The sequence below is a fragment of the Anomaloglossus baeobatrachus genome, chromosome 4 (genome assembly GCF_048569485.1).
Source record: "Anomaloglossus baeobatrachus isolate aAnoBae1 chromosome 4, aAnoBae1.hap1, whole genome shotgun sequence".
NCBI lineage: Eukaryota > Metazoa > Chordata > Amphibia > Anura > Aromobatidae > Anomaloglossus > Anomaloglossus baeobatrachus.
In genome coordinates, this window is record NC_134356.1 from 418,443,545 (window position 1) to 418,587,723 (window position 144,179).

Here is a 144,179-nt window from a genome sequence, read left to right on the forward strand (position 1 = left end):
CAAATTCAATCACCCACATTGTTCACTCATCACAAACTATTCAGTATGCAAATTGCCTCTTGAGAAAGGAAGAGGACTTGAACTTTAGTGCCACCTATTGGAAGTACCAATCCTAAAAATCTAAAAATCAGTAATGACCTTTTACCAAGCCTTGCCGCATGACATAGGATAAAAGCCAAACAAAAATGGCAATTTGCAGACAGTGTTTCAGGGCATTGCTCCTCATCAGTGCAAAGTATGAGATATCATTTGGCTAGGTGAGAGGCTATGACTGGGATCTAAGGGGTAAGGTCTCTCCTTGAGGGGAGTGACATACCAGGCCTGGCATGCCATTATGAGGAGACTTAAACACCTACAATGCTTCCCTGGGAAATTAAAAATGTAAATTGCTTCTTCATTGAGGACTTGAACTCTAGTGCCAATTATTGGAAGTAGCAATCATAAAAGTCAAAATTGACCCTTTAATGAGTCTTGCCACATGATTTAGGATTAAAGCCAAACCAGAATCTCAATTTACACATATGGTGACTTTTAAGATTACTACTTCCAATAAGTGGCACTAAAGTTCAATCCCTCTTCCTTTCTGGAGGGAATTTCCATATTTAATTTTCCAGAGCAGCATTGCAAGGTGTTTACGGTAGGTCTCCTCAAAGTGTGTCACTCTCCACAAGGAGAAACTTTACCCCTTAGAAACTGTTCAGTCATCACACACTAATCCAACCAATGGTACATGTAGCCGGGATGATGAACTACTTAAAAAAATTAACTCAGTCGTCAGGTGCACAGACTAGGCACTTAGCAGAATGCTTAAATACATAGTTAAGTGTAACTCACCCAGCTCAGGTTCACACTTTGTGTGGCTAAAGGCTTGTTTTAGTCAAGTTTTGTCAAGGGTTATACTCCTTATCAGTGTATCACTTTTTCATGGTTTTCAAGATCTCTGCCAATAGTCATTTATCGAAAACCTTGATTAGTTATTTTAGAACAGAGGTTCCCAACCTGTGGCTCAAGAGCCACATGTGGCTTGGAGCTCTCTGTCTACTTGGTATATTAGTACCAGGTCTAGCAAATGGCTAGTCTCTGCATGGTGACTTTTGTGGGTAGCCCTGCACAGAAGAGCAGACCTGGATGTACATTGTATTGATGGAGGGTAGTAGGGTAATATTTTAATATGGAGTTGCAATGACCAGTTAGAGGTTTGATTGAAGCTGGATGAGGTTGTGTTTAGAGACTGCTTGATACAAGAATTCTGAATGTGGGGAAGGTGGAAACCCCTATATGTAAGGATAGAGCAAGTACTCAGTGTGATTTCTGCGAGGAAGCTTTGGCTGTTATTATACCAGAAATGGGGGGTCTTTGTGTGTCACCACTGTGGGGTAAAGGTGCTGGATGTCTCTATTAGAGGGGCTTTGGTTGTCATTCATGACCATTTCTCAGAGATACTTGTGGCTCTTAAAGGTAAGTGTCGCGGGCGGGGAGGACGCCACTGCGCTGCGCTCGCTAATGCTCGGGTCCGGCGCTGCTGCGATGGCTGCTCGGTGGCTCGAGCAGTGGGCCGGATCCGGGGACTCGAGCGGCGCTCCTCGCCCGTGAGTGAAAGGGGTGGTTGGTTTGGGGGATTTTAGTCCGTGACGCCACCCACGGGTTGTGGTGAGGTTGGGCACCACCGCTGCTGGTGACGGGGATCCCGGGAGCGATGGTAGGGAGCAGCTGGGATGTTTTTCCCCCCTCCGTGGGTAGGGGTTGGTGGTCCCGGGGCCCGGTGATGTGACGGGGAGGCAGGGCTGGAAAGGTGCAGGGTCACCTGGACTGCGCAGCGCGGTGCTGGACGGCACGGTTGTACTCACTCAGCCACAAATGTACGCAAAGTCTCTGGTAAACCAAACGGCTGGATGGAGGGGTCCCGCAGCCGGCTGCTGTGGTTTCTCCCGGACGGTTGGTGGTGGCTGCCTTTCCCTGCACCTTTGTGTATGTTCGGTCCCGATGGCTTCCCAACGGTAACCCGCTCCCCAGCGTGTATATGGGCGGAGCCCTTTTGCCCGCAGGCTCTGGCCCTTGGAACTCTAGCTGTGGCGGTAGCTGTATTTCCTTCTACTGGTCGGACGGTTGCCTTCTATCGGGTCTTGATTGTTAGGAAACCCCTGGGGTTCTGGTCACTAACGGATTTGACCTCTTAACAGCGACTCCAAACCTGGTCGGGGTCCGCAGGCCCTGCCGGTGTGTGCTGGCTTCACTTCGCTCCCCGGTTCAGTACCGGCGGGCCAGCGCATGACCCCAGTCCTACGGTTCTGCGTTGATCTGCCTCTCCTGCAGATGGCCACCACCGTCTGCCAACCTTGCTCTTAGTGCCCGGGCCACACACCCGGACACGGTCAGTTTACTCCTTCTCACTCCTCACTTCACTCCTCTCCCTTGCACTTCCCTAACTGAACTCCTTTCCTTTTCCCGCCTCCAGGACTGTGAACTCCTCAGGGGGTGGGGCCAACCGCCTGGCTCCACCCCACCTGGTGTGGACATCAGCCCCTGGAGGGAGGCGCAACAAGGATTTTGTGTCTGGCTGATGTGCCTGTCTCGGGGTGGGGGGGTGTGTTGCAGTACCTGTGACGACCTGGCTAGTCCAGGGCGCCACATAAGAAAGGTTGGGGACCAGTGTTTAAGAGGATTATCATCTATCTACTGTATATAATATATTATCAAAACTCTCTATCGTAAAGGCACTGGCAGAATGATCCCATGACTCATACATTAATGTTAAGAATTCTTCTATTACTAGAAGCTGTGAAAAACCATGAAAAATTTATAGACCAAACACACTAGAAAATTGATCAACTTTTCCATATGATAAAAAAGTGACTTCTTAAAAATGTTCTCTTTACAATTTAAAACACCACTATCCTATGTTGAGTGGTTCAAAAGTTGGTATGCTTCTGTCAGAAAATCTACAAATATAAGGTTATCCTCATGATACTTATGATAGTATTATGACAGTATTTGGACTCAGTCTAAGGCCCCCTTCACACGTCCGTGATACACGTGCGTGTTTGGTCCGTTTCCGTATATACCGGAGACACGGCCAAATGTGCACCAATGTTATTTAATGTTTGAGGACACATGTGCGTTTTTCATTAAGGTCCGTGGGTCCGTGTGCGTGCTACGTTTGTGTCTCCGTTTTGCAAGGATGCATGTCCGTTTTCAGAACGCAACACGCAGCACGGACCCAATGAAAGTCAATGGGTCTGTGCGCACGTCCGAGTGACACGGACGCATCTCTGTTTGCTCCCTGTACGTTTTTTGCTTTTTTCATGTGATGTCGGTCTTTTTTCTTTTTCTGTTTCGTTCTCTCCCTCAGTCCGTCGGTCGGTCGGTCTCTCTCTATGTCTGTCTGTCGGTCTCTCTCTATGTCTGTCGGTCGGTCTCTCTCTATGTCTGTCGGTCGGTCTCTCTCTATGTCTGTCGGTCGGTCTCTCTGTCTTATCTGTCCCTCTCGCTGTCTGTCGGTCAGTTTCCCCCCCTCTCTCATACTCACCGTTCCCCGATCTCCAGCGCAGCGCTGCACGGCTGTTCTCTAAACTCCGGTGGCTTTTCCTCTTTTGAAAAAGCCGGCCGCTCATTAAACAATCTCGTATTCCCTGCTTTCCCCGCCCACCGGCAAATATGATTGGTTGCAGTGAGACACGCCCACATGCTGAGTGACAGCTGTCTAACTACAACCAATCACAGCCGCCGGTGGGCGTGTCACTATGGAGCAGAGAAATAAATAAATAAATAAATAATTAAAAAAACGGCGTGCGGTCCCCCCCAATTTTAATACCAGCCAGATAAAGCCATACGGCTGCAGGCTGGTATTCTCAGGATGGGGAGCCCCACGTTATGGGGAGCCCCCCAGCCTAACAATATCAGTCAGCAGCCGCCCAGAATTGCCGCATACATTAGATGCGACAGTTCTAGACCTGTACCCGGCTCTTCCCGATTTCCCCTGGCGCGTTGGCAAATCGGGGTAATAAGGAGTTATTGGCAGCCCATAGCTGCCAATTAGTCCTAGATTAATCATGTCAGGCGTCTCCCCGAGATACCTTCCATGATTAATCTGTAAGTCACAGAAAATAAACACACACACACACCTGAAAAAATCATTTATTAGAAATAAAAAACACTAACAAATTCCCTGGTTCAACAATTTAATAAGCCCCAAAAAGCCCTCCATGTCCGGCGTAATCCAGGATGGTCCAGCGTCGCTTCCAGCTCTGCTGCATGGAGGTGACCGGAGCTGCAGAATACACCGCTGCTCCTGTCACCTCCACGCAGCAAATGAAGACAGCCGCGCGATCAGCTGAGCTGTCACTGAGGTTACCTGGATCCAGCGGTGGATGCAGCGGTGGCCACGGGTAACCTCAGTGACAGCTCAGCTGATCGCACTACTCACCTCATTTGCTGCGTGGAGGTGACAGGAGCGGCGGTGTATTCTGCAGCTCCGGTCACCTCCATGCAGCAGAGCTGGAAGCGACGCTGGACCATCCTGGATTACGCCGGACATGGGGGGCTTTTTGGGGCTTATTAAATTGTTGAACCAGGGAATTTGTTAGTGTTTTTTATTTCTAATAAATGATTTTTTCAGGTGTGTGTGTGTTTATTTACTGTAACTTACAGACTAATCTTGGACGGTATCTCGTGGAGACGCCTGACATGATTAATCTAGGACTTATTGGCAGCTATGGGCTGCCAATAAATCCTTATTACCCCGATTTGCCAACGCACCAGGGCAAATCGGGAAGAGCCGGGTACAGTTCCAGAACTGTCGCATCTAATGTATGCGGCAATTCTGGGCGGCTGCTGACTGATATTGTTAGGCTGGGGGGCTCCCCATAACGTGGGGTTCCCCATCCTGAGAATACCAGCCTGCAGCCGTATGGCTTTATCTGGCTGGTATTAAAATTGGGGGGGACCGCACGCCGTTTTTTTAAATTATTTATTTCTCTGCTCCATAGTGACACGCCCACCGGCGGCTGTGATTGGTTGCAGTTAGACAGCTGTCACTCAGCGTGTGGGCGTGTCTCACTGCAACCAATCATATTTGCCAGTGGGCGGGGAAAGCAGGGAATACGAGATTGTTTAATGAGCGGCCGGCTTTTTCAAAAGAGGAAAAGCCGCAGGAGTTTAGAGAACAGCTGTGCATAGCCACACCGGAGATCGGGGAACGGTGAGTATGAGAGAGGGGTACTCCATTCAGTCACTCAGGGGATTAGCGTCCGTCACGGGTGACCGCTAATCAGGACGCGGCACAGACAGAGCCGCGGTATGAGGATGAAGTCGGGTGAAGTTCACCCGAGTTCATTCTCAGCGCGCGACTCTGTCTGCTGTCAGCCGGCATGTATCAACGACATTTTACATCACACACGGACATTTCACACGGACAACACACACACGTCAGTTAAGTTTCACGTGCACACACGGCCATTCCAACGGCCATAAAAACGGACACAAAAACGGAAAACGGACCCGAAAAACGGACGTAACACACGTGCGTGTTTTTTCACGGACGTGTGAAGGGGGCCTTAGAAGAATAGTGTGCTCTTACTTTAGCCGGGGTCACACACTGGTGATCGCAGTTTTTTGCCTTTGGTGCACACTTTTTTTTTTTTTTGCTACATCTGGGACCAGATCCAAGAGTTCAGACCATAGAGATAAAAAGTTTTCCTTTGTACTAACTTCTGTGTTGGACCTGCTCCCAGTTTTGGCAAAACAGTGGAACTGCTTCAAGACTGAGGTTATTGTAGCCATCATCGTTTATTCCTCATTAGGTTGCAATGTCATTAATGATCCATGAAAAACCTTACTTTTTTCACTAATATCACTTTAAAAAAAAAACAAAACTGTATATAACTTAATAAAAAAAATGGATACTAGGCATTACCTAAACCTCTTTAATTAGCAATAATTCCACGTATAGGGGAGAGAGGGAACGCGGAAATAAGCATCCCTATGGTAATGAATCTTTTCTGCACCTTTATACTTTCTCTACCTTTCAGCCTGTTCTCTGTGTGAATAAGTGTAAGAAGGACTTGGACAATTTATTTTACCAGTGACTGATGTTCCAGGAAAATAGAAAATAATAAGAGGAAGTGTAAAAGGTGTTTGAGTTCTTCCAGCTCCCAAAATTGTTCCACAGATGAAAAAGGGTCAAAAATGTGTTGCTTGCCCCACATGTGTTATTGCAACAATTTGTTTATTTTTTGCTATAATAATGATCATAAATTGGAAAGCAGGTAGTTCACATAATTAAAATGTACGCATCAATGCTTTAAAAAATATGAGCTAGCAGTAATACTAAAATATTAAGGCCAAATTCTACCATGCGGTGAAATGAGGGGTGGCCTTTTGCTGTCTCCCAGGGATGGAACTGTGCTGGTTCTCTGAGGCAGCTATTGCACTGACAGCTACATCGGGGAACAGGGAGAAAGCCAGTACCTCCTGTTTTAGTCAACTTAACTCACGTTCGGTAGATACATACGAATATAATTCAAAAAACATGAGGCATTGACATGGCAGAGCAGGAGTGCATATCAGCCCCCTGTCCTTGATCACGTTGCTGACATCACATGTGTACCACAGAGATGCTGAAGGCAGCAACAAGGTAATCACTGCATAGAAGCTGAAGATAAGGAAGACTGTTATTGTAGACGGGAGGAGAGAGGCGAGGGTGGTGTTAGTGTGATATCGCAGTATAGGGGAATAGGGTGCAAGAGGTGAATTACAGAAAGCAGCATGAGGGGGACAATGTAGAGGCATAGTATGGAGAGCGGGTAGCTTGTGGAACACACTATGAAGCGGGGCAGCTTGTGAAGAACAGTATGGAGAGAGGCAGCTTGTTAGGACTGTGTGGTGATAGACATCTTGGGAGGAACAACGTTGAGAGGTACAGTTTGTGGGGGACAATTTGGACAGGGGCAGATTGTGGAGACCAGTATGCAGAGAGAGCAGCATGTGGGGGACAGCAAAGACACGGTCAGCGTGGGAGAATAATGAAGATGGGGCAGTGGGGAGATGGGTATAGTATGAGAGTAAAAAGTGGAGAAGGGACAGCATGAAATAGGGACATGGAGTCCATGCTTCATGAAGTGTTAATGGGAAAGTTGTAGTTCATAAGGGGAACCGTTATAGCCAATAAATGTGGGAAGTCTGGCATTTAAAGCCAATAAGGGAGAAAAGTGTGCAGCATAAATGGAGACAGTGTGGTAGTCATAGGTCTTAAGGGAGGGTGGTGTGGAGGCCTCTAGTTCATAAGAGAGGACATTATGATGGTTCAAAGGTTAATAAGGACCGTCATTATAGGGGGGTTGTGTGAAGGCAATATTTCACAGGAGAAGACAGTGTGGAAGCCACCAACTTTAAAAGAGATAGCGTAGATGTGAAATTTTGTGCAGGGAGCACAGTGAGGGGCAATTATTTATTAAGGGTCTCAGCATAGGGTAGATATTTCTATTTAGAGACATTATAATGGCCCTGGTATTTTTAAGAACAGTGTTATACATGTACCTAACTCAAAAACAGGTAAAGTGAGAAATAAAGATTCCAACACTGAAGCTGCACCCACACCCTACTGGTTTCTGTACAGACTAGAAAACCCCTAGTCACACAATTAAAAACGCCAACTCAGGCCTGGCTGACTGAAAGGCCATTGAGCAGTTTCTTACACTTCCTAAGGAACCTGATGAGAAGCAGGTATGCATGACTAACCAGGAATCAGAAAGTGCCAGAGGTAGACAGGGACCCAAGAAGAGGAAACTTAAATTATATGTGTGGTGCCCCTGAGGCTTCAGTCACCACTGGGTATTGCATCTCACTTAAGATGCAGTACTTCTCCCTGGTAAGGAAGAGGTTAACCGCTGGTGTTTATCACTTACACAACACACATACTTTAGGTGCTTTCCCACTGGAACTGGGCTAGAGGTGGTCACCATAGCAATGGGACTTTTCCAACCACTAGTGACTCATCAGGAAGGTGGGGGCAGCCCTGCAGAAGTGAGAGAACACACAGACATTTAGGGCAGAACAGTTACATACTCGGAAGAGTCAGGAACACGGTCACCGAGAGAAGTGCTTAAGAGCTCTCTCAGGACTAGCTGAAGGGCTTAAGAGCTTTTTATAGGAGAGAGGAGAAGATTAGGAGATTACCGGTGGAGCTGTGGGACACAAGAGCAACCATGGTTGCTGAGTGGAGAGCTTAATTACTCCCTTGGAACCGACGCAGTTCAGGGTGCAGAGCACTAGGGTGGCATACACTTCATGTTGTGCCATCAGAATCTGCCGGACAGGAAGATTTCATGTCCCTCTGGCCACCACAAGATCCTGGAGCACGGTGGCATATATAGTCCGGAGTTGTGATCACGGTCAGGCCAAACAAAGGATTCGCGCTGCCTGCTAAATGGGAAGGAAACAAACACAGAACTGGGGTCCCTAAGTAACTTCAATTCACGGGGATCCCCACTAAAGAGCACAGAAAGGAAGGTCTCACACTCCACAACACCGGTGGTGGCCTCCGAACTATCCGGGATCGGCTGGGGCCCATCATGGCAGAAACCGGCACTCCAAGGGTGATGACTTAACAGTGAGTAAAAGACCTTGAACCGCATCCACTGTGTCAGCCCATCATTGCCGGTGCCGTCGCCCCGCGCTCCGGCGCCACTGGCCAATACCACCCCCATCATCCTCCCTGGTGCCTAGCTCCACCTGTGGGGAGCTGAACCATCTGAGCTGTGTTACCATCCTCCCCAGAAGACATCACCCGCAGCGACGGCTAATCCCTAATCCTGGCTGCATACCACAGGTGGTGTCACGAGACAACTACTCCCAACATCCTCATCCCCTTCATTATCAACACCCCCACCATCTTCCCCTTCATCCCTTTGTGGACACCTCAGGGACACAAAGCCAGGCCAGGCCTCTGTGACATCCCCAAGACCTTCCTTCATTATCGGCCCGGTTATGAGTAAAGAAATCCCGGCCCCATGGGGTGTTTCATGTGCACAAAAGGGGGAAAAGGAGTGTAATAAATAAAAGCAGGAAGAAACTTCCCTTCCCATCAACTTAACTGAGGATATAGTAAAGGTGTTGGCAAGGTAAATAAGCTAAGAGTTGTGACACAACTGTTCTCTGCCTAGATGGCAAAATACATAGAAAGAAAAACTGCGAAAACAACGCCCATATGTGAAAGTGATCATCTTTATTGAAAATAGGGAAGGTGAGTAGCGGCACAATTGCAAGTGAGACTACAGGTAACAGATGATCCAAAATCCTAGTATGTAATTATCAATCAAATTAAAGATAAACCATAAATATAAATAGATATAATGTCGTCCCATTAATACATTTAGTAGAGGGAACGGCATAATTCACCAAGCAGGAGAAACTCACATTAGTCAGGTGTTAGGACAAGGGTGGGAAAGTACTGGCCTGCATAGAGTATATAGTTATTGCTGATGCATCAGGGACTCATGACGGTACAGAAAGACCACAGAGGGCATAAAATTAAGCCACAATAACCTGCAAGGGAGTAACAGATGGTGACATACCTGGGAGGGAAGGACCTTGGAGCACACTGTGACCTGCATCCGCCCGACGGCCGTTTCGGGCCGTCGGGCAGACGCAGGTCACAGTGTGCTCCAAGGTCCTTCCCTCCCAGGTATGTCACCATCTGTTACTCCCTTGCAGATTATTGTGGCTTAATTTTATGCCCTCTGTGGTCTCTCTGTACCGTCATGAGTCACTGATGCATCAGCAATAACTATATACTCTATGCAGGCCAGTACACTCCCTCCCTTATCCTAACACCTGACTAATGTGAGTTTCTCCTGGTTGGTGAATTGTGTCATTCCCTCTACTAAATGTATTAATGGCCGACATTATATCTATTTATATTTATGGTTTATCTTTAATTTGATTGATAATTACATACTAGGATTTTGGATCATCTGTTACCTGTAGTCTCACTTGCAATTGTGCCGCTACTCACCTTCCCTATTTTCAATAAAGATTATCACTTTCACATATGGGCGTTGTTGTCGCAGTTTTTCTTTCTATGTACATTAATTGTGACCCGCCTGGGTCCTTCATCCCACCATGCATTTCTATGATATAATGTTATACATACCAACTTGTTGACCATGGTGTGGCTGTGGCTCTTGTGTATTACTAGATGGCAAAATCCCTGAGCTGCAGGACTGGATCTCCTTAGCGAACATCCTCCTAAAAATAAAGCCAGCAAAGAAGGCTGTTGCAAGATGGGTATAAATAGCAAAAGGTAAGGGAGAAACACCTGACTAGCAGCAAAGTAAGAGAAAAAAGCAAAGATAAAAGAACCATCAGCAGTTGGACAGAGAATGACCAGGTTGTTGCTCAGAAAAAAACTTCTGTAAAGTCCATCTATCAGCTGTTCCTAGTGCTGCTACCAACCGCAACTACTCAGTTGTGGAGCTGCACAGCTTAGTCAAGTGTATAGTGGAACTCCGCAACTGAGTAGTTTTGGCAAGCAGTGGCACTAGAAACACCCCCACTGATCAGACATTGATGACCTATCTCAACATTAGTTATACCAGGTGGTGAAGTTTCATTTTTGCCTTGTTGAATGATGCCTGGAACAGTCAATGCCTTCGTGAACACGTATGAAAAGTGCGTGTTTAATAACTCAGCCTTTTCTTTGTCTTCTATAATTATCCTGTTATTATCTTTTAAGGGGCCGATATCATCCTTTGTTTTCCTTTTGACATTGATGTATTTACATAAAATTTTGGGTTTATTTTAATGTCTTTGGTGATTTGTGTTTCAGTAGCTAATTTTGCTAGCTTGATTTCTTTTTTACATTTCCTATTGAGTTTTATACTCCTGAAATGCTATTTCTGTATTCTCAGCCTTCAAGATTTTGAATGCCCTATGTTTTTGTCTTATTAGACTTTGTACATTTATCCAGAGTGGTTTGTTTTTATTCCAGGACATTTTATCGCCAGAGGGTATACGTTTTCTATAGGATTCTAGTAGTATATCCTTAAACTCAACCCCATTTATGTTCAGTGTTCACTAAATTTATAAACAAATATGGTTTAATTTCTTAGCCTGTGTGGATTGGATGGGTTTTTACCAACATCTCGTGAAAAATGAATGTCATTAGTACCTTTAGAATATATTTACTTAGAAAATTGATGATTTGCTCAATACTTATTTCACCCGCTGTATATATACAACTTCAAATGTTTAAAAACATGTAACTTTAGTTAGAATCACTACATTAAATCTCCAGTGCTTCAGAAGTATACATACACCAAATGTTGACTGTGTCTTAAAATAGCTTAGAAAATTCCAGTAACAAAGTGATGTCTGTAGAAGCTGGTAAGACATCATTTCAGTTAATTGGGGTGTACATGTGGCAGTGTTTTAAGGTCTACCTTCAAAGCTTCCTTGCTTCTTTGTTTGACATCATGGGAATATGAAAAACAAATAAGTCAAAACATCAGTAACAGAGTTGTTCACCTCCAGAAATCTGGTACATCATTGGCAGGAATTTAAAAACACGTAAAGGTACACATGTGCTATTATTGAAGGGGAAATTCAGGGAGGTAAAAAAAACGTATTCACATGGAAATACTTTCACAAATTTTTAAGCTGACCTCCATAAGGCCCGTTTCACACGTCAGTGAAAAACACTGACGTTTCTCACTGGCGTGTAAAACACGCACATGTCCCTCCGTGTGCCATGAATCACGGCACACGTGAGTTGTCTAAGTGCAATCCGGGCTCCGTTCTCCGTGGCCCGTGATTGCACTTAGAGATTAACTCACCTGTGCTCGCTCCCGCTATACTTGGTGCTGATCGCTCCCGCGGTGCAGCATCCGGCCGGCGCTGACCCCCGCAGCAGCTGCTTCCGGGTGGGCTGTGTCGTGCATCATGAATATGCGCGGCAGTAATGAGCCGGCTCAGAAGCAGCAGGCTGCACGGGCTGCAGAGGACATCGCTGGAGCCGGGGGAGTAAAAATGATTTTTATTTTAAAAGCACGTTTTTTTCTGGCACGTGTCTCACGGATCACACCTCTGCGTGGTCTGTGGGACATCAGTGATGCCAGAAAAAAATGGACATGTCTCTGTGCGGCAATCACGGACACGCGTGAACGCTGCATGGAGACATAGTGAAAAATCACTGATGTGTGAGCAGACCCATTCATTATAATGGGTCTCCATAAGTCAGTGATTCTGGTACGTTTAAAAAAAAGCCCAAACGTACCAGAATCACTGACGTGTGAAAGAGGCCTCAGGCTGTTTCCTATCATTATAGTATCTGCTAGTTAGTGTGCTGTCACAGATCAGGGGTTATGGCCTGCTCCTGGCTTCTTGCTTGCCCCCTGATAACATCTCCTTCCATGCAGTCTGAGATCCTGCCCAGCTACAGGTCCTATGTATTCTGACTTTGCTTTGTGTGTTTCTGAATTTTTCATCACTTAAATTAAAAAAAAGATTTTATAAAAATAAATAATAAAAAATTAGACATGTTTGGTCTTGTCATAATTGTAGTGACCTGGAAAATCATGTGGCCCGGTAATTTTTACCATAATAAAACAAAATAGTTTTGGGCTTGTGGCTTTTGTGCAATTTCACTATACATGAGAATTTTTTTTAGCATTTTCTAATATAAGCCCTTATACAGTGTGTCCACCCATATCCTATACACCGCCATTAACTTGAGAATGGCGGCAGCTATAGGCATAGAAGTGGTGTCTAGGTATAGTAAAGTAGCCATGCGCTACGCAATAAAACCACCTATAGTTCCACCTGGTGGAAAACAACAGAGTTAGTATTTTTATCTCGAAAACGGAACGAGATAGAGAAAAAAAGTGAATTAAAAAATTTTAGGCCATCATCAATTCAATACGAATCGACACCTTGCAAACAGAAATGCTATGATATCAAACCCATGGCCCCCCAAAACATTAAATGCTTGTCACGCATATGGCGCTCATTTAACTTTGATGCTCAAAGTGGCCACCATTAGCTGCAGTGCACATCTGGACTCTGGACAGCATACTGTATCTTGCTGCACATTGTGCAATATGGTAGGTGACACGTATGCACAAGCATCTGTGATACGTTGTCGTAGGTACTGCAATGTTGGTGGAGCGGTCGCATACACCTGCTGTTTGATGGGACCTCACAGAAAGAAGTCCAATGGGGTCAGGTCAGATGAGCGTGGAGGCCACTCCACACAGCCACCATACCCAATGACTTGTAGGAAGGTCTCCATGAGGTATTGCTTCACGCCTGCAGCCTTGTGAGTTTTACACGTTCTTATCATAGCATTTCTGTTTGCAAGTTGTCAATTCGTATTGAATTGATGATGTCCTACAACTTTGTAATTAACTTTTTATTCTCTATCTCGTTCCATTTTCGAGATAAAAATGCTAACTCCGTTGTTTTCCACCAGGTGGCGCAATAGGTGGTTTAATTGCGTAGCGCATGGCTACTTTACTATACCTAGACACCACTTCTATGCCTATAGCTGCCGCCATTCTCAAGTTAATGGCGGTGGATAGGATATGGGTGGACACACTGTATTAGGGCTTATATTAGAGAATGCTAAAAAACATCTCATGTATAGTGAAATTGCGCAAAAGCCACAAGCCCCAAACTATTTTGTTTTATTATGGTAAAAATTACCTGGCCACATGGCTACTTTACTATACCTAGACACCACTTCTATTCTTATAGCTGCCGCCGTTCTCAAGTTAAAGGCGGTGGACAGGATATGGGTGGACTACCACTAAAATATAATTATTCTCTCCCCAAAAAAGTCGTGATTGACAATAAAACTATGAAATAAAGACAAAATAAAATGTGTAACAAATAATGTGGGGAAAACAAGTATTATATAGACTGACAATTTTGCAAGTTTTCCCATGTACAAAGAGTGGAGAGATTTGTATTTTTTATCATGGGTACACTTCAACAGTGACAGACAGAATTAAAAAAAATCCAGAAAACCACATTGTATGATTTTTAAAGAATTAATTTGCATTTTGTTGCAAGAAATAAGTATTTGATCACCTACCAACCAGCAAGAATTCTGGCTCTCACAGACCTGGTATTTTTTCTTTAAGAAGCCCTCCTACTCTGCACTCATTACCTGTATTATATGTACATGTTTGAACTCATTACCTGTATAAAAGCACATGTCCATACACTCAAGCAATCAAACTCCAGCCCCTCCCCCATGGCCAAGACCAAAGAGTGGTCTAAGGACACCAGGGACAAAATTGTAGACCTGCACAAGGCTGGGGTGGGCTACAGGACAAGAGGCAAGCAGCTTGGTGAGAAAACAACAACTTTTGTCGCAATTATTAGAAAATGGAAGAAACACAAGATGACTGTCAATCTTACTCAGTCAGGGGCTCCATGCAGCATGTCGCCTCTCGGGGTAAGGTTGATTCTCAGAAAGGGCAGGAATCAGCCGAGAATTACTCGGTCAGATAAGAACAAAATAGAACCTTATGTCAGTGTCCCATCTGCAGAACCTTGAACAAAAAACCTCCGCTGACTGCTCCCTCTGCTGCAGCCTACGTGGCTAAAGGCCGCTTTACACGCGGAGATATCGCTATCGATATCGCTAGCGTGCGTACCCGCCCCTGTCGGTTGTGCGTCACGGACAAATCGCTGCCCGTGGCACACAACATCGCTAACATCCGTCAAACTACTTACCTGCCTAGCGACTTTGCTGTTGCCAGCGAACCGTCTCCTTTCTAAGGGGGCGGTTCGTTCGGCGTCACAGCGACGTCACTAAGCGGCCGCCAAATAGAAGCGGAGGGGCGGAGATGAGCTGCACAAACATTCCGCCCACCTCCTTCTTTCCTCATTGCGGCCAGCTGCAGGTACAAGGCTGTTCCTCGTTCCTGCAGTGTCACACATAGCGATGTGTGCTGCCGCAGGAACGACAAACAACCTGCGTCCTGCAACGGCAACGATATTTGGGAAATGGGAAATGGACAGCGTGTCAACGATCAACGATAAGGTAAGTAAAATTGCTCAGTAACGGTCGTTCATGTGTTTCACACGCAACGACGTCGCTAACGAGGCCGGATGTGCGTCACGAATTCCGTGACCCCAACCAAGCTGGGGCCAGTGAGACCTAACGCGATGTCGTTGCGTGTAAAGCGGCTTTTAGACTCAGCAAGTGAGACTCGGACTGGATCATCATAAATAAGGCTCAGGGCCACAAAATACTCATCTACTGGCCGAAGGGACTGAGAATCATAAGGGAGTATGCCCAGGACTGAGTATCACCTTCAAGGACTGAGACAACAATCCCCATTCGCTGTTCCCCACTCCCTGAGAAATGAAGAGGAAGCCAGAAATAGTTTACAAGCTTCTCTGAACACCACAAATCTTTACCTTCCGCCAGAAAACATGTCTGGGTGGGGTACCTTGGTTTCTGAAAGTGTCTGACTGCCAGCCGAGACCACCAGACCTACAGTCGCAAAACCCGTGATCACAAATCTCTCACTTCCAGAGATAAACACTGCATCTGTTGTGCAAGAGCTGTGACTAGATCCATATTTAAATCCTGGAAAAAATGGGTCAGTTATAATGTCATGACCAGGGCCTGCAACGCAAAGAAATTACTTATATGTGTAAATGTAGCTATCTCAAAGTCATGTCCATCAATACCTTTTTCATGGCTAGTCAATTCCTCCATTACTGAGAATTCAGTTTGAATTTACCGTATATGGAAATGATGTTTAAGAACTATGGTAGATCTGAAGCCTCTGTCACTCCAGCTCTATTCCCTGCCAGCGCTGGTTGACATTCTCTAGGATGTGTGACTTCAGGCAAAGGAGCAATCAGTCAAGCAAGTATAGCATACCATGGGGCCTTAGGGTACTCGTCACCGGGCAGTGGTTCCCTGGGGTAGCTGTGACTGGATAAATGATATGTGCACACACAGAATGTGGTGAGCCTTCCTCATAAAGATGGCTGCAGCCGAGGTGCAAGATGCTGATGTCACAGCCACTCAACCTCCACACTAGGGGGGAGGGGTGGCTGCTTAGCATAAGACATGCACACTAATAAGGCTTGCACTGGGAGCCCATCATATAATGAGTGAAATGCACAGTGTCTGAACTGTAACCTATAAATGACGCCAGAAACCCAGGTCAGGCGGGCAAAACAGCACTATATAGGTGCATCTCGCACGGATACACGAGACGCACAGTGTCTGAATTAAGGCCTATAAATGACGCACAACACCAGGTCCAGGCGGGTTAGTTAGCACTATGAGTACATAACACATGACAGGCTCACCATTTAACCACCTGAATTCAAAAGGTCCACACACATCCTGCAAAAATGGATAAAATGTGCCATACCTCAAATAGTGAGATATTAGTTTATATTTTGGCCCAAAATATGTAAGCTCGCAATCCGTTCGTCAAGGATTCTCACACTTGCGAGTCCCTACACTGAATTAGTTAGAAAAACCACAAAGAACTATATCAAAAAAACACCACAAAATTAATTCAGACACTGTGCGTCTCGTGTATCCGTGCGAGATGCACCTATATAGTGCTGTTTTGCCCGCCTGACCTGGGTTTCCGGCGTCATTTATAGGTCACAGTTCAGACACTGTGCATTTCACTCATTATATGATGAGCTCCCAGTGCAAGCCTTATTAGTGTGCATGTCTTATGCTAAGCAGCCGCCCCTCCCCCCTAGTGTGGAGGTTGAGTGGCTGTGACATCAGCATCTTGCACCTCGGCTGCAGCCATCTTTATGAGGAAGGCTCACCACATTCTGTGTGTGCACATATCATTTATCTTGGCTCTTTTTTTGTGGTGTTTTTTTGATATAGTTCTTTGTGGTTTTTCTAACTAATTCAGTGTAGGGACTCGCAAGTGTGAGAATCCTTGACGAACGGATTGCGAGCTTACATATTTTGGGCCAAAATATAAACTAATATCTCACTATTTGAGGTATGGCACATTTTATCCATTTTTGCAGGATGTGTGTGGACCTTTTGAATTCAGGTGGTTAAATGGTGAGCCTGTCATGTGTTATGTACTCATAGTGCTAACTAACCCGCCTGGACCTGGTGTTGTGCGTCATTTATAGGCCATTATTCAGACACTGTGCGTCTCGTGTATCCGTGCGAGATGCACCTATATAGTGCTGTTTTGCCCGCCTGACCTGGGTTTCTGGCGTCATTTATAGGTTACAGTTCAGACACTGTGCATTTCACTCATTATATGATGGGCTCCCAGTGCAAGCCTTATTAGTGTGCATGTCTTATGCTAAGCAGCCACCCCTCCCCCCTAGTGTGGAGGTTGAGTGGCTGTGACATCAGCATCTTGCACCTCGGCTGCAGCCATCTTTATGAGGAAGGCTCACCACATTCTGTGTGTGCACATATCATTTATCTTGGCTCTTTTTTTGTGGTGTTTTTTTGATGTAGCTGTGACTGGCCTGACCCGGTTCCTTGACCCCGTCGGCTAGATGAAAAACAAAAACAGCAAACGGACAAGTGTCCAATACAGATGGCGATGGAAGGAGGGTGACAGGCCCCTGGGAAGCGTATCACCGGTTGCAGCAGTGACTGGGGTCTCGGCCTCCTCCGCCGCTGGCCCTTCCTGCGACTAGTCCTCTCCCAGCCAGTACTGGATGGGAATGGGGATGCTTCGCAGCGCCACCTGCAGTATGCGGCCAGGAACTAGCCGCCGCTGCACAGTCTCTTCGGGGCAGGTGTTATGTGCAGCCAGGATGGTATCGCTCCCCACGGGTGGAGCGGGATATCCCAGAAGGTTGGTGAGAATGGGGGCGGTAGTCCACGAGAACTCCAGAGCGCAGGGTAGCGGCAGTTACTCGCAGAGTCACCAGGTGCGGTTTCCAGTCCCTTTATTTACTGGCTCAGGTGGTATCGCACCCGGGGTGCTGGTCCTCACCATCAGAGACTCTGGTCACTTCCTGGGCAGGTCGGAGGCTTTGTCCAGTTTGGTAATCTGTGGCCTTTCTCCTCCATGCACAACTCTGTACTCTCCCCCGGTCCTGGCCCGTACAGGCCAGCAGTCTGGGCCTCTCGTGGGTCGTACCTCTGTCCTATCTCCCCAGGCTCTCTCTCTGCTGCTGCGCCGCGGCCACCCAAACTGGGGCTCTGTACCTCTCCTGTGCTCAGCCCGTGATCTGGTGACTGCTCCCCTTTTAGTTCACGATTACAAGTGCCGGGTCCCGTCTCTCTAGGTATCACTGGCCCCAGCTTGGTTGTGCTGTCTGTTTGGTGTTACATCCAGACAGCTCTGTTCTGCCTCCCTGAAGGCCTGACAGCCTCCCATCAGGAAGCTACACACCGTGCGTCTGCTCTGTCTCATGTCCAAGCTTGTTCTGACTGGCTAAAAATGAAACTGCAATGTTCTCTACTCCTAACTGCTCATGCCCACACTTTTGCAAGTTGCTATGGCAACCACTCTTGACCTAATTAGTGGACGCCACCTGGCATCTGCCAGGAAGTGTGTGTGTAGAAACATTGTTAACCCTTTCCTAGTGACTGCTTCTCCCTGCTGTATGGTGGTGTGAGGTGTGTGTAGAACTTACCAGATTCACATCTTCCTACCCGGGGAGGATATAATGATATACCCTGTAGCGACCAGTCTCAGGGGCGCTACACATGAGCAGGCAGCAATGGGCGAGGAATAGAGCTGGAGTGACAGAGGCTTCAAATCTACCATATCCATTTCAGTAATGGAGGAATGGACAAACCACCTAAAGGTAGTGCTGGGCTTGTCTATGAAAGAGCTGCATGCACATATGCAGTAAATAGTTTGGGGTGTGAAATTATACTGAAAGATTCCTTTTAAAACAGTTTATAAAATTTGGGATTATTCAGTTTAGAAAAAAAAAGGCTTAGGGGTGATCTTATTACGATGGTCAACTATACGAGGAGATAGTACAGAGATCTTTCTATATCTAGGCCTACGGTAACAAGGGACCATTTTATATGTCTAGAGGAAAGAAGGTTTAATCAAAATTCAAGACGGTGATTCTTTACTGTAAGAGCAGTGAGGCTATGGAACTTTCTGCCACATGAGGTTGTAATTGTTGATTCCCCAAACATTTACAAGGTGGATGACATTTGTGATATACAGTATATGGTCAGTAGATTCTGTGATGGGACGCTATTTCAGGGTACTAAAATGATTGGATTGCCACATGTGTGGTTGGAAATTATTTTTTCCCTATTATTGGGCTATTAGAATCAGCCTCATGAAGGGTTTGCATTACTCTGGATAAAGACATTAGGTTATAGGCAGGCTAAACTTGATGGACTTGTGTCTAATTTCAATCTTGAAACGATACCGTTAAATTTTCAATTGTCTTATCTATGAAAATTCCACACATGAAAAAATATGGTTTGTTTTACAAATGTGGTCAAAATTGTTGGTACCCCTCATTTAATGAAAGAAAAACCCACAATAGTCACAGAAATAACTTGAATCTGACAAAAGTAATAATAAATAACAAATCTATGAAAATGAACTCATGAAATAGGATTGGAGAGAAATGATAGTCCCTTAACTTAATATTTTGTTGCACAACCTTTTGAGGCAATCACGATTCCTGTAACTGTCAATGAGACTTCTACACCTCCCAACAGGTATTTTGGCCGACTCCTCAAGAGCAAACTGCTCCAGTTGTCTCGTGTTTGAAGGTTGCCTTTTTCAGATGGCATGTTTCAGCTCTTTCCAAAGATGCTCAATAGGATTTAGGTCAGGGCTCATAGCAGGCCACTTCAGAATAGTCCGATGTTTTCTTCTTAGCAGTTCTTGGGTGTTTTTAGCTGTGTGTCTTGACCTGCGACTGAGACCTAGCTTTCTGACACTGGGCAGCACATTTCTCTCTAGAATCCCTTGATAGTCTTGAAATTTCATTGTACCCTTCAAAGATTCAAGACACCCTGTACCAGATGCAGCAAAGCAGCCCCAGAGCCTCCTCCATGTTTCACAGTAGGGACAGTATTCCTTTCTTGATATGCTTCATTTTTTTGTCTGTGAACATAGAGCTGATGGGCCTTACCAAAAAGTTATATTTATGTCTCATCTGTCCATAGGACATTCTTTCAGAAGCTTTGTGGCTTGTCAACATGTAGTTTGGCGAATTCCAGTCTGACTTTTTTATGATTTTCTTCAACAATGGTCTCCTCCTTGGTCGTCTCCCATGAAGTCCACTTTGGCTCAAACAACGACAGATGGTGCAATCTGATACTGATGTTTCTTGAGCTTGAAGTTCACCTTTAATCTCTTTAGAAGTTTTTCTGGGCTCTTTTGTTACCATTGGTATTATCCATCTCTTTCATTTGTTATCAATTGTCCTCCTGTGGCCACGTGCAAAAAGGTTGGCTACAGTTCCATGGATCTTACATTTCTGAATAATATGTGCAACTGTAGTCACAGGAACATCAAGCTGCTTGTAGATGGTCTTATAACCTTTACCTTTAACATGTTTGTCCATAATTTTCTTTTTAATCTCCTGAGACAACTCTTTTCTTTGTTTCCTCTGGTCCATGTTGAGTGTGCTACACATGTCGCGGGCGGGGAGGAGGGTGTCAGCACACTACGCTCAACCCTTCTGCTCGGGTCCGGCGGCTGCTGCTCAGTGGTGGCTCGAGCGGTGGGCCGGATCCCGGGGGTTTCTCGAGCGGCACTCCTCGCCCATGAGTGAAAGGGGGTTTGTTGGGTGTGGGAAGTATTTATTGTCCGTGACGCCATCCACGGTTGTGGTGATTTCACCACCGCTGCTCTATACGGGGCTCCCGGGGATGGTGATGCGGAGCAGCCAGGTGTTGTGTTGCCCCTCCGTGGGTAGGGGTTGGTGATCCCGGGGCCCGGTGATGGTGAGGGAGGTGCAGGGCCTGGTGGGCGCAGGGACGCGGGGGCAGCGCTGTGCCTTGCGGCACTGTGGTACTCACTCAGCCTGAGACGTAGACACAGTTTGTACGGTAAACCAAACGGCTGGTAAGACGGTCCCACGGACGGCTGCACTTGCTCTCCCGGTAGGTGACGGTGATGTCCCTCTTCCTTGCACCTTGGTGTACTTGTTGGTTGCGATGGGTCCCCACCGGTAACCCGCTCCCCGGCTTCAAGCTGGACCGGGGGAGCTCTACTCTTTGCCCGCAAGCGCTGGCCCTAAGAAACGGGTGCCTTGGCGGTGGCGGTGTCTCTTCTACACTGGCTGGGCTGTTGCCTTCACTCGGGACTTGGTTGCTGGGGGATCTACGTCCCCTTCACTGACGGATTTGGCAAATTTGGCGACTCCTAGCCTTGCCGGGGTCCGAGAGGCCCCTGCCCTGGTGCTGACTGTCCTTCGGAACACTGCTCCAGCCCGCCGGGCACACAGCCAACGGGGTCCTTCCAGGAACTTCCAAACGGTCCCCCTCCAGACAGTCACCGCCGTTGCTGACCTTTCTGACTTGGCCCTACACAAAGCTGGACCCTTCAGGCTTTCTTCCTTTTCCTGTCACCTCACTTGCTTTCCTCCTTTACCACTTTTCTACTTTCACTACTTGTTTACTCCTTCACTTAGCTCCTCTCTCCTGCTCCTCCCTGAGCTTTCTGCCTGGTACTTCCCGCCTCCAGAGCTGTGAACTCCTCGGTGGGCGGAGCCAACCGCCTGGCCCACCCCCTGGTGTGAATCATCAGCCTCTGGAGGAAGGCAACAAGGATTTTTGGTTAGCTTAGGTGTTCCTACCTGGGATGTAAGGTGTGGTGGTGTGTGACCTGTGTCCCCTGGCTTGCCCAGGGTGACACATTCCCCCTTAGCAAAATGCAGACCGTCCGCGGGCTGCCGTCCAACACCGGTTTTATTTTTCTGAAAAAGATAACATATAAAATAACATATTTACATTTTTAATAATAACTCTTCCCAAGACGGGAGGCACATTTCTTTTAACGTTGCAAAACGGTTTACGGTTACGGTTTCCGCTCTCTCCCACCCAAGCAACCTGGCCCTGATGCTGCCCCTAAAGCCCAGGCAGCACCCCTTGACCCACAGTCCAGCACACGGTACCCGAGCGGGATCTGTCCTTCCCTCCAGAGGGTAGCCACCGGTTCCTTTGGTGGCTGGGCCCTAGCCTGCTCTGCTCAGGGCCCTCCCTCCAACCTGCCTCTCCGGAGGCGGCATTGCGGAAAACGGTAACGGCAAACAACATATTTACAAGCCACTAACGTTTGTGGTTGGCCTGCAAGTTCACGGGCTTGTCCATGGAAAGTCCTCCATGCAAAATAACTTTTAAACGGTCCCCACGGGGACAACGGTGCCGGCTCCAGCCGGTTGCAAATCACGGTGAATCAGGTGAAACTTCGGTCATCATTTTCTTATCATTCTTTTTCAAACTTTCAACAACAACAAACAACCACTTTTTACATTCCCTGACCCCTTTTACTCACAGAACGGTCTCCCTGTACCTAAGTGGGGGTCTACCTAGGTTGTAACGGGTGGACCTTCGGGGCCCGGTGTCAGTGGTGCTAGACAGTGGGGTAGAGGGAACAATCAGTTCCTCCTCCCTGCTATAGTGTGGAGCAGGCGGAGGTGTAGGGGGGCTGGGTACAGGTTCATCCCTGGGCACTGGCGCTGGTTCTGGCTCACGGTTAACCACTTCCACTACTTCTTCATCCACGGGTTGTGGGAACAGTATCACTGGAAGGATCACCGCGCCGTTCTGTGTAGGCCAGTTTGCTGGGAAGTCACCCATTACAGTGTGGATTACCTCTGCTGCCTTCTCCGCTGGTGGAGGAGCCGGTACTTCAGCCTCTGCCTTCAACGCTGGGGGACATATCTTTAGATGGTCCCGGGAAACTGTGGCCAAGGTGCCCCCTTGGTCATGACTGATCTGGTAGGCCTTCCCATCTCCCCATTCTGTGGGTTGTACGACGTAAGGGACTTGTTCCCACTGATCATCCAGCTTCCTCTTCCGTTTCAGTACTACATCTCCTGGCTGGAAAGGACCTGCGGATGCCTTCTGATTGAACCGGTGCTCTTGCTGTTCTCGACTTCGACTGAGGTTTTTCTCCACATACTCCTGGATTTGCCGGTATTGTGCTCTCCTCCGACTTTCCCACTCCGCCGTCGAAGGGAGTGCTTCTGGGGCCTCCAGCCCCATCTCCAGATCTACCGGCAGGCGGCCAGGACGAGCCCTCATCAGATACGCCGGGGTGCACTTCGTCGAGCTAGACGGGATGTTATTGTACATGTCGACCAGGTCGGGTAACTTTTCCGGCCACATGTTCCGTTCCTCCAGCGGTAGCGTCTTGAGGAGCCCCAGGACCAAGTGGTTCATTTTCTCGCACATGCCGTTGGTTTGGGCGTGGTACGGAGTGGTCCGGATCTTCTTGCAGCCGTACAACTGGCAGAATTCGTGGAACACCTCTGCTTCAAAAGCCGGGCCTTGGTCAGTCAGCACCTTCTCGGGGTACCCATGGGGCCGGCAAAAATAAGCCTGGAACGCTCGAGCAGCAGTTCGACCAGTCAGGTCCTTAACGGGGACTACCACCATAAATCTTGAGTAGTGGTCTACCATGGTCAATGCGTAGGTGTACCCACTTCGGCTAGGGGCGAGCTTGACATGGTCTAGGGCGACCAACTCCAGCGGCTGATGGGTGACTATGGGATGTAAGGGTGCCCTCTGGCTAGTTTCGTCCTTTCTCCTCAGCGTACAAGGACCGCACTCTCGGCACCAGGCTTCCACCGATTCACGCATCCCACTCCAATAGAACCGCTCCCTCAGCAGCATCTCCAGCTTCTTCCACCCGAAGTGGCCAGCACCATCATGGTATGCCCGCAGGACAGTAGCGACGTCAGCTTGAGGAACGACCAACTGGCATATTTTCTCATGGGTTTTCGGGTTGATCAGCTCACGGTACAGCTTCCCTTGGTGTAGGTAAAGCCGCTTCCGTTCTTTCCACAAGCGTTGGGCTTCGGCTGGAGCGGCAGGGTCTATTCCCATAGCACCTTGTTCCACCAGAGTCTTGACAAGGCGAACAGCCGGCGCTTGGTCCTGTGCTTCCTGCCACTCTTGACTGGGTCGTGGGTCCAGGTCCACCCGTTGCTGATGCACTTGTACCCTCTCAGTAGGCGGCTGGTGAAACGCAGGCAACTCGATCTCCTCGAGGTCGTCATCCTCGCACCCCTCTTCTGACAAATGGGGCATTCGGGAGAGTGCATCCGCATTTATGTTGACACGACCGGCTCGGTACTTTATGGTGAAATCATAGTTGGCTAGCCGGGCTACCCACCGCTGCTCCAGTGTGCCCAACTTGGCCGTGTTCAGGTGAGTCAGCGGATTGTTATCCATAAACGCGGTGAATGTTGCTGCCGCCAGGTAGTGGCGGAACCGCTCCGTGATAGCCCATACCAACGCCAACAGCTCGAGTTTGAAGGAGCTGTAGTTCTCAGGGTTCCTTTCGGTCGGCCGGAGTTTTCGGCTAGCATAGGCAACCACCTTCTCCTTTCCATCCTGGACCTGGTATAGGACCGCTCCTAGCCCCACGTTGCTGGCGTCCGTGTGGAGGATGAACGGGCGTCCATAATCAGGGTACGCCAGGACCTCTTCTCCGGTCAAGGCCGCCTTCAACTGGCAAAAGGACTCCTCATGCTTGTCCTCCCACGACAGTGGGGCTCCAATGGGTCTACCACCTTTAGTCTGTCCCACGAGGAGGTCCTGCATGGGGGCAGCCATCTTCGTGTACCCCTTTATGAAGCGGCGGTAGTACCCCACCAGACCCAGAAACTGCCTTACTTCCCTCACTGTAGTTGGTCTCGGCCAGCTCTGGATGGCAGTAATCTTCTCAGGGTCGGGGGCGACACCGTCCGCACTCACCACATGCCCTAGATACTGCACCCGGGGTTTCAGCAGGTGGCATTTAGAGGGCTTCAATTTCATCCCGTACTTGGCAAGGGACGCGAACACCTCGGCTAGGTGCCCCAGATGGGCCTCATATGTCTGGGAATAAACAATCACATCATCCAAGTACAACAGGACGGTCTCGAAGTTTAAATCTCCCAGACAGCACTCCATCAGCCGTTGGAAGGTTCCGGGGGCATTGCACAGCCCAAACGGCATGCTATTGAATTCGCAGAGCCCCATCGGGGTGGTGAAGGCGGTCTTCTCCCGGTCCTCTGGGGCCACGGCCACTTGCCAGTATCCGCTGGTGAGATCAAGGGTTGAGAAGTAGTTTGCAGTTCTCAGTGCAGCCAGAGACTCTTCAATACGAGGTAATGGATAGGCATCTTTATGGGTTATCTGGTTGATCTTCCGGTAGTCCACACACATCCGCATGGTACCATCCTTCTTCTTGACCAGTACCAACGGAGCGGCCCAGGGACTACAGCTGTCCCGAATAACCCCTGCCTCCTTCATATTCCTCAACATATCTTTGGCACATTGGTAATGTGCAGGGGGAATAGGTCTATACCTCTCTTTGATAGGGGGATGTTCACCGGTGGGGATGTGGTGTTGGACCACCTTGATCTGCCCAAAGTCTAGGGGGTGCTTACTGAAAACCTGTTCGTACTCTTGCACCACCCTATATACCCCTGCCCTGTAATGTGTAGGGGTATCATCAGTGCCTACATGTAGCTGTTGGTGCCACTCCCTTGTCTCCCGCTGGGGTGGGGAAGTGCTGGTGGTAGGTGGGAGTGTGGATGGACTGGCTTCGTGGATAGTGTGAGGGTCCAGGGTGAGCAGCTTGGCAATGGTGGCATACCGGGGAAGCCTGACTTCTTCCTCTCCACAGTTCAACACCCTCACAGGCACTCTCCCTTTCTTCACATCCACCACCCCTCGGGCGGCCATTACAGTGGGCCAGTGCTCGGAAGGCATGGGCTCCATCATCGCAGGGAAGTCACGCCCCTGAGGCCCTACTGCTGCCCTACACCAGATCATCATCTCACTCCTAGGGGGCACAGTCAATGGAGCAACATCCATCACTCTCACTCCACCAATCTCCCCTCCTGTTGAGCTTACATGCTGGCGGTACATCAGGGCGCGGATCTCACGCTGCACAGCCCTCTGCCGGCTCCCTGCCACTGTGGCGGCTAGCTGTTGCAATAGGGTCAACACATCAGCCATGCAGTGTTCCATCACGTTGGTTCCCAGCACTATTTTCGGGTTATGATCACTGGGTTCATTCATGATCACAATCATACCCTGGTGTTGCAGTTCAGCTTGCCCCACTGTCATAGCCACTTGTTTATACCCCACCTGGGTCAATGGAAGTCCATTAGCGGCGATCAATGTTATACTATTGTCTGGGGGCGCCAGCTCATCTATGGCCCAATACCGCTGGTACAACGTGTACGGTATGGTAGTTACCTGTGATCCAGTGTCCAAGAGAGCCATCACTGGTATGCCGTCCACGGCCACGGGGATGATGGGGCGGGCCCCGATATATCGGTCTCGCCAGTCCGGGGGGCCACGATGTTCTACTCCTGAGGATTGGCCCGGGGCCCCAGGGGTTGCTCGTTTAACGGGCACTGTCGGAAGTAATGGCCCGGCTTACGGCACTTATAGCAGATTGGAGGTCTGCTCCGCGGGTTGTTAGCACCTCTCTGCTGCATCCAGGGAACATCTTCGGGACTGTCAGCAAGCTGTATCTGTGCTGGAGGCTGAGATCTGGTCAGAGGTTGCAGTGCAGCAAGGATTTTGGCAAGGTCTCCGTCCATGCGACGGACCTGGGCTGCCAGCTCTTCTACTGTGCTGCTCGGGGCTGCAGGTATTAGGGAGGTTGGTTTGGCTGAGGCCGCCACAACGGGAGCTGTCTCGACGGGCCACGGGACGGGCTCCAGAACTTCGGCAGCTGGGGGCTGTAGTGCTTTGATAGCCCGCTCCTTTAACACAGCAAAGTCCACATCAGGGTGTTCCAGGGCCCACAGCCGGAGTTGTTTACGATCCTCAGGGGACCTCATCCCCTGCGCAAATTGCTCCACTAACATCTTGTTGCTATCCGCCTCATTAATAGAGTTCACCCGCTTCAGCGTGCGGAGGGCGGTCTGCAGACGTAGAGCATAGTCCCGAATGCTATCCCCAGCTCGTTGCCGGCACTGGTAAAACTGCATCCTCAGCTCAGCTTCAGTCCGGGTCTCGAAGGCAGTCTGTAGCTTCTCAAAGATGGTGGCTACAGAGAGCCGGTCCCCCTCGGCCCAGGTCTCCGCTTCCTGCTCCGCCGCACCGGTTAACTGGCCTAGCACTATTGCTGCACGTTGCTTATCAGTCAGGGGGTACAGCTCTAGCAACGGGTTAAGCTTTTTCCGGAAGGAATGTAGGGCATCCGGTTTCCCGTCATACTGCGGTAGCCAGGCAGCTCCGGGCGCATAGGGCAAGGAGAACGGCATGACCTGAGCGAGCGCGGGGGCCGCGGCACCTCCCGCCGGTACAGCCGGGACTTGGGCAGGCCCATTCCCATCCGCGGGTGCCGCTGCGGCTGCGACCACCGCTCCTCCAGCGGCTCCATCGGGCGCAGACATCTTGTTTCCATCCCCCTTAGCTCTTTCCGGCCCCTCCTCTCTCGGGGCGGGGTTTTGGCCTTCGCGCCTCTACTGCTCGAGAAGACGCTCGAGCGGGAACTTTTCGCGCCAAAGATGGCGGCTTCTGAAATTTTTCTGCCAGATTCCTCCGGCGGTAACAAGGCGCACCTCTACCAGACGGCAGAGCGGTAAGATCCTGTTCGTGACGCCAAGTTGTCGCGGGCGGGGAGGAGGGTGTCAGCACACTACGCTCACCCCTTCTGCTCGGGTCCGGCGGCTGCTGCTCAGTGGTGGCTCGAGCGGTGGGCCGGATCCCGGGGGTTTCTCGAGTGGCACTCCTCGCCCGTGAGTGAAAGGGGGTTTGTTGGGTGTGGGAAGTATTTATTGTCCGTGACGCCACCCACGGTTGTGGTGATTTCACCACCGCTGCTCTATACGGGGCTCCCGGGGATGGTGATGCGGAGCAGCCAGGTGTTGTGTTGCCCCTCCGTGGGTAGGGGTTGGTGATCCCGGGGCCCGGTGATGGTGAGGGAGGTGTAGGGCCTGGTGGGCGCAGGGACGCGGGGGCAGCGCTGTGCCTTGCGGCACTGTGGTACTCACTCAGCCTGAGACGTAGACACAGTTTGTACGGTAAACCAAACGGCTGGTAAGACGGTCCCACGGATGGCTGCACTTGCTCTCCCGGTAGGTGACGGTGATGTCCCTCTTCCTTGCACCTTGGTGTACTTGTTGGTTGCGATGGGTCCCCACCGGTAACCCGCTCCCCGGCTTCAAGCTGGACCGGGGGAGCTCTACTCTTTGCCCGCAGGCGCTGGCCCTAAGAAACGGGTGCCTTGGCGGTGGCGGTGTCTCTTCTACACTGGCTGGGCTGTTGCCTTCACTCGGGACTTGGTTGCTGGGGGATCTACGTCCCCTTCACTGACGGATTTGGCAAATTTGGCGACTCCTAGCCTTGCCGGGGTCCGAGAGGCTCCTGCCCTGGTGCTGACTGTCCTTCGGAACACTGCTCCAGACCGCCGGGCACACAGCCAACGGGGTCCTTCCAGGAACTTCCAAACGGTCCCCCTCCAGACAGTCACTGCCGTTGCTGACCTTGCTGACTTGGCCCTACACAAAGCTGGACCCTCCAGGCTTTCTTCCTTTTCCTGTCACCTCACTTGCTTTCCTCCTTTACCACTTTTCTACTTTCACTACTTGTTTACTCCTTCACTTAGCTCCTCTCTCCTGCTCCTCCCTGAGCTTTCTGCCTGGTACTTCCCGCCTCCAGAGCTGTGAACTCCTCGGTGGGCGGAGCCAACCGCCTGGCCCACCCCCTGGTGTGAATCATCAGCCTCTGGAGGAAGGCAACAAGGATTTTTGGTTAGCTTAGGTGTTCCTACCTGGGATGTAAGGTGTGGTGGTGTGTGACCTGTGTCCCCTGGCTTGCCCAGGGCGACACACACACCATGTCACCAAACAGCACAGTGAGTATCTGTAGTTCTATATACAGATCCACTGACTGATTATAAGATTGTAGACACCTGTGATGCTAATTAGTGGACACACTTTGATTTAACATGTCCCGTTTGTCACATTATTTTCAGAGGTACCATCATTTCTGTCCAGGCCTGTTTCATGAGTTTTATTTTTTTAAAAATGTTGTGGAAGCATGGTTGAAAAGCAATGTCTGACTTTCATTTGGTCATTTTTATAGGTTTTTTTTTTATTTATTATTAATTTTGTCAGATTCAAGTTATTTCAGTGAACATTGTGGGTTTTTCTTTCATTAAACTAAGGGTACCAACAATTTTGACCACATGTGTATGTTGTTTTTTGCATGTTACAGTGTGTAGGTAATGAAAAAAGTATTTTTCATTGTCTCTTGTGATTCTGCTCATTGTATACAACAGATATACAATATGATGTCACTGCAGGAGTGTTGTAAGAAATGCAGCATTAGTGCAATACCTGGTCCCGTTTTAATAAAAGCATGGAAGATGATAGAAAGAAGAACTACAGAATATCAGTCGTACAGCTCACATACCTTTGCCTCGCTCCAATATTTATTGAGCTGTGAGGCTGCTGCCTTTCTTCAGAGAGATGCCTTAAACATGCACCATTAATTCACATATCCTTATTAGGTGGTATCACCAGCTGGAAGGAACAGTACCATTCTGTCTGCCAACTGCCCCTGAATTTAAGGGACAGTCTTAAGTTTTAAAACTTGAAAAAGGTATAAGGAAACAGTTATCTCATTTGTGCAGCATATTTCCCTACTATAGTTATAAACTAGAATTTGGCCTGGGCTACAACGCTACTTTTTGTAGCGTTACTAATTCATTTGAATTATTTAAATGGCCACTGCATTCCACCCAATTGCATACAACTCAATGTATTTCTGTGAACTGTAGCTATAGCAAAATAGGTAAAATCAATCAGCAATATTACAAAACGTTGCAGTGTAACCCAAGGCTTATTCTTCAAGGAGCTGTTTAAATCCACTTTCTGTAACTGCACACTTTTGAATCCTTTCAGTGTGCACTTTGCACACTGTCAGGATTCTCTGATGCTGGTGTGGAGCCCTGGACTAACCAGGTCGTCACAGGTACTACAACACACTTCCCCACCCTGAGACAGGCACATCAGCCAGACACAAAATCCTTGTTGCCTCCCTCCAGGGGCTGATGTCCACACCAGGTGGGATGGAGCCAGGCGGTTGGCCCCACCCACTGAGGAGTTCACAGTCCTGGAGGCAGGAAAGGAAGTCAGTTCAGTTCAGTTAGGGAAGTGGAAGAGAGAGGAGTGAAGTGAGGAGTAAACTGACCGTGTCCGGGTGTGTGGCCCGGGCACTAAGAGCAAGGTTGGCAGACGGTGGTGGCCGTCTGCAGGAGAGGCAGATCAACATGGAACCGTAGGACCGGGGACGGGTGGTGGCTCGCCGGTACCGAACCGGGGAGCGAAGTGAAGCCAGCACACACCGGCAGGGCCTGCGGACCTCGACCAGGCTTGGAGTCGTGATTAGAGGTCAAATCCGTCAGTGACCGGAACCCCAGGGGTTTCCTAACAGCCAAGACCGGATTGAAGGCAACCGTCCGACCAGCAAAAGGAAATACAGCTACCGCCACAGCTAGAGTTCCAAGGGCCAGAGCCTGCGGGCAAAAGGGCTCCTCCGGCCCATATACATGCTGGGGAGCGGGTTACCGGTGGGAATCCATCGGGACCGAACATACACAGAGGTGCAGGGAAAGGCAGCCACCACCAACCGTCCAGGAAAAGTCACAGCAGCCGGCTGCGGGACCCGTCCATCCAGCCGTTTGGTTTACCAGAGACTTTGTGTACATTTGTGGCTGAGTGAGTACAACCGTGCCGTCCGGCACCACGCTGCGCAGTCCAGGCGACCCTGCACCTTACCAACCCTGCCTCCCCGTCACCTCACCGGGCCCCGGGACCACCAACCCCTACCCACAGAGGGGGAAAACAACATCCCAGCTGCTCCCTACCATCGCTCCCGGGATCCCCGTCACCAGCAGCGGTGGTGTCCAACCTCACCACAACCCGTGGGTGGCGTCACGGACCAAATCCCCAAACCAAACTACCCCCCTTTCACTCACGGACGAGGGGCGCCGATCGAGTCCCCGAATCCGGCCCATTGCTCGAGCCACCGAGCAGCCGTCGCAGCAGCGCCGGACCCGAGCGTTAGCAAGCGCAGCGCAGCAGCGTCCTCCCCGCCCGCGACACTGGTAGCAAGAGTGGGCAGTCAAGTGACCTTAAGTATGTGATTTGCATACTTCCAACCATAGTCGAACTAGACCTGCAATACAAGTAAACTGGACGAAGCCAAGCTAGTCCAGTCGGCACATGACTGCATGCATGCAAATCACAATCAAGTGACTGCTCGTAGTGGAGAATCCTAACAGTTTGTGGTTAGCTATGAGGAATCAGAAGTCTACCAATAAAGAGTTTGACTACAGACTTTCATCGCAAACCTGGACAACACCTGATATGCTTTATTTGATAAATTTTTTTTACATTAGGAAGAACCTCGTTTTCCATTTGTAACTATTTTTTAATGTTGAGCTAGCTACAAGAAGGTGGACTGTCTGGAATACCCTGCGATCAGCTGTCATTAGTGCTAGATGTTGCTGGAATCATCAAAATTAACATTGACAATTGATATATAAGAGAGAATGTATTCATATGGATGTAAGTTTGTAAGTTTGCCCACTGACAAAGACATGATCAGTCTATAATTTTAAGGGTAGCTTAATTTTAACAGTGAGATATAGAATATTCAAAATAAAATCCAGAAATCACATTGTATAAATTATATAAATTTATTTGCATTTTGTAGAGAGAAATAAGTATTTGATCCCTCTGACAAACAAGACTTAATACTTGGTGGCAAAACCCTTGTTTTCAAGCACAGCAGTCAGACTTTTTTTGTCGTTTATGATGAGGTTTGATCATGAGGAAGGTGAGAGATCAGCCTAAAACTACACTGGGGAAACTTGTTAAAGATCTCAAGGCAGCTGGGACCACTGTCACCAAGAAATCATTTGTAACACATTATGCCATAATGGCTTAAAATCCTGCAGTGCCTAAAAAGTCTCACTGCTCGAGTATGCACATGCGCAGGCACGTCTGAAGTTTGCCAGTGAACACTTGGATGGTACTGAGAGAGAAGGTGCTGTGTCAGATGAGACAATAATTGAGCTTTTTGGCCTTAACTCAACTCGCCATGTTTGAAGAGGAATGCTGCCTATGACCCAAAGAACACCATCCCCACTGTCAAGCATGGAGGTGGAAACATTATGTTTTGGCGGTGGTTTTTTTGCTAAGGGCACAGGACTACTTCATAGCATCAATGGAACAATGGATGGAGCCATGTACCATAAATTCCTGAGTGACAATCTACTTCCCTCCACCAGGACATTAAAAATGGGTCATGGCCATGTCCAGCACAACAATGACCCAAAACATACAGCCAAGGCAACAAAGGAGTGGCTCAAAAAGAATCACATTAAGGTCATGGAGTGGTTTAGCCAGTCTCCAGACCTTAATGCTATATATAACTTATGGATTAAGCTGAAGCTCCAAGTTGCCAAGCGACAGCCTCAAAATCTTAATGATTTAGAGATGATCTGCAAAGAGGACTAGACAAAAATTCCTTCAGACATGTGCGCAAACCTCATCATCGACTACAGAAACCGTCTGAATGCTGTGTTGCCAACAAGGGTTTTGCCACCAAGTATTAAGTCTTGTTTGCCAGTGGGATCAAATACTTATTTCTATCTACAAAATGCAAATAAATTTATAGAATTTATACAATGTGATTTTCTGGATTTTATTTTGAATATTCTATGTCTCACTGTTAAAATTAACCTACCCTTAAAATTATAGACTGTTCATGATTTTGTCAGTAGGCAAACTTACAAAATCAGCAAGGGATCAAATAATTATTTCCTTCACTGTAATATAGAGTGGGTGAAATAAGTATTGAAGATGTTACCAATTTTCTAAGTAAAATATTTCTAAAGGTGCAATTGACATGAATTTCTCACCTGATGCCGGTAACAAACAATCCACACAGGCAAAAAAATCAAACAATAGATGTCTATAAATTAAGTTACATACAATAATCAGAAATGATACAGGGAAGAAGTATTGAAAGAGAGGTGCAAAAAGCCATGGAAAGTCGTGATACCACCTGAAATCTATCAGTATCTAGAAAGTAGAAATGAGTGAACTTGAGGTTCCGTGTTCGTACCAAACACATACTTTTCCAAAACAAAATAGTTCGGGATTGGAGTTCTGGTGCTTACGTATGCTGAGCACTCCAATGAGCATTGCTGTGCTTAGGTACGCTCAGTGCTCAGCCCACTGCAAGCCGTTTGCAGTGTTTGAACGGGTCACACTTGGGGTAACAACAGAGTTATCGGATGTAGTGTGCATGCCCCCCAACAAAGAAAATGGAAGAACCGCGCCCACCCTCCCCCGGAAGTGTTTTGTTTATGGCTGACTACATGTGGGCGGAGACCCGACCTGCCCAATTAGCGACTCTTAATGAGGTTAAGTTCATGTCTGGATCCCAAACCAAACTTTATCTAAAGTCTGGCTGAAGCCACCAAACTAAACTTCGACACGTTCACTTATCTCTACTAGAAAACAATCTTGCCACTTAGTGAAAAATATAACAGCTGGTTCAATTGATAGCCTATAAAAGGTGTCTTATTACCAAGGTGCCACACAAGTAACATCTCATGATGTGTAAAACAAAGAGCTGTCTCAATACCTTCACAAATGTATTGTTGCAAAACATACTGATGACCTTAAGTGGGCTTTACACGCTACGAGATCGCTACAGCGATCTCGTTGGGGTCACGGATTTTGTGACACACATCCGGCCGCTGTAGCAATCTCGTTGTGTGTGACTCCTAGGAGCGATTTTGGATCGTTGCAAAAACGTCCAAAATCGCTCCTCGTTGACATGGGGTCCATTCTCAAATATCGCTGCTGTCCCGTGGGCGAAGTTGTTCCTCGTTCCTGAGGCAGCACACATCGCTACATGTGACGCCGCAGGAACGAGGAACCTCTCCTTACCTGCCACACGCCAGCAATGAGGAAGGAAGGAGGTGGGCGGGATGTTCGTCCCGCTCATCTGCGCCCCTCCGCTTTGATTGGCCGGCCGCTTAGTGACGTCGCGGTGACGTCGCTGTGTTGACGAACGTCCCTCCCCCTTGAGGGCTTGAGGGAGGGATTGTTCGGCAGTCACATCGACGCCGCCGACCAGGTAAGTGCGTGTGACGCTGCCGTAGCGATAATGTTCGCTGCGGCAGCGATCACAAAATATCGGCATAACGATAGGGGCGGGTGCTATCACGCTCACCATCACTAGCATCGGCTAGCGATGTCGCAGCGTGTAAAGCCTGCTTAAGTTACAGAATTTCTAAACTATTGAAGGTTCTTGTGAGCACTGTTGGAGCCATAATCCAGAAGCGGAAAGATCATCATTTAACATAAACCGGCCAAGACAAAATTTCATACAGAGCAGTGAAAAGAATTATTAGAAGAGTTGTCTAAGAGCAAAGAACCACCTGGGGAGAGCTACAGAAAGGCCTGGAATCGGACAGGTAGAATTATTTCAAAGAAAATGATAAGTAATGCACTCAACCACCATGGCCGGTATGCACTTTCACCACACAAGATGCCATTGCTGAAGAACAATAAGTTGAAGCACTTTTAAGGTTTTCTCAACAACATTTATACAAGTGAAATACTGGGATAATATAGTCTGGTGACCAAAACTGAACTATTTGATGCCATCATTCTCATCATGTTTGGAGGCCATAAGGCACTGCACTGCATATCACCCCCAAAACACCATACCAACAGTAAAGTTTGGAGGTGGAAACATCATGGTGTGGGGCTGTTTTTCATCATACAGCACTGGAAATCATTGAAGGAAGAATGAATGGACAAACGTACTCAGACATTCTTGAAAAAAAATCTACTGCTTTCTACCAATGTGATTGTTACGGGGGAACTGGCAGATTAGGACCCGTGGGTATATATCCCAATCGCCAGTCGGGGCCCACCGTGCTCCAGATGGTAATGTAGCTGCTGGCACCCTGTGGGTTAGGCGGAGACTATAGAGCTGGATGGCTCTGAGATAACCCAGGGAACCTGTCACGTGTGTAGTGACACGTCAGACCGGACAACAACCCAGTTAGTGTGTCGGTGGAATTGGCGCAACCCCGACTACGTGTGCAGGGAACACATCAGACCGGATGGTGACCAGGTAGCATTGATCGAGAAGACCGCTGCGACAGCGCCCTGTCGGCCACGTGTGTCAGATACAACAGGCCGAGCGGTCCTTCGATTAGCGTTTCTGGTCACTACTCGAATGGCCACGTGTGTAGAGGACACGTCAGGCCAAGGGATCACACCAGTAGCGTAGACTGGGAAGCCAAGGAGGATAATAGGTTCACACACCCAATCCTGGAACACCCTGTTAACTCCACAGGGGTCCTGGGGTATGCTGTCCGTGCGTGTAGGAGGCACAACCGGACAGGTGGCGCAACAGGTGCATTGTTCGTGTGCATAGAGGGCACTCTTGGACAGGTGACGCAGCAGGTATGCTGTCCGTGTGCGTAGGAGGCACAACTGGATAGGTGACGCAGCAGCTGCAGCCCAGTTAACGCCACTGGACTGCTATAGCACAACAGGAATGGTAGCAAGGAAGCACGGCGCCTGACCCTCATGTGCTGAGCCACGAATCTTGGCGCGAGTGGCACCGTTCGCCTAGCCCTACCTACCGCTTCCAACAAGGCTTATGCCACCATGAATTCTAAATGAATATGAGTGAAGACTGCGCCCCTCCATGTTGTCTCCAGCCCCTTTTATAACCTAGATCCGCCCCAAACCCAGAGTGGAACCACCAAGGTAAAATAGCAGAGTGCCATATCATCAGCGACGTCACCAGCGGCCTATCCGGAACCGCCACGTCACTGATGGCCTCATGGCAGCCACGCCCCAAACACTTCACCAGTCATCGTCTGACGACCAATGGTGAGGTGCCAGATCATAGGGGCGGGCCTCTGCGAGCCAGTCCGGAGTGGCCACGTCATCAGGACACCTGACACCCTCTGCCCTATCAGGGCCTGCCACCTCACGGACATGCTCAGTGAGGTCCTTACCGGACCTAGCCTCTGATGCACTAAGTGCTTGAGCATGCTCAGTAGCCTGAACAACAGACTCAGAAATCAGACTATCTGCCTGAGCATGCTCAGTAAGCACATCCCAGAACTTAGACACAGCACGAAGTCCAAGTACTTGTGCAAAGAGGCTGTTAGGATTAATTGTGAGAGCATGCTCAGTAGCCTGAACTGATGACTTAGTCTCAGAAATGATACAATCAGGCTGAGCATGCTCAGTAGGCAAAACACTGGGCTTAGACTCTGGCTGGGGTAAATCGGCGCACACATGCGCACTAGCCGCCTCTCCACACTAAGACGTGGTGGAAGGAGCAGCCAACTGGACGACCCGAGGCAGCCGGTGCCTGGGCGCAACAGGAACCGCAGCAGGCTGCATGCGGCTATGGCGGCGCCGGTTCGTAACAGTGATGAAGATGAAATGAGAGTGGACATTTCAGCAAGTCAATGAACCCAAACACACAGTCAAAGAAACTCTCATTTGGTTTCAGAGAGAGAAATTAAGCTACTAGAATGACCCAGTTAATCTCCTGACCTGAATCCAATAGAAAATTTATGGAAGGAACTAAAGCTCAGAGTTCATAGAATAAGCCCATGGAAACTTCAGGATTTGAAGAGTGTTTGTGTGGAAAAATGGACCAAATCACACCTGAGCAACACATGTGACTAATTTTTCCATACAGTAGGCATCTTGAAGCTGTCATCAACAACATGGTCAATACTCTTTCCTTCTGTCATTTCTCATTATTACACATCACTATATTTACGGACATCTATGGTTTGATTTCTTTACCTGTGTGGATTGGATGGGTGGTTAACGACCTGTTTAGAAATTCATGTCAATAGCACCTTTAGAAATATATTTAATTAGAATATTGGTGACGTGTCCAATACTTAATTCACCTGGTGTATGATCACACTATGTAAATGTAAAAGTTGATCTTTGCTGTGCCTTTCTGCTTTTGCTAATAGGAGAGGGTTCTGGGTGGGAGGCATATGGGAAGGGGCTGTTCGGATGGGACAACCTTTACATAGTTTATTAGTGTAGTGTACAGTGCCCCATGGTTTCTGGAAATAGTTAATGGGAATCCTAAATGGAAGTCAAGAGGAAATCCCCATTCTGCTAAACAAACGTAATGAGCATTCCCAGACAGATAGTGACCTACATTAACATGTTCCATGCCTGCAGCTTAGGGAAACATTTTGTGAGTCAGTGTTCTCATCTTTAACCCTTCTAGAATGGTCACCAAGGGGGGACCTCCAGCAGCACTAAGTGCATGACTGCCTTTCTATCTGGAGAATTCTTACTAAGGAGAATACAATGGAACTACAGTATCTCCTATGCAAAGACCAATGACTGGAAAGATGACCCAGCGCACAGCATTCAGATCTGAAAAGCCTGGATGACTTAATAGATTTCTACGCTGGTTTCCTAGAATAATCCCGACTAATACAATGCACAGCTTATTCACAATCACAGATCAGAGAGCTATTTCAATCATAGTCTTCTACTTTTTATGAAAAGCGACATTAGAAAATAAACTCTGGATGCCAGTCTCCCCAGCTCTGGACTGCAGCACGACTTCACTGGTCACAGCTACACAAATAAATACAGGTTACAAGCCCATTGACAGCTGGGAACGTTCCTTCATTGAATAATTAGAAATATTCTGGGGGCATTGAATTGTGACTCCTGAAAATCATTCTAAAAATGTGGCGGAAATTTCTAGATGTAGAATACAATGTTATGATGTATGGCATGCTTGAGACAATTTATGTGCTTCCGTGCCGTACAAGCTCAACCTTTTATATACATCGCAAAAAATATCATGACGTCACCGAATACACTTTTTATCAGTGGTGTGTGAAAGATGTAACAAAAAGGTCGCCGTAGACCCTATATGTACAGTAGCAGCTGTGATCTGACGAGGGCAGCCACATTCAGTTTAGAGTGGCCGTTGACAATATATACAGTGCATAGCCCTACACGAAATCTGTGTAATGTTGTAGAATGAAGTGACGGTAACTTTTCCAGGCAATAGACATATTAAACCTAGGTGTCCCATATACTGGCATATGTGTCTGGTACATTAATGGCAATATGCTTGGGGGAGGTGATTCATTTGGGGAGGTGGGGGTCTCCCTTGCATTACATCTGCTGCTTTTGTTAACTTGTGTTGTAAGATCCCTTCCCTCTGCCCCCTCTCCCTTCACAGACAGACTTCACTGACATGGGGTAGCTAAAAATACAGAAATGTTACAAGCAGTTGGAGCATGGTCCATGGAAACCAATCACAAGTCCCGCTATCCATAGCACCCAATCCAGCTCTGGCTTATTATCTCACTAGGGATTAGAAAATACTCATCTTAGTTGTATATGGTCATGGCTAAGGCATTCCTGGGAGTCCATGCCTCTGACGTTTGGGGGGAGGGAAGCTAAGAGGAGACTAAAGAGGGAGGGGGGATCAGTTTTCTTTAAAACCATCTCCATCCAGGACTCCACACTTTCAAACAAGTTGCTAAATCCCTGTGCTCTCAGCTGTCAGCTGTCTCTCCAGCTCTCTTTTCCTGTTTGCTGGGACATCTTCTCTTGGGCCAGCTTTCCCGGTATATTATTTTACATTTGTCATCCGTATCCCAATTCTGCTTTATTTATCTGCTCTACCAGAAAGAAAGGATTCCCTGAAAGGAAACAGAAGACAGGAAGGAGTAGAAAGGTGGAAGCCTGTGCTGTGATAACTCTCACATCCCTCCCAACTCTGTCCCACCACTCGTGGGGGGGCGTTAAAGGGTTAATCCGAACTTGCCAAGAAACATCTCACTGTTTCCAACAAGAGGACGAATAATAGGGGAACTAATTTGATTGTCGAGCTCCGTTTCAGCAGTTTGAACTCGATTTCACAGTGTGGTTTTGGATCCAGCAGTTTTTTTACACCCTTTTTTTCTCCACCCTTGTTGATCCTCATATAAAAAGCAGAAAGCTCCAAATAAAAAGTCATCATGAGCACTAACGATTACTACGACCAACATCAGCTGTACCAGGGCGAGGAAGCAGACGAGATGCCAGCTACAGAAAAAGACCTGGCAGAAGATGCCCCCTGGAAGAAGATCCAGCAGAACACCTTCACAAGGTGGTGCAATGAACATCTCAAATGTATGAATAAGCGCATTGGGGACCTTCAGAAAGACCTAAGTGATGGCCTCAAACTTATAGCCCTACTGGAGGTTCTGAGTCAGAAGAAGATGTACAGAAAGTACCACTCTAGACCAAACTTCAGGCAGATGAAGCTGGAGAATGTCTCTGTGGCGCTGGAATTTTTGGACAGAGAACATATCAAGCTGGTTTCTATAGGTAAAGATCTGCTCATTTACTGATTCTTTACTAACACTTTCTTAAAGATTGTACTTATAGAGACAAAAAGATTATAAGGAAAACCAGAGGCTTAGAAAAATGCATGACATGTATATCTCAAGTGTCAGTGTGTCTACGCCAGCTTGTACCTGCTGCTTTTTTCTATCACATTCCTAACTAGTGGTAGATAATGTCCATAAATTGGTTGCACTTTATGAGCCACATCCCCTTTAACTTCCACAAATGATCCTTATCTGTATTAGTAAAAGTGCTTGAGGCCTTCAAAAACTCATTGATTGATCATTTCCCACCTATTGTGTTCACATGTTCTGCTGTGTATTTAGGGAGATATGACTACTTTGAAAAATATCTGACTTTCCATTATTTTTTATTTAATATAGTTCCATAATGGCTTCACTACTGGGCTAATCAGCATAAAGACTTCTGTAGATTCAATTGTTTCTCACCATGATATTGTGCTAATTCTCACACTACAGGGTCCTGTGTGATTACAGGAAAGCCTATGTTATGTTAGCTTACAAGATCACTATTGTCATTTTCTGCAATTAGCCTTTTTTATGTAGAATGGCTGGTAACAGACGATATACTATATATTACGTAAATGGATAATCTCGTTTAAAAGAACTGAAGACCTCAGTGGTTGATACCTTTTAATGGCTAACTGAAAAGATGGCAATATAAGCAAGCTTTCGAGACTGGAAAATCTCATCATAGAAAAACTCCATTCAAAATTCAACTCCAGGGGAAAATTAGCTGAGTGACCTCCTGGAGGCCTGGTCTTGGCACCCCACGGCAAACAGCGGTAATGCCAGCCGGGGGTTGTCGCAGAGGAAATGTAGTATTACATGGCAGCCATTCAGATAAATTGAAGTCTCTGTAATACAGGCATGGCTCAAGTAGACTAGAACTTCCAGCCATTGACACAAACCGGTTCTCTGTTCTTGTCCACAGAGTGGGTTCCCAGTGACAGACCCCCACTATAGTGTCCATATGTCCTAATAGAGCAAATGCACATGGGATGTCTTCATGATAAAATTCCATTATAACTTAAGTTCTTTTATGATGTTGAGTTTTAGCATGATTTGGAAAATATTCAAATATAAAAAGGAAATATTTGACTGATTTCTAGTCTATTATTCCATAGTTGCTTCTGCTTCTAGCAAACCTAGGTAAGATCCAATATGGCTGCCTTTCCAACCTACATGGGAGATGCCACCTAGTGATATGTTGATCTATTCCTTGTGTATTATAACATTTGAGAACTGTAGCAAATAAGGGTGCAAAACCATGTGGGTACAGTAATGCTGCCCTAGAAACTTGTCATAGCACTTTTCAGGACCAGATAAAACTAAAATATGGCTTCGTAGATTCTGTAACTACTCGACAGAAGAGGACAATCCAAGGACTTAGGCCCACAAGTAGTATTATGTTGTACTACAAAATGCAGACCTAGCATTGTGGCCTGAGCTGATATCTGTATTATACACTTACTACAAATTAAAGAGAATCTGTCACCAGGATTTTGCTCACCCACCTGAAAGCAGCATAATGTAGGGGCAGAGGTCCTGATTCCAGCGATGTGTCACTTACTGAGCTGTTTCTTGTCATTTTGATTAAATCAATGGCTTGTCTTCTGCAGATCTAGCAGTTATACAGAGCTCATGAATATGCTGGACTACCTGGCAGCACACCAAGTAGTCCTCTACTGATGCTCTACTGCTGATCAAACAGGGATTTTTATAAAAGCTACACTACTCAGCTCAGTAAGTGACACATTGCTGGAATCAGGATCTCTGCCCCTACATTATGCTGCTCTCAGATTAGGAGGCGAAAACCTGGTGACAAATTCCCTTTAATACCTTCCAAGATTTTTTTATGTCATGTAACAAAAAACACTTCAGTCTAGGACTCTCCGATCCATAGCTACATCGATATGAAGATCATCATTTACAAACATTAGGTTATATTTCTGCTAGGTTAGTATATATGGGAAAGGCCTACACATGTATTCCTAATTACATATATAAGCCTTGAAGAGATCTGTCCTAAAACATTAAATAACTAATGGACTAAGTGTCTTCACATGACATCATCATCTTAATCCCCACATTATAAAACTGTTACTGCTAAAGTACAAATCCATTGTGAGATCTTATCTAGTGAAAGCACAGCCATCAGGTGTAGGGTAGCACGACGGAAAATGCAGAATATGGAGTGGATGTCATTATCATTGTGTCGTTGACATCTGGCTGATTACCTACATATTACATATATCTTATACTGTTTAGGATTATAACCATGGCATTCTAATATACAATGCAACTACCTGGAGGCATTTATTCAATGGCTAATGGGTGGGGGATGGAAATTGTAAAGAAATGATTGCAGTGAAGTCAAAGTGGCTGTTTGTAATATGTATAATAGATAGATGGATGATGGATAGATAGATAGATAGATAGATAGATAGATAGATAGATAGATAGATAGATAGATAGAGGGATAGATGGATGGATGGATAGATGGATAGATAGATAGATAGATAGATAGATAGATAGATAGATAGATAGATGGATAAATGGATAGATGGATGGATGGATGGATGGATGGATAGATGTATAGATGGATAGATAGATAGATAGATAGATAGATAGATAGATAGATGGATAAATGGATGGATGGATAGATGGATAGATAGATAAATGGATGGATGTATGGATAGATGGATAGATAAATAGATCTAGAGAGATAGAGATCAATAGAAAGATAGAGCGATAGATGATAGAGAGATAGATAGATAATAGATAGATAAAGAGATAGATAGATAGAAGGATAGATAGATAGATAATAGATAGATAGACGGTTAGTTGGAGAGACAGATAGATAGATAGATAGACAATAGAGATTAGATTGTAGAGATCAAAAGAAAGATAGATAGATAGATAGATAGGGACAAAACATGGAGCAGCACAATTACCAATATGGTGGGAGCAAGGCCTACCTTACGATAGTTCACCTTGATTAGCTTATGTGGTGTGACAACGTTTCGGTTTCTAAGAACCTTTATCAAGCCATTGATAAAGTTCCTAAGGTACTGAAACGTTGATAAATGGATAAAATTGGTAGACTAAAAATAGCAACACATTCATTATAAAAAGGTGAAAAATTGTATTTATTCAAAGCCAATATACATTTTATGTACTGTATATACAGTTTTCCAGTAGCCTGGACTTTGTGGCTTCCAAACACACTTTATTTGTTTTGGTGCCACGTTGAATTTTTGGGAATTTTAGATAGATGGATGGACAGACAGACAGAAAGGCAGACAGATAGAGATAGATGGAGAGAAAGATAGAGAAATAGATAGATAGATATAGAGAGATGGAGAGATAAATATATAGATATAGAGAGATTGATAGCTAGATACAGATCGATAGAGATAGACAGATATATAGATAGAAAGATAGATAGATAGATAAAGGAATGAATAGAATAGATAGATAGATAGATAGATAGATAGATAGAGGAATAGATAGATAGATAGATAGATAGAGGGATAGATAGATAGAGGGATAGATAGATAATAGATAGATAGCTAGATAGATAGAGGTATAGATACATAGATAGATAGATAGATAGATAGATACATAGATAGAGGTATAGATACATAGATAGATAGAGGGATGGATAGATAGATAGATAGATAGAGGGATGGATAGATAGATAGATAGATAGAGAAATAGAGAGACAGATAGATAGATAGATAGATAATAGATAGATAATAGATAGATAGACAGATAGATAATAGATAGAGGAATAGATAGATTTAGATAGATAGATGGATAGATAGAGGGATAGATAGATAGAGGTATAGATACATAGATAGATAGAGGTATAGATAGATAGAGAGATAGATAGATAGATAGATAGATAGATAGATAGAGGAATAGATATATATAGATGGATGGATAGATAGAGGGATAGATAGATAGATAGATAGATAGAGGAATAGATAGATAGAGAGATAGAGAGACAGATAGATAGATAGATAGATAGAGGAATAGATATATATAGATGGATGGATAGATAGAGGGATAGATAGATAGATAGATAGATGAATAGATAGATAGAGGGAGAGATAGATAGATAGATAGATAGATAGAGGAATAGATAGATAGAGAGATAGAGAGACAGATAGATAGATAGATAGATAGAGGAATAGATATATATAGATGGATGGATAGATAGAGGGATAGATAGATAGATAGATAGATAGAGGAATAGATAGATATAGATAGATAGATAGATGGATAGATAGATAGATGGATAGATAGAGGGATAGATAGAGCAATTGTCTGCATTTACTTCTTGTAGAAATAAAATATGTTTCTTCCATTTCATTTTTTCTGAACAGTTCATTACCCAGAGATTTTTTTTTCTGACATATAATTAATCATTTTCAAACATTTTCTCATACAGATCTTGGCTGGCAGTGAAGTCAGAAATGTTTCCATTTATTTTTTCCTTTTTATCAGTGGGAGGATTAGGAAGCTCGAAGCATGGACTTCAGCATGAATATTTTGCTATGCGTCTCCTATACATTTTTGCACACACCTCACTTTATAACTCCCTATAAATGTAACTGCTCCATCTGTCTTTGGTTGATACTTCATTCTTTTTACTGACACTACAACATGTTGGCTGATGTTAAGCATGCACTGTCCCAGTCTTGGATTGGCCCATAGGGGAATAGCTGAATGCTCCGGTGGTTTCCTGTGCAGGAGTTGGCCCCATGCTCCTTAAAGAGGTTGTCCACTACTTTTACATTGATGGCCTACCCTTAGGATCGGCCGGTGTCCGACACCCCTCACCCTCACCGATCAGCTGTTCTCGGTGCCAGCTTCCATTCAAATCAATAGGATTCAGATGTACAGTACCCGGCCGCGGATGCTATCAGAAGACGGAGCAGTTCTGAAACTGAGCATGTCCGGCCAGCACCGAAAACATTGGATCGGCGGGGGGGCTGGGTGTTTTCCTAACTTAAAGTGTATCTGTTCTTTTAGGTAACTTTTCAGAATAAGTTACAGTGTGTATACATTACACTACTTTTGGCCATTATAAGACTTGTATATAACATTTGTAACAGTTTTCTCCCTGCACTAGAAGCTTCAGCAGTTTCTCCTAGTGATATGGTTTGTATTTCCTCCAGCTTCTCCCTTCTCAATAGACTATTAGGCAGCAGATGTAATTTGATCCCTTACTGCAGACAAATTTGTAGACAGATGTGATCAGATTTTGAGAGAGAATGATTGCACAGGAGCCAAAAAGTAACAGATAAGTGACAGGATAGTTACCAGATAATGAAAATATTGGTAGATCAGTAGTTTGCCAATAGACTTTCATTATTTCTTATCTGAGAATGGTAGAATTTCTTTAATGGGGCAGTAACAAATAGAGAGCATACAATTTATTTCCAATTTCTTATATTGCTCCAATTTCTCACTTATGTAGTGCATCAGTCCCCCTCCTCACAATCCGGTTTCCCTATCACAGACTCGCACACCAGCGAGCTCACCATATAAAAGCATGTGTAACGGACGTTGCTTGTTTTTTCAAAGACAGCAGTTGTTGGAGGATTCCTTAAATTCCATCCACTTAGTTCCTTTCTACTAGAAGGATTCCACACACCCAGTACCTCACCCCCTGCTGCCAACATACTTTTAAGATATATAAATGGAGATTGCATAACCATATTGCCAATCAAGCTGTCCATACATACCAGAATAGAGAATCACAATATGATCAAGTCATCTCTAAAGAGACTTGGTCAATAGTCACTCAGGCCCCAATTTATGAAGAATGGCTTTTCGTATGTCACTCTTGAAGTGTGCGAGAATGAGACATACCAAATTCATTAAGAAGCATATGCCACATAAAATTAGGCGCATCTTATCAGTAGTGTACCTAGCCAGAAATATTTCTCCAGTCATTGATTGGAGTAGCATTTCTGGCATAAGGAACACTGATTTTTAAAGAGGTTGTGCACTACTTTTGCATTGATGGCCTATCCTTAGGATAGAATATCAATGTCTGATTGGCCAGGGTTCAACACCCCGCACCCCCGACAATCAGCTGTTCTCTGTGCAGGCGGTAACAGGAGGCCAGAAATGCTCCGATTTGGAGTTGCCCCATCAACTGATAGCGGGTGCGGCTGGGTACTGCAAATGCGCCTCCCATTCAAGGATAGGCCATCAATGTAAAAGTAGTGTATAACCTCTTTAATCAATTTGTCAGGTGGGCGTTACCACATCCTCCTCGGCTGCACCCATTTTGGCGGAGCTTTGCCAAAAGTCGCACAATTTTTGTGCTACTGTATTTCGTATTGTGTACAAATTCTGTGACAATTGAAGGTGATTTGTGGCAGGAACGCCATGATGAATCAGGGCCTCAGTGTTACACTAAGAATTTTCGAGCCATTAGACATCTGTACATCTGTCTATATGTACCCACCTTCCCAAGATCTACTGTTACCTCTCTAATAGGATATTTTGTGAATTCACAACCTAATGAATATAAAATAAAATTTCACTTTACGTCCTCTGTGGTGTGCATGGCAATGGGATGAGCTGTCCATCTATTAAGGTATATACATTTGGTGCAATACGTATCATCATTTACCACCTTAAGAGTAAAATATTATTAAAGGGTCCCCCCTTTGTACATGCAGCCGGTATGGATTTACTGAACTACTAATAGTGTAATAATTGAGATTAATTGTCAAATGATGAACGCTATAGGCTCTTTTACAATGGGGGGGTGAGAGTGTGGGGTGAACTCTCATTAATGCAATCACTTGGTCCCCCCGATATTGTCGTCAGTACCCCTATAAACACATGGAGATGCGCAGCTGATGACCTTTACTTTTTCAGCTGCATGTAAATTGCTTTCAGCCAATGAGCAGCCGTTTTCCTTGTTCGTAGGATAATCTCTGCCATGTTTAAATTGGTTAATGATCGGGAACAAGTGATTGCTTGTAAAATGGCCTGAAGAAATATGAAGTGTTTATGGATAACAGAAATGTGGGATGGTATCAGCTAACAATAAGCGGCCATGGTTTCTCTGTAGGCCTAGCGCAGCCAGAGATAAGCCCTGCTCGTGCCCCTGCCCCCATCTGTGAGGAGATGTGACAGGTGTACGTGACACAGAGCAGCGCTGCCATTACTGATATAGCTGACATTTTGTGTGAGGACAGAATGAGCAGGACAATTGCTCATATAAACCTGAATCACTTTCTTGTAAATTATATCTTATACGGTTACGTCAAATCTATAGTATCCACCCACCAAAAATAGTAGCAGCACTTATATTAGGCCTCATTCAGATGTCCCTGTTGCATTCATTTTTTTTCACGGATGCAACAAATACCCATTATAATCTATGGTCTTAAGGGTGCTTTACACGCTGCGACATCGCTAGCGATTTCTAGCGATGTCGAGCGCGATAGCACCCGCCCCCGTCGTATGTGCGACATTTGGTGATCGCTGCCGTAGTGAACATTATCGCTACGGCAGCGTCACACGCACATACCTGTGCAGCAACGTTGCTGTGACCGCCGAACAATCCCTCCTTCAAGGGGGAGGTGCATTCGGCGTCACAGCGACATCACCGCGACGTCACTAAGCGGCCGTCCAATGGAAGCGGAGGGGAGGAGATGAGCAGGATGTCACATCCCGCCCACCTCCTTCCTTCCGCATTGCCAGTGGACGCAGGTAAGGAGATGTTCGTCGTTCCTGCGGCGTCACACACAGCGATGTGTGCTGCCGCAGGAACGAAGAACAACATTGTACCTCCAGCAGCAACGATATTAAGGAAAGGAGCAACGTGTCAACGATCACCGTTTTTGGACGATTTTGCGATCGTTGATCGTCGCTCCTTGGTGTCACACGCTGCGATGTCGCTACCGGCGCCGGATGTGCGTCACTAACAACGTGACCCCGACGATATATCGGTAGCGATGTCGCAGTGTGTAAAGCACCCTTTAGTCACATGTCCATTTATTTCCGGTATCATGGATAAAAAGGCCCTACAAGTCTATGAGTCTGTTAAATACACGTACAGCACACGAATGGCAAAGCGTAAGAGACGCTCAGTCATTTATATACAGTATCCCTCATGATACAGATGGTAAAAACAGACACATGGACTGTGCACTGATACAAAACACTGATGACACTAATGTCATTTTTCATGGACATATGAATGAGGCCTTACCTCTACAAGTTGCAAGTTATTATTATTGTTATTATGCATTACTTATTTAGCCCTATTATATTCTACAGCGATTTACACACATTATCACTGTCTCCAATGGCGCTCACAATGTTGATTCCTTATCAGTATGTCTTTGGAGTGTGGGAGAAAACCAGAGAGCACGAGTGAAACCCACGCAAACATGAGGAGAACATACAAACTCTGCAGATGTTGTCCTTGGTGGGACCCCAGGTCACCTGCGCTGCCTAGTAACAGTGCTAACCACTGAGCCATCGTGGTGCCACTTCTCAGACCATGCACCTCAAGTGGTATCCCAGAATGTTGTACTAAATAAAGCATAAAGTTGTCATGGATACAGGTATAGGCTCCATGCGCACGCTGCCGTTTTTTTATGCCTTTTTGGCGCAGTTTGTGATGACCTTTTATGTCACTGCATGCTGTTACTTCCCCAGCAAAGTCTATGAGATTTCAGATTTGCTGTGCACACATTTCTTTTTTTTTTTTTTGTTGCATTTTTGCGGGGAACACAAAAATGCAGCATAACGATTCTTTTAACATTTTTCACCCATTGGTGATAAAAAAAAATGTATCAATAACGCAGGATCAAAAACCGCACCAAAAACGCATGCATTTTTTTCTGCATATTTTTTGCCTCAAGATGCATTTTTTGGCCACACAATGTGTTTTTTGTGGTTATGACAAAACTGCAGACTGCGGACGTTACCTAGATAGACAGCACCTATAATATGTGTATAAGCACAGAATGTGTATAGTTTTCTCTACAAGATGGCCCAGGGCACAATTAATATTTGTGGCACTCATCCCCTATACAAATGTCTTGCATTCTTATAATCCTGAGTATACTCAACCCTAGTACGTATGAACCAGGGATGTAATGACAATATGTGCAGGGGCTGCAATCGCACCCAGATCCTGGAGCCTAGGGGATCCAAAAAGTCCATTTGGCCTATAGAAAAAGACTAAAGTGGGCTTTACACGCTGCGACATCGCTCAAGTGATCTCATTGGGGTCACGGAATTTGTGACGCACATCCAGTCGCTTTAGCGATGCCGTTGCATGTGAGACCTATGAGCGATTTTGCATCGTCGCAAAAACTTGCAAAATCGCTCATTGGTGACATGGGGGTCCAATCTCAAATATCGTTACTGCAGCAGTAACGAAGTTGTTCCTCGTTCCTGCGGCAGGACACATCGCTCCGTCTGACACCCCAGGAACGAGGAACCTCACCTTACCTGCGTCCCGGCCACAATGCGGAAGGAAGGAGGTGGGCGGGATGTTATGTCCCGCTCATCTCCGCCCCTTCGCTTCTATTGGGCAGCAGTTCAGTGACGCTGCTGTGACGTCGCTGTGACACTGAACGAACCGCCCCCTTTGAAAGGAGGCGGTTCGCCGATCATAGCGACGTCGCAGGGAAGGTAAGTCCGTGTGACGGGTCCGGGCGATGTTGTGCAACACGGGCAGCAATTTGCCCGTGTCGCACAACCGATGGGGGCGGATACACACGCTGGCGATATCGGTACCGATATCGCAGCGTGTAAAGCGGCCTTAATGCTATTAAAAACTTGCATTAATTGGGGGCCCTTTTGGAGATTTGGCATTTGGGCCCATGAGCTTCAAGTTACACCACTGGTATGAACTATTAAGAAGATGCATTTCATATAGCTTTGTGATCAGCCCCTTACAAAAAGTAGAATCATACACCCAATAATAACCGCAGTACACAGAGATACTGCTATCCATATCCTCCAGAGAATTATTGCCATTCATCCAGGACTATAGTGACATAAATTATATCTATATATCATTATGTACTGAATGTTTTATGATTGTGTATTGTCATGTAAAATATTTACACCACCACATCTACTAATGAAATACGGCCTGAAGCTGAGGAATGCATGGTGGATGTGATGGAGACCATACCGGCTAGAGGTGTCTTATCTTACAGTGTATATGGACACAATCCTAATGGGAAGTTAGTTTAGCAGGTCTTTTCCTCATCATACAGGATTACTAACATTCCTGTATTCCAGATTGAGGATATACAGTAACAAGACTATCCATATTCGCTTAGAGACCCTTTTACAATGGCCAAAGTAAATTCTATAAAGGTAGATTATTTTCGGCACACCATGGGTGAAATAATAGGAGTCCAAAGAATATTTGCAATATAAGTCCACTTTTTATTTTTCAAGCACAAAAAAATGTAAAAAAGAATAATACAGATGTCCAGAGACCAACGTTTCGGCCTTTTTGGGCCTTTATCAAGGTGCTTATCTACAAGTGATACAAAACATCAAATCAAAAAATATAGTATAGACATAAAGCATAAGATAAATCACATCCTGATAGACCAAAACGTGTATCCGCTTGCTTGACAGTGGAGTCATGTAACATAATGATAGAAAATGAGAATATTAGGACCATTAATTAGCAAACCAGAACAAAATTGTAACAAGAGGTCTCAGAGGCAGAGTTCAGACACATCACATCAGTCCAATATTGTTAAACAAATGAAAAAATGAATGAGGTTCATTAACTCTTCATCTTCTAAGACCCCCAAAAATCACAGTGAAATTCATGCTTTAAGTAGCTACAAAAAGGCTATATTCATTTTTTTATATTTACTTTTATTTTATTTTTTTCAATAAAGGGGTTGGGCAGTAGTGGACAACCCCTTCTTAAATGCTAACGTAACCCACACTCACATCCTGGATTGGCACCGAACCTGCGACCCTGGTGATGCGTCTCCCAACAGTTACATAACATTTTTATATCACGCGATATTAAGTCACATGACTGCTACAGCCAATCGGCAGCCGCTGTTTGCTGCAACTATCACACTTCCCATAGACAGAATTCGAATTATTTATGATCTATAATAGTAATTTTAGGGCTGGCACTACTCTATATGCTCTTGAGGGGTATGATAGGATAATCCAAATGAATGATAACTCTTTGGCACTAAAGATAAACGATCAATAGGGAGTCGGTGTATATATACAGGCCCTGCTGAAAGCTTATTTATACCTGGAAAATGTATACAAAGAATGTAGACGAAGCCAGCATTGCAGACATTTGGAAATCTGGTATACATAGAGTCCTCTGACTAACAAATATACAAAAAAATATATATTTGAGATATTTATTTGTCAGTTTATCAACAGTAAAAAAAAAAAAATAAATATATATATAAATATATATATATCATATATATATATATATATATATATATATACATACATATATATATATACATACTGTATATATTTGTGATAGAAAAATATATGGGCTGTACCTTGGATACGGCTTTATCGAATAGCACAAAACTCCAATGGTAATACTGAATTGCCAGCGTAGACATGAACTGTTGTCATAGGTTATCAGACAAGGGGGTGGGTAGTGTTAAAGGGGTTCTCCCATGAGAAAAGTCCATTTGAATCAATAGATATTGGAATAATAATACTGTAACTTCCACAATTGGACGTGTTTAAAAAAAATGTTTCTGTGCTTAGCTAACGTTATACATGTGTCCCTGCTATGTACTGTATAATGGCCATGTCTGACCATAAAGGAACATGGTCTGATCATACCACATCTCCTGGGCAGGGGAGGAAGCAAAAGAGAGTATACAGATAGCACAGCACGAGATTATCGCTGAATCTTTTTGTGAGGTAAAACATTTCCCTGAATATTTTTTAAAAAGGTTTTACTTTAAAGAAAGAATAATTTGCCATCCTGTGCTGTAATGTCTGTATACTTTATTACTTCCTCCCCGGCCCAGGAGATGTGGTATGATCAGACTGTGTACGGTCAGACACAGCCATTACACAGTACATAGCAGGGACAGATTTATAAGATTATCTCATCACAGGAACATTTTTTTTAAACACATTCAATTGTGGAAATTATTATTATTCCAAGATCTGTTGATTAAAATGAACTTTGTTCTTGGGAAAACCCCTTTAAGCCCTGTAACCCCAACGAATGATTACTTATAGCAATGAAACTTACTATCGTATATGCTAGATGTTCAATCAACTATAAAGCCCATAAATGAGTGTGAGCAGTGAGCAAACGATAGGTGTGTAAGTAAACACAAGGTCCTAATAGAGATACATTGCCACATAAATCAGTACTGGACTACTGCGCCTTTTATTTGCCGGCGTAATCAGCCATAATTAGTGGGTTTGGCATGAAACGCTGATCTGTTATCTCAAGGCGTCTGTAACAGATACAGTGCGTCTTCATGGATAGATGCCAACTGCATGTCTGCTATTCTATCAGTTCACTAAAGGGACTTTCCATAGCTATAACAGATACAATATGAACTGAATATGCCTGACCCGGCTCACATAGACTTAACAGGGAGGTCCAAGGGTATGGAGCTTATAACTGGCTATCAGTGGTCATTTTAATAGAAATAAACGTTATTATTAGGGATGATCGAATACCTCAAATATTCAGCTTCGCGAATATTTTCCGAACAGGTTGCCGCTATTTGACTATTCGCGAATATTCAATGCGCAATATAAGTCTATGAGAAACACGAACAACAACAATTCGGAGCTATTCGGGCTCCAAATAGACTTTCATTGTGCATCGAATATTCGCATATTGGCGACCTATTCGAAAAATATTCGCAAAGCCGAATATTTGAGGTATTTGATCATCCCTAGTTATAATGTGTGTGTTAAAATGATTGCTGTCTATTATCCATACATATCACCTTGTGCTCTGTTTTGCTGCGGGTCCCTATGGTCATTTATTACGTGACTGTATGACATGCCTTGTATTCAGAACTGGACCTACTACTATACCAGGTCATAAGATAAGGTCACATGGATGCTATATAAAGCAGTGGACAGAAAATAGAGAGCCGCATCATTTATAGTGGCCAACACTAAACATTCTCCAAGCCTGGGCAAACCCTATTACATTTCAGCTACACCCACGTGGCTTCCAATACACCACGGCAACGTGCAAGAGTTGCAGTGTGAACAGACTGGAGGGACGCATAATGTAAACATATTATAAATGATAACATATGGCATCTTAGTATCGTGTATATTCCAATCTCAGACATGGTCATGAGAACTGAGAACTGTTCCCTAGAGCGCCCGTGAATTGTTTATGGCAGAGCTTGCTGTTTATGGATGGCGTAAAGCGGATTTGAATTTGAGATATGAAGACCATATGTGTATATGCGTACTATGGCAGAAGGTGGAGAAATAGGGTGCGAAAAATTTAAAGAATTAACGTTCTCTATGTACAAATTTTTCATTAAACGCTAAAGCTTCTTATTGCAGTTTTATCATTTTCGTTGGGATTTTTTCTACCTCATAGGATGATATTATAATATCACTTTTGGAAATCTTAAATTAGAGTCTTTAGATTTACTAAGTAAAAAAGATACCCAAGAACAAGACGTGATTGAAATGTATAAACATTTTAATTATAAATATATTCCATAGGGTATAACATAGAATTTATCACAATGAAGAACCAGGATATAGGAAGTGATGAACGGGAAGAAACCCCACGTGACCCAGGAATGGATACCAGATCTCAAAGTGATCTGACAAGGTGCCCAGATAAACAGCTAGTTGCCCAGATGCAAGTGCAAAAATTGCCAGCAAAGAGGCAAGAGGAGTCTCAATGCATGGCATAACAAAGGCAGAGTGGCTTACCAAACAATCAGATCACCTAGTTCAACCCGGGTAAACACGTGGGGACAGACCCGTCTCAGTCCCCACGTATTTACCCGGGTTGAACTAGGTGATCTGATTGTTTGGTAAGCCACTCTGCCTTTGTTATGCCATGCATTGAGACTCCTCTTGCCTCTTTGCTGGCAATTTTTGCACTTGCATCTGGGCAACTAGCTGTTTATCTGGGCACCTTGTCAGATCACTTTGAGATCTGGTATCCATTCCTGGGTCACGTAGGGTTTCTTCCCGTTCATCACTTCCTATATCCTGGTTCTTCATTGTGATAAATTCTATGTTATACCCTATGGAATATATTTATAATTAAAATGTTTATACATTTCAATCACGTCTTGTTCTTGGGTATCTTTTTTACTTAGTAAATCTAAAGACTCTCTAATTTAAGATTTCCATATCAATCTGAGTTGTTACCTATTATATGTAACCTACGGTTCCTATATGTTTTATGTAATATCACTTTTGTATTAATGTTGCACATACATTGCACTGTTCTAGAAACCAATCTCTCCTATTTGTAGCAGCTAGATAGCTGTAAATGTAGAATTTGCAATGGTAAACTGTTTACCGTTCTGTTGTTTTCTTACGTGGCACAGGGGTATTTACTTGGGTCAAAGTGCAGCTACCGCCTCTGCCCCACCATACATTTACCCCATAGTTACATATCCGGAACATCAAATGACAGATATCTTGTCCCAACGACTCCCCTGCCCATCACTGAAAGGTTATATGTCATACTATGTGTAATTATAGGATAAATCCATCCATTGTGCTAAGGATTTCAGACGTATTGGCAAAGATAATATTACAGCAAGGTATTAGTAGATCCTAACTAAATATTAGGCTCTATATACATTTGTATGAATCACATATTTCCATCTGTAAGTCAATTATATATATCACACATATGTATAACACTTAGCTAGTGCTTTTTGGTGTTTTAACACTCTAAAGGGTGCATTACATGCTGCGACATCGCTAGTGATAGCACCTGCCCCCATCGTTCATGCGACATGTGGTGATCATACCTGTTCAGCGACATCGCTGTTGCTGCCGAACAATCCCTCCTTCAAGGGGGAGGTGCGTTCGGCGTCACAGCGACGTCACAGCGGCGTCACAAAATGGCCACCCAATAGAAGAGGAGGGGAGGAGATGAGCGTCTGGAACATGCCGCTCACCTTCTTCCTTCCTCCTTTCCGATGGACGCAGATAGGATGATGTTCGTCGTTCCTGCGGTGTCACACACAGCGATGTGTGGTGCCGCAGGAACGACGAACAACTTGTGGAATGAAACACCAATGACATTATGATTTGGAGTGATGTGTCAACGCTCATCGATTTTTGCCGTTTTTGCGATCATTGATCGTCGCTCCTAGCTGTCACACGCTGCGATGTCGCTAACGACGCCGGATGTGCGTCACAAACACCGTGACCCCGACGATATATCGTTAGCGATGTCACAGCGTGTAAAGCACCCTTTAAGGTTGGCTGCTTGTTAGGGCATGGCAAGGTGGAGCGCTGCACCTTCCGGCTGTGACCCTAGAGACATGCTGCCGATGACCAATTTCCATTATAATGAGCCCTCTGTAAAAAGTTGTTACATAGTATACATGAGAAGCCTAGAGCAAAGTAATAAAATAAAAATGTCTCATTTTGACGCCTGTCAGTATCGACTTATTTGCTTTACTTTTGAAGCATTCAAGGCGTTTGAAATCTAAACCAAATGTTGAATGCTCGATTTTATCACTAACGCGTGTGGTTACTTATATTCTGTAACAAACTCTGACATGTGAAGGCAAGATTTCTCAACTAGTGTTTACGGCATAACCAATTCTAATAAAGTAACACTGATTATGGCAGATTGCTCCCCAGTAATGCAGGGAATAGTGTAACGGGCTGGTCTTGGCATCCTGGGACACAGCTGTCACCGGTCTCCTGTCCTCCTAATTCTGAGGCTGCCAATGGGGATGAAAAAGTCTCTGTCAGTGACACAGCAAATAGCAAAGAGTGTTCCAGAAAGGCAGACTTGGAAAGACCCTGAGCTCAAGTAACCCAAGAACAATTTAGATAGTAAGAGTAATATATTACATTACAACCTGAAACATACAACCTGTTATAAACTATAAAGGATTACTTCATCGTATACATAGGATAAAGAGCGTGTATGGAATTCTAATTAAAAGATAACCGTGGTGGGAATGGTAGGATCAGAGACTAGACTTTCCCTCCTTATAGAACAAAATCTACAAGAAAAATACAGCACTATTATCCAGTGGATATCCAGTGGATAATCATATGAGAAAATAATTGGTGTTAAACGGAACCTATCATGTCCCCCATGCTCCCAGAACTACCAGCAGTTGTATCTTCCCATCTAAATTCCTTGCCTAACATTCCCTTTAGTACATTGGACACAAAAAAATCTGTAGAAAAAGAATTTGTAAAGTCAGTTTATCATATGCTGATCAACCCCTTGACTAGTTGATGTTGCATTTGTTTCCCCATACTAGTTGGCCCACCCAGCATGTTATCCCACTCCTGTCAGCACATCAGTGGACGAAGCACTTAGGTTGCGAAACGCGCGTTGGGTGCGTGGTGATACCGCTTTGTTACGCTGGCCTTGGTATATTAGTAATGTTTTCTTCACCTTTAAAAACATGATGCAATGACACAAAACTGTTTTATTATATACATTTCTTCTCACACTTGTGAGTATGTGATTCATGTTTTATAGATTACATATGGTCTACATGATTTAGATGTTGGATTTGAAGTACCTATTTTTGATTTATACATAGTTTACACAACTTTGTGTTGATGGGTTCCTTGGGTTGTTCCATTTTGTGTTTTGAGATTGGTTTTTAAATTTATTGTGTAACAAAATTTATATACATTTTGATTTTTGGCTTGCGTATTTTTCTTTTGGTGGTGATCTGTGGTGCGTATTTCAAATCCACTACATGTCAATTTTTCTTGTGGGTACACTGAGTTTTATATGCAGATTTTTCCCATAGACTAGCATTAGATGCAGAAAATCCGCAGGTAAAAAATGTACGTGTTTTTAGTGTATTTCTGTGGCAGAAACACATGAAAAATGCTTGCAATCTGCTCATGAATGAATAATATTTTCTCAAAGCCAAATACCAGGAAGTATTAAAAATAAAACAGCTTTATTTATAGCATGACACAGCAAAAAGACAAAAAACGCAGAGTAAAAAACTTGATAAAAAGGCATGTAAAAACGCACTGAAGAACACAATGAAAAAAACACAAGTCACCTAATTTACATAAGAGGTGCCAAAATTCTACATCAAAAACTCACCAAAAGCTCATCATGGGAACATAGCCTAAACAACAAATAATAACAAATAAACAATAGCTATTAATATAATGGTATTATATCTAATTAAACACAACTTTCTGACTGCTAATGCAGCTAATATGTAGAATTTATGCCTCTAGTTGATAATTTTCCAAATTAAGTTTTAACATTTAGATTCTAGATATGAATAAAAGTTTTACTATGATCAACTAATCTACTAATCTGCAGCACAGATACTAATAGCTGTATTAGTAGGTGGAAAATCTAATGATTGTTTCTTGACCTATCAGCAATTCGGTTTAATACAATATGGCAACCCCCTCTATGGCAGGACAGAAGAGAAGGGGCCCTATAGTAAGGTGCAGATACAAATAACCAAAACGAAGAGGAAAGACAAAATCCAGTGAGCTCAGCAGTAGATGAAATATAAAATATTCTTCTTTATTTCAAAATTTGATAAAAATATCAGATAGCAGCATATGACAAGTTCATTCAGACAGAGATGGAAAAAATTATTACTTACAGCAGTAATATTTTTTTCCATCTCTGCCTGAATTAACTTGTCATATGCTGCTATCTGATATTTTTATCAAATTTTGAAATAAAGAAGAATATTTTATATTTCATCTACTGCTGAGCTCACTGGATTTTGTCCTTCCTCTTCATATTGAGTGTTGGCAAGAGCTCCTGCCATTCAATCCGATGCAGAGCCTTCTCATGAAATAGCAGTATATCTACTGGACGTTTCTGTACGGTAAGCTGGCTCCGTTCTGTTTTTTTCAAATAACCAAATCAAGCCCTCTATTTGGGTGTCAGGTTTTTACACCCAAAGAGAAGGGGATAGCATTTCCCACCCATGACAGTTACCCTTGGACTTTACTCGCCCGCAGGTTTTATAGCAATACGGTTTGACTCCTGCAACAGGTGTCACATAGCAAATGGGAACAACCAGGGTCAGACCCCATAAAAGATACAGTCTGCCCTTTTGTTCCTTACTTCACTCTACCCCAGAGCCGATGTGTGCTTTGCTGAAGCTCCTTGTTTTCTAACATGTAACATTGTAACATTTAACGACTTACCAGTGATCCCGAAAATGATGTGACCTGATAAGGATCGCTGGTAAGTCGCTGGGAGGTCGCTGATGAGATGTCACACACTCAGACCTTACCAACGATGCAGTAACGATGAGCGACCTGTATAACGATGAGCGACCTGTATAACGATGAGCGACCTGTATAACGATGAGCGACCTGTATAGGAGGTCATTGTTAGGTGTCAAACACAGCGATGTGTCCTGCCCAGCAGGACATCACCTTTAAAGAAAATGGTCTGGACCCTTCAGCAACGACTAGCGATCTCACAGTAGGGGCCTGATCGCTGGTAGGTGTCACACATAACGAGATCGCTGGCAAGATCGTTAATGCGTCACAGAAACGGTGACGCAGCAACGATCTCGTTAGCGATCTCATTGTGTGTGACAGGACCTTAAAGGTCCAGTCACACTAAGCAACTTACCAGCGATCCCAACAAGGATAGGGATCGCTGGTAAGTTGCTAGGAGGTTGCTGGTGAGATGTCACACTGCGACGCTCCAGCGATCCCACCAGCAACCTGACCTGGCAGGGATCGCTGGAGCGTCACTACACGGGTTGCTGGTGAGCTCACCAGCAACCAGTGACCAGCCCCCAGCGCCGCGTGGAAGATGTTTACCTTGGTTACCAGCGCACGGAGCTACACGTGCAGAGAGCAGGGAGCAGCGCACACTGAGCGCTGGCTCCCTGCTCTCCTAGTTACAGCACACATCGGGTTAATTACCCAATGTGTACTGCAGCTAAATGTGCAGAGAGCAGGGAGCAGCGCACAATGCTTAGCACTGGCTCCCTGCTCTCCTAGCTACAGCACACATCGGGTTAATTAACCCGATGTGTCCTGCAGCTACATGTGCACAGAGCAGGAGCCGGCACTGACAGTGAGAGCGGCGGAGGCTGGTAACAAAGGTAAATATCGGGTAACCAAGGACAGGGCTTCTTGGTTACCCGCTGTTTACTGTGGTTACCAGCCTCCGCAGAAGCCGGCTCCTGCTGCCTGCACAGTCAGTTGTTGCTCTGTCGCTGTCACACACAGCGATGTGCGCTTCACAGCGGGACAGCAACAACTAAAAAATGGCCCAGGACATTCAGCAACAACCGGCGACCTCACAGCAGGGGCCAGGTTGTTGCTGGATGTCACACACAGCGACATCACTAGCAACATCGCTGCTACGTCACAAAAGTTGTTCGTTAGCAGCAATGTTGCTAGCGATGTTGCTTAGTGTGATGGGGCCTTAAGAAGCAACTCATCAGATGCTTATCAACCAAGCAAATAACCCTAGACTTGCAGGATCTTGTGATTATGTGTTATTAAGCAAATACCATACCAGTACTTCCATATCTCAGCTTTGAAGCACCCATACCCGAAAGAGATCTGTCAACTGTGCAATGGTTGGTCCGCTCAGCTGTCTTGGCCATCTCTCCTGTAGCCTGAAGTGTTCGCTCTCCCAAGCGCTCCTGTGCTCTTTATGAGAGAGCTGCTGTCAGACATCTCTTGGGGTGGTTTATCTCTTCGAGGACAAAAAGAGATCAGCAGTTTGAAATCAGACATGTCGAATCCTTAAGTCGCCTGACAATCATCTGTTGGAGGACCCCATATACATTTGACTATCAGCCAAGCAAGTTTGGCTGACAATAGTCAGTGAATTGGGACCTTAAAAGTTAATGATTGCTTGTAATCTTTTTATATTTGTGTATTGTGGTATAAGGGGAAGGGGTTGACCACAAGAGACACATTATCACCCTGCTTCCTAAAATTATCACTAAGATCAGGAACCTGGAGAGCTACTGACAAAACATGCAAGACAGAACTATGCTGATTACTGCTTCACATGGAGGTTTTATTAGGTGCCTGATATTTGGAAATCTATTACTTTTCAGAAACTGTCATCATCTTTTTCTTCTGTCCTGACTTCTCTGTCCTCAGTTGTCTGTCTCCCAGCAGGCCATTCTAGCCCCAGTATATAACTGCTTTTGTGTCACCTGTTTCTCCAGTAAATAGATCACTCAGCACTTGGAAATGACTGCACTGTCATAGTGTTATAAATATCCATGCAGCAGTTACAATAAGAATTTCCGGCATTATCTGTTCTAAGAAAACACTTTGTACATCAGAAATAGTATATAGGGTTTAGAGATGAGGAGATCTGTCCATTATATTTAAAGATGTTGTCCACCACTTTTACATTGATGGCCTATCCAGAGCATAGGTCATCAATGCCTGATCAACCGTGGTCCGACACCCCACACCTTCGCCGATCAGCTGTTCTCGATGCCGGTGGCAGCCTTTGGCTGGAAATGCTCAGTTTCGGAGCTGCCCGTCTTCCAATAGCCCCCGGTACTGCACATTCGACTCCCATTCAAATCAATAGAGCAGATCTGCAGTACCCGGCAGCGGTCACTAACAGATGATGGTTCAGTTCCCAGAACTGAGCATTTCCAGCCACAAGTTGCCACTGCCGACACCGAGAGCAGCTAGTCGGTGGGGATGAGGAGTGTCTGACCCAAGCCAATCAGACATTGATGACCTATCCTAAGGATACGCCATCAACGTTAAAGACGTGGATAATCTCTTTAAGTTTTGCTGATATGTGAATGATTTGTATGCCATTGATAACTAAGATACAAGTATTGGTAAAGTCGCACATTTACACAATTATAAAAGAAAATGGCACACATTAATGGATATGTAGTAAACCACCAAACAGACCATGAATGTATGAGAATGTGGTTGGTCTATAGAAATGACATTGTTTCACAAACATTGCGAAAGAAGTCAAATAAACCACATCTGCACATTAAGAATGGTGAGACACTTATAGAATGCTTTATAAATATGGTGTATGCCATTTTTCAATAACTATGCCAAACAACTGAATGACAGATTTCTACCTCGAAATGTATTCACAACCTGTAGTCATTTTCTTGTGAGAGTAGAAGCTGCGTAAAAGGTGAAGTTGCCTACAAAGAAATTATCTGAGAGCCATCATTAGAGCATTAGTGACAAGTGACGTATCTCACAACTGTGTAGAGCTCCTTAAGAAGATCACCCTGCCCAACATGAGTATAGTCAATAGCTTGTCATAACTACTTGGTGGACTTCCATTTGGTGTTCCAGACTTACGTTTAGTTTCTACTGTTGCTATCCATTGGATTTATCTCTTACATGATCATGTATCTCAAGTCTTTATGACTTTCTCCCATTTATTTATTTTTTGTCCATTTTGCTAATTGAGGAGCAGGCAAGGCTATGGGGTGACATGAGTTGGATTTTTTTCTCCAGGGCAGGTGGCGTGGTATTGCTGGCTCAGTGACAGGTGCCATCCACTTGGTCCAGCCAATACAACAGTTGGTCCTTATTCTCCAGCAGGAAACAGCTGAGAACATGAAAGTCTGCAGATCTGGAGTCACAACAGCATTCCTTTATTATGGCAGCTGTCTACAGACAATCCTTTACCTTTCAGTGTGAATGTGATAAATTTGTGCACCGCATGTATCTATACACTACTTTCTCCCAAATATACCCATGTTGTGCTAGAGATGTTTTAATACATTAGAATGTATCAAATGTGTTAGCTATGTATGATGGATATTGTTCAGAGATACATTCAAACATACATGGGAACATGCTAATTTAACAATAAAAGTCCTTAGAAATCTAATTCTATGTCATCACTCCTTGTGTATGCCTAACACATTTGTACACCAAAAAGTATCGTCTCTAGGGATGAGTGAACCCGAAAGGTAAAGTTTGGGGTTCATATCAGACATGAGGTGTCCAGGGCTTGGGCCAGAACACAGACTTTTAAAAAAAAGTCCATGTCCAAGTTAGGTGTTCGGGTGCTGTTTGCAGGCTAATAAAGTTTTTTGAAAGGCAAAAAGCTGATGGTTACAGTACGCAGCTGCTGCTTTACCCATACTGGTTATCAAAATCAGGGAGGACCACACGTTTTTTTTCTTTAAATTATTCCCTATCTGCCTTTGTTTTCAGGGTAGTCACCCACAGTTTTGCTTCCTTTTGCAGCCCCCTAGCCTTTACTACGATGCTTTTACAGCCAATATTCAGCACAGAAGTTTGTTTTCTCTTTGACTTATATGGGGTTCAGCATCCAAGGTCACGTCTGGGTGCCAAACCGAACTTTTATTTAAAGTCCGTCCGAACCCGTCAGAGCGGAACTTCCATGGCTCATCACTAATTGTCACATTCCCATAGGGAACAATTGCACTCTGCCAATGGAGTGTTATTTAAGTTATGTTAGACAGGTGTAAATCTGCATTTCATGTGTATTCACACACAATTCTAAAAACAGTCTGTACTCAAGTTTTGATCTGTTTGTTGTTTTAAAGGACTATTTTGGTGAAATATTTTATTCTCCCATTAGTAGCAATTAGGTGTGTATGTCTAATGAGTTTATTAATATTCTCACTGGTTGGATCCTCTGCCGTTTTCAGCGGTGCTCCGTGTGACGACATTGTAACTTGCCATATCACACAGTGTCTTCTGTGTGGAGCGGAGGTCAATTTTTAGATTTTCACAATACAAGTCTATGAGACTTGTAAGTTTTGAGTTTCATTGTGTTACACTGAGAAAGTAACTCCTGCTCCACACAGCAGATGCCTTGTGATCTGGCATGTTACGAATGTGGTCACATGAGAATGGACCGAGGCGCCATTGAAAATGCCAGCAAACAGCAATCGGTGGATGTATATTCGGTGATTTGAGAACACTATAGATATTTGTCTATTAGTTTATACAATTTTTCAATCTTCTGACGACAAATATTTATTATGAAAACCTTGTTCTGTGAATGTGGTGGGCATTGTAAGTGGAGCAAGCATTTGTGCGGATTTCCTATTAGCCTGGTGGGAGCACCATCATCGTCCAGCAATGCAGCATAATGACAGAATTACAGTATATAGTATTGCTACGGCCATTACTTATTTATTAAAGCCAAGGAAAGTATATTGGCTTACATTAAATTGAAGCAAAGTAAGTGGAGTTGTTTGTAGTGTAGTTATTTGGGTGTACGGTGGAGCAGTGTAATAATGATCAGAATAATCACTGAGAATGTTCGGTGCACGCGATTCATGCAAAGTTTATTTTATCAACCTTTATGGGTACATGCCCACAATCTAGACATACGGTGTCCTGGACGCAGCATGTCCTCTCTTGTGGGGCTGCAAGTGCTGCCCGCAAGAGACCGCAGCGGCTCTTACCCATAATCGGGGTTCGGACCACTGCGGACTTTCTCTCTGTTCTCCCTGCGAACATGATGCAGCTCGGGAAGCCGCAGCGCAGTCCAGTTTACGCTGCAGGATAAACAAGCACAGTGGGAAGGAGATTTCTAGAACTCCCATCCACTATGATTGCACTGTACAATGCAGCGTTTTGGATACAGCAAAAACACGCTGTGTCCAAAACGCTGTGAACCCTGGTCAAGGGGACAATGCTTTAGAAAAAAAACAGGAACAATTCTGGCTAAAGCCTCAAGTTGGTGCTACTCTGCAATGTAAAGGGAATGTGACAGAATATAAGATCTGTTTATGAATTGATAGTCTTCAACAATAAATGGTTCCTTGCATCTACACAATGCAGCGTATCTGTACACTGTGATAAAGTGATCCCCATTGTTACTATATTAATTTGTGCAGGTGCCACCAATATTAATAGAGTTATTCTTATTACATCAAACTGGTAAAATTGCAAAGTGCTTGTAAAAACAAAAAATTTTGCAATTTACTTATTAAAAATTCTCTCCATTTATTTACTGCTTGTTTCCTAAGTTGTTGACCACCACTGCAGTCTTTCAGAGGGGGCAAGAAGCACTTACAAGCTCTTTTCTATAGCGTTTGTAAGCGCTTCTCTGAACCAAGAAGCATTACTGAATCATTTGGGCCAGCAAGGATTCAGTGCCGCTCGTCCAAACTCTCGATCAATCGGAAGCACAACTGTTACCGGCAAGCAGGAAGTCAGGAAAAAGGAGAGTGGAGCACTAAAAATGAACATGAAAGTGAAAATATTATAAACTTGCCTATTTAAATGAATAGTAGGTGGATATGCAGTACCCGGCCGCTATCAAAAGGCAGAGCAACTCCGGAACTGAGCATTTCCAGCCTCCAGCTGCTACCGGTATTGAGGACAGCTGATCGGTGGGGTGGGGGTGCTAGGTGTGAGACTCCACTGATCAGACATTGATGCCCTATCCTAAGGATAGGCCATCAATGCTAAAGTAGTGGACAACCTCACAAATATTAAAATTAACCATACAAGAATACAAATATAGAAATTTTAATACAATAATCAATGGCAGCTTCTTTTATCTGTTCTATTCTACACTATAAAGATTATGAAATATGCTGTACAGAACAAAATGGTCCATTTTATAAAATGTATGACATGTTCGTGTATATAGATCCTCTTATGTTTAGTGCTTGATCTAACATATTGATTATATTAGTACCGTTATAAAGTGACATAAAAGCATTTTTAAGGACTACTATATATTCCTAATATTGAAATTTACTTATAATGCTTTCCATAGGAGCAATAAAATGAACATTTTTTCATTCTTCTTTTATTTGTAGATTCTAAAGCAATTGTGGATGGAAACCTCAAGCTGATCCTGGGTCTTATCTGGACACTCATTCTGCACTACTCTATCTCTATGCCTATGTGGGAAGATGAGGATGAAGAAGATGTCAAGAAGCAAACACCAAAGCAAAGACTTTTGGGATGGATCCAGAACAAGATACCACAGCTACCTATCACCAACTTCCACAGGGACTGGCAGGATGGCAAGGCCTTGGGTGCACTGGTGGATAACTGCGCACCAGGTGGGTAAACTGAACTTAAAGGGGTTGTCCTCTACTGGACTGCCCCAGCTTTATAATTTGAGGTCCCCAATGTAATAAAAACAGTGTACACTCACCTCCTACAGTGGCGCCGGTCCCGCAATTTCGGCACTGCTATTTCTGGCAGTGACATGACTTGTTGTATCACATACAGACTCCGGTTATCAGCTACAGCCTTTAATATTTCATCAGAGTGGATATCTGCCCTAGCGGAGTATTGATTAGCTGCAGCCAAAGAGCTGATTGACTGCAGCAGGCATGTGATACAACTCATGTCACCACAGCTGTGCCGACATTGCTGGAATAGTGCTGCTGCAGTAGGCAATTATGGACTGTTTTTATTTTAATTGGGGTCCGGTTATCCAGTAATGGACAAATCCCATTAAGTTTGGTAAATACTAATAATGCTAATTAGTTTTAATAAAATAATAGTAAAGAAATTTAGCTGCCAGTGTGATTTTTAGCTGTGTACTGAAGATAAAGAATAATAAAATAAATAAATCTATTGAAGCTAAAATAATATAAATATATAAAAAATACAATATTAATTCCATAAACAATATAAATGAATGTGAATTTTAAAGCTAAAACAAACCACAAAGTAATATCGGTCTAATAATGTCTTATAAACCAATCAAGATGATGATTTTACCGATATTTACTGTAGTGTAACCCTGGGAGGCTATATATGAGATTCTGTCGGTAATAAACAGGTTAACAAGTAAAATTTAAAGAGCGCTCTCCAACCCACGGCTGAGCGTGATCCTTGTGATCTGCATCCAAGTATTAAGTCATAGAAATATTCCTAGATATCCTGGGACATCTCCTCCCTCAGAATAGTTTGTAACGGGGAATAACAATCAGTTCTATGTGTGCTCCTGCTTTCCTTCAGTATTTGTCTTAGCTATACATATACTGATACAACTGTATCTCAGGCATCATAGGCAACGAGTGACCTTATCGGTATCAATTCCGCCAGTGAATGTACATTGGCAACTAGGAGCTTGTGGACCCCAAAGCAAAATCTTCACCACAGCCCCAAATTACCCTGGGGCTTTAAAAGGACTGACCTTCTCAAATGGGCCATAGGAACCATTTGTATTCATTGATGATATATATATATATATATATATATATATATATATATATATATATATATATATATCTTGCTTTAGAATGAATATTAATTTTACGCTTTAGACACATTTTATACCGGTGATTTGTTACCTGAGCCTAGGTGAAAGCTTTCGCAGTGGGTGAAACCTGTAATTTTATTTTATTAATAAAGCTTCACTTTAGGATGTGGACAGGGGAGGTTAACTGGTCATTTTGGTGTAGCCATAGCACAGTTTTTGGTGTAACCGTATGCTACTGCCGTCTGCTTTCCATGACAAGGGAGAAATGCAGTTGTAACATTATCCAGTTTAGCTGCCTGTCCGCCTGCCAAAGAGAGGGAGGGAGGACAGACGTGTGCAATCTCATATAAGGCAAGAGGCAGAGAGTATACAGCGGTTTACACAATCCGATACAAAGTGGATAAAACGAGTCACATGGATACAATTCGGTTCCACATTCCCCTCCAGCTTATTATATGATTTGCAGGTGCCCTTATAGTTCTCATTATTTATTATTCTATATCTTACAGCAACAATTGATACCTCGTTTATACCTCATTTATTACATCACGCACATTTATGATTTGCACACTAATCTGTATTTTGCTTTGCTTGTGATGAACACACCATTTTACGACAAGTCTAAAGCAGGCTTTACACGCTACGATATCGTTAACGTATTATCGTAGGGGTCACGGTATTTGTGACGCACATCCGGCGATGTTAATGACATCGCAGCATGTGACACGTACGAGCGACCTTAAGCCTGCTTTACACCTTACAATTTTACATACGATATCGTATGCGATCGTACCCACCCCCATCGCATGTGCGGCACGTTCAATTTGTTGAACGTGTTGCACAAACAATTATTTCCCGTCACACGTACTTACCCTTCCATACGACCTCGATGTGGGCGGCGAACATCCACTTCCTGGAGTGGGAGGGACGTTCGGCGTCACAGCAATGTCACGCGGCAGCCGGCCAATAGAAGCGGAAGGGTGGAGATGAGCGGGTCGCAACATCCAGCCCACCTCCTTCCTTCCGCATTGCCGGCGGGACGTCCATCATTCCCAGGGTGTCACACACTGCGTTGTGTGCTACCTCGGGAACATTGAACAACCTCACGTTCAATTTTTAGGAATTAAACGACGTGCGTGCGATGAACGTTTTAACATTCAATCGCAATCGCACGTAGCTGTCACACGTTACAATATAACTTACGATGTCAGATGTGCGTCACTTACGACGTGACTCCGCCAACACATCGTAAGATATATTGTAGCGTGTAAAGCCCGCTTTAGTCGATTGCAAAAGTGGCCAAAATTGTTCGCCACGGAGAGGTCGCCCTGAATCAAAAAAATCGTTATTTGCTTATTAGCGATGTTGTTTGTCGTTCCTCCGGCAGCACACATCGCTATGAGTGACACCGCAGGAGCGACGAACATCTCCTTACCTGTCTCCGCCGGCAATGCGGAAGGAAGGAGGTGGGCGGAATATTACGTCCCGGCCATCTCCGCCCCTCCGCTTCTATTGGACGGCCGCTTAGTGACGCCGCAGTGACGTCGCTATGACGCCGAACGCACCTCCCCCTTGAAGGAGGTATTGTTCGGTGGTCATAGCGACGTCGCTGCACAGGTATGTGCGTGTGACGCTGCCGTAGCGATAATGTTCTCTACGGCAGCGATCACACAATATCGCACGTACGACGGGGGCGGGTGCTATCGCGCTCAACATTGCTAGCCGATGCTAGCGATGTCGCAGCGTGTAAAGCCCGCTTAAATCTAGTTTGTAAAGATCACACATTAATTCCATAAGTTGTTTAGGAAGTTTCTCCTAATGTATCATACCAGTTTGTTTTTCGTTTGGGTTACGGTATGTGTCCATATCGAGGGTTCAGATGCAGAAATTTCTGCACCATATCGGCATCTCTTGGCAGTAGAAGCTCAGAGGACAAAACACATTTTTTTACGCGTTTTCGTTGCGGTTTTGCATGCATTTTTTCACTTGCATTTTTCTAGCTTTTTTAAACAGAAGTGTATGCAATTTGAGGCTTATAGAGAAAGATATAAATAGAGATAGATAGATAGATGGATAGATAGATAGATATATAGAGAGAAAAGGAGAGATAGATAGAGGCATAGATAGATAGATAGATAGATAGATAGGTAGATAAATAGACAGACTGAAAGACAGACAGACAGACAGAGAGAGAGGACATAGATGGATACCAGCAGATATATCATCGCACAACCTCCTGATAGATCTATCTACTCTATCTATTTACTCTATCTATCCTGCTATCTATCTATCTATCTATATCTATCTATCTATCTATCTCTATCATCTATCTATCCATCTGTCTGTCTATCTATTTATCTATCCATCTGTGCCGCCCCCGTGGAAGCAGCCAAGCTGCTCGGATCTGGGTTCGCTGTGGCTCGAGGGTCTCCGGACCCGGGGGTCGTGCGGCCACTCAACTGTAAGGGGGGTATTTTCAGGGGAGTTGATATATAGTGACGCCATCCGTGGTATACGGTAATTTGGGGAGTACCGCCACTGCCGTTGGTAGTACCGTGGGTGATGAAGTGGGGCAGCAAGGTGTCGTAAACCTCCACGGGTAGGGGGATGCCCCGGGACTCGGTGTAGGGGTGCCGTGGGATGAAGGGGTCACTCTCGTACTCACTCAGTTCATAAACAGATGCTGACAACCGGGTAAACCAATTCTCTGAGTACCGCTGCCGCTGAGGGCAGCTCGTCTGGGTCCTGTCCCCTATAGTGTTGCCTGGTGATCCGTGACCTGCCTCCTGGCACTAAGTTTGACTTCAACTTGGTGGCCCAGTAGTATGGAACTAGCCAGGCCCCGCTCCCCACTATGGCTAAGTGTGGGAGCTTGCTCTCAGGGCTCACCCTTGGGATTTTCTGGACCGTTTTGGATTGAAAAGTCCTATGCCCCTCGTTGCGCTAGTGCCCCGATTCTGGAGCGGGTGGGAACGGGTCATAAAGGCTCCGTTCTTCTCAGGTGAATTGTCGGGTTGCCTGAAGCTACTCCCCGACCTAGGGTCTGTGTACCCCGTTGTGCCTTCAGTCCCCGACTGGTGACAGTGCTGGGCTGCCGGCTGTCTTCCTCGACAAGTCCAGGCACCTTGCCACAATCCCCTGCGACCGGGGGTCCGACTCCTCTAGGTCCAGGCCACCGTCTGCAACCTAGACAGCTCTTCCAGGAGCCACCGCTCCCGACTTCCTCTCTCCTACTACACACACTCTCTCTGACTACACTCCTCACCTCCCCTGCCTTGTTGGAGGCAACACTATTTAGTTAGGCACCCAGAACCAAGACAGAGGTGGAATACTGCACGGAAGGGCAGTTTGTGCAGTACCCTGTGACGACCTGATAGTCCAGGGGCGTCACACATCTATCTATCTTTATCTACCTAATTTTCCTTTAGTTACCACCCATGTGTTTTTTTAAGCAAAACTGCAAAAACTCCATAATCAACAATAATTTTTAGACTTGCATTTTTATAGTGTTTTTGACTGACTTCATTGAAGTCAATGGGTGAAAAAATGCTGCAAAAAATGCAGATTATTTTCTCTATCAAATCTTCAAGTCACAAGTATGCATCGTGTGCATAACACTTCAAGATTCTCATGGACTTTTCTTGGCATCAGGATTCCCTTCAGGTTTTGTGACAAATTTGCACTCAAAACGCATCTAAAAAACGCAATCAGGCGGACATCCCTATTTTTAATTATCATGTCAATGGTCTTAGATGACCATTCACACATATGGATATTTTAGAATGGTTTAACCGGAAACCATGTTGGCTATGATGATCGATTTGTAGGAGAGATCGCCTGGTGTTTGCTAAGTGCATAGATCACTCTACAAGTTTATTATAACAGTCACAATAATAAGAACTGTATCATGATGATTAAAAATGCCCCCTTCTTTATGTAGGTCTGTGCCCAGACTGGGAGGCGTGGGACCCTAACCAGCCTGTGGAGAATGCGAGGGAAGCAATGCAGCAAGCAGATGACTGGCTCGGAGTACCGCAGGTGAGAGATACAGGGCTTCATTTAAGAACCTTAGGGGCAGATTCATCATCAATTTTTTTACTTTTTTCCTGGAGTAAAAATAATTTATTTTATTTGGAACCTTAAGATTATTTTATTTATTTTAAGTTTATTTTGCCTTTTCTTTTCCTTTGCATTACAGGGATGGCTTTGGTTATTCAGATTTTTTAGTCTAATTCATAATTTTTGACCTTTTGAAATGTCGCAAAATCTTGGTATAATTGTACTCTACTCGGTAAAAATTCAGACTCTTTTTTTTTGACCAGTTGAAGACAAAGGTACAACATATTAATTCTTATGGAAAGGAATTGACTGTTTGTTCTAAAAAAAAAAAGCACAAAATAGCTAAAGAGACAGAAAATAAATATCTTTGAATTTGCAAAAAGACAGGACAAAAATAAATAAATAAAAAAAAATTAGCAAATAATGAATCAGGGCATTAATGTTTTCAGAATGAAATCCCATTAAATATTTGGTCATCAAATATATCTTCTATGAATACAGCTTATATACATTGTGGTCATAAAAAGAGAATAATTACCTAACGAGGGTGATCCATTTACATAACCCTTTATGGTCCAGGGTGGCACCATTAATTGTAAGCCCTTATAAAGCTTGGTGTAACCACTATCGGCAGAATTGTGAAAACAATGGATGAGTAATGGTTACTGGCTATTGTAAGGAGTCATCCCGATTATAAGCAATGGCCATATTTCAGAATTACTGTACTTTGGAATTATTTTCTTTAGTCCTTACTAACAGCCCAGATATCTATAAATGGAAGATGTCCTTGGATATGATCTCATCTCCATGCGTGGGCACTTAAAGGAAAAAAGGATACATAGATAACCTAGATAATCCAGGACACTGTAGGGAAATTCGCAATCTATATATATAATTGCCTTATTCTGTCTGTCTGTCTGTCTGTCTGTCTGTCTGTCTGTCATGCTCTGAAATTGTGTCCTTACGGTGACACAAAGCTGATTGGCCGCTGGGCTCACCATGGCCCCGCCCCCCACACGGATTGGCCTCTCGCCCCGGCTCTCTGCAGGCCCCGCCCCCCTCACGCAATGCACGCTCGCTCTGCCCCAACTGACACGGAGCCGCGACTCCCAGGTGAGTACACACACACATCAGATCACACTCACTCTCACACATCACATCCACACACTCACAACATGCTGGGATATCGCTTGCTTCTACACCGGCTCCGTCACGATCCCAGCAGCGCCAGACATAACCTTGCGATGCTGGCATCTTGACGGAGGCCGTGAAAGCTGGTAACCATTATACACATCGGGTAACTAAGGTCCCTTAGTTACCCGATGTGTATCATAGTTACCAGTGTACACCGGCTCACACTCACTCTCACACACACCTCACACACACATCACATCGCATCCACACATCAAGGTCCTGCAACGGCGGAAAATACAGACACATAACAGCACACACATAACAGCACACACATACACACACACATAACAGCACACACATAACAGCACACACATAACAGCACACACACATACACACACACACACATACACACACACAAATCAGATCACACACACCTCACACATCACATCGCATCCACATACTCACAACATCCTGGGATATCGCTTGCTTCTCGGCGGCGGGACTGTGCTGTTGTGAGCTTCCAGGACCTGCGGGAGGATCACATGGCCAGAAGCATGTGATATCCCCGGATGTTGTGAGTATAAGCGCGTATGTGCGATATCGTCAGTGTCTGTGTGTGTGAGTGTATGCGATCGGGTGTGTGTGAGTGGATGCGATCGGGTGTGTGTGAGTGGATGCGATCGGGTGTGTGTGAGTGGATGCGATCGGGTGTGTGTGAGTGGATGCGATCGGGTGTGTGTGAGTGGATGCGATCGGGTGTGTGAGTGTCGGCAGAGGAGCACGGCGTGCTGGAGGAGGCTGGGAGCAGAGAGGCTGATCATGGGGAAGGCTGGGAGGAGAGAGGCTGATGCTGGGAGGGGGAGGCTGGGACGAGGGAGGCTGATGCTGGTGGAGGCTGATGCTTGGGGAGGCTGGAAGGAGAGAGGCTAATGCTGGTGGAGGCTGATGCTTGGGGAGGCTGATGCTGGGGGAGACTGGGAGGGGAAGGCTGATGCTGAGGGAGGCTGGGAGGAAGGAGGCTGGGAGGAGAGAGGCTGATCCTGGGGAAGGCTGGGAACGGGAGGCTGATGCTGAGGGAGGCTGGAAGGAGAGAGGCTGATGCTGGGGGAGGCTGGAAGGAGAGAGGCTGATGCTGGTGGAGGCTGATGCTTGGGGAGGCTGATGCTGGGGGAGACTGGGAGCGGAAGGCTGATGCTGAGGGAGGCTGGGAGGAAGGAGGCTGGGAGGAGAGAGGCTGATCCTGGGGAAGGCTGGGAAGGGGAGGCTGATGCTGGGGGAGGCTGGAAGGAGAGAGGCTGATGCTGGTGGAGGCTGATGCATGGGGAGGCTGATGCTGGGGGAAACTGGGAGCGGAAGGCTGATGCTGAGGGAGGCTGGGAGGGGGAGGCTGGGAGGAAGGAGGCTGGGAGGAGAGAGGCTGATCCTGGGGAAGGCTGGGAAGGGGAGGCTGATGCTGAGGGAAGCTGGAAGGAGAGAGGCTGATGCTGGGGGAGGCTGGAAGGAGAGAGGCTGAGGCTGGGAGGAGAGAGGCTGATGCTGGGGAAGGCTGATGCTGAGGGAGGCTGGGAGGGGAAAGCTGATGCTGGGGAAGGCTGGGAGGACGAAGGCTGGGAGGAGAGAGGCTGACCCTGGGGAAGGCTGGGAGAGGGAGGCTGATGCTGTCGGAGGCTGATGCTGGGGGAGGCTGGAAGGAGAGAGGCTGATGCTGGTGGAGGCTGATGCTTAGAGAGGCTGGGAGAGGGAGGCTGATGCTGAGGGAGGCTGGGAGAAGGGAGGCTGGGAGAGGTAGGCTGAGAGAAGAGAGGCTGATGCACACACACACACACACACACACACGCGCGCGCACTGCACAACACACCACACACACACACACACACTGGGAACCACAAACAACTGCCCTACACAGACACCCACACACACAGACAACGCTGTACACACACAACACGCAACACACAAACACCGCGGCACACACAAATATACGCACATACCGCACAACACACACATTGCACAAAACATACCTCCCCCCAAAACACACCACACACACACAAACCGCGCAACACACACACACAACGCTACAGACACACAGCGCTCCACAAACAACGCAACACACGCAACACACATACAACACCGCTCTCACCCCCCGTCACACCCAGACAACACCCAGAACATGTACAGCGCCCTACACAAACACTTGGTAACTACACACAACAACATCTCTCTATATATTTATATATATAACAAAAATCATACATGAACTACACAATACGTAAATTCTAGAATACCCGATGCGTAGAATCGGGCCACCTTCTAGTATATGTATAAAAGACAAAAAGTCAACAAAAAATAATGCATAACATTAGATGTAGGAGAACAATAAGATATAGAAGAATATGGACTGCTGGGGACAAGTGAGAAGTAAACCTTTAAAAATGGATCCTTAGCCAACATGCCTGTTACTAGAGTAAAGGCCCCGTCACACGCAGCGATATCGCTAGCGAGCGTTCCCGCCCCCGTCGTTTGTGCGTCACGGGCAAATTGCTGCCCGTGGCGCACAATATCATTCGGAGACATCACACGGATTTACCTGCCTAGCGACGTCGCTGTGGCCGGCGAACCGCCTCCTTTTTGAGGAGGCGGTTCGTGCGGCGTTACAGCGGCGTCAATAAGCGGCCGCCTAATAGAAGCGGAGGGGAGGAGATGAGCGGCTGGAACATCCCGCCCACCCCCTTCCTTCCTCGTTGCCGGCGGCCTCAGGTAAGCTGTAGTTCGTCATTCCCGCAGTGTCACACGTAGCGATGTGTGCTGCCTCGAGAACGACGAACAACCTGCAACCTCAACAATCAATGATTTTTTTAAAATGAACGACGTGTCAACGATGGACGATTTGGTGAGTATTTTCCATAGTTAACGGTCGCTCGTTGGTGTCACACGCAACGACGTCGCTAACGATGACAGATGTGAGTCACAGAATCTGTGACCCCCGGCGATATATCGTTAGATACGTCATTGCGTGTGACGGGGCTTATAGTAGATTCATTCACATACCACGAAGCTGTGTATCTCTTCTCCTTTCAGGCTCAGTCATAACAGAAGTTGTCTGACTAAACGGCTTGTACATATACTGTCAGGACTTGATCCAGTATTGGTGTGTCAAGTTGGATACGTTGGCTACCAGGCTCAGAAAAAACTAGTTGCAGCATTGGATTTAGCTTTGATATAAGCCTATTACCCTTTTGCATGCCAGACTTAATGAAGAGTACATTGGAGTAAGATGTACCAATTTCATTAAAGAGTGGGTTTTTTTCCACCGCTGGAGAGGTGCTTTAAATCTAAGGCCCTGTCCCCGGTCTTACACTAACCCTGCGGCATCTTCACCTTTTTTCGGCATCACTCTTATCTTGTGCCCGTAACTTCTGACTTTCCCAAAGTAAGAAGTTACATCATAAGCTCTCAATACAAGTCTATGAGTGCCAGAATGAGGCTGTCATAGACTTATATTGAGTTGTGACCTTTGGTGCGTTCTATGAAACACTGGATCTGCTGGCATGTCATAAAGTACCTTAGACCGACTGGAGTGACATTTGAAACAGATGAAGATGGCGGCAGGTGAGTATAGGACAGGAGGCCAGGATCTTAAATTTAATGTACAAATCCAGTGGTGAAATAAAAAAAAAACAAAAACTGAAGTGTTGCTTTAAGAAGTGTGGCCCTCTAAATGAATTTTCCATATCTTTCAGATGCCACAAGAAATATATGCCAGTCAGGGACTAGTGTACTTTTCTGTCATTATTTGCACCATTTTTTGTGGCATAAATGATCATTTATTTGTTGGACGTTCTCACTCTCCCGGCTGACCTCCACACACTTTTCAAAAACTTGGTTTAGCTGGTAGGGACTTGACTAATAATAACACAATTCACAAATTGTGCAATATTTCAAGATGTTTTGCAGCAGAAAAACTGTCAAAAGCTGCTTGATAAATCAGCCCCATAAAGCTGATCAAGCTAATATCTCTATTATGTAATTGTGTTTGCCTTATGTCTACAACAACAAATTTGAGTTCCATAGATACAAGACTATATATTATTTTACTAAATGTAAATATGTTAATACTTGCTCTGCATTGTAGGTTATCGCCCCTGAAGAGATTGTGGATCCCAATGTAGATGAACACTCAGTCATGACCTACCTGTCCCAATTCCCCAAGGCAAAGCTAAAGCCTGGCGCACCTCTTCGATCCAAACAGCTGCATCCCAAGAAAGCCATTGCTTATGGACCAGGTATGGGAATCATGTGCTAATAAAACGTGTCTGAATTCCATAGTAAACAACATAAAGTTTTCAAAGAACAAGGAAAACCTTAATTATTCATATTAGAAGTTTATTTTTAGATCACTTTTTGAAATAGATCCCTTGTGTTAGAGGAAAGGGTTAAAGAGGGAGATCAGGTAGCCCCCGCAGTTCCCTTTCTGCTGGCTCTCGTAGCGTAACACGATGTCTGGGTGAGCTCATGCTCTCAATCCGCTCTGCTCCATCTCTTCTTGGCAACATCACGATTGTTACAATATGTTGATCTGTAGCAGTTAAACTCCCAAATGTGGACAATTAGGAGAAAGGCAAGACCAACACAAGCTCCAGTGGGGCCTCATTGAGTTCCAGGATCTTCATGCTTCCGAAATGTCCACGAAATATAGTGAAATGCAAACAGAAGCTATAGATGGTCATTACTCCATGTACTTCTGCATGTAAGGATTGGGTATTTCTGATTATCAGTTGTATATGCATTGATCAGTAAAACGAACATAATGGGAAAAATAACCAGTCAACAAGTATTTTTTTAGTTATGTTACTAAAAAATGTAATGTTTTAAAAAAGTTCACCAATCTTCTTTAAAGGGAATGTATTATCAAAATGTCCTATTTAAATCAGGTTATTGTGTTAAATGTTTTATTTTTTTCTTAATATCACAATCTGTATTAAAAAACATAAAAAAAATGACATTTTGCAATTTTCCCACTTGACTGGGGCTATTTTAGACTTTAACTTTTAGTGAAGACTTTTCAGTACCCTCATTATTATCATCACAGGCAGGATTACAATGATAGGTGACACCTCTATACAGAGCTAATTACATAGGATCAACCGTTCACAGCTTCCTTTACAAGGACCTTTGCTCATTAGATGCTTCAAATGCAAAGAAAGGGTCAGAGTCAGTTGTTAATGTACACGTGGATTTCCTGAAAGAACATGAAGTCTAAACCCAGCGGTCAGTGTGAAGATTGCACGATTTCTATTGTTTTATTGCAGATTATGATATGAAAAAAATGTAGGCAAAAATGTTTCAAAAATTAATTTTACATAAAAAATGATTTATAAACAGTAGGTAATTATCTGATGAGAAACTCCATTTAAAAGTTAAAGGGGTTGTACACTACTAGGACAACTACTTCTGATTCTACATGTTTCCCCCCAGGTGATATAAAAAAGCCTATACTTACCTCCCGTACCAGCACCGTTCCAGCGGTGACGAGGCTTTTGTTCCTAGGCCTCATGTTACGTTGTGACATCACATGAGCCCAACGTCCAATCAGCGCCGCCTTCTCTCTCCCTGCCTTCGGACAAACAAGTTAATCAACAGTAAGTGAGCACTGCAGCTGCCACTCACCTCCTGTTCATTGCTCCTGTATCCAAAGGCGGGGAGAGATAAGCCAGCGCTGATTGGATGGGGGACTCTCATGACGTCACAACATCACATGTGCTCTGTCACCGCTGGAACCGTACCTGCTGCAGAGATGAGTAAAAGCTTTTTTATTTTACCGGGGGGAAACATGTGGAATCAGAAATGGGTTGTCCTAGTAGTGAACAACCCCTTTACCAGAGTGAGATGATGCTTATAATGATAAATAGAAGCCAAAAATTTACCCTGCTCTAGTGCTTCCTCTCCAATGGTTTACAGTGGAGAGGAAGAGATGATGTCATGACCCCCAATGACCTTATGACTGATGCCACTGATTGGCTACGGGGTCAGGAGACTTTTGTTTGGAACATCATTCCTTCTGGTCTAGTGCGGACAGTTGGAGCAGCTGCACTGGTTTAGGGGATGGAAATTCAATGATAGAATGATTCTTTTTTTAATTTATTAGTATGGTTAACTTTTAAAGGAAAGCGGAAAACTCCTTTACAAGCTTATTTGGAGTGTAACTTGTTTTGCTATACTAATTTAGATCTACTATCTACTATCGTAAAGCATTAATAGTAAAGAAGCTCTTTCATTGAAACATCAAAGAGGCTGGTATGAATCCAAAATATAGACATGATAGAAATGTATGTGCTCCGGTTGACTGGTATTTTTGAACAATTTGTTAGAATAAAAATATAGAATGCTTCAATTTCTGTCACATTACTAAGCTATTCTGCTCTCTTCCTAAAGAATATGGCATCTAATGAAAGCCTCCATAAAGTCCCATTAATGCAATTCTAATTCCGCAATGTATACTGTTAACGAGACCTAAATTTGTATAATATTATAGCTATTGAAATATTTCACATTATTTTTCATATCTGTCAGTACATGTACATTTGATATTACTTGTTTTTCAGGTATTGAACCTCAGGGAAACATGGTTTTGAAGCCTGCCTTTTTCACAGTGGAGACTATCGAAGCTGGCCTTGGGGAAGTGCTAGTCTTTGTAGAAGATCCTGAGGGACACACTGAGGAGGTAAAGACTTGATATACCAGCTGGGTTACATCTTGTTGAACATCAGGGGAAGTTTACTGCTAGTGATGAGCAAGCACTACCATGCTCGGGTGTTTAGTACCTGTAACAAGCAGTTGGAGTAGCTAAGTATCCGGAAGATCTTCTGGAAAAATGCTCAAGTTCACCATTAACTTCTAGTATACTCGGCTACTCAAGTCGTACCCATCCGAGCATCCAACTGCTCATTACCAGTACGAAGCATGGAAGTGCTCGCTCATCACTATTTACTATTAATGATAACTATAATATGAGCTAAGGATAATGCAACCACACCTGTATTCTGAAGAATAACTCAATAACTCATAATGACATGGACAATGCGTATTAAAGATCAATTTGCAATTTTTAACAAATCTATTTTCTTTGTTGTATCTAAACTTCTTAATCTGTGCGCTATTTCACAGGCCAAAGTTATTCCCAACAATGACAAGAACAGAACATACTCAGTCAGTTATGTGCCAAAGGTGGCAGGCCTCCACAAGGTAACGCACACTAAAGCTGGGTTCACACACAACGACAGCGACAACGACGTCGCTGTTACGTCACCATTTCCTGTGACGTAACAGCGACCTTACATGATCGCTAGTTAGCTATCAAACATGTAATTTTAAGCAGGACGGAGCAGCGATCATAGCGGCCTCGACGGTTGTTGGGACGTGTCACACGCGTCGCTGTGCGACGACTCAGACCTTGATAGAGGCGTGGTGTTTACCCCTAGACATGTTTTGCGTTGCCTCTTTTCACGCCCCTCTGTTCTGATTGGTGATCGCTACAGCGACTTTGCGTTGCCTTTTTCACGCCCCTCTGTTCCGATTGGTGATCACTACAGCGGCGCCTGATTGGGTGACCGTGCCAAACAAAGGAAGACACAAAGAATGACACACTAGCGACACCAGACAGAGACTCTACTACGTGGAACAAAGAATGGAACTTAAAGAATGAAATCACTGTAACGCCTTCGGCAAGTTACCCAATTGGAACGCTGTTATGACCACCAATCGGAGTCGTGGGGGCGTTGTAAAATACACCACAAAAACACGCCCTTGTCCTGCCTTCAGTCCTATGTCACTGCCTTCAGCGTCGTCGCGACCGTCGCTGCTGCGGTGTCAAACACAAGGATGCATGTGGCGCAGCGGGATAGCAGCGATCAAAAAATTACCTGGAATATTCAAGAGCCAGCAGCGATCTCGCAGCATGGGTCTGATCGTTGTTATGTGTCACACACAGCGACGTCGCTGTTGAGGTCGTTGCTATGTCACAGAAAATGGCGACTTAGCAGTGATGTCGTTGTCGTCGTTGCTGTGTGTGACACCACCATTAGGCTAGTTTCATGTAATGTAGTCAATACCGATTATGAATAAAGACTTTACTCAGTATATAACCATTTACCTTGATTGCCTCCCGTGAACCATAGGTCACAGTATTATTTGCTGGTCAGAACATCAACCAGAGCCCATTTAATGTCAATGTTGCCATGGCTCTTGGAGACGCCAACAAGGTTACAGCAAGAGGACCTGGTCTGGAACCTGTGGGAAATGTTGCCAACAAGCCTACATACTTTGATATCTACACAGCAGGTAAAGATCTGCTTTAGAAGACCACAATACAATAATATCAGTAGACGTACAGTGTATGGTAAAGGAATGTCTTGTTTCTATAGGTGCTGGATCTGGTGATGTTGGAGTAGTCATAGTTGATCCCCAGAACCGACAGGACACAGTAGAAGTTATTCTGGAGGACAAAGGAGATAATATCTATCGCTGCACCTACAGACCTAATATGGAGGGACCTCACAAGGTCTACATTACCTTTGCTGGAGCGCAGATTCCCAAATGTCCATATGTCGTTAACATTTCAGAAGGTTAGTTGATATCTGTGAAATCTGAGCACAATCATTGTTGGGAGCAAGCTTCCAGGTCCTGTGCAATGTCATCATTTTTAATGTTCCTAATTATTGTTATGTCATACTTGTTATTAATGTTATATCTATTGATCTTCTGTTGCTAACAGTAGCCATATGGTCTCAATTACTGAGCAATAGATGAACCATTTTCATTTTTTTCAGCCATTTATTATGTCCCTGTTGACTATACACATAAATACTATGCGTATGAGTTCCAACTTACATCATTTCAACCATAATACTACATAGTTTACATATTTTAGATATGCTAATAGTATGTCCATGACATAGTTTACTATTTCTTTCCGTCCTACAGAACTCATATAGACAGCTTTTTTCCAAATATGTTACTCTGGCTGCCCAACTCTTTGAAGTGTTGTAGGGGAATTATCCATTGAGTTCCCTTCTCATTGTGAGCTTAGCAGTCTAAAGGGTACTTTGCACGTTGCGACATCGCTAGCTGATTGTAGCGATGCCGAGCGCGATAGTCTCCGCCCCCGTCGCAGATGCGATATCTTGTGATAGCTGCCATAGTGAACATTATCGCTATGGCAGCTTCACACGCACTTACCTGCCCTGTGACGTCGCTCTGGCCGGTGAATTACCTCCTTCCTAAGGGGGCGGGTCGTGCGGCGTCACAGCGCCACACGGCAGGCGGCCAATAGAAGCAGGGGAGCGGAGATGAGCGGGACGTAAACATCCCACCCAACTCCTTCCTTCCTCATTGCAGCCGGGACGCAGGTAAGGCGATGTTCCTCGCTCCTGCGGCTTCATATACAGCGATGTGTGCTGCCGCAGGAACGATGAACAACATCGTACCTGTCGCTGCAGCGAAATTATGGAAATGACCGACACTACACAGATCACCGATTTTTGATGCTTTTGCGATAGTTTATCGGTGCTTCTAGGCTTTACACGTTGCGACGTCGTTACTTTCGTACTTTCGTACTTTTATTTGACCCTGACGAGATCACAGTAGCGATGTCGCAACGTGCAAAGTACCCCTAAGAGGTGGTCCTAATCATGATTGACAGCTATATCCACCCTTATATAGATATTGCTGTCAATCACTCATTAGGGCCACCCGCTTGACTGCTAAGCTCAGAACGAGAGAAAATTTAAATGAATAAAATACAAGTTTTCTAGGGTTTTTCCTACAAACCAATTTATCGATCTGATCAGCTTCTCCTGCTCTATACCATTCATGACACTACATTCCCAAAACAGCAGGTTCCCTTTAATAATATTAGGTTACCTTTAATGATATTATTAAGTAACTTCAAATTGTCATATAAATTTACAAACTGTTACACACACATACTGTGCCCAATGGTTTGCATGGATCATTGCATGTGTGTATGGATGTACAGCGGTCATTGTCATTGTGTACCTTTGACTATGTATGTATTCGTCATTGTTTGCCTGTATGTTTGGTTACTATTTTGTATCAGTAAGTATGCTGCATAATGCCGCCTTTGCTTTCTATGACTTTCTCTCCCCCATGTTTCTTTGCTTTTCCAATAGCTGCGGTCTTGCCCCCGGCTCCCAGCACCCCTCCCCTTCAGGTCACCCCTCAGGCTATTGCCAACCCTCCTCCTGAAAAAGCTAAGAAAGTGGCTCCCCCACCTCCACCCAAACCTAAACCACGCAAGTCAAGTTAGTATGGCCTGGCAAGAATGAAAGGGCATCAGCCTTAGCATGGCTTGCCCTGACAGAGTAGTCTAGTCTGTGCATGGAGGTTGTTTTGTGAGCTTTATATTAGATTTAGCGACGACCATTTCTTTGCATGCTGTACGCATGACCTGCCCACAACATACCCTCCTATTGCTTGATAGAAAAACTAGATACAATATAGTAAATGCCATTGATAGGGCATTTTGGATAAGTTGCTGCATGAAACAGCACATAATTTGGGTTATTCTCAACATTCTTCAAGACAAACAATCTAACTCCTGATTTGTAGGGGAAGGATGCGCTCCAACTTGATTGACAGTACAGACCAGAAGCATCATTGCATCTTTGATCAGAACTTATCACTCTCCCACGAGGAAGCTTTACCTCTACAACCTCATGATAGTGTAGTGATAATGGTATCAATGATACGGCCAGCTTCAGAGCAGCACTTACAAGCTTTATAAAAAAGAGCTTGTAAGCACTGTGCTCCTAAGACACTGCCTCCTGCCAATAGACTGCAGAAGTGGCCAGTAACCTAGGCAACAAGCAGTAAACAATAACATTAAAAATCCCTATATTTTTGGTAACAGAAAAGATTTTTAGTTAGAGGTAAGTTGCAAAGTTGCTTGTTTGGTTTTTTTACAAGCACTTTGCAATTTGTGTTGATCAGAATATCCCTTTAATTGCGGATACCAGTAAGTTTAGAGCTGATATATTAAGATTTTGAGCAATCAATATAAAGTAATTAATGTCACTGGCCAGGTATAAAGAGAAAGACAATACATATTGTCAGGGACACAAGTGTTTTTAGTAGTAGAGTTTGCTTTTCTTCAGAAATCCAAAGTAACAGTAGATGGTTTACTTATTTATATACTATTTTATATCATACCCTCTTACTGAATATGATATAGTAACAGGTATTTTAGTGGATTTCTGCATCCTCTAAACTACTATTTTTACACTCTTTCATGGTAATCAAGTGCAACATTGGGGACCCCAGTCTTCAGATAATCAATTCTTCATAGATTATCTGTGTATTGTTTGAATTTGCATGTGGCTTTGCATTTTCATGTTATGCAAATACACAATCCTCAGGAATGAGCACATGTTATGTAACATGTTGGTATTTGCTGTTGTTGAGAGTTCAGGTAAACTAAAATCCTCCCCCTGAAAAAAAAAACCATTTTTTGTTATACAAGTCTTGCAGTGTAAATTACAGTAATAGGGCAATTTAAGTAGATTTAACCCATGTAGTTGGGCCTTGGTCTATACTCTATAGTCATAGAAAGAACACATTTTCTTTTTTCTTGCAGCATCTAACCCTAGTGCCTGCAGAGCTTCAGGTCGTGGACTTCAGCCAAAAGGTGTTCGTGTCAAAGAAATTGCTGATTTCAAAGTATTCACCAAAGGAGCAGGAAGTGGAGAACTGAAAGTATCTGTGAAAGGACCCAGTAAGTAGAGACGCTTAAATCATGTAACAAAGTCTATTATCATTCATACTTTCATTGTACATATGACTTGATGGCGCCACAACTGAGCCCTACCACTCACACGGAGATGGACAAACCATGGGAGGGGTAGACCCTGTCATCTGTAGCACCCACGGGGCAAAGGGTCAAATGTACTCGTTGCCGTTCCAGTGAGGTTGGGTCTGGGATGTCACGGGTGGCCCTGCCCACTCCGTGGCCCCGAGGTGTACAGTGAAAGGGAGGATGATGGAATGGTAGTTTGTCTCATGACGCCATCTGTGGTCAGGGATTAGCCGCCGCTGCGGGTGATGTCCTCCGTGGCTGGTAGTGTTGCATCAAGGATGGTTCTGCTCCCCTCAGGTCGAGTGGGCCTCGGGGAGGATGATGAGAGACTGTAATGGCCGTTGGAGCCAAAGCGCGGGGCAACGGCGTCGGCAATAAGAGGCTGAGTCAGCTGCTGTGGTTCCAGGTCTTTTTACTCACAGTTCAAGTGCTGCCTCAGGGTAGCGGTCTCTGCCGTAATGGGCCACAGCCAATCCAGGATAAGATGGAGATAACCACCAGTATTTGGAATGTTCTTTCCCAAGGGTTGCCCCTCTGGAAGTCAGGAACCCGGGCTGAGCTTCTCGCTCCAAACCACAGGCCCTGTGAAGAAGAAAGAAGGAAGAAGGTGGTGTCGTGTTGCCAGAACTGTAGTCCTGACTTGACTGAAGATTGTGTAGAGGTTGCTCCTACTTCTACCCCAAGTGATGCCCGCCCCCAGGTTGTTGTCTTAGTGACCGGGAAAGTCCCATGCATCGTGATGGCCACCCCAAAGCCTACCCTAGTCCAGTCCCCAATGAGAAGGTACCTAAGCTGTATGTAAGGTGAAATGTGGAAACACCAGTGATTAACCCCTCATTACCCGAGATGAATACTGCACCCTAAGTGAGGTGCAGTACCCTGTGGCAACTGAAGCCTCAGGGGCGCCACACATCCACAGTTCCCTATTCAGACTAGAAGAAGCCCTAAATCTGACCCTGATTTGTCACTAGCTGACCGTGGAGGTTTGCATCCTAACATTACGTAATGGCACCCCGACCCTGAGTATGCCCTCCACTATGAACAAAGTGTAACACAAAACAACAAATGATAAAGGAAATGCACACAATCAGAGGGGGAGACACGGGGCTAAGAACTTATTCACACTGTCATACAGGGAAGATGGTGCAAAATGGTGGAAAAAATCCAAAAAACTTGCAGAATATGTTCAAACCCTCCAAATCCTAAATGAAACAGAATGAGAAGAATCCGGGGAAGTAAAGTCACAAACAAACAGCAGGGAAAAGCAATAAAGATAATTCAGCAAGAATATTCTTAACTGTAGAGCTGGGACTCCAAACATCCAGCAAAGAAGGCATGTGCATGGTGAGTCTAAATAACCGCCCCCTAAGATGACATAGGGCAAACAAAACAAGAAAGTGAAAACATCTGAATAGAAGTGAAACAGGCAATTAAGGTACAGGAAAGGAAAGACAAGAGAACTGTCAGCCATTTGATAAAGACAAAACAGGCTGTGGTCCAACAGAGTGGGAAACTGACCACACAACCAGCGGTCACTGGATTGAGTCCCGGAGTCAAGCCATGACATAAGGCAATTAAAGGGAACATAGCAGAAGGATTTACTCCTAGAAGATATTAGGATCTCTTTATCAGCCTCATGATATTAATTTTTAATGATCCCTAATCACTTTATGTGTGTGTTTAAAAATTATGTTATATCCTCCCTGACTACAGGTGGCGGACAAGGCAGAGTCATCTGTCAGTCATTGCTACAGCACATTGGGTCACATCCACAATAGTGTGGCTGAAATTCCCGAGCGTGCAGGAAGCACACGTAGGAGGAGAATAAGAAGTACCCCTTCTCCTCCCCACGCTTCCTGCACACTGGGATGTCGGTCACACTGTTGTGGGTGTGAACCAGCGTGCTGTAGCAATAATTGACAGCGGTTCACGACTACTCATAGGCAGGGAGAGTAGGGAGGATTTAACATAGGTTTTAAACACACATAAAACTTTTACATATAAGACAGGGATAATTAAAAACAGTATTTGGAGAGTGATAAAGCTTTCTAATACCTCCTAGGGGTAAATCAGGCTGTCATGCTGTGACTGGTACTGTTATCACAAAAAAGATCCAAAGGCAATATTAGATGTCAATGCGGTTTTAATCTCAGCACATTTCGAAGTTAGCAAACCTCTTCCTCAGGAGCACCACACCAACACAGTGTTCCACTCTTTAGGAAGAAGTTTGCTAACTATTCTATACCTGCGGTCTACTAGAAAAAACCCTATTGCGCTTAAATGTGAGCCCTGCCTTTTTCTAATTATGCTGTGACTGTTATCTTTTAAGTTACTAAATATATTTTCCTATTTTACAGAGGGCACAGAGGAGCCAGTAAAAGTCCGTGATGTTGGGGATAGTGTGTACGAGTGTGACTATTACCCAGTCGTGCCTGGCAAATACACTGTTACCATCACATGGGGTGGATATGCAATTCCTAGAAGGTGAGGATAAAAGCTTTTCTGAATTCATCAGTCAATAAAAAAAAATATAAAATTATTTGTACTTTGTTCCATATGAACAGGATTTGCATGCAGTTACGTTCTTCATATTACAAATAAGTTTCTGATATTCTACAATAATATGAGATAGTACAAGTCAGGATATTTATAGATCATCCATCATAGTATTATAGGTATTTGCTCTTGGAACAAATGTATAACTTCGGGCACCAATTGTTCTTAAAGGCAATCTGTCAGCAGGTTTTTGCTATGTAAGTTGAAGCCAGCATGCTGCAAGGGTTAACACAGAAAGTTCAGGCATGCCTGTTTAATCACAGTCCGATCTTTTGTTTATTTGGCATATTTGATTAGAAACTCATGTGCAGAGAAGTCCGACACGCCCCCTGCTGTAATTGACACCTCACTGTCAATGTACAATCTCTATAGAGAGTCTGGTGTGGGCAGTGATACCTTCCTGGGCTCAGCTACATGACTAAACCTAAAAATTCAGATTGTGTTAAAATGGCTGCAGCCAGTAATCTAAGTGACACATTTTTGGATTCAGTTCAGGAGGTCAAATATCCAGCGGATCACAGGCAAATTTAAAATTCAAGTAGCTTTATTCTTTACATTCTAAAAGTCCACATCATGGAATCCAGCAGACAGGTACAAGGAATACAGAAATGACCATCATCCAACACGTTTCGACATATCAAATTGTCACAAGTCTTATTCATCCATGAATAAGACTTTGTGGTCATTTCTGTATTCCTTGTACCTGTCTGCTGGATTCTATGATGTGGACTTTTAGAATGTAAGGAATAAAGCTACTTGAATTTTAAATTTGCCTGTGATCCTCTGGATATTTGACCTCCTGAATTGTGGATGTCCTCACCTGGGATCATCCGTTCAGGATCAAGTGATCCAGTCCTTCTAACATAATGAGCTGGTATCGTGGTTGTTTATGCAGTTGTTGGATTCAGAATCTCTTTGCCTACATGATGCTGCTCTCAAAAAAGGTAGCAAAAACCTGCTGACAGATTCCCTTTAATATGATCCTTTTTTACCAAGTCTCATTGAGTTAATTTTTCTGTGCAACATACATGCTGTCTGATAGTGCTATATTGTTGAAGTCTTCGTTCTCATGTTCCCCCACAGTCCATTTGAAGTCCATATAAGCCCTGAAGTAGGAGTACAGAAAGTGCGAGCATGGGGACCTGGCCTGGAAACTGGTGTGGTTGGCAAATCAGCAGATTTTGTAGTGGAAGCTATAGGCACAGAAGTCGGAACACTTGGTAAGTGTTTTATGGGGTTAATATAATAAAAAGAATAATAAAATGTCTCATTGCTCAATGTTCCTGACTGTAAAACGTACTTTGCGCCTCCAGGCTTTTCTATTGAGGGGCCCTCGCAAGCAAAAATTGAATGTGATGACAAGGGAGATGGATCATGTGATGTTCGCTATTGGCCAACTGAGCCTGGAGAGTATGCCGTGCATGTGATCTGCGATGATGAAGATATCAAGGATAGCCCCTTCATTGCTCACATTCTACCAGCTAACAACAAAGCCTTTCCGGAGCGGGTAATAACCATGTGATAACGTAGTCTGTGTAAAATTTAGATTGGCAGATGTATTAGTTACATATAATGTGTAGGCTGACTTTCTCTTTAAATAGCCACAGTGGTGGTATCATCATAATTAATCTCTACCTTAAGAAATCAAAAAGTGGCAAAGAGATTGGTGGAATATGATCTTTAACATTTCCGATAGAAAAAGTTGAGTTAGTTTTCTCTTAAGATGCCCATTTATTTTCACAATTCTTTTCACTTCTCTCGCTTTCCCTCTCCTATTTCAGACGTCCCTGTCACTCACACCAGCTGTTCTTGTATAGGTTGTCAGGGAGGGTGAAGGGGACACATTTGTCTAACTGGGCTCTGACCTTTGTAGGCTCTTCTGTTAATCCCTCGTTCCTTTCCAAACATAATATATTATATGACTCCAAAACTATTACTAGCATCAAAGAAACAGAGAATATCTTCGGCTCATGAGCTAGGAGATGACTCGGGACCCTTGGGGCATCCTGGCAGGGAGACAGATAATCCAGCAATGGATTACTGAAAATATACATTGGGGGTTTTATTAGATGAGTCTAGTAAGACACAAATAGGACTTTTTATGGTGGCAAATAAAAGGTTTTATTTTTTAACTTCCAGGTGAAAGCATATGGTCCTGGTCTGGAGCCCACAGGCTGCATAGTAGAACACCCTGCCGAATTCACCATTGATGCCCGTGGTGCTGGAACAGCTGAGCTGAAGATCTATGCTCAGGTAACTAAACTGGTTTTCAACAGAAAAATCCTGATGTACACTACAGGTCATATATCTCATATATATGGTCTACTAAAGATTAACAAATATATTCAGCATTTCATCTTCTCATTCAGGATGCAGAGGGAACACCCATTGACATCAAGATCAAAGACAATGGAGACAACACATATGTGTGTGTTTATGTACCAATCAAGCCAATCAAACACACCATTATCATCTCATGGGGAGGAGTTAACATCCCCAACAGTCCATACCGGGTAAGGCTTTGATGAATGAAAGGGCAGACATACCATTGGTGCAATCTGGGCAGTGACATAGGTGCCCAAGAGATAAAGGGGCCCACTTCAAGTGCCAAAGCAGCTAGCAGACGTCACAGACACATAAAGGGCCCCAGGTACTGTTCTGGCACAGGGGCCCTCTTCAGTCTATGTCCACCACTGTTGGATGGTATTTTGTTCTGCATTTGTTTATATCTTGAATCAAAGTTTACTCTTGCATGTTATCAGGTGTCCGTGGGTGAAGGCAGTCATCCCAGCAAAGTTAAAGTTTATGGACCCGGTGTTGAAAAGACAGGCCTAAAAGCCAATGAGCCAACGTATTTCACTGTGGACTGCAGTGAGGCAGGACAAGGTAAGCCAATTTTAACCGTAATCAACAGCCCCAGTAAATATCATCTAAAAAATTCCTATATTAGCGCCTTCTACTAAACCCATAACTAAGATTGTTTCTGTTTTATCTACAGGAGATGTCAGCATTGGCATTAAATGTGCCCCTGGTGTGGTGGGACCAGCAGAAGCGGATATTGATTTTGACATAATTAAAAATGATAATGATACATTCACAGTGAAATACACTCCACCAGGAGCTGGGAGATACACCATCATGGTCTTGTTCGCTGACCAGGTAAGAGCAGACCAGTGCTACACTACTATGTAATAATAGAATAGGACTTCTAGAAATTAAACCCTATAAATTTATAGAATTTATCTATTTTAAGACCCAGTAACAAGGGGTTACAATAACATATCATTCTGTTACCCAATATTAAATGTATTATCTCCTGCAGGAAATACCAATTAGTCCTTTCCGAGTCAAGGTAGACCCATCACATGACGCCACCAAAGTAAAAGCAGAAGGACCAGGGCTCAACCGCACAGGTAATAGATACCATTACTTATGGGTGAAATATAGAGATGGTGTTGTGAACTGTAGGAATAAATACATTGACTAGATATTGTTATTAGTAATCCTAAAACACAAATATTTCAGTGAAAATTATATTTGTCTTGTGCATGGTATGACATTAGCTGTGCATGTACAGTATACATGTATCATGTAAAATATATATATACTTGTTTTTACATGATTGCCTTTTTTATCATAGATTATTTTTTTACCAGTATATGGTAGGAAGTTGAAAAAATAAAGTCCCGTATAACACGTTCTTTTTCCATACAGGAGTGGAAGTTGGTAAGCCCACTCATTTCACAGTATACACCAAGGGTGCGGGAAAGGCAAAGCTGGATGTTCAGTTTACTGGAACCATAAAGGGTGAGGTTGTCCAAGACTTTGAAATCATTGACAACCATGACTACTCATACACTGTGAAGTATACAGCTGTGCAACAGGTATGAGCCAGTATATGAATAATCTTGAAATTGTATATGTTTATGCCTTCAAAGTACTTGATGCTCTGATTAAAATATTCAAGTTTTATTAACATCCCATGTGAAAAATCCAGTTTTTAGTGGCTCCACACAAGCTGCATGAAGATATCAGCATCGACAACAAATAGATAGTTTTCTAGCCAACACGTTTCTGATCTGTGGTCCTCAGGTCAGTTGGATGGAGAGCTGTTTGTTGCCTATGTTGTTATAATCTACATGTACCTTGTGTGGAGCTACTGAAATCTGAATCTTTTACATTGGACGTTAATATAACTTACAAGATTTTAATCAGAGCATAAAGTGCTGGCTTATACTTTGGATTTATTTGATTGCTGGGAAAGTGAAAATGCCGTTCTCTGACTAAGAGACCCACCTGAAGTTTTTTTTCTTCACTGTCCAAGGGTTCGTTGATGGCAATTATTTCCTTTCTTTCGAGATATAGCTGGTAGCACATGTAAAGATATCTATAAATGTGATGTTCTTTTGCTTTAACAGGGAAACATAACCATCTCAGTAACCTATGGAGGGGATCCTATCCCGAAGAGCCCTTTTATTGTCAGCGTGGCTCCCCCTCTTGACCTTGGCAAGGTTAAAGTGCAAGGACTTAACAACAGTAAGTCACAACTTAAAAGAAAGACTTCCCTAAGTTTCCTATTCACATTTTATATGAATGTCTATAACGTGTGCGCCTCATGTATGCTCATGTCCAGCCTTTTCTTCTTCTCAGAGGTGGATGTTGGAAAGGATCAGGAATTCTCTATTAATACAAGTGGAGCCGGCGGTCAGGGCAAGGTAGATGTGAAGATAACATCTCCATCACGTCGACCAATTCCCTGCAAAGTGGAGACTGGAGTCACCAGTGAAATCCACACTGTAAAGTATATGCCTCCCGAGGAGGGACCATACAAGGTGGACATTACCTATGATGGCCATCCTGTGCCAGGGAGCCCGTTCTCAGTGGAGGCAGTAATGCCACCTGATCCGTCTAAGGTAATTCAATTGTGGTTTATAATTCTTAGATTTTTTGCTATTTTTTATATCTAGGTTTGGGTTTTTCTACACATTTCTTATTCTCTGACTCCACAATATTTGTCATATCTTCAATACTTTAGTTTTTTCTCTTGCTTTTTCATTTCTGGCACGTGCATGTTTTTAGCCATCTGTTTCTCATTGTGATGTGTGCAGCATGCAGGGTGAGTGTCAGGCCGGAGCGGCCAGAAAGGAGGGGGACCATATCAATGTTTAAATAAACCCCTGATTAAGATATGGAAACAGCCCCTGGGGAAACATCAGACTTGGGGTTGGAGAATGCATACCCCAAAACGCTTCTCATTTATTGCATATCCTATATATTATTACTTCTGGCAGCTTATCATGGCTGATCATCTTAACAAAAAGGCCGAGTAAAGGACTTGTCCCTTGACGCTGATACAACAAGGCTGGACGGTGTTTGTGCTCTATGGGTCACCGCATTAAATGATAATTATGTAATTCAAGGTTATTACAATCTTCATAAAACAGACACTGTTGTAAAAATGTCTAAATTCGGACATATGGTAAATCTGTACTGTATGGACCTAACTAGGGAATCTTCATTACCAAAGTTTGCTGTACCTTAGCACGGTTTCCATTTCTACCACATGTGCCTGTTTTATTACTGCCGCTTGTGGAGAAAAGTGGGTTTGGATTTAGACAGACATGCTGTAGTTATTTCCCAATTTATTTAGTTTGTGCCTGGATCCTATAATTCCTTTTAAGCATGTGTAAAACATCAAGTATTATGGGTTAACGGAAATTACTAAATTTACTGCAACTTAAGGCAATAGAGAACATAATAGTACAATCAGTGAGATGTACGCTGAAAAAGTCTGCACTGAAATAAAGGCATTTTTGTACTAAGCAGCTCAATCTGGATGTTTTATTAAAGCACCACTCCAGTGTTTATTGGGTTTTCTCAGCGCTGAAGTGGTACTTTACCCTCCGGCAGCTTCGTCCTTTTTCAGTGTCGTTTTGGTCCCGCGCACCATCTAGTCCTAGTAAATTTCTGTCTGCCCGCAAGTCAGATGTTATGTCACAAGTGCTCAATACAACTCTATGAGAGCGAGAATGAGGATCTCATAGACTTGTATTGATTTGTAATCTCCGGCGCTCTATGAAACACTGGAGCAGCCAGCAGGTCACAAATTGCTGGAGACCGACAGGAGCACCGCTTGAAAAAGATGACTATTGCAACAGGTGAGTATAAGACTAAAGGGGGCTTTACACGCTGCGACATCGCTAATGCGGAGTCGTTGGGGTCACGGAATTTGTGACGCACATCCGGCCGCATTAGCGATGTTGCTGCGTGTGACACTGATGAGCGATTTTGCATCGTTGCAAAAACTTGCAAAATCGCTCATCGGTGACATGGGGGTCCATTCTCGATTATCGTTACTGCAGCAGTAACGATGTAGTTTGTCGGTCCTGCGGCAGCACACATCGCTCTGTGTGACGCCGCAGGAACGAGGAACCTCTCCTTACCTGCCTCCCGGCCGCTATGAGGAAGGAAGGAGGTGGGCGGGATGTTCCGGCCACTCATCTCCGCCCCTCCGCTTCTATTGGGCGGCCGCTCAGTGACGTCGCTGTGATGCCGCACGGACCGCCCCCTTAGAAAGGAGGTGGTTCGCCGGTCACAGCGACGTCGCCGGGCAGGTAAGTATGTGTGACGGGTCTGCGCGATGTTGTGCGGCACGGGCAGCGATTTGCCCGTGTCGCACAACAGATGGGGGCAGGTACCCACGCAGCGTGTAAAGTAGCCTTTAGATTTAAAGAACCACTCTCAAACTGATATCGAAGACCTTTTTTTTTAAAGTAAAGGGAATACCCCTTTAATCATTTACATGAATAACTATACCAGATATTACTTTTTTTTCCCTAGGTTCGTGCCTATGGACCAGGGCTAAAAGGAGGGTTTGTGGGTAAGCCTGCACCATTTGCCATTGACACCAAAGGAGCTGGTACAGGAGGTCTTGGCCTGACAGTAGAAGGACCATGTGAAGCCAAGATTGAATGCCAGGATAATGGCGATGGCTCTTGTTCAGTTTCATACCTCCCAACGGAGCCAGGAGAATATTCTATCAATATCCTGTTTGCAGATGCCCACATCCCTGGTTCACCATTTAAGGCTGACATTAGGCCCGTGTTCGATCCTAGCAAAGTGACCGCAAGTGGACCTGGCTTAGAAAGGGGAAAGGCTGGTGAGGTGGCCACCTTTACAGTGGATTGCTCCAAAGCTGGGGATGCTGAGCTCACCATTGAGATCCTATCAGATTCAGGGGCTAAAGCTGAGGTTCTCATTCAGAATAACAGCGATGGCACCTACAGTATTACATACATCCCATCATGCTCTGGGGCTTACACCATCACAATCAAATATGGAGGACACGCAGTGCCAAAGTTTCCAGTCCAGGTTAATGTGGAACCAGCTGTGGACACCAGTGGAGTGAAGGTTTATGGCCCAGGAGTAGAGCCCAGAGGTAAGGATGATGGAAAAACTAATATGATATATTTTGTAAGTCTAATTCTGCAATATAGCTTAAGTATCATTGCAATGTACCATACCGTAGATTGCAGATCCAGCCTGCATCTATGCTTTACATATTTATAAGATGAGGTTGTGCTTCTTGGAGAAAGGTACTTTACTTAGTCACCCTGGAGCAGATTACTTATAGAGTATGCCTAACTTTAGAGGTAACGTCCAGACAATATATATATTTACAGTGGATGTAATTTATACAATAATGTGCTTCACATTTTATTCAGAGTTATTCGCTATATATAACCCAGAACTGAATCCAGAGCTCTGCTAGTCATCAGTGGAAACAGTCAGTGAGCTTGTCATCACACAAATCCCTATTGACTTAACGGAGTGTCTATAATGCGGGGAGACAGTTAGCTATTCCTATATTAGATAACTATGCAGCGCCTTTCAAAAATGGGCACACTGCAGGATACAAGTCCCCAATGTGAAGTCTGGGCAGAATCTAAAGTACCAAGGGTACTGAGAGATTTTACCTCAGACGTTTGAAGCCTGCAAATGCAGGGGGACAGTTTTTGCTCTTATTTTATTCTTGTTGCTCCCCCATACAATTCCAGAGATAGGGGCCTTTAGTGCTCATTTTTATGGTGTTTACCACTGTAGCGTTGCTCACTGGGTAATAATGCAAAGCAGCCTAAAGACACGCCCCAGAGGATCCTGTGTATCACGCCTTTTTGATAAAGACAGTAAAAATGATCAGCAAACAGTATGGCTGGGGAGTGGCAGGAATGAAATAAGAGCAAAAACTAAACGAAAAACTGCAGGAGGAAAATGCGCAACAGGGTTTTATCCAGCGCTTTTTTTGTAAAAAAATATTTGCCGGCATGCATCTCTGAGGCAGATGGAAGGGGCAAAGGCTGATGGGGAGAGCGGTGGCAGATGGAGGGGGCAGCGGCTGATGGGGAGAGCGGTGGCAGATGGAGGGGGCAGTGGCTGATGGAGGGGGGGAGGCAGATGGAGGGGGCAGCGGCGGATGGAGGGGGGTAGGCAGATGGAGGGGGCAGCGGCTGATGGAGGGGGGAGGCAGATGGAGGGGGCAGCGGCTGATGGGGAGAGCAGCGGCAGATGGAGGGGGGACAGCAGATGGAGATGGAGGGGGCAGCAGCTGATTGGGAGAGCGGTGGCAGATGGAGGGGGCAGCGGCTGATGGGGAGAGCAGCGGCAGATGGAGGGGGCAGCGGCTGATGGAGGGGGGAGGCAGATGGAGGGGGCAGCGGCTGATGGGGAGAGCAGCGGCAGATGGATGGGGCAGCGGCTGATGGAGGGGGGAGGCAGATGGAGGGGGCAGCGGCTGATGGGGAGAGCAGCGGCAGATGGAGGCGGGACAGCAGATGGAGGGGGGGCGCTTGCGGCTACAACTTACTGATGCGGCACTTGCAGGGATCGCTCTCCTCAGCTTCCAAGGATGGAGTGAAGCTGAGGGGAGCAGTCACCGGCCCCAGATCCACAGTGATTGGAGAGATCGGGCACAAGGCTGGTCTCTCCAATCAGAGCTGGGGGCGAGTGAAGCAGAGGTCACCCAGCTCCAGCCAATGATCAGTGCTATAGCTGCACTGATCATGGCTGGATTTCAATATTTCAGCAATTTTCAATGGCTGAAACATTACAGTGGCTGTGATTGGCTGAGCGGCGTTCGTCAGCCAATCACAGTCTCCGTAGGTCCGGGGATTTTCCGGTACGCCAAGCCAACATGTACCACCGCAAAGAAAGCAGTGGTCTTATCCAACAAACATGCAAAAGTGATAAGGGAATCTGCTCACCTTATGGGGTTGTTTGTCACACAATAATTAAACCAGGCCACAGCCAATATGTTAGGGTTAGAAGTCAGAAATACTAAAAATTAATCCCCATTAAAAAATAACTTTTAATAATACCATTAAAAGGTCATAAACCAAATTACAAAACACACAATATAAATGCAGGGTGTATAATAAAGAAAACTAGGAGGGAGAAGGGATAAAAATAACCCTATAAAGCCCTAATCAAGCTCTACCTACCTAGCAATGGAGGGTATGATGCCCTAGGATTGTGGCGCCCCCATTCACCGACGGGAGACCCTGGATGATCCTATAAAACCCTGCAAAGGCCAAACAAACATCAAACAATTACATAAACAGCCCCATCAAGATGAGATGGAGACATCAGAAACTTATCTGAGAGTATCCAAAGACAGAGTCCCGACGCGTTTCGTCCCAAAGATGCCAGGGGATCATCAGGGGACAGACCCAGGAGGCAAATCACCAATGCAGGAGCCTTCCTGGGGCACCAGAACGATGGTGCACGAAGGCGATAAGAGCAAAAACTAGTCACATTATTCTATAAGCAGTAGTACAGGAATACATGAGGACACATTGTTAACTATGTTACTTTCCTTCTGTCAGGTGTATTACGTGAGGTCACTACAGAATTTACCGTGGATGCTCGCTCATTAACAAAGACCGGTGGTAGTCATGTGACCACCCGCATCATCAGCCCTTCAGGCGCTGTCACTGAAAGCTTTATAGCGGATAATGGAGACGGCACATATCATGTGCAGTATACGGCTTATGAGGATGGTAAGATAATATTTATTCATTTATTATATAGTGCCAATAATTCCACAACAATTCATATACAGTATATCGGCATCACTGTCCCCATTGGGGCTCACAATCTAAATTCCCTATCAGTATATGTTTGGAGTGTAGAGGAAACCGGAAAACCCAGAGGAAACCCACACAAACACGGGGAGAACATACAAACTCCTCACAGATGTTGGCCTTGGTGGGATTTGACAAGACTGTGATGCTAACCACTGAGCCACCGTGCCACTCCAAGTCTAAATTATTTATGGCAAGAAATACAGTCAGAAAATGTCATTTTGTTTCTGATTGGCCTTTAGCTTTATTTGGTTGATGTCTTGAAATATTTAAAGTAAAAACAGAGATGAACAGAATAATCCTAAATTATGGCGCTACCGTAGTAGAAAATAGGCAACTTTCAGTTCATTGGCAAATCTCAAAAAACTATCTTGGCCAGTTACCTCAGCGAATGTGTTATATGTGGAATGAGAAAGAACAATTATGGATTAGTTTTCTATAGCTTCTGTTAATGCTATATCACACTTTTCTGTAGACAACGGTTCATCATCATCTTTTACACCAACAGGTATTCATTTAGTGGAGGTACTATATGATGAAGTTCCAGTGCCTAAGAGCCCATTCCGGGTCCCTGTAACTGAGGGCTGTGATCCATCCCGTGTAAGAGCATATGGCCCTGGGCTAGAAGGAGGTCTTCTTAATAAGTCTAACCGCTTCACTGTAGAAACAAGGTACGGACATTATGTAGCTTAAAATCCCACTGTCATATGTCACAGTTTTATATTCAAGGTCCAAAAACCTACACAAGTTTGGTTAAGTGTCCAAAGGTTCTATTTTATGTTTCAGTAACTTTTATTACACTTTATATGTTAAGCTGATTACAATCCAAAATTCTAGATACTCTCTAGAATACTGAAACTCTTGTTTCTCTTACTACAGGGGTGCTGGCACTGGCGGCCTCGGACTGGCAATTGAAGGTCCTTCTGAAGCAAAAATGTCATGTAAAGACAATAAAGATGGCAGCTGTAGTGTGGAATATATCCCTTTCACACCAGGAGAGTATGATGTCAACATCACTTTTGGTGGGAGACCAATCCCAGGTATAGTAAATGGGACATTTTTCTTTTGCCATGAAAGAAAATGAAGTTTGGACTGATGGGATATAACAAAGTTATTTTGATTGTTGCAGGAAGTCCTTTCCGTGTTCCAGTAAAGGAGGTGGTAGACCCTAGCAAAGTAAAGTGTTCTGGTCCTGGCTTGGGGGCTGGTGTTAGAGCCCATGTTCCCCAGACCTTCACTGTAGACTGCAGCAAGGCTGGACTGGCACCTCTAGAAGTGTTGGTGCATGGACCGTCAGGTACCTAAGAGCAATAACAGTACTAAAATGTGAAAATAAGAGAATATGTGAATGAACATTAAAAGTCGCCTATCTTGTATTGAACGCTATAGGTTTGGCAGAGCCAGTAGATGTACGCGATAATGGTGATGGAACTCATACTGTAAATTATACACCTGCCACAGACGGCCCATACACTGTATCTGTGAAATATGCGGACCAGGAGGTGCCACGAAGGTAACAATCGCATAAAAGGCTGTGAAGAGGACCTGTCACTAGGTCAAAAGTCAACAAGTTTTACTCTTATTTCATTCCTGCTGATCCCTTGTATTTTGTTTATGTTTTTCAATCCGCCATACGGATTTAGAATTGTGTATCTTTTTATTCACTGTTGATTTTGATGGTTTTTACAAGAAGGTTTGGTTCACCGGATTCTCTGGGGTGTGTCTTTAGGCTGCTCTGCATAATTATCCTGTGAGCAAAGCCCCCTTAGAAAAGACCATAAAAAAAAGAAAAAAAAATAGGTTATTCGAATAGATGGAATAAAACAAGACCAATCACTGGATCCTTTTGACCTTGTGACAGTAGCTCTTTAAAGGGAATCTGTCAGCAGGCTTTTGCTATGTAATCTGAGGACAGCACCCTGTAGGGGTTAAAAAATAAAAATCCACTATGCGTCTCTCATCAGTCTGTGTGCTGTTGTATACTTAAACTAAAGGCTTTATCATCTGGTGATTATCATTGCTGGACTACATTGTCTCCTGCATGGCAGTCTGGCACGCCCCCTGTTCTGATTGGCACCTCACTGTTGATGTACAATCTTTGTTGAGAGCCTGGTGTGGGCAGGAAAGCTCTTCTGCTTTGATAAATCTAAAAGCTCTGATTGTGTCAGAACTGCTGAACCCAGTAATCTAAGTGCTATATCATTGGATTAGGGTCTCTTTGCTTACATCATGCTGCTCTCAGATGAGGCAACAAAAACCTGCTGACAGATTACCTTTACGCTCTATCAAAGTAGTGTCAAAAGCCTTTAACATCGTATTTATTTTTTACAGCCCCTTCAAGATCAAGGTACTGCCTACTCATGATGCAAGCAAAGTGCGTGCTAGTGGACCAGGTCTCAACACAGCCGGTATCCCAGCCAGCTTGCCTGTTGAGTTTACCATTGATGCTCGTGATGCAGGCGAGGGGCTCCTGACTGTCCAGATTCTGGTGAGTACAATGCTTGCTCCTGTATGTAAAGTTAACAGTAACTCAATTTCCTGCACAACTTCTACTGTTTCATGTAATCGACTTCTTACTATATTACGTGTCAGTACAGTATTATTACATGTAGTTTAGAATTCTATGGAACCATAATTCTAAGAAGATTTTATCCACTTTTTTTTACCTTTTTAATGTGATAAAATAGTTAAAAGAATGACTGCTTATCTAGGAACACAATCCCTGTCCATATGGTATATTTATAAAAACAAGTGACCCCATTGAGGGCTTCTCGAGCAGCTGGGAGATTTGTACATCCCGTTAGAATGAGCTCATTCATATTTTAGCACTGCTGAATGTAACAGTAAATCTCCCCCTAGTGGAAGCATGGGGAGAATCTTCAGACGTCAGGCTAAAAGATAGTAACGAATGTAAAAAAATGATATTTTAACAAAAGAAACCCCTCAACTCTTAACTGTGCTATTGTTTTAATACATAGTATGCAGCCTTATTAGGAAAGCTACAATAGCTGGTATAATGTGTAATAATTGTTTCATTTTACTACAGTTATATATTCCTTCAATATATATTCATCATATTTATGTAGCACAATCTGCTATATGAAATATTTAACCATCTGATGTGAAGCTGTTATCTGTTTCATTCATAATTTTATTAAAATTAAAGGGAATCTGTCAGCAGGTTTTTGCTACCTCATCTGAGGAGACCCTGAATCCAACCATGTATCATTTAGATTACTGGATGTAGTGGTTCTGACACAATCAGGGTTTTTAGATTTAGCCATCTAGCAGAGCTGAGAAAGCTATCCACGCCCACACCAGGCACGGCCATGGGTCAGAGAGAATAACCATATAATAACTATATAGGTGACATATTCACTGAAAACGAATAATCTATCAAATATAGAGTAGAAAAATCCACCATAAATTAGATTTGAGTGAATTTATGGAATATCAAAAAGTACCTCAAGACAATACAAATATATTAAAATTAACAGCCAAGGGTGAAGACTCAGGTATAAATTAGGGTACACTTTAGACCTTTGATATATACAGGGGCAGTGATTAGAGTAGTAAGGAATTAAAACCTTCAGCATCAAATGTATGAACATATACATGGCATGATTTAGAGAGGCGTACATAAGTATAAATGTCAGATGAGTAAACCAAATATTACATGAATGAATCAATGACTAAAGTAGGTGAGGTAACCAACAGTGTGAAGAGATAACAATCAGTTAATCTAAGGCAAATCACTACTTACCCATTACTCTTGATGTCTGAATGTGCATCTTCAAACCCGACGCGCGTTTCACTTAAGCTTTCTTAGGGTGTTGTGTCTTACTATGCAATGGTGTGTGTTAAATCCCTACAGGTTTACAAACTGGGTCAGCATAATTGAGGCGCATTTGTGCTTTTGCTCACTCTGTACACGCATCACCTCAGGCTATCCAGGTGACGGAAGGGATGCGAAATGTCACAATGTCCATAGTCAGTGAGCTGCTAATCACAGAAGGGGGAGTGTTGAACTACCCGACATGAGACAATGCAGTCTAAGCAATGATAAAGTCCTGGTGCTAAAACAATCATTGCAAGTAAACAACCTCAGGAAGCTTAATAAGAAATGCATCACTGAAATCTGTGATTTAACCCACACAGCATGCTGTCCTCAGATTACATGGCAAAAAACTGCTGACATGTTCCTTTGAATAACATGAGTTTTAGAATATCAGCAAATGTAGTATTTGAAAACATTTAGGCAATATTCACATGCAGCGGTTTTTTTTGCTGCATTTTTTATGCAAATTAAAAGCTGTTTTTTACAGTACCAGAATCTCTGAGTTTTCAGAAATCTCATGTACACAGTTTTATTTTCCTGATGGAATTTGTGTTTTTGAAGCAATTCTTCAGGTATAAAGCAATGAGAAAGTGAGAAAACAAGTGGTTTTTGCAGCATTTTCCCGATTTTTCGCTGTTTTTGGAGGCAATCTTGGTGAATTAAACATGTACTGTAGACAAAGCACATGTGTAATTTTCACCAAGAAAACACTGAAAACAAATGTGACCAAGACACTGTGAAAACCCTACAAACGGGTATTTTGAGCACAGTGTTTTTACTGCTAAGAGAGCGGGTTTTGGCTGTAATAAAGAAACGCAGCAAAAACTCTGTGTGTGAACATAGCCTTACACTTTTAACAAAAAGATGAATAGAAAAGCGTCCACTTCTATTACCCATAGACAGATATTCTCCACTGATGGTTCACATTAAATAGGTGGAAAGGTAATAGAGAAGTTGGAACTCCGACAATACAAGAATTAATCCTCAGCTTACAGTCACCATCTGGCAAGAGTGAAATATTCACACAGGCATTAGTGAGTCACACAACTCCGGATACATGATATTCTGCAGACAGAAAGGGTACCTTGACATCTTTAGACACTGGCGGACACAGACAGAAGAGGGCAAGAACATTACATGGGCTCTGTGCAGTGCAATGGCAGCTGCGTTGTAGGCCACCAATTAAATGTCCGCCCGTGCCTTTAGGACATGATTAGGGAAGGAGCAGTGAGGGGATAGTAGTATATAAAGTGGTGTTTGCATAGAAATAGGAAATATGAGGTTGTGCAACAAAAATGTGGCTTTAGAGTTGATGTACTTATTACTGCCGAAAGTAACATCTAATTTGTTAATAAGGGATATTATTTTCAGTATTTCACAAATTTTGATTGCATGTATAAAATAAAAACATTATTCTATTTTTCCCTGTCTATAGGACCCTGAAGGAAAGCCAAAAAAAGCGAATATTCGGGGAAATGGGGACGGCACCTATACAGTGTCTTATGTGCCAGACATGGCAGGAAGATACACCATTACCATTAAATATGGGGGTGACGAAATTCCCTTCTCTCCTTTCCGAATTCACGCAGTTCCCACCGGTGACGCCAGCAAGTGCTTAGTGACAGGTGCGCTCCAATCAATCAATCTATGTACATCTCTGCAGAATATGTTAGTGCTATATATGCAACAGGAAATAATTAAATCTGTGTTTTTTATGTTTTATATGGGTTGTATTGATTGATATTAAGTACATACAAAATGGAGACTCTATTACAGGTAACCCTTAATTAAACAATTTTTTTTTCTATTCTTTTTAGTGTCCCTTGGAGGACATGGATTAGGTAAGTTTTCATGTATTAGAGTTTAGGATAAACTCATTGCAGTCAAGGAGAAAGCCATTCTTAGTTTTATTTTAATATGTGATATTTGAATGGCTGCTGTCTAGAAAGTAATAGTGTTCCTTTATTATTCAGGAGCCTGTCTAGGACCCACCATTCAGATTGGAGAGGAGACAGTCATCACGGTGGATGCTAAAGCAGCAGGAAAGGGAAAAGTTACCTGCAAGGTGTCTACACCAGATGGAGCAGAACTTGACGTAGATGTGGTGGAAAATCAGGATGGTACTTTTGATATTTACTACACAGCACCTGAACCAGGGAAATACGTCATCACCATTCGGTTTGGCGGAGAACACATTCCCAACAGTCCCTTCCATGTTGTGGTAAGTTTCTACTGATTGTTGGGAGATGATCCATGTGCAATTTCCCCATTTACTTGTCCCTTTTCCGTGATTTAACTGTTCACTTCCCTCCCTACTGCCAGGCTTGTGATACCATCCCAATCATAGAGGAGCCATGTGACACTGTGCAGCTCCATCAGCCCTATGCTGCACACCTTCCCGGCTATCCAACTCACTGGGTATATCACAGAGAATTCTCTTCTCTAGCGCTCTTTCCCTATCCATCTAGAACTCTACGCTCCATCTAATGCTTTCCTGTATACTTTTACCACGCCACCTTGTGTTTCCATTGTTCCGTACATCCAGATGGTATTCAGATCTAAGTTTTATGCTATGTGCACACAGATTTTTTCAAGTTTTTTAACAAGTCTGCTCTAAAAAAAATGCCTGAAAAATCACTTGAAAGAATCAGTTCCATAGTGAAACCACTTTTCTATTCATATATTCAGTGTATTGAGTCAGTGTTTTTCCCTCTTCTGGCTTTGAAAAATACTTGGTGGAAAAAAGAAAGCACTTGTCACTTCTAATAGAATTCACTCCAAACTAGGCTTTGTCCAAAAAAAAGGCTGGAAAAAACACTTCAGTAAAAAAGCATCTCTCCACCATTGCTTTAGGAAATAGAAACTTTCTGCAAAAACTCTGCAAAGAAGTGTTTCATCAAGAGGTTTCCACTTGAAAATTAATTTTTCAGCACCTTTGTGCACATACTGTTAAACTAGTTGCATATCTAAAAGAACAGCCGTGTGTGCTTCATGGATGACCCGGATGATTAGAATTTCGATTCGACCATATTAACACCAGTCAGTGCACTAGAAGAAGCTTTTGTGGGCAACACTTTATCAGCTTATATTTTTGTAGCAGTGAAGTATAGGATAATTATTAATATACTGACCAAACCTTCTAAGCGGTGATGATCGCTGCCAAACTCTACTATCAACTGTAAAGGTTTAGGTCATTGAAGCCCAACACAAAGCAGAGCCCCAACCCCTGGAGCAGTAAATAAAAGCCTCCTCTTAAGGTCCTGCATATGAGTACGACAGTAACAGATCTCTAAATGGAACCAAAAGGGTTTGGTTACTCCATAGTTTTATTATTTGGTGGTGGTCTGAACTCACACACTCCTCCACTCCGATCTGTTCCATGTTTCCCTAATCTATTGGATTACCTTCAGGTGGACTTTCCACCTGAATCTGGACATTTGGTCTGTGAAGTAGAATATGATACATTCTTGTATCCACCTTTATCTATTCTTTTGCCTTCTTCTGTTTGCCATTATTTCCTCTATACCTTCAATAACTTGCATCCTCTGAATTATGCATTTGTTTCTTTATCATATTCACTTGTTTACTTGATACTGTCACTTGTAAGGACATAGATGATTGACGGCCCTACTTGACTCATTTCAGGCTACTGAAGAACCTGTTGTTCCTGTTGATACTTTGGACTCAATGCTTAGGCCATTCAACCTAGTGATTCCTTTTACTGTGCAGAAAGGAGAAATTACAGGTATGGAAATCCAGTCAAGACTACAGAACTCATGTTATTTTAGAAAAGTTAACACTTACCCAAAATGTTCCCCTATAACCCAATGAAATGAGGGGACAGATATGTCTTCAGAATGATACAGGTCTACAAACACAATTTGTGTAACTCTGATACCCTCACGCAAAGTAAAAGAGTGGACATCAGGAATAGGAATTATGTAAGCAATAACGATGTAACATAACGTGTAGGGTTGAGCGGATCGGTCATAATCCGGGTCCGGCGGGTCCGGATCGGGTTGCCGCAGAAGTCCGGATCTGATCCGGAATCCACGACCATGTAAATCAATGGGGAGCCGGATCCGGGATGAGAGGGAGGGAGAGGGAGAGAGAGAGAGAGAGCGAGAGAGAAAAAAAACGGATCCGGATCGTGTACCCCAAATCCCGGGTACTGGTCGGACTCGGATCGGGCTCTCAAACCGTACGGATCCGGATTTTGCGGATCAGGTTCCGCTCAACACTAATAACATGCATATACTGTATATACAGTAGATGTTACACATATATCTTTAATGAGCTGGGACACATTGGATGCAGAATGACAGTCTCTACAAGGAGTTCTCCCCAGTGATCTGCCTTCTTTGGATTGTAGTCTTTACCGCCAGATACTTGACAAAACCCTGATGACAGAAAACCAAACTGCCCAACTGCATTATATTAGCTCAGTAAGCTATCAGAAATTAACATACAAACTTGCTTATCGTTTCCATAAAGGACCTGCAGAATTGTGATTGCAGCTCTGGACTGTGTTTCCAGTTATAACTGAGAATCAATGCTATATTAGTAATGATATGTTGTATATCACTGTAACTGCAACTGTATACCGTTAATGATTGTTGTACGTATACCCTCTTTCACTTGTAAAGTGCCATGGAATAAATGGCGCTATAATAATAAATAATAATAATAGTATATCTATATGTGTATATACTATGAAATCGTGTCCAAAGATATAGCTCCCTTTTTACCTTATGTGTAAAATATAATTTACAGAAATATTATATATATGTTACTATATTTGCATGTAGGTGAGGTCCGTATGCCATCTGGTAAGACGGCTAGACCCAATATCACTGACAACAAAGATGGCACTGTGACTGTGAAGTATGCTCCAGTGGAAAAGGGACTGCATGAAATGGATATAAAATATGATGGAAATCACATTCCAGGTAATTAATATATGATTACAATGACCATTAATCTATGAAACACATTCCTTACAAGAAATAAAGATGAAAATGGCACATGTTATAATATATTTAAGGTGTAAAGTTTATGATAGTAAACTGTATGTTAGGGCTGGGGCAAAACTTATTCACTAGGTTACCCAAATTTTTACATAATGATGACTCTCAAAAATCCTGGAGATGACAAGCCCATTGAACCAGGTTCTGGACACTTACCACTAGGGTCTATTTCTTAAAGGATGGTTCACTAATAGCCTATTTCTGATAATATGCCCTTTGTGCGTATGGTTTTTGATGATATTTAAAGTAGAAATGGGCTTATCGAGGGATGGTCCTCAGAATAATGTCCTCTTAGCCTATAATGTTCATGTACTACTTTGTTATCACTTATAATGTTTTTGCATTTGGAGGTTTACATTAATGTTGTCAATGTATCTTCTTTTAGGGAGTCCATTGCAGTTTTATGTAGATGCCATTAACAGCCGACATGTAAGCGCATATGGACCAGGGCTTAGCCATGGAATGGTGAACAAGCCCGCCACGTTTACTATTGTCACAAAGGACGCTGGAGAAGGTATGCGCCACCTTAAGTAGTGATATGAAATTACAGTACCCGTACCGCTTTATGGGATGCTAGTTTGTTTGTGATCTTACAATTCTCAGTATTACACCTTATAACTAAATATCTCGACTTTCTGTCCTACTACAGGGGGCTTATCACTGGCTGTGGAAGGTCCATCAAAGGCAGAAATCACATGCAAGGACAATAAAGATGGCACATGCACTGTATCCTACCTGCCCACTGCTCTTGGAGACTACAACATCATTGTGCGATTTGATGACAAGCATATTCCAGGCAGTCCATTCACAGCCAAAATTACAGGTGATTTTAATGGAAAATTTGGCAATTCCTATCCTGAGAAAACACTTTGTTGAGAAGCAAAGCTTTTATTATTGTTTGCTTTGTGTTTCTGGACAGAACCTAGTGTTGAGGGGAGTCTGACCACCTTCTAGATGATATATTATACAAACTATTTACTTGGTAATAACTAATTTTATAACAAGTTAAATTATTTATATGTCAATAGGAGATGACTCTATGAGAACTTCTCAGCTGAATGTGGGAACCTCAACCGACGTGTCTCTCAAGATCACAGAGTCAGATTTAAGCCTGTTAACTGCTAGTATCAGAGCTCCATCTGGAAACGAGGAACCTTGTCTACTGAAGAGACTGCCCAACAGGCATATTGGTAAGCAAAGTAATGTAGATTTACATAGATAAATCCTATGACATTGTTCTGAATACTAAAAGAGTAACTAAACCTTTATCACTTTGTTATATTTGAGTGCCCTTTTAATTGCAAGAAGATCAATGGCAGTCTGAAGACTCCCACCGATCACCCAGCCCCATTCCCTGATGCCATGAGAAGTGCTCAGCTAAGGAGACAGGAGTGTAGATCTTCTACTTGAGTATGTACATGGAGTGGGGTATGGATAAAGACCATAAGGTCTAAGCTTTGTACTGAATCCATATACTCTGCTCTGTGTTCACATTGAGCCTGAAGTTGTTAACTCCTATTGCCTGAGCTGCACAACTCCTGAGGGTTTATTTTGAGGAATTGGTGGGGGTCTCAGGACCTGAACACCCACCAACCTGCTTGCAATTAAAAGGACAATCAAATATAAAAAGTGATAAAGGTTTAGTTATTCTTTAATAAAAAGAAATAAAGAAAAATGGAACTATTAATTCCACTCTAAGAATATTGATTAAACCTAACAAATCAGGTATGGTCAAATAACATAATGTAAAAGTACAATAGGCAAATTAATAAGTTACATTAATATCTAGGATAGAATCTAAAAATGAAAAAAAAAATGTTAATTAACACAAACACAATATACTATAGGCCATGTAAAGATGTTGGAACCTTTTCACTTATCATCTATCAAAACCTACAGGAATCTCCTTCACTCCCAAAGAGGTGGGAGAGCATGTGGTGAGTGTAAAGAAGAATGGAAAACACGTGACTAACAGCCCGTTCAAGATCATGGTTGGACAGTCTGAGATTGGTGACGCAAGTAAAGTGAAAGTGTCCGGGAAGGGCCTTCTGGAAGGCATTACATTTGAGGTGTCAGAATTCATAGTCGACACCAGAAATGCAGGTAGGTCTCATACATATTCTGGTTTTATTTTAAGATGCTACATTTTCTGCCTTCTTCTGTGAATAACAATGGTAACAATGTATTTTATATTTTTTTAGGATATGGAGGTTTAGGTTTGTCTATTGAGGGCCCAAGCAAAGTGGATATAAACTGTGAGGATGTGGAGGATGGCACATGTAAAGTATCCTATTGTCCTACTGAGCCAGGAACATACATTATTAACATCAAGTTTGCAGAGAAACACGTACCAGGTATATGGATACACAAATATATATGATATATATTAGATGTACTAATTGAGAGTTTTTTTGACACACATTCAATTTAAGAGGTTATCCACGACTTTAACACTGATGGCCTATCCTTAGAACAGGTCATCAATGTCTGATCGGCCGGGGTCCGACACCCCCACCAATCAGCTGTTCTCGGTGCCGGTGACAGCAGCAGGTGGCTGGAAATGCTCAGTTCCAGAAATACTCCATCTTCTGATAGCGGCCACTGCCAGGTACAGCCCATCGCCCCCTATTCAAATCAATAGGAGACGGATATGCAATACCCAGGAACAGCTGATCGGTGGGGGTGCGGGGTGTTGGACCCCGGCCGATCAGACATTGATGACCTATCCTATGCATATGCCATTAATGTTAAAGTAGTGGATAATCTCTTTAAGCTTATTTCCATAAGTACAAGCAAAATGTATAATTTTATATGTTGCGTGTAAAATCATTATGATATAATATTCAAACATATTTTTTATTATTATCATATCTATTATTATTATTATTATTATTATTATTAAACCTTGATGATAATACTCTTGAAATATATAGATATTGAGTCTAATTCAAAAAGGCTGAAAGATACATATATCTAGACTTACAAATTATCTCTTTGTGGCAAGCCCATGCAAATCAATGTCCTCAATGTGCCTACAGGAAGTCCTTTCATGGTGAAGGTGACAGGTGAAGGACGTATGAAAGAAAGCATAACCAGAAAGCGGCAAGCTCCCTCTATTGCCAGTATTGGTAGCACATGCGATCTCAACCTCAAAATTCCAGGTATGGGGTCTGATTAAATTGCACGGTTTATAGTGAGAACTAGGATTTACAAGTAAATCTGGTAAAATGACACAGAAATTTGTATTATTTGAGCTTTAGTCAAAATTGAGCTTTTAACTAAGTGTTGTGTTTTTTAATTCTTTTGTTTTAGGCAACTGGTTCCAGATGGTCTCAGCCCAAGAACGCCTGACACGCACATTCACGCGCAGCAGTCATACATATACACGCACCGAACGTACAGAGATCAGCAAGACAAGGGGAGGTGAAACCAAGCGTGAAGTGCGGGTGGAGGAATCTACACAAGTTGGAGGTGACCCTTTCCACAATGTTTTTGGAGACTTCCTTGGCCGGGAGAGTCTTGGTTCATTCAGCAGCATTGCACGTCAGGAAGGTTAGTAATGCAGAGCAAGTAAATAATCCATTCAGTGTACTTCAATAAATAACCAAAAACGTATGAAAATATACATTACTAAGTAGTCTTGGTTGGTTATCTGTTTCAGGTGAAGTAGGTTCTCAGGATATGACAGCTCAAGTTACCAGTCCTTCTGGAAAAACAGCAGATGCAGAGATCATTGATGGTGAAGACAGCACATATAGTGTACGCTTTGTTCCACAAGAGATGGGAGCTCACACTGTCAGTGTAAAGTACAGAGGCCAACATGTTCCTGGAAGTCCTTTCCAGTTCACAGTAGGACCTATGGGAGAAGGTGGTGCCCATAAAGTCAGAGCAGGAGGCACTGGCTTGGAGAGGGGAGTTGCAGGAGTCCCTGGTGAGCAGTCATGAAAGAATGAACATGAATATACCAGACATTCCTTGTGAAACATATATATATATAACAGTTTTCTACATGTCTATAACTTAATCCTACAGCTGAGTTCAGCATATGGACTCGAGAAGCTGGAGCTGGCGGTCTGTCGATTGCAGTTGAAGGCCCTAGTAAAGCTGAGATCTCTTTTGAAGATCGTAAAGATGGGTCTTGTGGAGTGTCCTACATTGTACAGGAAGCTGGTGAGCTTGTGCACTTTAAAAGCAAAGATGAATAAGCATAATTTGTTTTGGCCAAATTAGTATACATTATAATATTTGTAATGCATAAATTCCATTTATTAGTAAAACTTCTTGTGCTGAGTTCATCCCCTGGTATTGAGTAAAAAAGCCAGTTTTGAGCAATGATATCTGTAATTCAGGTGACTACGAAGTATCTATCAAATTTAATGATGAGCACATCCCTGACAGCCCCTTTGTGGTACCAGTGGCCTCCCGTTCAGATGATGCCCGCAGACTGACTGTTACTAGCCTACAGGTAAATATTACTAATAAGGTCCTTTGGAATTATTATATTTAAGCATAATTTACTTTATGGAGCTAAATCTCTTTGCATACAATTCATTATCAGCAATTCTCAAACTGTTTAAATGTATCATTCTAGGAGACTGGATTGAAGGTCAACCAACCAGCCACTTTTGCAGTGCAGTTAAATGGAGCTCGCGGAGTCATAGATGCTAAAGTACATACACCATCTGGAATTGTAGAAGAATGCTACGTGTCAGAAGTGGACAGTGGTAAGAGAACATATCACTGAAAGTCTCCTAATGATATTAATATAACCTAGTATAATGGGAATAATGGTTATGTGGTTTATGACCAACATTTTTCTATTGTACTTTTAGATAAATACTCAATACGTTTCATTCCTCATGAAAATGGAGTTCATTCAATTGACGTCAAATTCAATGGACGTCATATACCCGGAAGTCCTTTCAAAATCCGTGTGGGCGAGCAGAGTCAGGCTGGTGATCCTGGATTGGTTACAGCCTATGGACCTGGGCTTGAAGGTGGAGTCACCGGTAAGAGCCGTTCCACAGTAGAGCTATAGATTTTATGATTATTATAACATAGCACTTGTAATATGAAAAGATTTCAAGATGTTTTATATCATTTATAGAATCTTCATGTTTTGGTTTTTATTTCATTCATTATAAGTAATGATGAGCGAGCTCGCCACTGCTTGATACTCGATCGATGATCAGGGTGCTCGGGTACACTTGTTACTCGGCTGGATGTGTCGTTCGTGAATGATTCGACATAAACAGACTTCAGTGAATGATGGGAGCCAGCAGCCCAATGAGAGCCACGTGTAGACTCTGAATGCTCTCACGGGGGATAAAAAACAATGTGTTTGGATGCTGTTTTGGTCCCACGTTAATCTGATACTGATAACATATTCCATGGATAGGCATCAGCATTTTATTAGTGGGCAACCCATTTAATTTGAAAGCCTTGCCGTTTCCAAATCTTACCTTTGCTTTCTCTATTGTTTACACAGGGAGACCTTCTGAATTTGTAGTAAATACTTTAAATGCTGGGTCTGGATCTTTATCTGTGACAATTGATGGACCTTCAAAGGTGAAGTTGGACTGCCAAGACTCTCCTGAGGGTTATAAATTAACTTATACCCCAATGGCCCCTGGAAATTATCTAATCTCAATCAAATATGGAGGACCACAACACATAGTTGGAAGTCCCTTCAAAGCCCGTGTAACAGGTAAGTTATACATAGTTAAGACCACAGACTAAACGTTTTATTCTTGTTTATCTCTTTCGGTCATTTAACACACAACATTTTTGTTTGTCTTTACATAGGAGCGAGACTCTCTGGTGGTCACAGCCTGCATGAAACCTCAACAGTCCTGGTAGAGACAGTTACAAAATCCTCGGCTTCTGTTGCAGGCTACGGAATGGCGGTGCCTAAATTTACATCTGATGCTTCCAAAGTAGTCTCCAGAGGCCCTGGTCTTTCCAAAGCCTTTGTTGGACAAAAGAACACCTTCACTGTAGATTGCAGCAAAGCAGGTGGGAATGAGTGTTCTCGATTTATGTGATTGGAGTTACATGTGCACACCACAACACACCCCACACAAAGGGCCTGACCATTAACTAGTGTTACCTATACCAAATTTGAATAGGTGCCATGGAATGCTGCATTGCCCTATAGCAGGTGCCCTAATGTATGTATGTGGCCAGCTACAGCTCCCACCGGCAAGAACAGCTGATCAGTAGGGGTTTCAAGAACTGACCACATGACATTAAATCTTCCTGTTATATATGAAGCAAGGTGTTATTACTAACATATTTCTATAGTATAATTCTTCACAGAGCATACATTTGTATACAATATAATACATAGATATATATATATATATATATATATATATATATATATATATCTCTTGCACACCGTAATGTAGCCGTAGCCACATGCTTCTCGTGTGGCTTCTCCTTTTAGAGCATGGCAGGATTATGTCTTCCATTTTTTTACAGTACTGAAAACTATGGGTTATTTTGATATTCAGTCCTAAAAAGTACATGATTATATATATATAATAAGTATATTTACTTACGATTGCATCCCATTTGTCAATATACATACTGTATATAACTATGGTTTGCAGTCTGAATAGTTTAGGCTGTGTTCACAACAGCATTGGCGACACCATTAGGACTCTCCATCACAGATTCCATCAAAAATGCCAAACTATCTGGTACAATAATGGGTAACAAGAACGGAAACCAAGGGGTTGACTATTGGGGTCCATCAGATATGATGCATCTGCCATGGCTGTCGTTTTCATCATTCTGCTCCTATGATGAAGCAGAGCAGTGTAAATGAACAATGCAGATGTGAATTGAGACTAAGGGCTGCTTTACATGCTACGACATCGCTAAAGTGATGTCGTTGGGGTCACGGAATTTGTGACGCACATCCGGCCGCGTTAGCGATGTCGTTGTGTGTGACACTTCTGAGCGAGTTTGAATCGTTGCAAAAACGTTCAAAAACGCTAATCGGTGACATGGGGGTCAATTCCCAATTATCGTTGCAGCTGCAGGTACAATGTTGTTCGTCATTCCTGCGGCAGCACACATCGCTATGTGTGACACCGCAGGAACGAGGAACCTCACCTTACCTGCGTTCGCCGGCAATGAGGGAGGAAGGAGGTGGGCGGGATGTTACGTCCCGCTCATCTCCGCCCCTCCACTTCTATTGGCCTACCGCTTAGTGACGTCGCTGAACAGGTATGTGCGTGTGACACTGCTGTAGCGATAATGTTTGCTACAGCAGCGATCACATATTGGCCGTATGATGGGGGCGGGTGCTATCGCTCCTGACATTGCCAGCAAATGCTAGTGATGTCGTAGCATGTAAAGCGGCCCTAAGACATCTTAGTATAATTGCAATTTATCAGATAAGTCTAAAGTTATGCAATCGATGTCATTCGCATTTAAATGCTAGAAAATTGATGGCTATAACAATAATAATCTTTTATATAGCGCAAACATATTCCACAGTGCTTTACATACATCAGCAACACTGTCCCCATTGGGACTCACAATCTTAACTCCCTACCAGTATGCCTTTGGAGTGTGGGAGGAAACCGGAGACCCCGGATGAAACGCATGCAAACACAGGGAGAACATACAAACTCATTGCATATGTTGTAATTGGTGGGATTTGAACCCAGGACCCCAGCGCTGCAAGACTACAGTGCTAACCACTGAGAAACCATGCTGCCCTATTATTTGGGTCACTTGTAAATCTCTAACACAAACTGACTTGCTAGTCAGGATATTATTATTTTTTGGGGAAAAAACAAATAAAGCCATGAAGTGTCTGTGTGTAACCATAGGCAATGGCTAAAACAAGTCTAACTCACAATGGACATTTTTTTACAGGTACCAACATGCTGATGGTAGGAGTTCATGGGCCAAAGACGCCATGTGAGGAAGTATATGTGAAGCACATGGGAAATCGATTGTACAACGTGACCTACACTGTAAAAGACAAAGGGGACTATATCCTCATTGTTAAGTGGGGTGACCAGAATGTTCCCGGAAGTCCCTTCCAAGTGTCAGTGCCTTGAAAAATTATTCGTAACCCAATAGGCGATGTAGGAGGCATACTAATTTGCCAGTGAGGAACAGGCTTTTATCCTTTTTTACGCAAATGCACTGATTAAAAACAAAACTGTCATAGCAATAATTCACAAAGTGCCTTTGTTCCTCCAACCTAAGGACTTTCCTATAGAATAATGGCATGGTAAAGAAAAACAAGAGCACATCACCCACAGTGTCCATGTCCTTTCTGCTTTTTTCAAAATCTTCCTTTACATTATGATTGGTGTTTTATTTTCTATTGTTGCTCCCTGTTTTGTTTTATATGCGCTTTGTTTTCTATTTTTAATTGTGGGGAGGGTATTTTGGGGGTAAGAGGGCTAGGGGAGCCGAATAGAGGTCATGGAGTCATAATATGGTCACAGTTGTTTTTCTGGAAACTACATTTATGTTTCCATATAAAATACGACTTGTATTTTATGTTATGTTCTAGTTTGTTCTTTCTACAGAATTTACACGTAGTCACAATAGTATCACTGTCTGTACAGTACTTGTAGAATCTGATAATGAAGCACAATAATACACAACTAGCATTAAAACTGAAAAAAGCCACCCATAAAATGTGAGCCCAGAGGTTGTGTTCACACCTTTTCTATTACGACACGGTCTAGAGAAAAATGTTGCAGCTTCAGATTGAAGTTTAGTTGTGTCCCCTTCTGAATCTCCTTTATATGAACAGATGCAAGTTTCTTTTGACTTGCAGTTTAGACATTTGATGTTTATTTGCATTTTTTACTCTATGACCTCTATCAGCACAGTCTCTAAATATTATAATTGGTTGTCGTAGCACTGTTATAAGGGCAGAGCCAATATCACATGGTGCTGACTATGTGACTGCATTTTATAGGAAGATATTTTCTATGCATCAAAAACTTGTCATTTGTTATAGATATCATTGGTGCATACTAAAGAAAATAAAAATGCATTGCTAATGTGACTGTTGTCCAATGATTTTTTTTATTGTGCCATCAATATAGCAAAATTAGCAACTCAAAACAAAAATCGCCAAGGACTTTAAAATAAATACCAACATTTTTTATAAACACATTAATGCCAAAAGGAAAATGAAGGATAGTATCGGCCCCTTCATATATAATAACAAGTTAATTATAGAGGACAAAGCAAAGACTGAGATATTAAACAGGCACTTCTTATCAGTGTTCACTAATGAACTGACTGTTCCAGGGATCATTCAACAAGTCAAAAATCAAAGTTCACCACCTGATATTAATTTAACACAAGAAGAATTATGCCTGCGTCTGAGTAAATTAAACATTGACAAATCCCCCGGGCCAGATGGCAATCATCCACAGATATTGAGGGAATTGAGCTCAGTAATTGACAGACTGCTGTATCTCATCTTCTTAGGCTAAGACCGCACCTTGCTTTTTACCTGCTTTTTCAACTGCAGCGTTTAATGCCAAAATGGATGTGTTTTGCTTTTCAAGCAAAGTCTATGGGAATTTGGTTTTCTAAACCGCACTATGCAGTTCAAAATGCTGCCTTTTTGTGGCAGAAATTTGGGCAAAAACTCTGCTTTGCAATTCTAAACGCAAATAGCAAAAACAACTGACTTGTCTTTGCTAGGACCGATTCTTTTTAATCTCTTTATTAATGACCTTGTGGATGGGATTGATAGTAAGGTGTCAGTCTTTGCTGATGACACCAAACTATGTAGGATATTAAAAACTGACCTTGATAGTACAATATTACAAAACGATCTGGATAAGATGTCAGAATGGACAAATACTTGGCAAACGAGATTTAATGTTGATAAATGTAAAGTAATGCACCTAGGACGGAGTAATCCTATATTTGCGTATACATTAAATGGAAGTAAGCTCGGACTATAGAACAGGAGAAGGACTTGTTACAAATAAGCTGAGCAGCAGCACTCAATGTCAGGCAGCAGCTGCTAAAGCAAACAAGATTTTAGGGTGTATAAAAAGAGATTAAATCCCGGGATCCCAACATATTGTTACCCCTCTATAAATCACTTGTAAGGCCACATCTCGAATATTGGATCCAGTTTTGGGCTCCACATTTTAAAAAGGACATTCAGAAGTTAGAGTCAGTTCAAAGGCGGGTAACTAGACTACTACAAGGAATGGAAGGCCTCCCATATGACGACAGGTTGAAAAAGTTAGATTTGTTTAGCTTACAAAAAAGACATCTCCAAGAAAATCTCAAATACATGTGTGGTCAATATAAAGGACTGGCACATGACTTACAGTTAGGTCCAGAAATATTTGGACAGTGACACAATTTTCGCAAGTTGGGCTCTGCATGCCACCACATTGGATTTGAAATGAAACCTCTACAACAGAATTCAAGTGCAGATTGTAACGTTTAATTTGAAGGTTTGAACAAAAATATCTGATAGAAATTGTAGGAATTGTACACATTTCTTTACAAACACTCCACATTTTAGGAGGTCAAAAGTAATTGGACAAATAAACCAAACCCAAACAAAATATTTTTATTTTCAATATTTTGTTGCGAATCCTTTGGAGGCAATCACTGCCTTAAGTCTGGAACCCATGGACATCACCAAACGCTGGGTTTCCTCCTTCTTAATGCTTTGCCAGGCCTTTACAGCCGCAGGCTTCAGGTCTTGCTTGTTTGTGGGTCTTTCCGTCTTAAGTCTTGATTTGAGCAAGTGAAATGCATGCTCAATTGGGTTAAGATCTGGTGATTGACTTGGCCATTGCAGAATGTTCCACTTTTTTGCACTCATGAACTCCTGGGTAGCTTTGGCTGTATGCTTGGGGTCATTGTCCATCTGTACTATGAAGCGCCGTCCGATCAACTTTGCGGCATTTGGCTGAATCTGGGCTGAAAGTATATCCTGGTACACTTCAGAATTCATCCGGCTACTCTTGTCTGCTGTTATGTCATCAATAAACACAAGTGACCCAGTGCCATTGAAAGCCATGCATGCCCATGCCATCACGTTGCCTCCACCATGTTTTACAGAGGATGTGGTGTGCCTTGGATCATGTGCCGTTCCCTTTCTTCTCCAAACTTTTTTCTTCCCATCATTCTGGTAGAGGTTGATCTTTGTCTCATCTGTCCATAGAATACTTTTCCAGAACTGAGCTGGCTTCATGAGGTGTTTTTCAGCAAATTTAACTCTGGCCTGTCTATTTTTGGAATTGATGAATGGTTTGCATCTAGATGTGAACCCTTTGTATTTACTTTCATGGAGTCTTCTCTTTACTGTTGACTTAGAGACAGATACACCTACTTCACTGAGAGTGTTCTGGACTTCAGTTGATGTTGTGAACGGGTTCTTCTTCACCAAAGAAAGTATGCGGCGATCATCCACCACTGTTGTCATCCGTAGACGCCCAGGCCTTTTTGAGTTCCCAAGCTCACCAGTCAATTCCTTTTTTCTCAGAATATACCCGACTGTTGATTTTGCTACTCCAAGCATGTCTGCTATCTCTCTGATGGATTTTTTCTTTTTTTTCAGCCTCAGGATGTTCTGCTTCACCTCAATTGAGAGTTCCTTAGACCGCATGTTGTCTGGTCACAGCAACAGCTTCCAAATGCAAAACCACACACCTGTAATTAACCCCAGACCTTTTAACTACTTCAATGATTACAGGTTAACGAGGGAGACGCCTTCAGAGTTAATTGCAGCCCTTAGAGTCCCTTGTCCAATTACTTTTGATCCCTTTAAAAAGAGGAGGCTATGCATTACAGAGCTATGATTCCTAAACCCTTTCTCCGATTTGGATGTGAAAACTCTCATATTGCAGCTGGGAGTGTGCACTTTCAGCCCATATTATATATATAATTGTATTTCTGAACATGTTTTTGTAAACAGCTAAAATAACAAAACTTGTGTCACTGTCCAAATATTTCTGGACCTAACTGTATTCCTTCCAAAGGTAATACTAAGGAGCAGGGGGTATTCTGTTATGATCCGGAACCATGGAAGACCACCACAAATCATTGGCAAAAAAGGTGACAAGAGCATTGGCAACTAATCTGGCCGCCATCCCCTTACTAACCAACACAACTAGAAGTAGCCGAGGGGTGAACTAACATCCTGTGCACCGCGAACCCAGCCGGAGAACTAGCTATCCTAAAAGGTAGGAAAGATGAATAACTCTCTGCCTCAGAAAATAGACAAGAATAGCAAGCCCCCCACATTCAAAGACTGCGGTGATATAGGAAAAACACAATACACAGGTAGATGACAGGATTAGCAAAAGGTGAGGCCCCCGCTGACTAAAATAGGAAAGTACAGGAAAGGAACTGATGGTAGCCAGAGAAAAACCCTACAAAATACCAACTTCCTGATAGTACAAAAAGGCCCTCAGATCGCTTGATCTGAACTCCGTCCTATACCAGGTGCCCTTGTCATACCAATGAACAGAAAACATAAATTATAACAAATTCAACAAGCCATAAACACATGGACCCAAAGGAGCTAAACTCCACACAGAACTGCAGGGAGTTCCTCAACAATCCCCTGAGGGGGAAAATCCCTGGAAGGAAATAAACTGAAACCAACCACAACAAATGACAAACCCAGATAAACAAAAGAACCAGACAATAAATAAAGAGCAAGAACTTATCTGGGGAAGATGTGGTGTAGAGTAGGATTAAGCAGGCTGAAAATACAAAGTACAACTGACATCCGGCAACAGCCTGCAATCAGACCAGGACTTAAATAAGCAGAGAATTAGGAAAGGAAACACCCACTGCACAACCCACCTGGTCTCTGTCCAAACCCTTCCTGGCCACCAGAGGGAGCCTCCCAGCAGCCAAGACATAACTAACATTCACAACAGTATTCCCTGCAAGTAGAAGAAAAGAGATTCTGGCAGCTAAATAGGAAAGGGTTCTTTACAGTTAGAGCAGTCAGATTGTGGAATACCCTACCACAAGAGGTAGTGATGGCAGATACTATAACAGCTTTTAAAAAGGGCTGGAAGGTTTCCTCAGTAAACACATTGTTGGTTATAAATGACTTAATCATATCATTTTGGAGTTGATATGTTACTTATGCAGCATTAGTGTGCAATATTGATTATTGCAGGCAAGCCAGACACCAGCAGCCAGTAAGCGCGGGCTAGTGACTGGGGCTCTCTGCACCTAGGAGGGGGCACACTCTGGGCAGACCAAGAAGCAACCGTTCGAACGGAAAATAGTGACACAGCATGGTAAAAAGTAGAGCGAGGCGTCAGACAAGACTGCATCCTGTCACAATTTCTCTTTAATTTATATGAAGAAACTATTTTCAGGAATACTGGACTTGCCGAAAACCAGGGAGTAATCATAATTGCTGGCCGAATCATCAACCATCATCAGTCTTAAATACACAGAAGACAGATGGCAAGAAGAACAATAAATCGATTTTTGGAACAAATCAAAACCAGACACTTGAAATAAGGATCACCAAGCTACGACTTGGCTACTTTGGACATATTATATAAGAAGAGCAATCACTGGAGAAGGACATCATGGTCAGACAAATAGAAGGAACAAGGCGATGAAGACCAGCAACCCAATGGCTTGATGTTATCAAGATAACAGCGTAGAAGACCCTGGTGGATCTATCTAGACTTGCACAAAATCGATCTTCCGACAGAGCATTCATCTATTAAGTTGCCATGACTTGAGATAGAACCCAATATATATATTATATTTAAAAAAATATCTAAAAATCATATCATTCCCTTCTTACATAAATAACATTTTAAAAATTACCTATTTGGTATTGCTGCTGCGTGAGAAATTGTGTAGTAGTGCTTTATACATGTTTGTTCTTGAAGGAGGTAAAATCCATTCTACATCACAATTCTGCAATTCATGACTAAAGCCTGCTTTACACCTTACAATTAAGCATACGATATCGTATGCGATCACACCCGCCCCCATCATAATTGCTGTCACACGTACTTACTTTCCATACGACCTCGATGTGGGCGGCGGACATCCACTTTCTGGAGTGGGAGGGACGCTCGGCGTCACAGCGGCGTCACACGGCAGCCGGCCAATAGAAGCGGAGGGGCAGAGATGAGCGGGACGTAAACATCCCGCCCACCTCTTTCCTTCCACATAGCCAGCGGGAGCCGCGGGACGCAGGTAAGCTGCAGTTCATCGTTCCCGGAGTGTCACACACTCCGATGTGTGCTGCCTCGGGAACATTGAACAACCCGACGTTCAATTTTTAGGTTTTGAATGACGTGTATGCGATCAACGTTTATTCATTCAATCGCAATCGCACGTAGGTTTCACACACTACAATATCACTAACGATGCCGGATGTGCATCACTTACAACGTGACCCCGCCGACACATCGTTAGATATATTGTAGCGTGTAAAGCCCGCTTTAGTCGAGACTTCTGATTCTACATTGTCCTTCAGATACAAATTATCTGGATGTCTAGATGAAGGTATAGCACTGGGGTTATTAATGTTAAATCTAAAAAGTATTTGTTACCTGATAACCCAGTCATTCCAATATTTCACTGGTTACCCAAAATGCATAAAGATATTTTTCCTCCCCCTCTGCGACTGTCATGCAGTGACTACTGGGGTTCCACCAGGTATAAGGGAAATCCCAGTGAGCGCCGCAACACACAGGGAAAATTATACAACAGTGAACCCTGGTGCGGGGTCACCTCCTGCTACTCTGAGGCTGATCCCTGCACTCCCTAATGTCCCTATACGGGTCCTTCCCCCTGTTGCCGATCACATACCTAGGTCCTCGCTTGCCCTGAACTCACCCTGGCTAGTTAGAAGGCCGGTGAGAGCACTAGACTCACCACTGCAATAATACAACACAAGGCAAAAAAGACAGACAGGGGGAAAATAGACACAAAAGTAAAACACTCCAAGCTCTTACAATGAAGCTAAACACCACAGCTGCAACTGTCAGAACTACTCAGCTTCTTCCAAAATGGTCAGCATAAGAATGAAAATTTTATAACCGGTGTCAGATGGTAAGACACATATCTTTTTATAGCGAAGTGAAAGGTCACAAAGGAGATGCACCTGGGATTAAGGCTATAAAGGACAGCAAGATAGTAACAAGTACTTAACCCCTACAGCACTAAAGCAAATAGATTTCACTCAAAAATACAAGTAGAGGATCTGTGAGCAGTAAGGCGTTGTGACTTTCTGACTCCAGACTCGTCAGAGGTCTCCCCAGAGCAGGACACAAATTCAAATTCAAATATGCTTTATTGGCAGGACCAAAATACAATTAGTGTTGCCAAAGCAAGAGAAATACAGTAAGTGTGGTGGGATGGGGATCAGGGTTATGGGGAGTTGGGGGGCACAATTTGGGCTCTGAAAGTCCATTTAGGGGCCTTATGTTCCCCTCAGCTTATGACATGTGGTGACATATTGGGCGGCGATCTCCACCGTTGATTCCCCTTCCCCCAGTAGGATGCGGAGTTTCCTCTCCTCGTCCATGGATGGAAAGTCTGGGGTATGAGCGGTAAGTTTCTGGAAGTGGGAGGCCCTCACTGCTGAGTATTTGTCACAGTGCAGCAGGAAGTGCGCCTCGTCCTCCAGAGCCCCCTGCTGGCAGTGCTGGCACAGTCTGTTCTCTCGCGGCTTGTATGTCTGTCGGTGCCGCCCTGTTTCCACCTCTAGGCTGTGGGCACTCAGTCTGTACAGGCTCAGGGTCTGCCTGTCTTTGGGGTGGCATAACCTTTCCAGATATGGGGCCAGAGTGTAGTCCCTTCGCATTGACCGGTAGATGGCGAGTTTCTGGAAGTTCTCTAATTCACTCTTCCAGTCCTCTATGTATTGCATTTTACAGCTCTCTGAGATCTCTTTTATTAGGGCTTTTGTCAGGGTGTGTTGCTGACTTTGGCTGGACTGGCTGCTGGGGTTCCTGGCTTGCTCTGGACTCTGGCTCAGCAGGGCTTTATGATGGTAGGAGCTGGGGTTGCTGTTCTGTATGTGTGCCTGGTGTGATAGCGCCCTTTTGTGTATACTGAGCCATAAGGGGAATCGGCCCAGCTCTGCCCGACAGGCTATGTTTGAGGTCCTGCGATGGACTTGGAGGAGATATTTACAGAACTTCATGTGGAAGACTTCGGTTGGGCTGGAATCCCACTTTGTATGATCTGGGTAGGTCACTGGGCTCCATACTTCGCTGCCATACAGTAGAATAGGGGTGATGACGCTGTCAAATATTTTGAGCCAGACTCTCACAGGTGGTTTGAGGTGGTACAGTTGTCTTCTGATGTCGTAGAAGGTTCTGCACGCTTTTCCTTTCAGGGCTTCTGCTGCTTGCTTGAGGCTCCCGTTATTGCTTAGCTCCAGACCGAGGTAGGTATAGCTGCTGGTTTTCTCCAGCGTGGAGCCATTTAATGTGAAGGAGGGAGAGTTTATTTTATTCTGGTTCTTCTTCTGAAACACCATGACTTTGGTCTTCTTTTGGTTGATGGGAAGCGCCCATGTGGTGCTGAATGTTTCCAGTACTGCCAGGCTATCTTGGAGGCATTTCTCGGTTGGGGAGAGTAGCAGGAGGTCGTCTGCGTACAGCAGGAACTTCACATGTGCCATGACACACTCATGGCAGCAATCCATAATAGCTGGCATAGGCTCTCTCAATGAAATTCTAAGTGAGTAGCTTAATGAACATCTCCAAAACTTGAATGAAAAAAAACCCTACAAAAGTTTAAATTTCCCCCTTTGCCCAATTAAAAATAAATAATAATAAAAAATACACATTTGTTATCGCTGCTTTCAGAAATGTCCGATCTATCAAAATAATTAACAAATTAATTTGATTAGTAAACAGTGTAACGAGAAGAAATTTAAATTGCCAGAATTCCGTTTTTTGGCCACCGCAAGAGTGCAATAAAATGCAATAAGAGGCAATCCAAACATTGTTATTATTATTATTATTATTGTTATTTTACTTTCAGTTTGGCAACAGGGGGTGACGGGGGGGGTTCAAATTTTTTTTTAACACTTTTTTTACATTTACTTATTGATTTTACTAGTCCCCTTAGGGAACTTGAAGCCTGCCCTATCCGATCGCTTGTGCTGATCAGAGAGATGCTTCAGCATCCCTCTGAACAGCAGATTGCTGATCTCCAGGCGCTCTGCTGGCGCTCTGCTGGCATTCACAGGAAGTGAGTCATGACTGTGACAGGGGTGATCAGCTAACCCTTCCTCTGTCATGACAAATCATTGGCACCCCATGATAGCGTCACAGGGCCGCGGATGGCAGTCGAGGAATGGCTTGATCCCCACTGGCGCTAGTTAGATTGTGATGCTTCCATGTCCGAGGTGCAGTGAATATTCAATGAACATAATTAGCGGGGGGTTAGAAGCAGGAGATAGCAGAACCGAAGACAGCAGCGCTGGATACAGGTGAATATAGAAAATCTTTTTATTTCAAAGACCCGTGTTTTCTCTGATACGTGTCACACTGATGTCACACAGATCACATCAGTGTGCGATCCTTGTGACACCCGTGATACCCGTGTTACCGATGCGGTTTAACATTTTTATTTTTATAGTTGGATAATTCTTAGTTTACTATTAGAAGCGAGTCCTATATAATGGGATTAGAGGCAGGTGGGCACGGTTATCTGTTCAGGATGTCTCCACCTTGAAATGAGGGATTAGACTCTCTATAAACATGACTCTTCATGAAGTTAGATGTATACATCTTTTTTCTCTTAATTATACCTGAAGAAGGCTGAAGGATAAAACATCCGAGCCGAAACGCGTTGTATAATTAACCCTATTTTTATTTACAAGTAAAATACATTTTTTCACTTATTCGTATATTGGTCTAGTTATATGACCGAAAATCATCCAATATGTTCCACCATTGGTAGCAGGAGCGCCGCAAGACTGGTAATTGCCTATTGGAGTGATACCGGAGAAAAAATGGACATGTCTGCATTTGTGCGTTCGGGGCCAAGAGGGGTCACACGGTGCATGTGAAAACATGGCCGTGTGAGCGTGGCGCCCCTGGGCTTCAGGCGCCACAGGGTATTACACCACTTTTAAGGGGTAATATTCATCCCGGGTTAGGAGGTGGCTAACTGCTGGTGCCTTCACAAAACCACACACAGAGCAGTACCCGCAGCGGCAGCCCATCTCTGGCCGCAAACTAGAGGTGGCGTCACGATCTAAAAAGACTCTTTCCTCACCGTCACTGCCACCCACATCCTCCATCCTTACTCCCGTCTCGGGGTCACGAAACTGGGCCAGGCAGCCCGTGACGACACAGAGGATCAGCACCCCCGGCCCGGCGACGAGTCGGGTGAAAACCCCTCGACCCCAGGGTGTTACAATTGGCATCTTGAACAGAAAAGGGTGCGAACAGGAGTCCTGCTGCAGAACCAGTCAGAGAGCAAATACCACAAGTAATATGTCCGCTGAGGAGGAAGCAGAGCCTGTCTCTGCTGCAGTAGCCACCGCTCCATTAATCCCATTTACCATGCCCTATCTTCAAGGAGCAAACTGGCTGCCACAGTATTCTGGAGAAGCCTACACTTTGTCTGACTTCAAGGAGCGACTATATGGCTTATTCCGTATCTACACCCTAACGGAAAGCTAGAAAGCCAACGTCCTCATTGCTCAGTTAACCGGAGCAGCCAGGCGAGAGGTCAAGTCCTTGCCGGAGGCTGACAAAAGGGTGGCGAAGGACATTTTAGCTAAGCTGAAGGTTAGCTTTGATACCCGTACACCGTCTGAGATAAAAATGTGGTTTTATGGATGCAAGCAAAGGGCCCAGGAGAGCATACGGGATCATGCCTTAAATCTGCAGGAGGCAATGAAAGCAGTTAAGCAGGTAGAACCAGCAGAGGTGGGGGATGAAAATCGCCTACTGACCGACCAGTTTCTGGAGAGGCTGCTGTCTCATACCCACCGGACCCAGCTGCGCATTATGGCCATGCAACAACCAGACAACAGCTTTGCCGAATTCAAAGACCGGACCATCCGAGTGCTGCTTGAACCGTCTCGGCCCAATCCTGTGTAAACTGCCAAGCTAAAGGTGGATGCTAAAGAACAGGCCATGAAAAAGAATCTCCCCGATGATTGGCGACTCCGGATTTAGGAACTGATCAAGAGTGTGTCTGCCTTAACCCATGCAGTGCAGTCCAAGCAAGTGAAACAGCAACCGGTATCCATTGAACTGGCTTCCAATGCTGATGACCTTCCCTGGCGACGTGTCAAGGACCTGTTGTCCCAAGTTCCTGATCGGTATACTGCCGACGGGCAGCCCATCTGTCGCCGTTGTGGTAAAGCGGGACACTTTGCAAGGGGCTGTCCCATGAGTGTCCAGAACCAATGGTCTGGGACCGGTTCCCTGATACAGCGTGATGGTAAATGTTTCCCATATAACAGTTAAAGTTGATTTACTATGCTGCACTTTGTAAATTGATATGACTTGTTGGCCTGTTTGAAAAAGTTGAAATGTTTGAAATGCTGAAATGCTGTATTTGCTATGTCTCCCAAAAAGGGAAAAAATGTTGTTTGGTTAATTGCATAACAAAATGCGGTGATCCCTGTAAAATGTTGCAGCCTCGGAGTGCTGCCATTTGCCACCGGGAATGTGGCGCCCCTGGGCTTCAGACGCCACAGAGTATTACACCACTTTTAAGGGGTAATATCCATCCCAGGTTAGGAGGGGGTTAACTGCCGACCGGTGCCTTTACAAAACCACACACATAAAACAATAAGGTGCTTTCCTACAGGGGGGTGGACTAGGGCAGACAGGAAGGTTAGCCATCACGAAGCATGGGACTTCCCTAGTCGCTAGGACAACCACTGGGGGCGGGCACCACTTGGGGTAAGAAGTAGGCGCAACCATCTCACTAGAGCAGACTTTCCCAGGCATAGCTTGGGATAACATCTCACACAGATAACAGGAGTTGAGTGTTTCTCTTTCTTCAAGGGGCCCGTGGCTTGGAGCAGGAGGCTCAGCCCGGGTTCCGGAGAGTAAACGAGAGACACTTCACTAGAAAGACTTCCACAGGCACTGACGGTGACCGCCGACTATCCGGGATCGGCTGGAGCCCATCGTGGCAGAGACCGTTACTCTGGGGCAGCGCCTGAACTACCAGTGAGTAAAAGACCTGGAACCGCAGCCCGTCTCTGGCTCTCATTTACCAGCACTGTGGCGCCAACGGGGACTACCACCACCCCTGTCTCTCATCCATCATCCTCCCCGGGGTAACCCCGCTCCGCCTGTGGGTAGCGACACCGTCCCGGCTGCGACCTACATCATCAGCCCCGGTGAGTAGCACCCGCAGCAGCGGCCTATCTCTGGCCGGAACCACAGGTGGCGTCACAATCTAAAAAGACTTTCCTCACCGTCACTTCCACCTCCATCCTTACACCCGTCCACCACCTTCCCTCCTGTACGCCTCGAGGTAACGAAATCCGGCTAGGCCAGCCCATGACGACGCAGAGGATCTGCACACCGGCCCGGCGACGAGTCAGGTGAAAACCCCTCAACCCCAGGGTGTTACATGAGTAACTCTAAAGAATAACATGGGTACGAGGGCCATCCGTGTTAAAAACGGATGTCACACGTACCTGAAACACGGACGTCTGAAACCAGCCTAAGGCTATGTGCCCACAATCAAGTTCATTCACGTTTTTGATGCTGCGTTTTTCACAAAGTTAAACACGCATTTTACAGTACCAGCAAAGTGGATGAGATTAATAGAAATCTCAGGTGGACTATGCTTTTTTTCTACGCTGCATAAACACATCTGCTGTGCGTTTTTCAAAGCAGCAGCATGTCAATTTCTCTTGTGGGAACGGTCAGTTTTTCCCATAAACATGCATTAGTGGATTAGTGGGTAGCATTGTGTGATGCCCTGGACTAGTCAGGTCGTCCCAGGTAGTCACACACACACACCACCCCCTTCCCGAGTAGGTGACAGCAGCCAACCAAGAACCCTTGTCACCACCCTCCAGGTTTGATGTCCACACCAGCGGGGCGGAGCCAGGCGGTTGGCTCCGCCCACCGAGGCGTTCACAGGCCTGGAGGCGGGAAAGACACAAGTTCAGTGAGAAGTTCTAGAGCAGTGTGAGGAGTAACCTTGACAGTGAAGGAGGGAGGACGAGTTCAAGGGCAGACCTGTGACCAGGCCTGCCAACAGACTTCTCCGGTGGCTGGGTCGGAGCCCAGTCACCTTTGGCAAGGAGGCAGATGGTGGTGGCCGCCTGCAGGACCTGGGATTACAGTAGGTGGAACCGTAGAGACCGGGGCCCCTTCCCATCCAAGGCCTGACTGAAGACAACAGCCCACCCCAACAAGGATAGAAAGCCACCGTCAGGGCATAGAGATCCAAAGGGCCAGCGTCTGCAGGCAAATGGGTTCCTCAGCACAAATCCAGCTGGGGAGCGGACTACCGTCGCTGAAGCGTAGGCAGTCGAACACATACACAAAAAGGTGCAGGAGAAAGGAGTCAACCACCCGCCCGAGAAAAAGGGGAGACACGCAGCCGGCTGCAGGCACCGTCCACCATCTTGTTTGGTTTACCAGAGACTCCAGCGTATCTGTGATAGTGAGTGCACCAGTGCCCTCGGGCCGAGCATCGCGCCGCACCGCATCAACACTGCCCTACACCAACAATTTACAGCGACCCCTCGGGCCCATCATCACCCCTACCCACGGAGGGGTTAACACCAAGCTGCGTAACACCGTCCCTGGGAGCCTAGTCAACGGCAGCGGTGATGTCCATCCATTCACCACAACCTGTGGGTGGCGTCACAAACTCAAATCCCCTTACAAACAACCGCGGTTCCGGCCGTGGACCCCCCCCCCACCGAACTCCCTGCGTGTAGCGCCAACCCCCTTTCAGAGCGACGTGACCCCCGGGTCCGTGAGGAGCTCGAGCCACCCACCAACGAGCACGGATCCGAGCGGCACGGCCGCCTGCAGCTGAGATTACAGCCGGTAGAACCGTAGGGACCGGGGTCGGGTGGTGGCCCGCCGGTACCGAACCGGGGAACCAATTGGAAACCGGAGCACCAGGAGGGGTACTCAGACACAGTACAAAGCCCTGAACCGACAGGGCCGAGTCAAATCAACTGATTGAGGACTGGACTTAAGGACCTATCCCACACAAGACAACAGCCCAACCATACAGGGTAAAGCCACCGCCAAGGCATAGAGACCCAAAGGGCCAGCGTCTGCGGGCAAACGGGCTCCTACGGCATATACCAGTCGGGGAGCGGACTACCATTGCTTAGGCATAGGAGTCAAACATTCATACAAAGAGGTGCAGGAGAAAGGCGGAAACCACCAACCTATTCTGGGAGAAGCTGCAGCCGGCTGCGGGCCCCGTTCATCACCCCGTTTGGTTTACCGGAGACTCCAGTGTATTGTGTCATAGTGAGTACACCAGTGCCTTCGGGCCGCACACCGCGCCGCACAGCATCAGCACCCAGCACGCACCCGCTCCCACACCTCAGCACCTCCCTCAGGCCCCCGGGACCATTGCTCCCCTACCCACGGAGGGGTCAACACCAAGCTGCGCAACACCATCCCCGGGAGGCCTAGTTAACGGCATCGGTGGTGTCCATCTATTCACCACAACCCGTGGGTGGCGTCACGAACTTACATCCCAAACCAAACCACCGCGGCTCCGGCCGTGGAACCACCCCGTCAAGTCCCTGCGTGTTGCGCCAATTCCCTTGCAGAGCGACGTGACCCCCGGGTCCGTGAGAGGCTCGAGCCACCACCCACCGTACGAGCACCGATCCGAGCGGCTCGGCAGTCGCAGCCGAGCCCGCGAGGCGGTACAATTGTCGCATTGTAGCACTAAGTTTCTAGCTTCCAATAAGACCAATAACAAGTTTTCTATGCTGATATTGTCGATAGGGCTCATGCACATGGCTATGCACAAACCCCATTAAACTTTACTATTGAAAAGAAATTATTGGCACAATATTCACTACAGTGTATACATCAGAGGACAAGTATCTGCTTTTTTTCTGGCTTATTACTATGATGTTTAGCAATAACTGAGTATCATTTGGCAGAATTGCTGATTTTCATTTTTCTGGAAAACGACTTACACTTTCTGCATTGGACACAGCAAAGCCTTAAAGAAAATATGTCATAACATAACCAATTGTAATTAAAAAAAACTTGGCAACTCAAAATTATAAAATCACATAAAAAAGTATAATATACAGCAAACATCTGGCAGGTTGCTGTATACTGAAGTCTTTAAAAAACAAATAAATCGAAAATGATGTAAATGAATATCTGTACAGCCCTGCTAGGGACTGAGGGAGCTCCTGCCGTCTATCATGTAGGGACTAGGTAGATCTGCAGGTGGCAGTGCTACTACGTGGCACTACCAGGTCTCCATAGAGCACACACGGCCTGTCATGCATAGTGACGGAAAAAATATTCCTGAGCCCTGTGTTGCACCCAGGATTGCCAACTGCACACTCTTTTTTTTCTGGACAGCTTCCCAAAAAAATCACAGACAGACAATATATTTTATGAACACATTGTAAAACCATAATAAACCAATATAATTATAAGCGATACATATCTAGGGTCAATAAATCTGATATGAAGACATCAGCTTCATTCACTCTGATCTATAAAATGTTGAAAATTAGGATGTGTGCACACATTTTGTTTTGATCGCATTATTTTATGTTTTTGAGTGCAGGTTTGTAGCAAAATGTGAAGGGAATCCTGATGCCAGCAAATTGGATGAGAATCCTGAAGTCTCATACGTTGAGTATTTTCTCCTTGCAGATTTATATCTGCAGCATGTCAATTCTTTCAGTTTTTGAAGCAGATTTCAACCAAACTAATGAAAAGGAAAAATCGGCATCAAAAACTATCGGCAAAAGCATTTTTCCTGCCAAGAGATACAAAAAATTCTACACCAATTCCTAAACATGTGTACATACTGTTACAGTCAAAATAATCTGTATAAGTTTCTTCAAAAACATCCCTGAGTACCACAGGATGGTCACCGCTTGAGGTCTCATAAATTCACTAAAACTGAGGACTGGCTAATGGTCCTAAAATGTTTTATTAAGGTCCACCTGCTTGCCCTCTAAACATTATGAGTGAGCAATGGCTGTTGGCCCTTCAAAAATTGATTGAGGACCATCTGCTGGTCCTCTATAAATTATGAGTGAGGGTTAGCTGCTCACCCTCTAAGATTGATTGCGAGGTTAATAAATCAAGAGGGAGGCCTTTAAAAATTATGAGGTCCAGCTGCTGACCCTCTAAAAATTGAGTGAGGGACGCCTGGTGCCCCTTTAAAAATTGAGTGAAGGCTGGCTGCCCACCCACTAAAACTGATTGAGGACCACCTTCTGGCACTTTATAATTTAAAAATGAGTGCAAGCTGCTGCCCCTCTAAAAATTGAGTGAGGGACGCCTGTTGGCCCTCTAAAAATTATGAGTGACGGCCAGCTGCTGGCAATCTAAAAATTATGAGTGTGGGCCGGCAGTTGGCCATCTAAAAATTATGATTATTAGTGATGGTTGCCTGCTGGCCCTCTAAAAATTAAGAGGGCTGTCTGATGGTCCTCTAGAAATTGATTGAGGACTGCTTGATGGCCATCTAAAAATTGAGTGAGGTCCACCTGATGGCCCTCTAAAAATTATGAGCGGGGGTCAGCTGCTGGCCCTCTAAAAATTGAGTGAGGGACAGCTGCTTTCCCTCTAAAAATTATGAGTGGGAGCTGCCTTATGACCTCTAAAAATTGCCCAAGGGCCGCCGGATACCCGCCTAAGTGAGAGCTGCCAGATGGTCCTCTAAAAATTGAGTGAGAGCTGCCTGATGAAACTTTAAAAATTATGAGTGAGGGCCGCCTTCTGGCCCTCTAAGAATTATGATGAGGGCCGGCTGTTGGACCTCTAAAAATTGATTGAGGGCCACCAGATTGCCCTCTAAAAATTGATTACGGGCAGTCTGATGACCCTCTAAAAATTGAGTGAGGGCCACCTGATGGGCCTCTAAAAATTAAGAGTGCTGCATGGTGGATATGGTGGAGGAGCAGTACAAGAAAAATAATAAACCATGAACCGTATACCCGTTTTTGCATTTGAAATGGGCACATGGGAATACACCAGAAAAAAATAGAACATTTGAATTGGCTTTACGTTCCGCTGTCATCTGCTGGGCTTGAGAAGTTAGTGCCAATCCAAGCCTTGTTCATTTTGAGAATAGTCAGACTGTCAGCTTTTTCAGTTAACAGGTGGATCTATCTTATTATGCCCTCTTCAGCACTGAAAACCCATTAAATCAACTTAAGCATGGAGTGAACTGTGAATGCGACTGGTGAGACTCTGATTTGGCTCAAGTGTGTGGTGAGTAAAGCTATGAGTGAGGGCTGCCTGATGGCCCTGTAAAACATTTGCAGCGAGGCCCGCATGATAACCCTGTTGATATGATATAGAAGCAGAAGGACAAGAAAAAGAAGAAACTATGACCGTATACCTTTTTGGTGTGTGAAGGGGTGCATGGGAATACACTAGACAAAAAAGAACATTTGAATTGGATATATGTCCCACTAATGCAATCCACTGGGGTTGAGAAGTCGGGGTCAATCCAGGCCTTGTTCATTTTGAGAACAGATAGCCTGTGACTATTTTCAGTTGACAAGCGCATGCGCCTACTAGTTATTATACCACACGCAGCACTGAAAACCCATAGAATTAAAGTGAACCTGTCAGGTCCCCTATGCACCCAGAACCATGAGCAGTTCTGGGTGCATATTGTTAATCTCTGCCCAACTGTCCCTGTATCTGGTAGCATAGATAAAAGAGATTTCTAGAAAAAGTATTTCTAAAGCTCTTTTATGATATGCTAATGAGCGCAGGGACTAGTCGCAAGGGCGTTACTTCCTGCGCTCATTCCACTCTCTTAGCATGTTAGCACTCCCACAGGGGCATCCTAACATGCTATTCAATACCCATTGCCCAGCATCATCATCGGCAGTGACGCGTGTACCTGTGTCCATTGCATCGCCTCAGAGCGCTGCTCTTAGGGTCAATGTGCATGATCAGAAAACCCCAGACTTTTTGGTCATGCGCATTACACCACTTTGAAGCCACAACGCGCACACCCGGCTTCATAGTGCGCATGAACAGAAGTCCGGGGACCATGCACACTGAGCCGAAATCCAGTGTCGGGCACGGTGGTAGCAGAAAGGTGAGTGACCATGCCTCTGACGCTGCGCATTCATTAACATGTTACCACACCCACAGGGGCATGCTTACATGCTATAGGGGCCTACTAGCCAGGGGAACTAACGCCCTTGTGACTAGTCACTGGCCTCATTAGCATATCATAAAGGATCTTTAGAAATACTTTTTCTAAAGATCCCTTTATCTATTCTACTATAGGCTGAGACTGCTAGGCAGGGATTAGAAATATGCAGTTATTCAGAGAAAATGTATAAGTAATAGGTAAGAAATTAACAAACGTTGTGGCAGAATATACCTACTTATTTTAAAAAATTTTCTTTATTAATATGCATTTAAAAAAAACAAACAAAAACAAAAAACCATATGTGGACAAAAAATTCTTAGGTAGCATGGAGGTTTCTATGAGCCCAATTCAAAGACTCTGAGGCCTCAAAGCGCCAAAAACAAATAGATAATCAGAAAGGGAGGCAAAAAACGGGGGAGGGGGGGGTTCCCTTTTCTCTCACCCTAATTAGATATGTCACTGCCTGCCAATGGAGTACATCCTAATGTAAACGATGCCCCCATTGCTGACATGAAAATTATATGTTTCCAGAGCACTTCCTAGAATAACAGATAAGTGACTTGGAATTATTTGCTCCAAACCTTGAAACCCCAATCCCAATAAATCGAGAGGGAGTTGAGGGTCTGCTATCTAGGTTAGGAATCTAAAGTGCACTGAATTTATAAGTGGTAGTTATCATATGTTTTTTCTATGAGCCCCTAGTGGTAAAAATGTATTTATTTTACTTGAGACCCAAGTGACCTGACACGGAAAAGTGAGGACCAGATAAGGGAGAGCTGCCGAGGTATGGGGGCATCGTTTACATTAGGATGTACTCCATTGGCAGGCAGTGACATATCTAATTAGGGTGAGAGAAAAGGGAAACCCCCCTCCCCCGTTTTTTGCCTCCCTTTCTGATTATCTATTTGTTTTTGGTGCTTTGAGGCCTCAGAGTCTTTGAATTGGGCTCATAGAAACCTCCATGCTACCTAAGAATTTTTTGTCCACATATGGTTTTTGTTTGTTTTTTTTAAATGCATATTAATAAGGAATTTTTTTTAAAATAAGTGGATTAGAAATATGCACCCAGAACCGCTTGTGGTTCTGAGTGTATACAGGAACTGACAGGTTCACTTTAGCTTAAGCAAGGAGGGATTAGGGAGCCTCAAGTCCATGTAAAAAAAAAAATAAAGATTAGAGTTAAGCGGATTGCAAATAATCCGGGTCCGGCGGATCCGCGGCGGGTTGACAAAGAAGTCCGGATCCGATCTGGAATCCGGCCCTATATATGACAATGGGGAGCGGAATCCAGAGAGAGGAGAGAGAAAAAACAAATGTATCCGGATCGTGCACCCGGAATCCCGCGTCCGGGTCGGACTCGGATCTGACGCTCAAACCGTGCGGATCCGGATTTTGCCGATCCGGGTCCGCTCAACACTAATAAAGATGCATTCACACAGTGGGAGAAAGGCACAAATGCACTTCCTGTGCAAATAAATGAACAACGGACTTGGGGTGTTCTTTCCCCGGAATGGGTTAGAGAAAGTTCCTCCACGTGGTTCATAAATTTTCATTGGTAAATGTCTCCAAGGAGCTTATAAAAAAAGTTTGGAAACCCCTGCTGGAATCTATTTCAAGCTTTGGGGCTGCGTGATGCCCTGAGCTGGCATAAGAGGAACTGCCGCCCACCTTAGATGGAGCAAAATCTGCGTCGGGTGTATAAAGGTCCTTGTTGTGCCAGTTGTACCCTGAGTAGTGGCTTCAAATCAGGGATTTCTTATTGTTGGCCAAAGAAATCCGACTCCTCCTAAATGTAAATGTTTTCTGAGACCCTACTTTACATGTGTTCTAGGGTGTATTGGAGTTCTTCCTTATAATTTTTGACAGCCCTTCCACATAGTGTATACACTTTACCAGTCCAGGAGTCCTACTCCTTCCAAATGAGGAAATGTTTTCAGAGGCCATCCTCTAAGTGTATTCCAGGGTGAATTGCAATTTCATTCGAACAATGGACTTGTTCTTATGCCCCTTTACACGTCCAATTTCATACGTACCAGAAACACAGACATACGTAGAACCATTAAAATCAAAGGGTCTGTGCACACGTGTGTTTTTTTACGGACGTGTGTCTGTGTGGCGCACACGTGTGTCCATGTGTTCCACACAGAGACAAGTCCGTTTTTCTCCGGCAGCACTGATGTCACACGGACCACACACTGATGTGATCCGTGTGACACATACCATAGAAAACACGTATCTTTGAAATAATAAATGATTTTCTATACTCAACTGTCTCCAGCATTGCTGTCTTCAGCGCTGCTATCACTTGCTTCCGGGCCCGCTCATTATGCTCATTGCATATTCTTTGCACCGCAGACCTGGAAACAGCAGCACTGGAGACATCAGCACCGGTAACAGAATCTTTGGGGACAGGTGAGTAAAAAGTTCCTGCTCTCCGTGTGCTATCGCAGATAGCACACTGTGAACACTAGTGTGCCAAAATCACGTCACACAGAAGAGCCATACGCACCTTCAACAGGGCCTTGCAAAACATGAATGTTTTTCACAGACGTATGAAAGGGGCCTGTGGCAGATCTGTGGTTGCAGCGAAATTGTGGACAATCAGTGCCAGGTTTGTGGCTGTGTACAAATGGAACAATATGTCCATGATTTCACTGCAACCACAGATCTGCCAAAGATTTATCTCTGTGTGTAAAGTGGCCTTTAGTCCATTGTTCGAAACATGAAATATGGAGGCTGCGATACACATTCAGCTGAAATGTATTGCGGTGCAGAGACCCACCAAGTCCCTGCACTGCAATACAAGCCACTGACCAACAAGATATCTCGGGCATGCATACATGTCACATGCATATATTAGGCCCAAATATCTTTCATACTGGTCTACCACTTTTAAATGTCCCTAAATTGCTGCATCAAAAAACAAAAAAGTTACTGCATTTTGTATCAGCATTGTTCGGAGCCAGGCCATTTGTGTGACATAAGCAATGTTATAAGACAAAACAATCACTGATCTCGGGGAGACCAGCCAGAGAAAACACTGCCGGCAGCCAACGAGGGCGCTCAACACAGTGAAATCCTAGGTGCATGCCCCCTGGGAAATATGCAAATCAAAAACAAAAATGTCTGCGGAGCCTCTGTTAGGAGTCTCGACAGAAACTAGCCAGATATCCCTCCGGGAAGGACCTAGCCAAGGAGTGGCTCTTTTTAGGAAACCACCGTGCTAGGTCCTTCCCGGAGGGATATCTGGCTAGTTTCTGTCGAGACTTCTAACAGAGGCTCCACAGACTTTTTTGATTTGATTGTTTTGTCTTATTGGTCTACTAGGCATTGCTCCCACCTGGCCAGAATCCTACTCCACACTGATGAGGGGCAATACCCCGAAACAGCTGTGGATGGGTACCTGGCCTTGGTATTTCCCTTGTCATATCTTTAAACTTGTCAAAGAGTTGGATATTGACTAAAAGGGCCACTTAATATGGTGGTTACGGTGGTTTCCTAAAAAGAGCCACTCCTTGGCTAGGTCCTTCCCGGAGGGATATCTGGCTAGTTTCTGTGTCGAGACTCCTAAGGCTAGTTTCACACTTGCGTTGGGTTGAATCCGCTGGGTCCGTTGCTGCGTCGTTTTGACGTATTCGTTATTTTTGTGGTGTCAACGGATGCAACGGGTCCGTTATTTCACAGGAATCCGTTAGCTGATTCCTGTGAAATAACGGACCGTTGAATCCGTTTGGCGTCCGTCTAACGGAATCCGTCGGCTCTGTTTTATTTCTTTTTTCATTTTTTTCATTCTGGGCATGCTCAGTAGAAATTAGCGGAATCCAGCAGCGGATTCCGTTGTTAAGCACTTAGCAGCGGAATCCGCTATCATAGGGAACCATTATAAATTTTAACGGAACCAACGGAATCCGTTGGTTGGCGTCATTTTGACGCCAGCATTTAACGTTACATTCTGCGTTGCTTCCGCTCGGCGGAAGCAACGGAGCATCGGCCAACGGAAGCAACGCAGGTACTTTTGGTACAATCCGTCATCAATGCAAGTTTATGGGAAACAACGGAATCCGTTAACGGATTCCGCTGTTTCCCAAGACAGCGGATTGCGCCAAAAAAAAAAAACAACGCAAGTGTGAAAGTACCCTAACAGAGGCTCCTCGGACTTTTTTGATAAACAATGTTATGTGATGGCTGCAGCCGATAAGCAAGCTGGGCTCAGTGACTGCAGCGATATTCAGCATAGCCAGGGTTCATTCAGTTTGTGTGCTGTCCAGGCATGCACTGGCCGATTTCCCACACGGACCAATGGTTGGCATAAAAACAATCACAGTAGGAGTTTTACGGTGCAGAATAATATCGGCAATGTAAAGGATGAGCACACGGAGCTACAGCAGCCTGTCATGGCCGCACTCTGCAGACTGACAGCTTTTTGCTAGTGGCCGTCTGACCCCGTTCGTGCGTTTAGTCTAGTGAGTCCGGCGTCCACTACAGTCCTAGGTTCTCATCTGGCCCCTAGGGAAAATGAATTCCTCTCCTCTGACCTGGATGCAGAGTCAGACTATGTTCACATAGTACATTTTTGCAGGTCACACACGGCGGCACAGGTCACACACGGCGGCACAGGTCACACACTGCGGCACAGGTCACACACTGCGCCACAGGTCACACACTGCGGCACAGGTCACACACTGCGGCACAGGTCACACGCTGCGGCACAGGTCACACGCTCCGGCACAGGTCACACGCTCCGGCACAGGTCACACGCTGCGTACAGGTCACACACTCCGGCACAGGTCACACACTCCGGCACAGGTCACAGGTCACACACTGCGGTACAGGTCACAGGTCACACACTGCGGTACAGGTCACACACTGCGGCATAGGTCACACACTGCGGCACAGGTCACACACTGCGGCACAGGTCACAGGTCACACACTGCGGTACAGGTCACACACTGCGGCATAGGTCACACACTGCGTACAGGTCCCACACTGCGGCACAGGTCACACACTGCGGTACAGGTCACACACTGCGGTACAGGTCACACACTGCGGTACAGGTCACACACTGCGGCACAGGTCACACACTGCGGCACAGGTCACACACTGCGGCACAGGTCACACACTGCGGCACAGGTCACACACTGGGCACAGGTCACACACTGCGGCACAGGTCACACACTGCGGCACAGGTCACACACAGCGGCACAGGTCACACACAGCGGTACAGGTCACACACAGCGGTACAGGTCACACACTCCGGCACAGGTCACACACGGCGGCATAGGTCACACACTGCGTACAGGTCACACACTGCGGTACAGGTCACACACTGGGTACAGGTCACACACTGGGTACAGGTCACACACTGGGTACAGGTCACACACTGCGGCACAGGTCACAGGTCACACACTGCGGTACAGGTCACACACTGCGGTACAGGTCACACACTCCGGCACAGGTCACACACTGCGGCACAGGTCACACACCGCGGCACAGGTCACACACCGCGGCACAGGTCACACACCGCGGCACAGGTCACACACCGCGGCACAGGTCACACACCGCGGCACAGGTCACACACTGCGTACAGGTCACACACTGTGGCACAGGTCACACACTGGGCACAGGTCACACACTGGGCACAGGTCACACACTGCGGCACAGGACACACACTGCGGCACAGGTCACACACTGCGGCACAGGTCACACACTGCGTACAGGTCACACACCGTGGCACAGGTCACACACTGCGGTACAGGTCACACACTGGGTACAGGTCACACACTGGGTACAGGTCACACACTGCGGCACAGGTCACAGGTCACACACTGCAGTACAGGTCACACACTCCGGCACAGGTCACACACTGCGGCACAGGTCACACACTGCGGCACAGGTCACACACTGCGGTACAGGTCACACACTGGGTACAGGTCACACACTGGGTACAGGTCACACACTGCGGCACAGGTCACACACTCCGGCACAGGTCACACACTGCGGCACAGGTCACACACTGCGGCACAGGTCACACACCGCGGCACAGGTCACACACCGCGGCACAGGTCACACACCGCGGCACAGGTCACACACCGCGGCACAGGTCACACACTGCGTACAGGTCACACACTGTGGCACAGGTCACACACTGGGCACAGGTCACACACTGGGCACAGGTCACACACTGCGGCACAGGACACACACTGCGGCACAGGACACACACTGCGGCACAGGTCACACACTGCGGCACAGGTCACACACTGCGTACAGGTCACACACCGTGGCACAGGTCACACACTGCGGTACAGGTCACACACTGGGTACAGGTCACACACTGGGTACAGGTCACACACTGCGGCACAGGTCACAGGTCACACACTGCAGTACAGGTCACACACTCCGGCACAGGTCACACACTGCGGCACAGGTCACACACTGCGGCACAGGTCACACACCGCGGCACAGGTCACACACCGCGGCACAGGTCACACACCGCGGCACAGGTCACACACCGCGGCACAGGTCACACACCGCGGCACAGGTCACACACCGCGGCACAGGTCACACACTGCGGCACAGGTCACACACTGCGTACAGGTCACACACCGTGGCACAGGTCACACACTGGGCACAGGTCACACACTGCGGCACAGGTCACACACTGCGTACAGGTCACACACCGTGGCACAGGTCACACACTGGGCACAGGTCACACACTGGGCACAGGTCACACACTGGAGACAGGTCACACACTGGGCACAGGTCACACACTGCGGCACAGGTCACACACTGCGGCACAGGTCACACACTGCGGCACAGGTCACACACTGGAGACAGGTCACACACTGGGCACAGGTCACACACTGGAGACAGGTCACACACTGGGCACAGGTCACACACTGGAGACAGGTCACACACTGGGCACAGGTCACACACTGGAGACAGGTCACACACTGGGCACAGGTCACACACTGGGCACAGGTCACACACTGGGCACAGGTCACACACTGGAGACAGGTCACACACTGGAGACAGGTCACACACTGGGCACAGGTCACACACTGGAGACAGGTCACACACTGCGGCACAGGTCACACACCGCGGCACAGGTCACACACCGCGGCACAGGTCACACACCGCGACACAGGTCACACACTGCGGCACAGGTCACACACTGCGTACAGGTCACACACTGCGTACAGGTCACACACCGTGGCACAGGTCACACACTGGGCACAGGTCACACACTGGGCACAGGTCACACACTGGAGACAGGTCACACACTGGAGACAGGTCACACACTGGGCACAGGTCACACACTGGGCACAGGTCACACACTGGGCACAGGTCACACACTGGAGACAGGTCACACACTGGGCACAGGTCACACACTGGGCACAGGTCACACACTGGGCACAGGTCACACACTGGAGACAGGTCACACACTGGGCACAGGTCACACACTGCGGCACAGGTCACACACTGCGTACAGGTCACACACTGCGTACAGGTCACACACCGTGGCACAGGTCACACACTGGGCACAGGTCACACACTGGGCACAGGTCACACACTGCGTACAGGTCACACACCGTGGCACAGGTCACACACTGGGCACAGGTCACACACTGGGCACAGGTCACACACTGGGCACAGGTCACACACTGGAGACAGGTCACACACTGGGCACAGGTCACACACTGCGGCACAGGTCACACACTGCGGCACAGGTCACACACTGGGCACAGGTCACACACTGGGCACAGGTCACACACTGGAGACAGGTCACACACTGGGCACAGGTCACACACTGGGCACAGGTCACACACTGCGGCACAGGTCACACACTGCGGCACAGGTCACACACTGCGGCACAGGTCACACACTGGGCACAGGTCACACACTGGAGACAGGTCACACACTGGAGACAGGTCACACACTGGGCACAGGTCACACACTGGAGACAGGTCACACACTGGGCACAGGTCACACACTGGAGACAGGTCACACACTGGGCACAGGTCACACACTGGGCACAGGTCACACACTGGAGACAGGTCACACACTGGGCACAGGTCACACACTGGAGACAGGTCACACACTGCGGCACAGGTCACACACCGCGGCACAGGTCACACACCGCGACACAGGTCACACACTGCGGCACAGGTCACACACCGCGACACAGGTCACACACCGCGACACAGGTCACACACTGCGGCACAGGTCACACACCGCGGCACAGGTCACACACCGCGACACAGGTCACACACTGCGGCACAGGTCACACACTGCGGCACAGGTCACACACCGCGACACAGGTCACACACTGCGTACAGGTCACACACTGCGGCACAGGTCACACACTGCGGCACAGGTCACACACCGCGACACAGGTCACACACTGCGTACAGGTCACACACTGCGGCACAGGTCACACACTGCGGCACAGGTCACACACTGCGTACAGGTCACACACTGCGGCACAGGTCACACACTGCGGCACAGGTCACACACTGCGTACAGGTCACACACCGTGGCACAGGTCACACACTGGGCACAGGTCACACACTGGAGACAGGTCACACACTGGGCACAGGTCACACACTGGAGACAGGTCACACACTGGAGACAGGTCACACACTGGGCACAGGTCACACACTGCGGCACAGGTCACACACTGCGTACAGGTCACACACTGGAGACAGGTCACACACTGGGCACAGGTCACACACTGGGCACAGGTCACACACTGGAGACAGGTCACACACTGGGCACAGGTCACACACTGGGCACAGGTCACACACTGGAGACAGGTCACACACTGGGCACAGGTCACACACTGCGGCACAGGTCACACACTGCGTACAGGTCACACACTGGAGACAGGTCACACACTGGGCACAGGTCACACACTGGGCACAGGTCACACACTGGAGACAGGTCACACACTGGGCACAGGTCACACACTGGGCACAGGTCACACACTGGAGACAGGTCACACACTGGGCACAGGTCACACACTGCGGCACAGGTCACACACTGCGTACAGGTCACACACTGCGGCACAGGTCACACACTGCGGCACAGGTCACACACCGTGGCACAGGTCACACACTGGGCACAGGTCACACACTGGAGACAGGTCACACACTGGGCACAGGTCACACACTGGAGACAGGTCACACACTGGGCACAGGTCACACACTGGAGACAGGTCACACACTGGGCACAGGTCACACACTGGAGACAGGTCACACACTGGGCACAGGTCACACACTGGGCACAGGTCACACACTGGGCACAGGTCACACACTGGGCACAGGTCACACACTGGAGACAGGTCACACACTGGGCACAGGTCACACACTGGGCACAGGTCACACACTGGAGACAGGTCACACACTGGGCACAGGTCACACACTGCGGCACAGGTCACACACTGCGGCACAGGTCACACACAGCGGCACAGGTCACACACTGGAGACAGGTCACACACTGCGGCACAGGTCACACACTGCGGCACAGGTCACACACTGGGCACAGGTCACACACTGGGCACAGGTCACACACTGGGCACAGGTCACACACTGGAGACAGGTCACACACTGGGCACAGGTCACACACTGGGCACAGGTCACACACTGGAGACAGGTCACACACTGGGCACAGGTCACACACTGCGGCACAGGTCACACACTGGGCACAGGTCACACACGGTACAGCCCCGCCGCCAGCCTGTGACCTTCACATTCACAGGAAGGCACTCGCCCCCTTCTCTGTCCAGTCAGATGACGCAAGCTCCGCCCCATCTTACACTCTGTCAGATGATGCAGAGCTCCGCCCTATCTCCGCCCAGTCAGATCGCGTAGAGCTCCGCCCCCCAGGGTCACCTGATGTGCTTGTCGGAGTCACATGACAGGCAGGATCTCCTTGGCTCTGGGAACGGGAAGAAGCTCGTAGCTGTCCGCGGATAGAAGACATGGCGGGCGGCCTAGCACGGGGGAAGCTGATCGCGGTGATCGGGGACGAGGACACCTGCACCGGCTTCTTGCTCGGAGGAATCGGGGAGCTCAACAAGAACAGGAAGCCGAATTTCCTGGTGGTAGAAAAGGAGACGAGCGTAACGGAGATAGAGGAGACGTTCAGGTGAGAGACCCTGCGGTATAGGGCGGCACCGTGACAGGCTATCGTGCTGTATCGTGACAGGAGAGGCAGCAGCTGGACAGAGGTGGCTCATCTAATACAGTGTATGCGGCACCGTCCTCTCCCCATGGAGCGTGTCACCTCAATCCTGATCACACACAGGCCACCTCCTGTGTGCGATGGGCGTTCCGGTAGGGTCCGGTGGGCAGTGAGGCCGGGTGTGGTGGGCGCTGAGGCCGGGTCCGGTGGGCGCTGAGGCCGGGTCCGGTGGGCGCTGGGGTAGGGTCCGGTGGGCAGTGAGGCCGGGTCCGGTGGGCGCTGAGGCCGGGTCCGGTGGGCGCTGAGGCCGGGTCCGGTGGGCGCTGGGGTAGGGTGTGGTGGGCGCTGGGGTAGGGTCCGGTGGGCAGTGAAGCCAGGTCCGGTGGGCACTGAGGCCGGGTGTGGTGGGCGCTGGGGTAGGGTCCGGTGGGCAGTGAGGCCGGGTCCGGTGGGCAGTGAGGCCGGGTGTGGTGGGCGCTGGGGTAGGGTCCGGTGGGCAGTGAGGCCGGGTCCGGTGGGCAGTGAGGCCGGGTGTGGTGGGCGCTGGGGTAGGGTCCGGTGGGCAGTGAGGCCGGGTCCGGTGGGCAGTGAGGCTGGGCGTGGTGGGCACTGAGGTAGGGTCCGGTGGGCAGTGAGGCCGGGCGTGGTGGGCGCTGGGGTAGGGTCCGGTGGGCAGTGAGGCCGGGCGTGGTGGGCGCTGGGGTAGGGTCCGGTGGGCAGTGAGGCCGGGTGTGGTGGGCGCTGGGGTAGGGTCCGGTGGCCGTTGTGACACCTTTTATAGCACTTGATAGCTGACTCTTTTACCCAGTGTGATCTCTTCTCCAGTGATATTTATAGTGAGATGTGACAGCTTAGGGCCTTATGTAATAATACAGCATTAGTGGGCACTGGTGTGGGGTCCGGAGGGCGTTGGGCGGAGTGGTGTGGGGTAGGGTTCGTAGGTGCTGTGTCTGCGGGTGTGATATTTGTAGAGATGTGACAGCTTAGTGCCTAATCTAGTAGTACAGCATTAATGTGCAGCAGAGGGCACTGAGGCAGGGTACGCTGTCTGCGATTGTGGTATTTATATTGAGATGTGACAGCTTAGTGCCTTATGTAATAGTACAGCAGTAGTGTGCAGCAGTGGCTGGTGGTCTCAGCAGTAGGACCCTCAGCCATGAGACCTCATACTTCCCTCCTTACATGGGACACATCAGACGTCTTCTCTTCCCCTTTCTGTGGTCACGCGCTGGTTTCCCCCTGACGTTGGCTGTATGTTGTTCATCATAGCAGAGGACTGTTTACTGCAAACATCGTCCTCCCGGTGTAGGGAATATCTGCCCTGAACCAGCCTGTCCGCAGCCTCTGGCCGTCCTCCATTATTGTAGTGTCCTCCCGGGGTAGGGAATATCTGCCCTGAACCAGCCTGTCCGCAGCCTCTGGCCGTCCTCCATTATTGCAGTGTCCTCCCGGTGTAGGGAAGATCTGCCCTGAACCAGCCTGTCCGCAGCCTCTGGCCGTCCTCCATTATTGTAGTGTCCTCCCGGTGTAGGGAATATCTGCCCTGAACCAGCCTGTCCGCAGCCTCTGGCCGTCCTCCATTATTGCAGTGTCCTCCCGGTGTAGGGAATATCTGCCCAGAACCAGCCTGTCCGCAGCCTCTGTCCATCCTCCATTATTGTAGTGTCCTCCCGGTGTAGGGAATATCTGCCCAGAACCAGCCTGTCCGCAGCCTCTGTCCATCCTCCATTATTGTAGTGTCCTCCCGGTGTAGGGAATATCTGCCCGGAACCAGCCTGTCCGCAGCCTCTGGCCGTCCTCCATTATTGTAGTGTCCTCCCGGTGTAGGGAATATCTGCCCAGAACCAGCCTGTCCGCAGCCTCTGTCCATCCTCCATTATTGTAGTGTCCTCCCGGTGTAGGGAATATCTGCCCGGAACCAGCCTGTCCGCAGCCTCTGTCCATCCTCCATTATTGTAGTGTCCTCCCGGTGTAGGGAATATCTGCCCGGAACCAGCCTGTCCGCAGCCTCTGGCCGTCCTCCATTATTGTAGTGTCCTCCCGGTGTAGGGAATATCTGCCCGGAACCAGCCTGTCCGCAGCCTCTGTCCATCCTCCATTATTGTAGTGTCCTCCACATTTCTCTCTGAACCACCAGTCACTTCAGTTCATTCCACAAATAGCAATTCCCTATGAAAGTTAAAGGCCTGTGACAATTAAAGGGGATCTGTCGCTAGGTTGTTGGGCAGCTTAATATAGTGACCCTGAATCCACTGCAGGGTCTTTTTTTTTTTCTCTAGCTGTTTTCATTTTTCTCTGCTGCCGTTCAGTGCACCATTCAGCATGGTGAATACAAAGGGGTGGTCTCATGAAGATGACACATGTCCTGTTTGGGTATACAGACCCTCATATAGGGGGTCTCACACTCGGGACCCTACATGAGCCAGAACGGACGGCTGATCTATGATGGGCTTTCATTCTGGTGTCTTCCCACCATCCTTGCATTTATACACCCACCGTGTAGTGTCACCTTCTTCCCACAAGACACAGCCGTGCTACCAGCCACTGATCAGACAACACGCTTAGAGGGGCTCTCCTGTGAATACAAGATATAACCCATCCCTGGTAGAACAATGGCAGCTGTGAGATGTACTGCAGATCGCTCAGTGCACATCGCTTACTATGGTCTGATTGTGTAGTCAGGATATTAAACCACTGATTGATAAAGGATTACCGTTTGGCGATCATATTGTGCCACCGATCAGCCCGTGTAGAAGGACCTAACTCTAGCCTTGGGAAGAGTACAGCAGATGTGATGAAATCCTCTCCCCATCCTTCCATTGCTGACGCCCTGGAAGTCTTCTCTCTGATTACAAGCAGCAGGCATGTGACCACTGTAATCACAGCCTGAGACCCCCACCCGAGCGCCAGTGATGGATGACTGGGGACAGAGGACCTGTGGTTTATTCTGTAATTTCGTCACCTCTTTTCTAGGGCTGGGTACCCATTTAAAATCACAGTTCTGGTATTCAATTTTCTGGTACTGCATTTATAACTCTTTCTCT

The 144,179-nt window shown here is 45.2% G+C and overlaps 2 protein-coding genes across 5 annotated transcripts in view; both read left to right on the forward strand.

The window, feature by feature from the left end:
* The first annotated feature begins 38,713 nt into the window (after window positions 1-38,713).
* On the forward strand, window positions 38,714-113,674 carry FLNC (filamin C). 4 transcript variants are annotated; one of them, XM_075345383.1, is made up of 49 exons: window positions 38,714-39,576; window positions 64,604-64,852; window positions 69,947-70,044; window positions 75,329-75,479; window positions 77,799-77,917; window positions 78,361-78,438; window positions 79,371-79,533; window positions 79,617-79,817; window positions 81,384-81,515; window positions 82,847-82,984; window positions 85,423-85,549; window positions 86,705-86,841; window positions 86,935-87,128; window positions 87,761-87,874; window positions 87,991-88,134; window positions 88,384-88,507; window positions 88,620-88,780; window positions 88,944-89,034; window positions 89,336-89,505; window positions 90,040-90,157; window positions 90,272-90,534; window positions 92,462-93,059; window positions 95,503-95,676; window positions 96,269-96,431; window positions 96,640-96,800; window positions 96,890-97,057; window positions 97,150-97,273; window positions 98,092-98,248; window positions 101,034-101,223; window positions 101,416-101,439; window positions 101,572-101,819; window positions 101,921-102,016; window positions 103,244-103,343; window positions 104,407-104,547; window positions 105,011-105,139; window positions 105,275-105,448; window positions 105,654-105,815; window positions 106,525-106,728; window positions 106,827-106,979; window positions 107,664-107,786; window positions 107,938-108,177; window positions 108,287-108,556; window positions 108,658-108,795; window positions 108,975-109,090; window positions 109,217-109,349; window positions 109,458-109,634; window positions 110,114-110,332; window positions 110,431-110,640; window positions 112,519-113,674. In XM_075345383.1, exons 1-49 carry the CDS (start codon window positions 39,225-39,227, stop codon window positions 112,704-112,706), a joined length of 8,304 nt encoding a protein of 2,767 aa, XP_075201498.1. In that variant the 5' UTR covers window positions 38,714-39,224; the 3' UTR covers window positions 112,707-113,674. The 4 variants fall into 4 exon arrangements, with proteins under 4 accessions (XP_075201498.1, XP_075201499.1, XP_075201500.1 ...); XM_075345384.1 differs by lacking the exon at window positions 101,921-102,016; XM_075345385.1 differs by lacking the exon at window positions 81,384-81,515.
* Window positions 113,675-140,839: 27,165 nt separating this feature from the next.
* ATP6V1F (ATPase H+ transporting V1 subunit F) overlaps window positions 140,840-144,179 on the forward strand; it is a 5,984-nt gene continuing 2,644 nt past the window's right edge. Inside the window, exon 1 of the mRNA XM_075345387.1 lies at window positions 140,840-141,099. Coding sequence (XP_075201502.1) covers window positions 140,933-141,099 — 167 coding nt within the window. The 5' untranslated portion in view covers window positions 140,840-140,932. The remainder of the gene's footprint in view (window positions 141,100-144,179) is intronic.

Bases quoted from the DNA above. Each gene is read 5' to 3' on its own strand.
- FLNC (XM_075345383.1), top strand. From the start codon at position 39,225: ATGAGCACTAACGATTACTACGACCAACATCAGCTGTACCAGGGCGAG. The intron at 89,506-90,039 runs GTATGAGCCAGT...TTGCTTTAACAG, and splicing joins AGTATACAGCTGTGCAACAG to GGAAACATAACCATCTCAGT. The intron at 108,796-108,974 runs GTGAGCTTGTGC...TCTGTAATTCAG, and splicing joins CTACATTGTACAGGAAGCTG to GTGACTACGAAGTATCTATC.